This window comes from Thunnus albacares, chromosome 15, assembly GCF_914725855.1.
Source record: "Thunnus albacares chromosome 15, fThuAlb1.1, whole genome shotgun sequence".
Lineage (NCBI taxonomy): Eukaryota > Metazoa > Chordata > Actinopteri > Scombriformes > Scombridae > Thunnus > Thunnus albacares.
In genome coordinates, this window is record NC_058120.1 from 14,760,260 (window position 1) to 14,862,323 (window position 102,064).

At 40.1% G+C, this 102,064-nt stretch overlaps 6 protein-coding genes and 1 long non-coding RNA gene across 10 annotated transcripts; 3 read left to right on the forward strand and 4 right to left on the reverse strand.

Moving 5' to 3' along the window:
* Positions 1–420: 420 nt before the first annotated feature.
* rpap1 (RNA polymerase II associated protein 1) lies at positions 421–15,461 on the reverse strand. Of its 2 annotated transcripts, none has more exons than XM_044375121.1 (27): positions 15,385–15,461; positions 14,097–14,300; positions 13,783–13,931; positions 13,156–13,248; positions 12,750–12,915; positions 12,390–12,554; positions 12,007–12,228; positions 11,035–11,150; positions 10,811–10,909; positions 10,277–10,378; positions 10,016–10,183; positions 7,311–7,487; positions 7,033–7,167; positions 6,760–6,930; positions 6,233–6,390; positions 5,906–6,076; positions 5,613–5,811; positions 5,101–5,210; positions 4,788–4,983; positions 4,528–4,674; positions 4,013–4,155; positions 3,382–3,814; positions 3,014–3,132; positions 2,694–2,925; positions 2,355–2,531; positions 1,628–1,684; positions 421–1,213 (listed from the first exon to the last, which is right to left on the reverse strand). In XM_044375121.1, the coding sequence occupies exons 2-27, from the start codon at positions 14,296–14,298 to the stop codon at positions 1,064–1,066; spliced, it is 4,257 nt and encodes a 1,418-aa protein (XP_044231056.1). In that variant the 5' UTR covers positions 14,299–14,300; positions 15,385–15,461; the 3' UTR covers positions 421–1,063. The 2 variants fall into 2 exon arrangements, with proteins under 2 accessions (XP_044231056.1, XP_044231057.1); XM_044375122.1 differs by lacking the exon at positions 15,385–15,461 and adding an exon at positions 15,076–15,356.
* Positions 15,462–15,971: 510 nt separating this feature from the next.
* Positions 15,972–21,773, forward strand: si:dkey-13p1.4 (transmembrane protein 151B). Of its 3 annotated transcripts, none has more exons than XM_044375127.1 (3): positions 15,972–16,066; positions 16,267–16,661; positions 19,356–21,773. In XM_044375127.1, the coding sequence occupies exons 2-3, from the start codon at positions 16,536–16,538 to the stop codon at positions 20,985–20,987; spliced, it is 1,758 nt and encodes a 585-aa protein (XP_044231062.1). In that variant the 5' UTR covers positions 15,972–16,066; positions 16,267–16,535; the 3' UTR covers positions 20,988–21,773. The 3 variants fall into 3 exon arrangements, with proteins under 3 accessions (XP_044231062.1, XP_044231059.1, XP_044231058.1); XM_044375124.1 differs by having other exon boundaries at positions 15,980–16,177; XM_044375123.1 differs by having other exon boundaries at positions 15,980–16,157.
* Positions 21,774–24,904: 3,131 nt separating this feature from the next.
* On the forward strand, positions 24,905–29,013 carry lrr1 (leucine rich repeat protein 1). The gene is made up of 5 exons (XM_044375686.1): positions 24,905–25,473; positions 26,452–26,550; positions 27,378–27,630; positions 27,841–28,315; positions 28,401–29,013. Exons 1-5 carry the CDS (start codon positions 25,291–25,293, stop codon positions 28,654–28,656), a joined length of 1,266 nt encoding a protein of 421 aa, XP_044231621.1. The 5' UTR covers positions 24,905–25,290; the 3' UTR covers positions 28,657–29,013.
* A 404-nt stretch (positions 29,014–29,417) lies between these two features.
* dnaaf2 (dynein axonemal assembly factor 2) lies at positions 29,418–31,744 on the reverse strand. Its single transcript, XM_044375685.1, has 2 exons — positions 29,975–31,744; positions 29,418–29,892 (listed from the first exon to the last, which is right to left on the reverse strand). Exons 1-2 carry the CDS (start codon positions 31,514–31,516, stop codon positions 29,491–29,493), a joined length of 1,944 nt encoding a protein of 647 aa, XP_044231620.1. The 5' UTR covers positions 31,517–31,744; the 3' UTR covers positions 29,418–29,490.
* A 2,778-nt stretch (positions 31,745–34,522) lies between these two features.
* Positions 34,523–37,919, reverse strand: LOC122998710 (Krueppel-like factor 11). The gene is made up of 4 exons (XM_044375672.1): positions 37,724–37,919; positions 36,597–36,887; positions 35,157–36,150; positions 34,523–34,923 (listed from the first exon to the last, which is right to left on the reverse strand). The coding sequence occupies exons 1-4, from the start codon at positions 37,760–37,762 to the stop codon at positions 34,622–34,624; spliced, it is 1,626 nt and encodes a 541-aa protein (XP_044231607.1). The 5' UTR covers positions 37,763–37,919; the 3' UTR covers positions 34,523–34,621.
* Positions 37,920–40,021: 2,102 nt separating this feature from the next.
* Positions 40,022–44,641, forward strand: LOC122998527. The gene is made up of 3 exons (XR_006407444.1): positions 40,022–40,169; positions 40,941–42,339; positions 43,628–44,641. It is a non-coding gene; the product is annotated as an uncharacterized LOC122998527 (long non-coding RNA).
* Positions 44,642–46,844: 2,203 nt separating this feature from the next.
* grhl1 (grainyhead-like transcription factor 1) lies at positions 46,845–64,446 on the reverse strand. The gene is made up of 16 exons (XM_044374108.1): positions 64,237–64,446; positions 61,380–61,557; positions 60,235–60,308; positions 59,398–59,531; positions 59,067–59,302; positions 58,352–58,434; positions 57,825–57,978; positions 57,600–57,711; positions 57,139–57,233; positions 55,166–55,409; positions 54,169–54,296; positions 52,078–52,106; positions 51,826–51,911; positions 49,604–49,689; positions 48,974–49,038; positions 46,845–48,214 (listed from the first exon to the last, which is right to left on the reverse strand). The coding sequence occupies exons 1-16, from the start codon at positions 64,254–64,256 to the stop codon at positions 48,100–48,102; spliced, it is 1,839 nt and encodes a 612-aa protein (XP_044230043.1). The 5' UTR covers positions 64,257–64,446; the 3' UTR covers positions 46,845–48,099.
* Positions 64,447–102,064: the final 37,618 nt, after the last annotated feature.

Below are 102,064 nucleotides of genomic sequence, written 5' to 3' on the forward strand. Positions count from 1 at the left end.
ACAGAAAATACTACCTACTGGTCCCTTATGGGCATTTTCCAAATCTGATCACTGGCAACACTTAAGCTAACTTCAATGGAAAAGTAATAGGGTCTTTGTTGGAAAAGGACGTCAGAGTGAGTGTTATTGATCAGTGACAATATGCAGTAACAATGCATTCTGCTTGTCTCGATAGTTCCCAAGAGACACAGTCTGGATGAGTTGTTTGCTGGGTTTTTAATCCAATCTTTAATTATTTAAACACTTGAGAACAACATTCTTCTTTCAATTGTAATCAAAATGTGTGTGTGTGTTCAGGGTTAGTGATGTCTCAATCAGAACTTGCCCTACAAGCTCAATTTAAGCATTGTTGTTGTCTATTGTTGCAGTGCTGAGCCTTACAAGAGTGATAACGGTATAGAAAAGTTAACATTACACATATTTAGAATCATGTTTTATTCACAAAGAAAAAGACAATTTCAGGCACTTATAAAGTAGGACATTTGTCATTACTCTGAGATGCCAAGAATCATCCTGGGCTGTTTTTCAAGCACAGCAGACACAGTAACTGTGGCAAAAGAAGCTGGAGTCACAAGGAAGAACATTTAATTCCTCCCATTTCCTTTGAGGGAATCCGTGCTCCTCTGAAACTGCACTTTTTAGTATTTGTATTTAACCTTTGGTTGTGTTGCGGTTCAGACATGTTCAAGTATCCTTAGAAAACCAACAAAAAAAAAATAGATTAAAGAAGCTTTCATATCATTTCCAGTGAAAGTCCTGTATTATTAAGTGCTAAAAATAATTTGAAAATGCTTCATCATCCAAGAATTTGACTGGCTATCGACCTCAAGTTGGGTCTCCGCTAAGAAAAAGAGGCCACAGAAAATGTTCTTGTTACCATGTTGCCTCCTTGTCCATCTTGATGAGCCGCCTCTTAGCAGTTGGAATAAATGTCTTTGTCTCCCACCTCCGACCTTTCTTTCCCAGCATCCTCTCCTCGAGCTCTCAGTCTTATACTGTCATTCCTACTGCATCTTCTGTTTTTGGCTCACTACCTTTATTTTTTTTCCACTCCCTGTTCCCCTCAGTCTCCTTTATCATCGCTGCTGTCTTGCAGTCCCACAATGCTTTCCAAACGCTTTGCTCTAATGGGAGGCAACTGTTCGTACATGTCGAAGCCGACATCTGAGCGCGGTTGGGGCAGGCGGAAAAGTAGCAAGTGGTTCTTTAACACCTGGATATGAGGAGAAGAGAGTTAGGAAGAGGTGATAAAGACAGAGAGAAACTGAAAACATAAAAACAAGACAAACAAAAACTTTGAGATGTAAAACTTATAAAAAAAGAGAATAAAGATGAAAGTATCATGACACATAATTAAGCCTGAGACATAAAAACAAAAGAAGATTTAAAACCATAACCATAAATGGTAAGAAAAAACAGTCCCAGCAGGATAACAGCGACTTGGCCGGTGGTCAATAAGATGAATAACAGCAAGAAACAGATTGGTTTGTCACAGGAATGAGGACAGATTGTGGAGAAAACATCATCAGAGAGTAACGTGAGCAGCGAGGGAAGCATTGAGCACAATGAATAAACACCTCACAGTGTGTAAACATCAGAAGAAGAAAAAAACGAGGGAGAGGAATACCTCATCAGTCAGGTAGTAGATTTTCCTCAGCATACCATGTCGAGCTGCTTCAACCTCCTGTAAGGACCAGGGGATTAAAGATCAAAAGCCTCATTGATGTACTTCAGTTAATGTCTCTGTATTTACTAAAACTCCACCTGCATGTATGTATGTTTTCAGCTTCACTGCTCTAAAATAATGTCTTTGTGAATGGAGTAAATAAGTTTGAGTTGGCAAATGTGTTTCTTATTCTGGGACATTAATCCCAAAATCCTCACAGTTAAATAAAAATCACATACCATGACTTGAAGGAGCTGCTCTGAGGCTGCTCCATTGACAGTTAATCAATAACATGAGGACTGGTTTTGTGGACTGGTAAGATCTTCAAGATATTGCATTCAATGAGCTCATATTTGACACAGAAAATGTGCATAAAACCACTGACGGCTTCCCACAAATCCAGCCTCCCAGTCGGTACAGCTGCAGCACCTTCTAGATTTGCTAAATCATCACATATGTGTCTGTTTCACTGTGGCTGATTAAAGAAACCCACAAAGCACAAGCCTAACATAATAAGATCATTCAGAGAAAGCAGGGCAAGAGACAGTATTGGATTCCCTGTTTGTAGCCTTTGGAGAAGCTGTTTTTCATATGATATACAAATATAAAACATTTCCATCTGTTCTACGGTATGTTTTCCATTCAATGCTTCACACAAATACTACATGTTTGCAGTGGAGTGCCTTACCTGTGCTGCAGCATCCTGAGAGAAGATGAAAGAGTTGACGTGAGACAGGACAACCACGTACAAGACAGGACACCAACAAGACTTCAGGGTGCCCGTTACCAGAGAGCGAAAGTAGAGACGGAGGAGAGGGAGGGAGTCTTCAGGCGGAGAGGTGAACCGCTCGATAGGGATGGAGAGCTTTGGATGAAGAAACAAAGAGATGATAAAAATATAAAATAAAATCATGTGTTATATAATCATAGAATATGTGTGCTATGAAAAGAGACAGACAGCAACTGAGACTCCAAAAGACATTTTTTTATAGTTGAAAATAAAAAGTAGTAACATCCTCTTGAATACCTGTTCCAGAGTGACCCCCAAAGACCTCAGCATCCCTACATGCTCTCCAAACACAGCCAGCCTCAAGGTAGCGCTGTACCTCCTCTGCAGGGGCAAGAGGACCCAGCATCCAAACAGCCGGTCTCCGAAGGACACGGCTTCATACTGAGCCAAAAGAGCAGAATACAAATCCTGGAAGGAAGCTAGACCTGGAGGAGGGACATTCAGGTCCAGGGAGTCCAGCCTGGATCGCCTGTGTACAGAAGAGCTTTTGTTTATCATCAGGAGCTTAGCCACCTTTCTTTGTGCTATAAAAAGATATTCAACATGTTTTATCAAACCTGGTCAGCAGTCTGAACAGACCCCAGGCCAGTTTCTGAACTGGTCTCTCCAGGAACAAGTCACTGGAACACAGGAACACACAGGACAGGTGGGCGAGCTTCGCAACGGGGAGGATCACCTACATGACAAAATGCTCTGGATGTTAGTTACAGAAACAGATATGATGTAGACTAGAAGGCAACCAGTATTAATGATTAGTGTTTATTTACCAAAGTTATATCGTTATTATTATTCACCCATAAATAAACCTCAATCCAGTATCAATTTAGCTCTAATATCTATATTTAAAACTTAAATCAAGTTTAACTTGAGAGGGAGAAGCTGAAAGGCAGATATTTTAAAAATCAGAGTTAATTTTGGTTTGTACCTTAAGAGCTTCCTCCCTCCAGACCTCCAGCAGCAGCAGCCACTGCAGACAGTGGGTCACCGTCCTCAGAGCCCCCTGAGGGAGATCCTCCACCGCCAGCCCGCCCCCGTCAGACACTCCCGTTTGCTCGTACAGGCTGACGAGCGGGAGGAAAGGCCAATCAGACGGCAGGGTGGGACCGGTGAGCTCCAGGAGGAGATGGGAGTTGATCCACGGGTTGCGGCTGAGGAGAGCGTCTCGGGACACCAGCACTGATGACTCCAGATGGGCCAGGTGAGTGAGGAAGCAGCCCCGGATAGACGGCAGCTGGGCGCAGGCTTCTCTCAGGAGAGCTCCTACAGTCTGGAGGGAAGGAGAGGCGTGATGGTGCGTCTCCTCGTGGAGCTTCAGCTCCCCCAGCTCGACAGCCTCGGGCCCTCCGCTGTGGCCCTCTCTGGAAGATAAAGAGACATAAACTGCTGTAATAATGTAGAACATCACTTTTGATGAAAATGGCTCACCTGCTATTCTTAAATTCAACATTGAATATAGGAACATAGACATTTTAGGCTCTTTTGGTTGATTATGTTTTCTTCTTGCAATTTGGAAAACTTCATGCATGTACTTAATGCCAAGTTAAAGCTAAACTCACGATATAAAGTCTTTGCTGAAGATGATGGTGGAAAGCAGTTCATGCGCCAGGTATTCACTGCCTGGTAATAACCATGGCAGCAGAACCAGCGCCACCTGGTGGTACAGCGATGCATGCTTTGCAACTTCACGCTCAATGGGAACCTGAGAAAAGTCAGAACAGGATGGAGGAGAAAGAACACAGCAGAAATGAGGTTTGTGAGGTGAGAAAACACAGATTCAGGATGAAACATGTCCAGGACCCAAGTATGAGGATAAAGAAAAATCTGTTTATTCCAACATTAAAGATGAGATTACGCACAGACCATCCAAAGATCAGATAGAAAGGAAGTCACGCTGGCCTGTACCTACTCATGATCTCTTTTTGGACAAGACTTTAAATGATATAAAATGAGTGATTTAGCATTTACTACGGACATGCAGAGTGTATGAGCTTGGAGCAGAACATCTCACAAGGTAATGAGTAACAAGTAACTTCAAAAAAAATATTTAGGGTGTTTTGGAGTTTGATCTTACCAGTCTATGTGCCAGCCGCAGCAGCAGGTAGAGAAGGTGGTGCTCATGACGGAGAAGCCAGGCCCTGGTGTGAGACAGGGTGGGCCTGGCCTGACTGCAGCTCCGCAGGTAACCAATCACAGGTTCAGACAGGAGGAGACCAGTGAACTAGATAGTGAGAGATAGTGAGGGGACAGCTGAGATAAATATACAGGATTTTCTATGTGCTACCACAAGATGGCAGCAAAATCTATGTTTGTCCTAGCATGATAAAGACTTACCTTGCAGCTGAGTCCTTTGTGGATGCCTGTGATTGTTTCCAGGAGGAGGCCCAGGCCTGTGAGAAGAGGGAAGGGGGAGCTGGGAACAACCAGTCCCGGACGGTCCCTCCATCCTGGGCAGGCCAAACTGGGGAGGCTAGGAATGCTTTCTGGCCCCAGATGACGAGATTGGGCATTACATACCACTGAGGAAGACCTGGTGTAACACAAAAGTAGCAATGAAAGAGTTAAGAAAAATTGGTATTATGTGACAATAAAACAGAGTAATAAGAACTAAAATGACTACATTGACTTCATAGTAAATGAAACATACTTGAGGTTCTTTATCAAGTCTTGAACAGCATTGTGGGACAGCAGTGGGAGGAGAACCTCAGACGTCAGCAGCTCTAGTTCCTGAAGGGTTTCCACTGGCTTGAAACAGTTCTGAGGAAGAGAGACACATGATTGTTAATATTTGGTATTTTCCATATTACACTTCAATTGAAGTGTACTCAGAGCTAGTATATGATGAGACTTAGAAGCTTTTCTTCATCAACAATCTGCTTGATTTAATATATTGTTCTTGGATTTGTAGTTTTGTAAATTTTAGTAGTTAAATTATGCCGGTGTGGCCAGATTTCCAAAAAATATTAAGCATCTTCTCTCTTGGTATTTGTTTGTTTTTTAGTCTTATGAATTTGCAATGAAAAGAATCACTTATTCATTCACATTTGCTAACTTCTTATGTAAATTTACATGACTTTCCAGTGGCAATGAACAACCAACATTTGGTGCTACCACTTACATTTCCCTGCAAGGTAATGAGTACAAGGTAGGAAGACGTACTTGTCTGGAGAGCTGATAGTAGTAAGCTTCTAGGTAGAGGAGATAAGCTGGTATCAGAGTCAGGCTGCTGTTTTTCTGAACTGGATTATCAAGGCTCTTAACAAAGCCCTTAAAATGCCCCAACAGAGTTGCCTGCAACCCTGTGACATGACCCCATGACACTGGAGGAGGAGGAGGAGGACACTCATCTCCCTGAGAGCTGAAAAAAAGAGAGAAAGGAACATGAGAAGGAAAATAGTTTGGTCGATTTAAGATTCTGTTAATGAATAATTTCATCAGTAGGTCCTCTGTACCTGACCATGCCAGCCTGTAGTTCCTGGTGGCAGCCGGCGGTGTGTGTAACCTGCGTGAGCAGGGAGAGCAGGGCCAAGACCCGCTGCAGCTGCAGAGGCAGCAGAGGATCTGAGGGTGCCAGCACTCGGTGAACAGACTGCAACGCCTTCACTAAGGCTGGATACAGGTCTCTGGGGAATAAAAATGACGGTACAGCAATCAAAAACAAGCACTGTAAGGGAGGAACTGAGGTGAAAATTAAGCATATATTAAGCCTTGTGAGTTTCTTTTATTGTTTTTCTGCCGCTAACGGTCAAAATGCTTAATAAAGCTTTAAAGTAACATACATGTATAATTTGCAGGCCTGTCCGTAGCCAGCAGCTAAAGCCAACAGCCTGTAGGCCTCAGTAGTGATCCTGAGGGCCTCACTCGGCTCCAGCAGCAGCTCACTGGGCTCAGCACTCAGCAGACAAGACAGACGCTCCCTCACTCCCAGAGAGTTTAACTAGGGGGAGAAAAGAGTAAGAAATACTATTGATGTTAACACACAAAGGAATGATGGAATAATTTGAATGACTCTTTAAAACTACATATATATAGCACTTGTCATAAAGATTTTTTTCAAAAGAGGATGGTTAGATGACTTGACTCTTAATTTTATGTCTTACAGACAAATAATAAATCCCAAAAGTTTGTTATTGATAATATGCATGCTAGTTGGCTTTAAGAATAACATAAAGAATAATGATAATCTCTTGGTCACTAATTAGCACCTTGTCAAATCTAACATGCTGCTTTAAGGCTGTTCTCATTCATACTGCAGGATGAAACAAACACCTTGTACTGAACCTGACAGATTCCACATGGCACTTACCAGTCTGGCACAGACATGTCTCCCTGAGGTGGCCAAAACTCTTAAGAGCTTCATGGTGCTGGCTAGTGGGAGTCCGTAAACAGACTGAGGAAGGGGAAAAGACGGCGCTGTCCAGGAAGTGGGAAGGAACTCTGACATCACCGTTTCCATCAGGCGAGGACAGTCCAACACCTGAAAGGATAAAATGTAACAAATGAAATTTGGTCAGAGAAAAAAAATATAGACAGTGTTAATTAAATTTGTGACTGGTATTGTAGCTGTTACTGTTGTTACCCGAGTGGCAGATGAGGAGGAGTGCCTAGCGATACGGGTCAGGACCTCCAGGACATCGTTTACCACCCGGGGAGAGGGCCGGACCACCTCAAGGATGTAACGAAGTCTGGGGAGCAGTTTCATCTTTAGCAGACCCTGAAACAGAAACGACTCCTTTATTAGATTTACAAAATACATAATAAATCAGAAAAGTTAAGGCAAACAAGTAAAAAGATAAAAAGGAAAAATGACTTTCTGTCTAGCTTTTCTAGAGTAAACATTATTGTTGTTTTTTTTACCTTGACGACATCCTGCCGGGCCACATCATGATCACTCTTCCTCTCTTCCTTCTCCTTGGCTGTCTCCTTCATAATTTCATCCAGCCCTTCATCATCCTCCTCCTCCTCCTGGGCAGACGGCAGCAGAGGGAAGGAAGCCAGTCCGCGAAACCAGGAGAAGGTGCAGTCCAAACATTCCTGAGAAGGGAACAAATCTTTTGAATCTGAAGGACTAGATATTGGATTGAGGTGATGGAAAGCTACTATTTATTCAATCTTCTATCAATTAGGTGTTTAATTAGGGCCTGAGCCCCAAAATGGCTGTATTTTGTGTGTTTGTTTCTTTCTTCTTCTTCTTCTTCTTCTTCTTTCTTTATTGTTACGCCACTTCAACCCTTAATTTGGCACACACATCAGGTCTGGTGAAAAATTTGATGAAATGTAAAAATTATCCCCCAAAGTGCCAAAATGTGCTCTATAGCGCCACCTATGTATCTAAAATGGCTGCCACGGCCCGTAGGAATGTCGTAGAGAGATCGAACCAAAACTCAATTATTCGTCTCATCAAGACCTACAAATCATATGCTGACACCCCTGACCTAAATCCAACAGGAAGTCCGCAATATGCCCATCAAAGTATGACTTTGCACCAATTTTGGACCCTCAAGAAACTTTATCTCCTCCTAGGGCGTTAATGGTATCTGCTTCAAACTTGAATACATGACTTATGACACTATGCTGAACAACAGTTATTAAAAACTTTGTAATAACTCGAACAGTTTAGATATAATAAGCCCTGAAAGTTGTAGTGCCACATCACACTTTACAATGTAAACCAATAGGGAGACAATCTCTAGGCATGGACTTTGTGTCAAACAAATGGTTCTGATGTCTAAACTATAAGTCTGACCACTTTGAAACCTGTATCAATGGATTAGCGACGAAATTTCCTTTAGGGCCCCTTTGGGGCCACTTTGGCGATCAGGCCCTAAAAATGTGATTTTTAATGTAGTATTTGGCCAAAGTCATGAGATTTATGAGGATGTTTCACAAGAAGAGTGACATTCTCCTCTCCAACTGAGAGAGAGAGAGAGAGAGAATGGGAGGGGTGGATGGATAAAGTAAGACCTGTCAGCCCAGGTCTGAAAACATCTACATGCCTGTGACAGAAGGCCTTGGACTGCGCCACACTCCAGTTACTTAGTGTTTCTACACATCTGACAGCAATGTTCAATTCTTACTTTTTTTTCAAGGAGTACGTGTGCTCCTAAATTAAAAAAATTAGGAGCACACATATAACTTTAGGAGCACACTGAAAAATGTTCAAGTAACAGTTTCTTAAAGAAAACAATTCATTACATACATATTTACAATTTATCACATACATATTTAAACTCTTTTGACTTTTTGCCAGTTGCCGATGTTCATATATGCACATATTTTTTCCCACTTGGCTGAGGAGACTATTACACATGCAATCATATATTGTACTAATGAACAAGACAGACTGTAGGCTATATGAGGGAAGAACTCAGGAAGACTGGAGTTCTGGAGCTCAGCATTAAAACTTTAATGGACCTGCCAAGAGGGTGGAGCAGCAGTTTTGTTTTGTAGTTTATTAGACAGACAGGAATAATGTGTAGGATTTAATCATTGGTACACAGTCCGAAGTGGAGGGTGGCAGTAATGCACCTAATATGCTGGTTGCCAACCGCTGTTATAAACCAAAAAGAGGAGAGTAAAATATTTTTCCAAACAGAGTGGTACATCCTGTCAGCCGAGGGATTTCCTATCTGTGCAGCTGAACACAGCAGCTCCTCTATGGACTGTTTCACCCTGATGGTCCCGGTGTTTCTTCCGCAGGTTTCACTTCACTCAGCTGGCCAACAGACCCGCTGGTTCTTCCCACTTTAACCTGAATAAAAAACCGGGGCTTGGTGGTGTGGTTGGATCCAAACAGAGAGCTGGGTCTAGCTGAGAGGCTAGCGGAAGCTAACTGGTTGTGCGTCTTTATGGTCACGCTGCGGCCAATGCTCCGCTAGCCTCCCAGCTAAGGTTAGCTCCGGCTCTCCAGGTGGATCCAACCGGAGCACCGAGCCCCAGTTACTTATTCAGGTTAAAAGGGAAGAAGCAGCGGGTCTGTTGGGCAGCTGAGTGAAGTGGAGCCTGCGGAGGAAACACCGGGACCGTCGGTGTGAAATAGTCCGCGGACAAGCTGCTGTGTTCAGCTGCACAGATAGGGAACAGCTCGGCTGCCAGGATGTACAACTCTGTTTGGGGGGGAAAAAAATCTTCTTCTTTTTGGAGGACAAAGGAAGTGATGTTTATCTCCATCTTGAACTGTCTGAAAACAGCCCGGGTCTGAAGACATCTACATGCCCGTCACAGAAGCCCTTCGATTGCGCCGCGGCCCACCGTGCACAGAGGTGCGAGGACTTGTTCAACGCTGCTTGCAGCTTTAATTTTGTTTCTTATGGCATTTTTTTTATGTCAAATAGTCTTTGCTGTTAGTGAACACTTAAACTACGGGCCTTTTCTTTGTAATGGTCATCGTAACAATTATTTCTTTTATTTCTTGTAGTTAAAGGATTAATTAATTTGGTAGGTAACTTGGTAAAACTTGGTAGGAGCTACCCAGCAAAAGGAAATTACAACAATTGCTGAAAATTTGTGTGGACTGAGTTACATCCATTTGTAAATGAAAACTACTGAAAGAGTGGTCTTACTTCATCCTCTGCACACACTAGGAGTGCTTTGAGCGCATGCACAGCCACAGACATCACTCCCTCCACGCCATCGTCCAGCGCAAAGCGGAGCAGGAAGAGCAGGCCGGCGTCGAGCAGAGTGGACATCACGCTGCCTTTCAGAACTGGCAGGTATTCTCCGGCACGTGCCTAAGAGGGTAAGACATGCAGGCTGAGCATGAATGACAACAGAGTATGTGCCACTGAAGGTATGCACATGACTGTGTGTGCATGTTTCTGTACCTTTGATAGGATGTTGGCAAGAGTGTTGAGTGCCAGACTCCTCTGCTGGAAGATCTGACTCCGAGACAGCAGGAAGAGCTCGTGCAGGGAGTAACCTGCCCGCTGGAGAGAGATCCTCAATGTCAGAAATTAAAACAGAAGAAAAACCAAAAGAGCAGGAGCCAGTCTCAAAGAGCCAGATTAGCAGCCTAAAAAGCACAATTTGAAAAGACTCTGGCTTTTCAGTGTCATGATGGTGCCTCACTCTTTACTGTTTTACTGTGGTAAATAGAGGCACAATACTCTTTAAAGGCCAGTAACAATTCAATCAAGAGTTGGTTAATGCTGAGGCTGTCAGATCCAGTCTTTGTCTGCAACAATCCAATTACTATTTCGACTTTTTAATTAAATTTCCAAAACCAAATATGATTTAAACATAAATTTCTACTTGTTTCAACTTGTTTTAACTACAATAACATCATGAGTAACAGACTTTAAGGTATTGTACTTTATTTATGACACAAAAGCATTAAAAAAGACTTATTGCCTACTGACCTCAGGCTCCTCCCCATGGTGGTGCAGCCCCAGGTGGGTGGGCAGGTCCTCAGTGGGGGGGATTAAAGTCCCATTAAAATCAAAACGAGCCTGCATAGCCTATCAGAACACAAAACCACAAAAACAACTCAGGTTTAACTCAAGAGAACTAAACTAAATAAAGTGTCATATTTGAATAGAAATAAATCAAAGTAGTATCTGTCTTGTAAGGAATCGCTCCTTACCTGCTTGGTTCTTTTGCTTCTGGGTGCAGGTAAGTCTCTCATCCACTCCAGCTTCTCTGGCTCCAGCTTATCCATGTGGACCCATTCCTTCTGAGGCTTCACTGGCAGATCCTTCTCTGAATTCACACACACACACACACACACACAAGGGGCGAAAGCATGTTGAGAAACAATGTAGAATTGCTCAGATCACATAGTACAACTGTCATTTGTTGTAGCCACCACAAACAAAGCGACAAATCCAAAAAAACAACTTCTACACAGTGAAAACAATCCACAATTGCAGTCTTAACACAGTGGTTTTCTGTGAAAGGGAGGTACCGAAGAGGAGACAGTAAATCATCTTAGCCACAATAACAAAGTGACAAAAACAGCTTTGTTTATTCTGGTTTTTTTGGAAACTGTTTAACTGATGTGCAAGATCTGTCTTTATATGCACCATGCAATAATATGCAGTATACCATTAGCAACACTTTCATCAGGGCTGGGAGCTGTCTTTGAATGATCTGCAGTGACTTAATTGCAGAGAGTGGCTGCTTCTGGCTCTTCTACTAATCACACAAAGTGGAGCCAACGATTAGCTTTATGTTTGGATGTTAGCCATGCAGCAGAAACATCCCACATTAGTTATACAATTAGAGAATGGATGCTTAATAGAGTGGGGAGAGAAAGAGAAAGCAGAGAGAGGGAAGGAAAATGATCAGGTAACAGGGATAGGTCAGGAAAGGAGGGAGAGGAAGCTGGCAGACAGTCAGTTGTGCTGTTCTTTTTGACAAAGACTTTGACAAGCTCAGCAATGAGGTTACAATTTCACCAAGCCAAAAAAAAGCAAGAAGTGGTGTGAAATAATCATATAGCTTTGTCAGACATATAACTGAAGTGATGTAGATTCATTTATATCTCCAGCAGCAGAGATCAAAAGCAACCGACAAGGTAGAAGCTTTAAAAGGGTTTATTTTGAATCCATCATACCCGTCACAGCAGGTGGTGGTGACAGTTCCTCCTCTTCCTCCATCTCTACTTCTTGGGGTTTCTGAAACAGCACAGCAGCACTGGGGGAGTCTGACTCTGCGCTACGATTTTCGAGAGGAAAGTTTTCCTTGATGCTTTTGCCCTCGGGGTGTTTGGATGGGGAAGCAGAGGACGGGACGCTCTGGGTTTTACGAGATCTAACAAACTCCACCAGTCTAGGATCTGGGATGCAGAAATAATCATGTTATACACAGCGGTACTGACAAAATGAAAGAAAAAGTTTTTTATGTACTTCACTAGTCAAGATACAAACTCAATGCAGATCATGTCTTTGTTTCAACATACACTTATTAACTATCAGAGTGGACAACATCATTACCTACCAAGCTGAGATAAGAGTTTCTTCTGTTCCTCTAGTATCTCAGACTGAGACATCGCCTGGATCTTGGCCTGGTTCTCCCTGTGGATCCTCACGATGTCTCCTGAGCTACCTGGGCCCACAAGCCCCTGACCAGATACTAACCTTGGGCTTGAGACTGTAGTTGGCTCTGGAGAGTGGAGAGGAGTGAGTAGACAGAGAAAAGGAGACAGAAAAACTCACATTTCCGAACATATTTCACCACAGACTTTGTTGTCAAACATAGAGCAAAAGTGTAGGGTGATCTGGGCAAACAGACTGGTTATTAAGAAGCACAGCAACATCAGCTGGCATTCAGAATAAAACAATCAAGTACTTTACTTACGATCTGTATCCATACTGGTCTCAGGAGGAAGGTTCTGCTCTCTGGGTTCATTTTTCTGAGCAGCTGCAGGTGCACAGCGTAATGGTGTCTTTCCCTCCATTAGTCTCTGAGCTGCAATCTGACAAGCAAAGATGCTCTTCTTCCCACCAGCTGAGGGCGGCAGCACCTGGTTGAAAGAGGGATTGCTTAAAAATTAAGATGAATGTAAACCAGAATCATTTAACAGGGTTGACAGATGAACGGTGAAATATCACATATTTATAAGTACTTTTTAGATAATATGTATCTCTGTACATGGAAAGAAGCAATCTGTCTAAATAGCAAATTGCAATTTGGTTTCAAATTTAGTTTTTTATGCACTTAAACATTCAAAATTTCAGAGGAATAGTCATGAATGCCTTTTTACCTGACTGCTGGTTGCTGAGCGGTGCATTACTTTGGGGAAAGCCATGCCTGTAAATGCTGGTAGAGATATTGGAGTAGAGCTGGTATCTCTCTCCTTGAAAGAAAGAACAAATGTTACAGATCCATGAGTGGAAAAATTAAGAAAATAACAACTAAAACTGTGTATTGTGTAAAACTAAACGAGACACCAGCCAACTCTGAAGAACTGAGAAATCTGCAAGTCCCCCTATTTAGCATTTATAAGCAGAATATAAACATTTAATAAATGGCTTATAACACACTATAATGTAATTGTAAGCAGATAAGTGTTTATGAAAGTATTTGTCAAGAACTATAACTCTTCCCTTGGATGCTGACATATAGATAGATAATAAATGAAAATGTAGTAAAACACAGTTGTAATACTATAAAATATGTCTTCACAGGAGAAGTTAATTGTTGACAAATGATGTACATTAATTAACACTTTAAAAAAATGTCCTTATATCAGCTTACAAATAGATTATAAAGTGTTATAGAGTATGTGTTAAATGTTTATATATTTGTTATAAATGCTAAATAAAGTAAAGTGTTACCAGCTACGTTATATCCTTGAGGAAAAGTAGGGGTTCGGTTTTATAACACTTACAACAATCTTGGAGAGAACAGCACTGATGTGAGTGTCTTGTCTGTCCAGCCTTGCCTCAGCATCCTCATCCTCGAAGGTGACGCGGCTGGCTTTAAAGCGAGACTTCTTAGGAGGGGCTGGCGTCAGAGAAGGGAGTTGGTCTGGAAGATCTGGAGAAAATGTTACAGTTTTATATTAGATGTGGAGTTTCAGTATTTAATAATCTTACTGATATATGGCTCATTATGCTGTTAGAAGTCACATCTGAAAATGTCCCATGATAAACCCTGAAAATAAACCCAGAGAGGATGAGGAAAAACAAACATATCTTTAACCTTCAATGGTGACCACATCCCTCTGACTTCCTCCATTCTCCCCATTGTGGTCTTCTTCTCCTCCTCCTCCTCCTGCCTCGCCTCTCCTCTTGTCAGGTCGGCGGACAACGCTGGCAGCAGATGGAGCACCAGAGGTCAGAAACTTCTGCTGCTCTCTTAGGAGGTCTGCCTCCGAGTCAGTTGGCTTGGGACGTCGCAACATCCCTTCAAATGACACAGACAATGTTAAGACAAAGTCAATGATGTGTTTCCCCTTACTTTAACCTAAACTCAACCAGACATCTCAAGTAATCTTAACCATAACCTAAGAGACAACACAGGACCATCACTGTTTGAATGAGAGGTGATGATGATTTAAAGGTGCAGTGTGTAGAATTTAGTGGCATTTAGGGGAACGGACTTGGCAGAAATGGAATATAATAATCATAAGTATGTTTTATTTAGAAAAGTACTGGAAATATGAATCGTTTTATTTATGTTACATTAAAAAGAGCCCTTTATATCTACATAGGGAGCGGGTCCTCTTCCATGTAACTCACCAAGTTTCTAAAGTAGCCTAGAACGAACAAATAAACACTGGCTCTTGAGAGGGCCTTTTGTGTTTTTCGTGAGTTTCGTGGCAACCATAGGTTGTCCTATACACTTTGAAGGGGAGGGGACGGGGAGAGGTATTCAGCTGGTTGCAATCTGCAACCTCACCCCATGATGCCACTAGATCCTACACACTGGTCCTTCAAGGGGCCCACAGCTGGAGGGGACCCAAAGAACAACAGCTACGCCCCTGATGACTTATAAAAGATGGGATCTGAATGAATTAAAACCCATTCAAGGAGTCCTCTGTTTCATTACTCTGTGTTTAGCTGATGGTTAGGTCTTGTAGATTGAATAGCATCCTCATTTAAGATTATATTGTGTAACTTATTCAACATCATGTCTCACCTGCCCACGACTAACGTTAGAGGCTAAAAACAATAATTACCGTCATCTAGGAGTGTAAGAAAGAACCGAGAAGCGACAAAGTAAAACTAATTAACCTAAATAAACTGTCTATACCTAGCTATCTTAAATATAGCTTTGTTGCTTTCACATGTCTTTAAGTTTACATCCAACACGCACCGGGAACGAATGTAACGTAACAGTTAGCTTAACGTTAGCTTGAAGCCCCAGACTTTCCTCTAATGTAGCTGCAATATTCAAAACATTAAAACTATTCTAATCACACATTGTATCACCACAGAGCAGCTTTTTAAAAATCGTTTTAAAATGGTTTGTAATAGCGCTGGCTAACCTTCAGTTAAGTGGCGGCTCAGTCTTGAATTTAGACAGGAAGTACGAACACCCGGACGATTTTTACTATGACACACCACACGCTACTTTCAAAATAAAAGCTCTGCCAATATAAAGATAGCGCGAGGCATGACGTCAGCGGCTCCTTCACCTTCCTCCCAAAATTTAGAGAGCCCGAGATGTTTGGCTGAGTTGATGTCAGAGCTTTTTTGCTTATTTGTGTCATTTGAATCTAGGAAACAGATAAGTACATGAAGGGTTTTCTACTTCCTCCTCCAACTGATCATACTGGACATTGCTTCAACATCTGGATGCTGCGGTGGTGTTTGTAAAAGATGATGCGTGGGTCTTATTAGGTGATTCTGCCTGCCTAAATAGTCATACATTCTGTCATTGTGTTTCTTCTCCCTGGAATCCCCTCAAGGACCCCTGGGGGTCCCAGGACCCCACCACTGCACTAAAGTACTGGTATATACATTTAAAAAAAAAAAAAAGAAAGAAAGAAAGAAACAAAGCAGAACCACTGGTGCTTTTATTCTGAAGAACCAGGCTCGTCTCGGGCCGGAAGCTGTGAACTTGAAGCTTCCGGTCAATAGAACGTCGGATAACAACAACAGTTAGCAGTTAGCTGTTAGCAGTTAGCGTGGGGGTTAAACTGTAACCGGTCAGCGGCGCCGTTAAACGTGAGGATTTATTTACTGTGAGCGGGAAACCGGCGACTTCCGGCCGCCGTTTGAACAAATTAACAGCTCTCCGGTTCACGCACCGATGCTGGTGACGCGTCATTTGACATAGTAACTGTATAGTAATATTACTGAAATCCTATTAGTAACGCGTTATATTACGTAGTTACTGCTAACAATATTATATTACTGTTCCCCAGCACTGCCTGCCGCTGGCCACAGAGAACCGCTTTCACTGACTGCATCATGGTTAACCTCTGCTGCCTCTGCTGCGGTGAAATCCCTCAACCCCGCCCCCCTCTGTCCGCCCAGCCGGGACCACCGCGGGATCCCCGCTCCGTGCAGCAGCAGCCCGCTGGCTCCAGACCAGCTGCGGGGCTGAAAGGGGGAGCAAACGGAGGGAAACCTAGAACAGAGCAAGTTAATAAAGAGGAGTGATCTTTACAATCTGACATGCGAAAAGTGCAGGATGCTCTCCGATCTGGACTCTGCGGAAGACACGGGAGCCAGCGCTCCCAATGATGCTGAGGGAGAGCAGCACGGGGAGGAAGAGGAGGAGGAGGGCTCACCGGCTGAGAGTGATGTCCAGGAGGAGGTAGGTATTATCAGACCCTCGGTTCGTTATCTCTACTAAAAGAGAAGAGATAAAAAAAAAAACTGTACAAACAGAAACTGGGAGTAGACATAATTCTGATGAATGAATGACTTGTAAAAAGCTTTTATATAAATATACAATGAAACCAATTGTGAGCCATAAACTCACTAGTGTAACATAAATATGGCCATAGTTTGCAAGTTTCCTATCCTCATTTTGTTATGTTCCTTTAAAATATAAAACGTGGAAACACTGCATTTAGATTTTTTTCCTAGTATGTCACTGGAAAAATAATCCTTCTTATCTTTTGACCTGCTCTCTGTAGTATCACAGTGCAAGTGCCTCCACCTGCAGCCAAAACACCATTTCTGCTCGCTGAAATGCCAGAATAATCCCTTTCATGTAGTGGCAGTAGAGTCCAGTGATGTGGAAAGCTACTCTCACTGACAAACATAAATTCAGCTCTGGAGAGAGTTGCATACAGAGTATAGAAATTGTGTCTCTGCACCAATTATTTTTCAAAACCCTGCCTTTGTTTCAAGTGATGACCAGTCGTTTGAGTGTATGTGCGTGTGTGTGTGTGTTCGTGTCTTTGCTCTACCATGCTCTCTGTCTTTTCTGTCATGGAGTAATTACTCTGGGGAATTGGCTGTGTGCAGTCAGCCATGGACAGATAGTAAAATGACTTCAGATCCACTGTGCATGCAACTACTAAGTTCTGTTTTATAGCGTGGGATAGATTAAAGTACAAGTCTGCTCCGTGGATGTTTCACCAGATGAAGTATTTATAAAGGGATCTAAAGTGTAAACAAGACCAGGAATCTACAGCCATGCTATGTGAGACTCCACCTCTGCACAGTGCTACTTTGAACTAAATGCTAACACATCTTCATTTAGCGTGATTATAAATCCTCCTGTGGGGAACCAGACTGTCTGAAATAAATGTCATAGTAATCCATCCAATAACTGTCAAGACATTTCACTCAAAACCACAAATGTCAACTTCATGGTGGCGCTAGAAGAAAAGTCAGGAAATCATCAAAGTCTCTAGGATGAATCCTCTGGGCATCGTGTATATCTGTACAAATTTCTGTCTCAATCCGTCCTGTAGTTGTTGAGATAATTCTGGACCAAAGTGGTGGATCGACTGACTTTCAGACCTCTAGGTGTGTTTTTTTAGGTAAATTAGTAAAAATCTATGTATGGGCGATAACATCTGCAGTCAGGAGACTGGACTACAGAAAAGTCCGTCCTCTCTGGTACACAAGAAATGAAATCCCTGTTTGTTCCATAAATAACTGAGGTGGAACCAGCAAAGTGACATCCCCACCCCTGTGTCAGTGCAGTAATGGATGGCTGGTTGTCAGCATTAATCCTTTCACTCCATAAAACACAGGAGGTAGGCTGCAACAACAAAAAAACAGGATCTCATGGGGAGGAAGATCCAGACAAAAAATATCAGAAAGAACTACAAAGTGATTCTAAAGTCTCGATAATATTTAGGATTAAATTCATTTTTTAATGGATGAAACTAAACTAAACTACTCAGAGATACATACCTTAAATAATATCCACTTCTGATTGAATCTCTTCATGTATAAAGCAGCACACACTGGCTTCTTTTTACTGTCAGTGTTACTGATGAAAGTGTTACTGGCTTTAGGCCAGTGTCTTTGCTGAATGGGATAATTTGACTTCTGGTCAGTATTGCAAATGTGAGCACTTTGTGTTTCTGTTTGTCTACCCTGAGCTAACCGCCCAGTACTCATCAGATAAGTGTAAAGAGAGAGATTTGTGTGTGTGTGTGCGTGTTTGCATGAAAGCTAAAGCGCCTGTATGCGCCTAAGTGTGTCATGTTTGGCTGCAACTAATTATGTCTGTCATCAATTACTGGCTCAATTATTTTTTTTGATTCTTCTATAAAAACATCATGAAATTGTGAAAAATAAAATGCCAGTTACAAGTTTCCAAAGCCCAGTGTGACAACTTCATATAGTTTGCTGGACCCAACAGTCCAAAACTAAAAGGTATTTAATTAAAAAAGCATATATATAATAGAAGATGCAGTAAATCTTCACACTTCAGAAGCTGAAATCAGAAAATGTTTGGCATTTTTCCCAGACAAATTACTTAAACAATTAATCACTTATCAAGATTGTTTAAAATGTATTTTTTGAGTCTACTATTTGATGAATTAATCAATAAATTCAGCAGGAGTGTCATGTTTTAACCTGTAGTGGCTGGTTATAGTGTTACAGTATAGCAAAGATAGCTGCAATATAAGTTCTATTGTTTGGACATTTACTACACAGATTTTAGTATCTAAGGATTAAAGATACACTTTGTGATATTAATGTGACAAGTTTACTAGCAAGTACATTTACCCCTGTGCAATATAAATTATATTAATTTCAGAGACAGATGTGTGAAAACACCTCAATAAAATATTTTGTCTGTCAGCTGCATTGACACACAGCCTCCGAGGGACACTACATGGTTTAATTGAATCCCACTGAGCTTTCTTTAGTTTGATTTACTTTGTGCTTACGCATGGAAAAGCTTGGCAATTTATAATACAGCCACATTCATTTGCATTTCTGCTGCAAGTCATGATATCCCGCCATGTTTCAGGGGCTCATTGCTCTAAGTGCCTATTCCTCATTACTCTCTCTCTCTCTCTCTCTCTCTCTGCAGCAGCGTCCAGTGAAGCAGTCCCTGGGTGCTTGTGTCTGCCGTGAGTCCCATTGGCGCTGCCTGCTGCTCTCCCTGCTCATGTACAGCTGCCTGGGTGCGGTGGCCTGGTGTCAGCTGACCCGGGTCACGAAGATCAGTTTCAATTCTGCCCTCACCTCCTCCTTCACAGCCTCCTTCACCTCCTCCCTCCGGGGAGCCTCTGGGATGGGAGTTGGTGGACACTCAATGATCTACCACGACAGCCCTTGCTCTGACGGCTACATCTACATCCCTCTGGCCTTCCTGCTCATGCTCTACGTCTTGTACATGGTGGAGTGCTGGCACTGCCGAGCTCGCAGCGACCTGCAGTGCAAAGCAGACGTAGACAGCGTTTACGAGCGCGTGCTGCAGATGCGCCAGGCCCAGCCTTGCATATGGTGGAAGGCTATCAGCTACCATTTTGTTCGGCGGACGCGGCAAGTCACCCGGTACCGTAACGGGGACGCCTACACCACCACACAGGTGTACCACGAGAGGGTCAACACGCATGTGGCTGAGGGCGAGTTTGACTACAGCCACTGTGGGATGAAAGATGTATCTCGTGACCTCAGAGGATTGGAGGGACATCCAGCAACTCGCCTGCGCTTTACCAAGTGTTTCAGCTTCACCGAGGCCGGACCAGAAAACGATTACCTCAACCAGCGAGCCAGGTTCTTCTCTGAAATCGAGGGTTTGGATGATTACATGGAGGCCAGGGAGGGGATGCAGCTGAAGAATATGGACTTCAGGGAAAACCTGATAGCTTATGTACACCCAGACAGGATGCCTTGGTACACTTCACAGGTAGCCTTCTGGCTGGCAGCTCTCCTCATGCTGTCCTGGCCTCTGAGAGTGCTAATAGAGTACCGCACTGCATATGTGCACTACCGAATAGAGAAACTGTTTGGGTTAGAGTACAGCCACAGCAGCCCTTCTCCTCTCGATGAAAACAGGCCTGTTGGGAATAATACTGGCTGCATTATTCCAAGAGTAGACACACTAGACAGCACTGAAATGGAGTGGCACATACGCTGCAACCGCCAGGTGATTCCCAGCTACTCAGAGGCCATGCTGATAAACATGAGCACAGCAGACTCGAACTCTTTACACGACACCGAATACACCACATCCTCCAACTGCTTCCTGTTGGACAGCAGCCAGACGACTCAGAGTTACGGAGCTCTCCAGAGCCAGGACGACTGCGAGCAGTGCAGCGTGTTGAGCGGACAAGGGGACGGATGGGGAAGGAGGAGGACCATCACCAGCTCCAGCTGCTCCTCCATCTTCTCCTGCCGGGGAGCGCTGTTCCACTCCCACCTGTCCTCGGACACGTCTCGTTTCTCGCTCTGCCGCATGTACGGCTCCCACCGCACCGTGGCTCTGTGGAGGAGCCGCAGCAGCAACCTGACGGAGCCCTGCTGCGTTGACGAGCAGTGCTGTTGCTCAGACTCCAGTCAGCTGGCGCTCAGTGATAGTCCACCCACTTACAGGGATGCCCGGTTCTTCCCGGTTCTCATTGTGCATCGGTCTGACGGCTGTGGCAGCGAGGAGCGGAGGGAAGTGCGGCATTACTACATACGGAGAGGGTCGTCGTGTGTGGAGACGGCTCTGTGAAGGATAAACAGAGACTGATTGATTAGTTAAGAGAGATGAGAAATGAGACAATTAGTGATATAAGAGGGGGAATTGTGCTCTTTCAGGAAACACTTGAATATGAACTAAAAGAAACTTAAATACAGACTTTATATTTTTGATCTGTCACCAAAAGTTCAAAAAGTCTTGCTGTTGTATTGCACATGTCCACACTACAGCTACAGTTGTGGGGCAAACAGTGTGTTGTGTCACACCTGGGCAGTGTCGTTCTCTGTCAGGAGTGTGTGTAACTACAGTAATAACTGTTAAATCTGATACCTGCCACTGATACACAAAACTGCACGATCTGAGCATCCCACTGTGTTTACCACCCATATTTTTCAGAAAAGTTTGATCATGGGAAACAAAACTTAACCACTTCTTACACTGACCTTATTTGTGTTAAGTATGTGTGTAGGAATACTTGCTGAAAATTGGCATATACATCCCTGTCAGAGGTATATGTAAGAATACTACAAAAAAAAGAAAAGTTGCATGTTATTACCAAAGGTATTGTCTTTTAGTTAATTAATAGACAGCAAGGTGAAGCCAAAGAGTATTTTTTTGTTTCCAAAGAATTGTATTGAACATTATAAAGTATTTATTGATGAGAGATATGCTGAAGTGAATGTCAAACTGTAAGCAATAAAGGTCACTCTGAAGGATAACTTCATTCCGTTCAATTAATTTATGAATCAGTTTGATTTATGAAGAGCATGTTTTCAAAGTGGAAATGCATCAAAACAGTATTAGTATTGAGTGTTTTATAAGTGTGTGTCAGAAGGTTAAAAGGAGCAAAAAAAAAAGAGATGGAAAAGAGAGATCAGAGTAAGATTTTTCCTGTGATCAAGTTGATCTGAGGTGACGATGTCAGACATTCTCAGTCTCACAACTCACTGCTACCTCTGTTGTCCTCAAGTATAAGTATAAGGGAAGAAACACTGAGGATAGATTCAGAAATATCTTCACTGACATCCAATCACTTCAACTAACACCTTTTCCATTGTAGTAGGGTGGTACAAATAAAACATATGCACACAAAAGTTTAAATTCAGCAAAGTAATTTTAACTGAAGTGCCGCTTCTGGACAAAGTGCAGGAAAGAAACAAATGGAGCAGAGGTGAGAAACAGAGAAATAGGTTAGAAAAAAATAAGACTATAAAAATACAACCTGTTATTTTTTAATGGATAACAAGAATAAAATATTTTGCATTTTAGTACAGTTCTCTCAAATGGTCTCAATCTGAGACCATATACGGTACATTATGTAAGGTATTATGTTCATGAGTTTTTTTTGTTGTGTTAAAGATTTCTCAAAACATAGGAACTTAATAGACATTTGTACACAAGGTATATGTAACATCAGAATTGAGTATTTCAAATATAAGGCCATGAACCTTCATTTTAAACTTCATGGCTAATATTTCAGTCTGTTAACTCCATTATAAGAGATTTCTGTTTTATCATGACATCAGTGTATTTTTACACTGTGTGATGAAGTGAAAACCACAACGGGCAGAGAAAGAAAATCATGATCAGGGGAGGAGAAAGTATTTTTATCCTTTACTTCATATCAATGCCACAAGAAAAAAAAACACAAGTAAAAGTCCTTACTGTCTTACATAAGTATTACCTGCCAAATATACTTAAAGTAACAACAGTAAAATGCTATATTATTATTACTTACATTATTGGATTATAATTATTGATGTATTAATTTGTGAGCAGCATTTTAATGCTGTAGTTGGTACTGAGTTGTTTAATCAATGCGGATGCGTAATGTTTTATCTGAAATCTAAATCTGCAAAGTAACAACAGCTGCTGAATAAATGTGGTGAAGTAAAAGTCTGATATTTTCTCTCAAATGTAGTGGAGTAAAAACTCTACTAAAGTTAAGTAAAAATGTTTGAAAATTATAAATGCAGTACTTGAGTAACTTTACTTTCCACACAATATAATATAGCAGCCTAGTATAGTAAAATAAAGCACTATAGTATAGTCATGTATAGTATAGTAGCCTACTATAATATAATAAAGCAATATAGTACAGTTGTGTATAGTATAATATAACATGCATTATATGGTATAATACCTTTTGACCTTTTGGGGAGGCCTTTCTTTCTTCTGACCACTAGATGCCACAGTTCCCAAAGACTAGGCTATGTTTATGTGTACGTTTATGTTTATGTTTATGTTTATGTTTATGTTTATGTTTATGTTTACTCATGGTTTATGCAGGAAATTTCTGCTCATGTGTTTTTATATTTCTTTGTGGATATACTCAAGTATTCGTGTCATTGAAATGTTTACTAAACCATTTATGAAACCCATTACAATTCATTTACAAGCTTTTTGCAGAACTTTCAGCCACATCTCACAGTGTTCATCAGTGGATGGTGTTTGCTCCACTGTTGCCATGGAGATACATCAGAGTGAGCTTCATCTGCAGAGGAAGAAGCTCCAGAATAAGCTGTGCCTTTAAATCAAACATCTACAGGTACATTATTTATAAAAAAGTGACGCCAAGACAAGGTTTTGTTCTTTCATGTGGCTGCATTGTTAAAATGTCATTTTTATTATTCATATTTTCTGCAGAGAGCCTTTACCACCACATAATTGTGTTACATATTATATATTTATCTAATTAAAGGGTAAATATTACACCAAAGAAGCTTTTTTGACAAAGAACACAGAATGAAAGCTGTCCAGATATCACAAAAAATATACAAATATAAAAATTAAAAATAAAGGTAATGAAAAGTTAAGGTAATAACGTTTCTAAGTGTTTCAATATATATTAAAAGTGGCCTAGAATACACTGAAGTTTGTTTTTTGGTTTGAGAATTTACTTGTGTGATTATAATCTAATCTATCAGTTTACACTGTGTACAACATCACAGTCTTTCAAATATTCCTTTTTAACTTTGAACAGCAGAAATGTTTCCTTAAAATCAACAGCTATGTTTCTTCTTCTTCTTCTTCATGTCAGAGGAAGATTTTAATGTAGGTGCACTCACAAAACAGATGAATCCAGGTTTCATCACATCTTCCACAAAAAACACACCAAGTATCCAAATCTAGTTCATATCTAGAGACATACATCTTCACTGGGTAACACACATGTATTAGCCTAATTTTAAAAAAACACCTTGTTTTTTAATAACAACAACAACAACAACAACAACAACAACAACAACAATAATAATAATAATAATAACCTTAAACCTTAACCACCTCCAGTTAAAGGACAGGTTCACAGTTTTTCAAGTCCATCTTAAAACAACAGTCAGGTTCCCACATAACATTTGAAATAGGTTTTTCTTGCTGTAATTATTCTTCACACTTTATTCACACTTACCATCAGAAGATCCCTTTATAATGCACTTACAATGTAAGTAATGGGGGACAAAATTCACACTCCTCCATCTGTGCAAAAATGTATTTAAAAGTTTATCTGAAGCTTATAAGAAGCTTCAGCCATCCTAATCAGTCAAATCTAGTAGATATCTTTCAATGTTACAGTCTATTTTGTGCCAAATTTGCTTTATGTAACAGGGAAACACTGTCCAAGGAAACACAAAGAGGGAATTTGATGCTAAAAAGACTGTAAATGTGGCAGATATCAACTTGCTGTGACTACTGAAGCCTTATATAAGCTTCAGATAAACTTTTAAATGCATTTTTGCACAAAATGACTGTGTGGACACTGTTGATTTTGGCTCCCATCACTTACACTGAAAGCACAATTTGAAGGTGATCTTTTAACAGCCAGTATAAACAGGAGGAATGATTACAGTGAGGGAAACCTCTTTAACTGTTCATATTGGGCTCCTGACTGTTGTTTTAATGAGTATCTTTCATCACAGCAGCTGTTTATCTGCCTGTCTCTTACCTAACGTGAGACCGGGGTGAGTTAACAGGCGCCACGTGACGTCACTTCCCACGCGCGGGATCATGCTAACAGTAGCCTCACCGACCAACTGTCATCCGAAAACTCTCCAGGATCCTTCACGATTTGTCAAGAAACCGTCGAGCAAACCGCGGCAGGACACGAAAGACTTAATATACCTTACTGACGACTGACTTTAGTGTCCTCGGCGGCCGTTCAGACACGGTTCCAGCTGCTGTTGACATCCGTGACGAGCAGGGATGTGTCACTAGCAAGTTAATCAGCTTCATTCCGCGGAAGTTTTCCTCTGGCATGCGTTTAAAAACCCTTCACTTCACTCTGACTGGGCGCTGAGGCCGTGGAGTCAGTCTTTTTTATAATAGTTAAGTGATTGAAATGAAGCTCCAGTGTGATGTCGAGGTCGTAAATCGTATGCTGCCCACGTTCGGGATGAAGAGTCGAGGGAAAGGGGCGAGAGCGGTGCTTTCCATCGGGAAGCATTTGGACAAGACGAGTCAACGCAGCAGCATATACATGATGATCTGCACAGCTAAAGACAGAGCGGGCTCCAAGTACAAGGTGTGCTGTTCAAAGCTCAAAGCTGTTCATTCATTCATAACTTAAAGGGCGTGTGTCCTCAGTTTGTTGTTGTTTTCTTCCAAATTAGGCTAATTGCAAGTTATATTTGTTATATATATTTTATTAAGTTGTTTCGATCCAGATGTAGTTCAGAGACGTGTTGTCCATCCTTCCAAATAAGTTAGCATTCAAGGCCTGGTTAATGTCTGAAAACAAGTCACGTCATCATAAACTGCCCAGGATACACAGATGCAATAGGAGGATGCCTTACAAGTAAATAAACAATAGCGCCATATTAATAATAATGTGAAATATAGTTCACAAAACATGCAGGTGCATCTGTCCTTCTATATAGTGTATTAAATCGCTGGTCCCTTTACATTTACTAATCTCATGTCTGTAAACTTTTGTCATTTTGAGGGTCTGCTTATGTTTTGGGTGGCAGGGTGACTGAAGACTATCCCAGCATGCATTTTTGGCGAGACAAGCCTTCTATTTTTGTTATTATTTTTATATTGTAATAATCATTACATGAGTTAAGTACAGTTAAGTCATGAAAACTGTGCGTATTCAACCGTATTGTTGAATTAACTGTATAAAAGCAGCATTAACAAAAACTTTTCAAAACATTTTTATCAACTTTTATTGACTGTATTCTTACTTTTCAATGAGCTCAATCACAGGAGTCACTTGAATCTACTTCTTAAATTATTCATCATCATCTTTCCCAGATAGACCCAGATTGGAAACCATAGATGTTGTTTTCATGGGTTCAAATGCTGCCTTCAGGTGCCCCTACTTCTGATTTTAAAAGCTCATAGATTTCAAAACCAGATGTAAACAAAAAGGTTTGAATTTCTTCACTGTTCCTGTCTAAACTTGTTGAGACAGTGATTCACTCTGCTGTGAATGTTGATGTGCCATGATGTTGTGAAATGGATTTTTCCACTACTGACATGTGCCAACTCTGTCTTGCAGCTAAAAGACAACATAGAGAAGTTCTTCACGTGGTTTGTGGAAGAAGGCAAGGCCACTGTGAGATTAAGGGAACCAGCTGTTGACATCTGTTTGAGCAAGGTATGACATCCAGCCAGCAAGGATGTTTGTATGCAAGGACTCTGTTTTTGGCCCAGAACAAGATTTTCAGGTTTATGATGAAGCAACTTCATTCTCATTTCCTTGGAAGTGTTGTCACAGATGATTCACAAACGGTACAAACGTTAACTCTTTTTAAATAAGATTTTAGCTTGTGAGAAAACAACACAACAGTCAAACTGTCCACTCACTCATTTATCAACTAGACAGACACACATACGTGTGTTTTGACTGCAGGGGATGCCTGGACAGATGCCATAGCAGCCGCATTGTTTCCAGCGGCTGCTGAGCCCTCCTGGTTGTTTTGAAGCGGCGGTGACCTTTTACCTAGATTCTAACATAGTTCAACCTGTCACATTGACAGAAACACACTCTCACATACACAAACTAACTGACATTGTGACAGCGAGTAAGCAGGGAAAACACAAGATCCATAATTGAGTCCTGCTGACCTGCTTGGCCACAAACGTATACTGTCATAAATGACTAAATTTAAATGAACAGATCTATGATTTTCGACTGTACTGCATTATACATATGGAGGTGTTCATGATATTGTGTCCAACCCCAGTAGTTTCCATCCTGAGTCACACATTCATTTTTATTCTCTACAGCATAAAGTTCATCATGTTCTTTCAAAGGAAGTGTGTCATGATATTTTAGGCCAGTGAATTTAGGTTAGATAATTCAAGAAATCTGGTCACACAGAAGGAGCACCACAGAAGACGCTCTGAGGCCGCTTTCTCTGTTTATTGATATGCTGTGACTATAGATGTAATACATAATTTTATTTATTTATTTATTCATAGGCTGATGCAAATAGCTTAAAGAACTTCCTCTCGGCCGCTCGTCTGGCCGACAGAGGAAGCGACACGAGCAGCCTCCCCCTCTCCACACTCACTCCTGTCCGCGCCCGAGATGTAGAGCAACCCAAGAAGAAACTCACTATCGTCTCCAAGAAGGACTACCCGCTCACCTCAAACTTCCCCTACTCCCTGGAGCAGCTGCAGGTCTCCTACTGCAAACTGTCTCGTGTGGACATGCGAATGCTGTCCCTCAAAGGTACACAAATGCAGTGCAGTTTTGGTCTGTAGTGTCAATTTATTCTTTGCCAAATATTCTTAGAGTTTGGTAGTGCTTTATTTTACATTCTGTTTTAAAGTTTGAGAGAATAACCTTGGTGAATTGCATTATGGGAAATGTAGGATCCACATACAAGGGACTAAAAGAGTTCTCCGTTCAGTTGTGCTCTTGTTTCTTTTGTTTTCGCAGCTCTTCGCAAGTTAGACCTCAGTAACAACCACATCAAGAAACTCCCCGCCACCATCGGCGACCTCAGCTGCCTGTCTGAGCTCATCCTCCACAACAACCACCTGGAGGCCTTCAGCGAAGCCCTTTGTCTGTCCACCCTGCAGCGGACCCTCCAGCTTCTGGACCTGAGCCAGAATCGACTGCAGTCCCTTCCCGCTCAGTTCTGCCAGCTCAGAGAACTGGTGAACCTCAAACTGGACGACAACGAGCTGGTTTGTCTGCCGTTCCACATCGGCCGCCTCTCCAAGCTGAGGTTCCTGTCGGCAGCACATAACCAGCTGGCCGTGCTGCCTGGTGACTTCCGCAAGCTGAGTCTGGAGAACTTGGACTTGTTTGGAAACCCGTTTATCCAATCCAACCCTCTGGACCACACAATGCAGCTCACATTCCCCCTTCCACTTCAAGAACTAGCTTCCAGAGCTGTGGCAAACCTCAGGTTAGAATTCAACACCTTCTGTATGTCATACTTTTGTTTTCTTCTTAGCCACAACTTTGCTTATTCTTTCTGATTTACATTACAGAATACCGTACGGACCTCACCTCATCCCCGCTCACTTGTGTCGGGACCTTGAAGTAGCCAAGAATTGCGACTGTGGCCGTGCGTGCATCAGTTTCTACATCAAGACGGCAGTGAGCATGAACCTTCACCAAGTGTCCCACACAGTGGTCCTGGTGGACAACATGGGAGGCACAGATGCTCCGGTGCAGCAGCACTTCTGTTCCCTCTCCTGCTACTCTGAATTCTTGGACAACTCACTCCAGAGAGGAATCAGATGAGGGAGGAACAAACTTTTTTTTTCTTCGTTTGACAGCAAAGACACGGACAGCTGGATATTGCTGTGATACTGCAATAGTTTTTGCAAGTTGTGAAATACCATAGGAGAGTATCTGAGGAGACGAGAGGAACAGCAGTAGTGAATAGCGCAGAGGTACAATTTTTGGTGGCAACGCCTTCAAAATAAAAGGACAGTATTAACTCTCTTTTTTTAAGCTTTGTTTTTAAAAGCACTCCAAGCTACCTGTTTTACACTTACATTTGACTTATAATGCACATCTCACATATCAAACATTGGGGAGACAAGCGTACCTTTGTACCTGCTCCATCTGTAACAGAGTGGCAGTGACAAAATGTAATAATAATGGACCGCTACACTGACACAAAGTGACGGTTTGCCTGTGCTGCCGGTAAGTCTCACGTCTTTTTTTCTGCTCTTCCTGTCTCCCCTACTGACCTACTTCTATTAGGCAAGGGAATAAAGAAATTAGACACATCTGAGTTTCTTTAATGCCTGAACACAGTGCCTCTGGGTCCATGAGCGTTGGCTAAAAGGAGTTGGTTTTTACCGTGCTAATGACCCACAAATTTTTTTTATATGATATTAAAAAAATGTATGAAATATATGTGGAAAATTCAATAAAATAAAAATACTCACTGTCTTGTCCTAAGTAGTTTATTCCGGGACTTTGAAATAAATTGCTATGAGTGGAGTTTTTTTCGTAATGTGTCTGAATTAAAGTGACTGAAGAAGAGTCACAAGTAGTGAAAATATGAACGTCCTTTTAATATGAGACACTGCAGAAGTTTTGACTGATACGACTTTCAAAATCTGCTCAGTCCAGCTCATACAGGAGGGAGTTTTGGAAGGTGAAGCCAGCCGATGTGGAGTGATCGCTGATGACCGTCTCATTTCCGTCTTGATCAATTTCCCTTAATAAGACAGGCGGCGGCTTCTTATCAGGCTCTGGGTTTTGGATGATCTGCTCTGTTGGCAGGTCATCTTCAATTGTCTCCTCTGAGCCCAGAGTGTGTTCTTCGGAGAAGCGGGTGACCCTGTTGCCTCCTAGTCTTGACTTGTTCTCTTCATCCAGTGCAGGCGCTTTGCTGGACTCTTCGGCCCGCTCAGGAACGCAGCAGTCCTCCACGCTGTTTGGGCTTGAAGTGTTGGTCGTCGCAGGTTTGGAAGAAACAACATCAGTATGGGATTCCTGGTTTGATGCGGCATGGATTTCCACCTAGCATAGAAGAAAAAACAGTTTACAGAAGCTTAGTTTGAGCACAATGTCTTCAACCTCAGGATCTGTTAAAATGACTCACCTTCAAGTTTCCATCTACAGTCTCTGTTGTCTTTTCTTCTTTTTGTATTGTTTGTTGGTGCTTTTCACTCGTATCACACTGAGAACTTGTTCCGCAATAATCCTTTTTTAGTGCTGCTCTGTTATGTAACGTTCTATCTTCATGTAGCTCATCCTGCTGTTTCTGTTTCCCAGTTTCTTTTCTCTCTTCGGCTTCCCTTTTCTCAGTTTTCTGCTCTTTCAATTTCTCCTCCTCCTCCTCCTCCACTCTGCTTTCATAAATCTCATCACTTTTCTCAACTTCCATCTGCTGCTTCCATGTCTCCTCCTCTTCCATCTCATATTTATTGTCCTCTTCTTCACTTTTCTCTGCTTCTCTATTTTGCTGCTTCTCTTCCACCTCTCTTTCCTCCTCCTCACCATTGTTACCTTCCTTCTCCTCCTCCTCCTCCACCTTCTCCTCCTGCCTCTCATCATCATCACTAACAGCCTGAGCGGTCCCTACTGCGAACTCAAATGCCTCATCAGAAGGAAGAACGGGCAGTGTGACTGTCAGCTGTCCTCTCTGTCTGTTGAACTTGGCCTCTCCTTTATCCTCATCCACAGGGTAGGCTAAGGGCAGCTCCAGTCTGTAGGCAGGTTTCTTGGACTCCAGAAGCAGGTTTTTCTCTTTTACTTCAAGGTTGGCGTCTGTTACTGACTTCAGAAGCGGCACGTAGATGGTGACCACAATCACTTTAGGCCTGGGGCTTCTGGCTGAGTCTCTGGAACATCTAAAGTCCTGCAGATCGATGAATGATCTATATTTTACTGTATAGTCTGGCTTGGTGGGCTCTTTGGGTTTCTGAGGCTGGATAGGTTTGCTGTTTTTTGTTGCTGGGGATGTGGTAGGTCTTTTTTCATCCGGGTATGGGAAGGCAAGAGGGTCAGGCTGCTCTGAGGGTACCCTGGCTTTATACCCAGGTATGGGTTTTCGCATGACACAAGCCTGAGGTGTGCCTTTATATTTGGTGCTCATCTCTCTCACGTTGCTTTTGTCCAGAGTCACCTTGAAAGCATCCTGGATCCCCTGAATGGCTGTGCTATCCACCATATCCATGAATCTGGTGTTTCTCCTTGCTATGTGAAGAGTGTCAGGGTGGAAAATAACATCATAGATCATGATTTTGTTTCCCTTTGGGTCTGTGTCTTGTCTCCCGGGGTGCAGACTGTGAGGCAGGGACCAGCACTGTCCTCTGCGGCCTTCCTCAGACACCCCCCACTTACATTCAGGTTTACCGACTTTTTCATTGGCGCAGATGTTGATGTAGCACTTCTGCTTGCCGTTCACACTTGTCCTGAGAGCCCTGAATGGTTCCGGGTGGATAAACTCGATGTTGTTTCCTCTCTCCTGCTCCAGAAGTTTGATCTCCTCTTCATATTTTTTCTTATTCGCAGGGTCTGATATTTCTTGTGCGTAGTCGCGCAGCATTTCCCTGAATTTCTCATCTTTAAAGGCATCAGTGAATCTGCTGATTTCATCCGCTGTCATCTTAAGTTCTTTAAGTTTTTCTCCCACGTCCATGATGTTTTCGTGAATTTCCGTGAATTAAATGCCCCAAAATTGTTCAGCCGCGAAGTTTAAATTAACAGACATTAATTGTCACAAGCTGTCCTCGCCAAAAATACCGAAAATACTGTTTTAGTTTTGTTTTATGTACATTAATGTGTGTTTTATCTCCTGTTGGTCGACCACTAACGCCAAACGGCAGCAAACTAACGTTCCCAGTTGTGTTCCTGTAACCATAGCAACACGAGAGTCATTGGTGCAACAAGGAAACACTTCCCCGAGAAATATGTTTCTTTTACAGTTCAGTTCCGACAGCTTTTAATTAATACATTAATTTCAACAATAAATTAGAAAATTAAGAATAAACTATCAATTTACTCGAAAAAGAAATAAGCTTAACAAAAATAAAATCATAGCGTGGAGGGTGAACACACACTACAGTGGCTTCAAAAAGTATTAACTAATGGTGTTACGTATTTTATTAATAGATTTGATCTAATAATTTCTCAAATGTACTTTTGGCGATGTGAATTGTGGGACCCCACATACACACACAGGTGGCTTTCTGAATTATGTTAAGACGTCTTAATGTTATCAGAGCAAACAGGAAGCACCTGAGCTCAACTTGGAGCATCGTTACAAAGAGCCTGAATGTCTATATAAGTGATAGATTTCAGTCGTTGATTTGGTTTGAAAGGAAGAGAGAAAGAAAACCAAATGTGTTTTCATGTCATTTAGCGTTATAGGTTTAACTACCAAAAAAGTGCAATAGTTAAAGAGCTCAATGTTTCCAGAAGTCACTGTGTCCCGCTACATGCTGCAAACAGGGCCCACTCCTGCCATGCTGTTCGTTTATGCCAATAATTTTTTATTTATTTTTTTTTACCTAAAAACTAGTTTTATCTCAAAATCACATTTATCATTTTAAGCTTTAAGGGTCTCTGTGTGCTAAAACTTACAACTACATGTAAAATTGTGCATTTAATTAATGTTTATAAAGACAATTACCTTTAAATGTCAAATTTACAACAACTTAAGGTATTCTGTTCGGGGTCATGTAATGGACTTTGAATAAATACAATAGACCTTTTGACATTAACAACTCATTAATAACCCCGTTGATTCATACACTAAAACCCCTCAATTAATCAATAACAACAAACAAATGGCATTAACCTGTACTTTTTTAAGAAGTGGGATTTTTGTCAAACTTTGAGCTCATATACTGAAAACAACAATACATGTTCAATGAGCAAGTGAAAAACACAAGAGAACTCACAACAAGCTAAACTGAGGAGGAAAAAAAGGGAAAGGAGCCTCAATAATCCCAGACTAAAGCCACACAAATCCACTGTTTATCTTTCACTCATTTTTTTTTTTTTTTTTTTACACATATTTTAAAACACATTCTTTTTGAAATATCACCAGCGAAGTGATATCTCTCGACCAGCAGGTGTCGCTGTTGACCACAGCTCAGATGGCACGCGGCCAGCCAGTATGTCGGTCAGTAAGGCAAAGGGGCGGGTATGCAGGGAAGAGACGTGATTGGTCGCACCCCCAACAGTTCATATTTCTCCCTGTCTGATTGGAAGGGGTGTGCTGTTACTGGGTATGAGACCACTGCTGCTTTAAGTGTGTGAGAAAGACAGAAGATAGAAGCTTCAGAGATGACCAGTCAGCATCCAAATATTTTATTGTTTCCTATATAAATATTATGTACTATTATATAAATATGTGCAATACCACACCTGTGTACCAATGTGCAATATAATGTATATTTGTATATATTTTAATTCGTCTCTCTCTTATCCTCCTCTTCTGTCATTTTTAAAAATCTTTCTCATATATTTTAAGTGGAACTAGAGCTGAAAGAAGGTAAATTTAACTGCCTTCAGTGTTGTCATCTGCTGTATTGTTGTGCATGTGACAATAAATCTCTTGAATCTAAAACGCTGCAGTTTCTCCAATTAAATTTCTTCCTCATCTTACATGTTATTTCTAGGGGAAAGGGTAGATTTTATAAACATGAACTTTCTCCTTTCATTTGTAACCGCTAACCACAAGAACAGGTGTTTTCTAACATACACCAGGCTGCGGAGAGAGATGTGAGATCTTTGAATGAGTGAAACTCCGCTGTTGCTATTCTATTATGCAAGAATCTCACAGCCTCGTCGTCTTCTCCTCCTCATTCCCATGTGACAGAGCTGAATGAGCTTAAATGATCTTGTTAATGAACTCATAATACAGGGAAAACAAATCTCTGTCTGTTTTGTCTGCTCTGACTCATCAAGCATTCTGGCTCTGAGCTAATGAACAGGACGCACTGTCCCCAGATGGTCTCACCAACAGAGCTTTTATAACACCAAAAATTCATTCAGCCAGCAGGAAGCTACCCACAGGCTAGTCAGCACATTTGGAAGAACACGAGTGAGTTTCAGCTGACCAAAAGAGGGCGGTGGTGGGGGAGGGAGTCACAGTGTGACGCACACAGGATGTGGGAAGGTACTACTCACTGCATTTCTGCGTAAGACAACCGGGAAAGATTGCTGACTAAATCTACATCCTACGTCTTGTTTTTCATAGCATTAGATACTGGAAAGGTCATGAGCAAAAGTGGACAGAAAGAACCAAAAATGGCTCATTTAATCTTAATTTTAATTACAAATTTGTATTAAATAATATGAAAAGTTAGACAGGGAGATATAATCAAGGTATAATCATAGTATTGAGGATTAATATTCATATTTACATAGTTTTTCATGTTAACATTTTCCCAAATATGACAAATAAATGCATCTCATAGTACAACAAACAATACATTCACTTAGACATATATATCAGTATTAACACAACAAAGACAAATAAAGATGAAGGAAGGGTGGAGAAGATGAAATGTATAAGACAAACTTCATACAAAGGCTTTGGCAAGAGTGCATACATATTATCAATTATGTAAAAGTAAACAAAAAAATGTACACATGAGCAGTAGAGAGGAAAATAGAGTCCAGTGCATGTTTTTCCTTAATTCCCGTGAGTAAAATAGCAGCAGCCTTGCGTGCTGGGCTGCTCCCAGCGTCCCTGTGGTATCTTGGGAGTGGGTAGGATGGCAGTGTTTATTGTCTACTTAGAGCCTGCAGGTACCAGCATGCTTATTGTGGCAAGGCCAGGTTTTGAAGGAGGTGTTTTGCCAGCAGCCATTTTGTTCAGGCTCCGAACATCAGCCTGCCAGGAGGGAATTTTCTTTGTGGTCATGTGGCGCCGTGCATGCTTGGTGAGGTGGTCGCTGCGCATGAAGCGCCGGTCACACACGGGGCACACAAATTTCTTCTCACCGGTGTGTGTTCGTCGGTGACGGGAGAGCTCGTCGGAGCGGGCGAAGCGCTTATCACAACCGTCCCAGCTGCAACTGAAGGGCTTCTCACCTAAAGGAGAAAAAAAACAGGGAGTCAGCGAATGAGTCACGATGCAGTCATAAAAATCTTGTACGTCCCAGTGTGTTGTCTGAGATACAACAATGAGCTCACTCTCTTCCCATCATGGATAACAAGGTCAAGGAAAGAATGTTTTACAAACAGGATGCAACACTCATTTGTGGTAGTCACATTTATTTCCACATCCTCATGAGTGCACAAACACCACTCTGTAAAACGCTCACCTGTGTGTGTCCGAAGATGAGCCTTGAGGTGTGAGCTCTTGAAGTATGTCTTCCTGCAGCCTGGGAAGTTGCAGACATAGTTTCTCCTGCGGGAAAAGTCCATCTTTGTGGCTGTGGTGCTGCCGCTGGGCCCCGCTGGCACGTACACGGGGGCAGGAGCCAGAGGTAGCAGCTTGGTGTTGCCCAGGGTCATGACAGTCTGAGGGCAGTGAGGGGCCTGAGAGACGGAGGACTGAGGGAGAACCAGCATCACCGTACCCTGGGGCACCGCTGAGCCCACAATCAGGGACTGCTGGACAGAGGCGGTGTTGGCTGAGGCGGGCTGGGGGAGGATGGGAGTGGTGGTGGTCCGAATTCCAGAACTGGAAGCCTGAACCGCACTGGGGATGAAGGCTGAGATTATACCTGATTGGCTGCTGACAGGGAACATCTGGCAGATGATTTGGGGGCTGGTGACTGGAGGTGGGGATAGGGTAGCGGGAGCAGGGGGAGTGGGTGGGCTGTGTTGAAGTTGGGTGTTGACAGGAGCAGGCGTGGGGACATTGTCCAAACAAGGTTTTGAGGGACTGACCTGCTGCTCTGTTTTTGATGTGGACAATGTGGGTGTAAGAGGAGCAAGAGGAGATGGAGGTGTGGTTATGAGCTCAGTCTTTGTAATACGTTGTTGCTGCTGCTGCTGCTGCTGCTGCTGCTGTTGCTGCTGGCAGACTGTTGCAGCCATTACCGTGTCTCTATTTTTCTGTGGATTGGGGGCCAATGGAATGTGGTGTTGGCAGGGGGTGTTGTCTGCGGTGTGGCGGATGACGCTCGTCGCCATGGCTCTGCAGGGCTGTGATGGAGGGGGGAGGGAGGGGGTCTTTTCAGCAATGGGTGCCAGCCCAGGATGATGGAGCCCACAGCGTTGCGTGGACACAGACGGGCCGGAGGTTGATTGGAGCGCTGAGCTGGATGTTGAAGTCTCAACAAAGCTGGGGCTGTGAGGCGGAGTCATACACTAGAAAGAGAAGGGAGAGACAAAAAAATGAAACAGTGTGCTCTATTCCATCCATAATACCAAAATCAACAGAGGTAATGGATGTTCTTGTCTAATTTTACAGGGGCTGCTGTTTGCAGAGATAAGTATCCCAGGTGGCAAGCAGGTACAGAAGAATAATGATCACTCTAAGCTATAAACTGAGATTTTTATGACCCTGCATCTGAGAGGAGGAACTCTGTCTGAAGGTCAAACCACCTTACTGTATCAAGGCTTTTTCACCTGCCCCAGACTCCTCTTGTCATAAACCTCAGTTATCTTTAGACATTCACATTAAAAAGGCCAAGGGGTTCAATACAAACCTTGGCTAGAATATGTTTACTCATCAAACATCACCCTTTTTCATTTCAGTGCCTCCTCACAGCTGAAATTATTAATAGCAAGAGGCAGAAATAAACATCTCTTACCAAGGAGGAGAGGGATACAAAGTCTTTTGGGGGTTCCGGGAGTTCTGGCGGCAGGAGGGAGTCACAAGAGTCCGAAGCCGGGGTGAGGGGTCTGGGCTTGCAAGGGCTCGGCTTGTTGCCTGCAAGGAAGTGGCCCTGGCCCCAGGAGCTCATACACACCAGCGCTTCAGCCGCCTCCAGGTCTGTGTACTCCAGAGCGGAGGAACAGCTGCTGGTTCCGCTGGAGACTGACTGCTCGCTGTCATGCCTCCTTCTCTTTGCGTGGGACCCACAGTGGTCCGTGTACTCTGTCTGAAAGGAACAATGACATAAACATAAATACTTCAGTAGTGCCACATCACTGGGTAATTTCAGCTGTATGATACACCATGCACTGTAACTCAGATTTGATCATGACACATTCGCAGACAAAAGAAAAATTTTCTATTCTAATAGTTATCATCTGCTCCGTCACTATTCCTGTATCTAAACTTCCCGGGCCAAACCGCAAGATGCTGCCAATAGGGGAGGGGGGGGTGTTGGTGACTACACCCCAGCCCAGCATGGACTGCCTCTGGCTCAGCGCCAAGACACCTCCCATTGCCAAATATAGACCAAAGTGTGACGTGCTGCCGAGATGAGCCATGTGAAATCCCCATAAAGCGGGTTTGCATCAGGAAGTAAGCTTATACAGTACATTACAACTTTGTTTTGTTAAAAAACAATATTTAAAATATTTTTTTTCCAGTAAACAAAGCATATTACAGGAGCTGACTGAATCTCAGATGAAACAGTTTGTCGACACTGCCAAGCTTCCGTATATGTTTAAATTACATTAAAATGTTAAATTATCACACAAAGGCATGACTCATACAATGCTTAATGTAAATAAATGAGTTTTTAAAAATTGTGTTTACATTATAATTTAATATAATTTGTTTTGCACCACTGGGACGCTGACAAAATAATAATAATTTAAAAAATAGATACAATTTGATATACAGTATGTTGAATTTAGCTGGTGACATAGCTTGATTAACTGACATCTCAAATCAGTCAGTAAACAACTGGATGCTAGCGGACTGAAGAGAAAACACAAAAATCAATACAGCGCTAAACTGTAACAAGTATTTAAACATTTTTCTTACCCCGTGTGAGTCCATCTCTATAAATTTTCGCGATGGCATGGAGGAACAAAATATTTAAATATCACTTTTTTTTGTTGTCAAAGCCAGTATAGAACAAAGAGACGGCGGTTGCCAGTGCTGCTGCCTGTCCAGTGGTCGTTTTTTTTCTCTGACTGGCTCCCTTTTCTCTCAGCTGTGTGTGTGTAAAACATGAGGAGGAGGAGAAAAAAAAAAGAAAAACAAAACTCACAACAAGCACCGGCGGGTGGCAACACTCAGCCAATCACAATCAAGTGTGTGAGGAGCTTCAGCCAATAAGAGGGCAGAAGGCGCGTGAACAGTGCGTGCTCGCAGGGCGGTTGGAGGAAATAGGGTGCGTGGCCGTTGGTGGGCGTGGCCGTTAGAGTCAGCAGTGTCAAGTAAACCCGATGAACTGTCGTCCGCTAAACTAGGCAAAAGGTCGATCCAGTCTATGCTGCGTTCACGGGCTGTGGGAATAACCTGGTTAATGCGACTTAACGGTTCAATGAAACATTTTTAAGCGTTTACAATTAATGAAAGTTATTATGTAAACGCAATCATGCGCATTATAATTGAAATAAATAAATATATATATATATATAGACACATTGTGTATTTTGATGATTCTGAAGAGTTTCTAGTATAGTTTCTGGGGAAAACACAAACCAAATATGATCTTCACAGTAAAAGAGAACCTACTGTATTGTTGTAAATTTTTATGGATTTTTTAAAATTATTTTTCTGCATATTAGAAAAAAGACTCCTCAGAATTTGCTTTATTGTGTCTTAGATTATTTGTCCATGATGAATATATTTAGAAACTATAAAATAGTTTAGGCATTTCCAACTGTATAATAGCTGGACCCCAACAATAACATAGTTTATTTGTTGTTGTTTATTGTTACAACAATCTGGTTAATATTAGAACATCTGAGGGCAGCACAGACCCTAGGCTCTTTTAAAGAAGGCATAAAAACTTTTCTATTTTCTTTATGTTGTGAGTTGTATGTTTTTAATGCTGTAGCTCTTTCAGATCCACTATGAATGAAAAGTGCAGTACAAAATTGTTATTATTATCGCACGCTCATATCTGATTATATGTGTAACATGTTTGGTGCTGTAAAAGATTCATTCAGGTCATTTATTTAAATAAAACTAGCTATATCGCAATATAAAAATACTCAATTACAAGTAAAAATCCTGCATTCAAAAATGTACTTAAGTAAAAATATATAAGTATTGGAAAACATGATGTACTTAAAGTATCCAAAGTACTTATTATGCAGAATGACCCTTCTCAGTGTGACTATGTATAATAATATTGGATTAATATTACTGTTGCATTACTGTGTAAGTATGGCATTTTCATGGTGCAGCTGGTGAAGGTGAAGCAAATACTTTATATGCTGTTGGGTAGTTCATTAACAATGTATCATTTAATTTTATAAACTAATCATGTTTTGTATGTAAAATCTGAATCTGCAAAGTACGGTTTGCACATTAATGGAGTGAAATAAAAGTACAGTATGTCTCTACGAAGTTTAGTGAAATTGAAAAACTCAAGTACCTCAAAGCACATTAAAATTGAGTAGAGTATTTGAGTAAATATATTTTGTTAGATTCCACCACTAGAAGTAGTGTACAAGTGAACCAAAATCAGAACTTATTATATAAACATAATTATTTGCTCAAAAACATTCTAATCAAGATGAATGTATAGCAACATATTTATTTTGATTTTGATAGACTAAGTGTAATTATACGTTAAAATATTACATAGTAAAACAAACCCAAAGGTCTTTTCCTTTACACCATCAGAAGATGCACAATATTGGACATAAATGGCCTGCGGTGCTGTGCTGAAGATTTACTTTTTTTGCAGTGTTTCTACTGTACAAACTAGTCTGCTGAGAGTTTCATTCTGTGGATCCACAAATGTGGGTCACAAATTGATCATGTATGTTTTTGAAACAAATTACTACAATACATTTATTACTGTATTATATGTGTACATGTTGAAATAAAAGGACAAATAAAAGTCTTTTGCTGTCACTGTAGGATTCTTTGAAGTTTTTAGCTCACACTTTGAAATACTTAAAGTGAAAGTTGTGGTTGGCTAGATTATTACACCCCATAAACAATTCATTGTGGGGTTTTTTAATGCTATTAGATATGGATGTATTATTTGCTTTACTTGACCAGCGATTGTAAATATAGGCCAAGCTGCATTGTGTAACTGAGAGCGATGAGACGTGCAGGAAAGTCAAATGTATCACCTCTCCCACAACAAGTGAATGCAACATAAGTGCCAGATGAAGCGCGGGTTTCTGTCTTGTTTTTTTGGAACTGGTTGTGCAGCTTTCTCCTAGAAAAAACAGATAGACAAATGCTTAACTGTCGTCATTTAACATCCCATAACACAAACACAAAGTCATTAATCTATAAAGTGAGTAAAATGCTCAGTTTTATGCATGTTACCACCATATCAGTGTATCAATTTATCATCGTCTCTTCCAAAGCAATTTATAAGCAAGTTATTTTAACATCTGTTATTTTTTGTGGTTTCACAACAAAGAACTTCAGGAGAGGTCAACAATTAAACTCTACATTAGGAAATTAATTAGGCAACAATGTCATTGATATTTACCCCAATCTTGGTCATGATCTTGACATTTGTTTTGTCTGTGTGTGTGTTTGTGTCTCATAGGCATTCAAGTCTGCAGATGAACTGCTAACTTGGTTGCAAAGCAAATAATTTTATCTTCTGATATTGAAAATATAATTAACACTTTATTGAAATATTCATATATGGAAGGTCACTTTTCCTGTAACATAGTGTCTGTTCATTTCTGTGAGATCATTTCCACAAATACATTAATGGGAATTCAAGTTAGTCTTGACCTATATATGAAGTTATATCACCACCCAACTGTATTTGCACAAGGGGAAAATGTGTCACGAGTCCCAACAAACTTCTGGAAGCCATGATATGAAAAGGGCGGCAATTAGATGCTTTTGAAAGTATGAATTATTGAATATAATCAAGATGCTTTGGTTAAAAATAATAGTAGTAGGCACATTCATATCATTAGATTCATGTGCATCAGTCATATTAGTTCATACTGTTTCTGCATCTCCTGCTTATAAATAAACAAACCTTTTAAGGCCACACATTACCTAATGTCACTCTTAAATTGCTTTTTGTTTGTGCCTGCAGCAGAAGGGAGTGTAGCAGGTGTGTGGGCCGGGCACTAGCAGTGCCTGGCTGCTAACGAAGACCTGTGCCTCGGTATGACTCACATAAGCATGACCTCAGGGTGCAATGAGGGCTTTGGAGGTGTGGCGGAGCAGCTTCAATGCCAGCAGTTAGCAAGAAGAGAGGGGAAGAAGGAGGAGCTACAGGGAAAACGAGTTAGCACACAGGCATGACAGGCAGCCCGGGCCTAAGTACAGCAGCCTGTTTGTGATATAAGTGGGGCAGTCCGCCTCAACTTAGTTAGGGAATCTGGAGGAAAGGTTATGCTGGCCCTATCTGGGCCTCCACATGCACACCTCCCGTGTCCAGCCAACTCCCCCCTACTCAGGAACTCCAGGAGCGGACTCAGAAAGGGGGGGAGTTGCCCCAACAGGGTTAAATTTACCAGCCAGGGGCTATATTTCAATAACAGCCCCTGAGCTCTGACAGGCAGCTGTGAGCAGGGTCATGTAGACAAGAGAGTCACTTCCACATGAAGTATTTCCACTCAAAATGAAAAATTTGATTATGTTAGTTACACTTTCGGAATCAGTTTGACCATAATCGACACATAACTTCTAATCTAATCTTGTTGCGGTATTCAATCATAAATTGCCAAGACGAACAGCATGAGGCCTTGAAATGTTCATTCATTAACATTGTTTCAAATTGTTTTGAAGTTATGTAAGAGTAAACACGTTTATTTCTTCTAAACTTGCACTAATAGTTAATAGAGGCAACAGATGCACATCTTTGCAAAGATTTTGCTAAAATGTTAATGCATAAATATAGATAATACACTGTATATAGAGGGGGTGAAGGCTTAGCTGATACCTCTTATGCCTCCTCTTGTTATGTTATATTGTATATTATAAAGATTTACAGGTAAACTTTACCGAAATTGTATTTAGTATACGGTATACTGCCTGCACTGGAGTACAGTGATCTTTACCGATAGCTGTTACCATACCAGTCATATCCAGCTTTATCATTTCATATATTTTGGAGGACAGCAAAAGGAAAAAACGAAACAAAAACCTGCGTCACATGTAACAAAAAGAGGAATACTTTAGTGTTGTGAAATCCCTCCCGTGCACTTGTCAACTGGTTTACATTTTTTGTTTTGATGGAATGCAGAGCCGAAATGGATCTTACAGATTATTGTTGCCGTAAATGTAACAATGCTGGGCTCTGAATTACCTCTTCAACACGTATTGTTTATTACATACTTTTGTATGGTGAGGGTGTTTGTATCAGAGATGCCAATGTGACACAGATACCCAGAATGCCTTGTGAAGTCATTTGAACTTGTGTAAAACGCTGTCAGCCAGTGGATCCTCCCCGCCAACACTGGAAGCTGACATCTGGGTGAAAGGACACAGTGAGTAGAGAGAATGGAAAACCTGTAAATGAACCCCTCGGCCTTCCTTTCTTTCCGCTCTTCTTTTCGTTGCCTTTTTTGGTTGTTCTGTTAATATCAGATCAACGGAACTGGACACGGACATAGAAACATGGAAATATCCTACTCTGCCCTGTTTTTAAGTATAAAAAATGTCAGAAATCACAGCAGGAAAAAAACATTAAAATAAAATGCTTACTGTTGCAGATATTTTCTGTTGAAAACATCTAAAGTTTATGAGATGGCGTGGGAAAGAGCCCTTCTTGAAAAAGTGAAAGAATGTTGACTCCCCTAATTTCTGTAGGTTATGCTCAGTTCCTGTAACCTAATCTTTGTACAGCGTCAAAAGAAGCAGAACATGTAAGATAGTCAGCACTTACCTTTTTAATTATAAAATTTCTCTTTTTCTTTTCTTTCTTTTTCCCTTTCTGTTCCTCTTCCTATTTGTTTATTTATTTGTTTTTATTTATTTATTTACTTGTTGCTATTATTATTATCATAATTATTATTAATTTCTTTATTTTTTCTCTTTGCGCTTATAGCCACCCCCCCCCCGATTGCTCCTCTACACCTACCCTACACACACACACAGGAAACCATTTCTTTCTTTTCTGCCGTTACCGCTGTACGTCCTAACTGCATGTTTTGTCTTGTTGTGTTATGTCTTCCATTGTATTACGTTCTGTCTTGTCTTGTATCACTTGTTTTGTCTCATCTCACTAAAAAATAGAAAGAAAAATTTACCTCAATAACTCAATAATAATTAATGTTATGGTCACATCACATGTGCATACTTCAAACCAACGCTATTAAGGAACACTTCAGAGATAAAGTGGTAAATATTGGTGTTTTAGATGCACATTTCAATCATGTAGCTTTTAAGTAAAATACAAAAAATCTGAAATATGCTTCAAAAGCTATATTGATCCATCTTCAGTGGATGGTTAGACTTTAATTGAGGAACCCTTTAATACCGAAGACATGTTTTTAAGAGTTGAGAGATTCAGATTATGCACTGACAATCTTTGGCATGATTTCAAACCACACTGAAACACAAGTTACATGTTTATGAGGATGTCATTTAAATACTGTCTCAGTACTTTGATAGTTCATACAAAGAAACTCAGAAAACTATTCCATTGTTACACATTACATACAATTCGTAATCATTTGGAGATTCATTTGTGCTTAGTCGATGTTAGAGAGCATTTTTTGGTGAGTTAATTAAGTGACAAATGGCAATTTTATTTCTATTTTTTGTGTTTTATAGGTAGTAAAGATGGTCAGAAAACAAACCACAGATGACTTGTTGTGCGAGCCATCAAACTCCACACTGAAGGATGCTTTGTGTACCACACAGCACGTGGCCCCGCCCCCCTCTCTCCTCCCGCACATTAGAGTGGAGACAACAGGGATTCCTCTACAAGCACCTGCCTCCTGATTGGTCAGAACTGGATTCTAAAGCCAATCTGTTGCTATGCGACACTGATTCATGTGCTGCTAGCTCGCTGTCTGTTGTCCTGGCAACATGAGGAACAGGAGGCAGGTTTGAGGGCTCCCTGGAGGAGGTCCCCTGGAGACGGTGTGAGCATGTGTGGTGCCTAATGATGATGCTGAAGGCACAGAAATCTGTGATTTTTAAAAAATAATTCACTTTCAGTAATATTCAGTCTGGTTGTTTGCCTCGGGGAAATTTTATTCAGTCGCACAGCATACAATGACAGAAATATGTTCTTCTGCATTATCTAAGGAAAACATTCAACATCACCTCAATTTTCAGAGGCCTACAGTAGCATATTGAGCGATTGCTGAAGCCCATTTTGAATCTGCAAAAAACTCAAATCTGATAGTCACATATGCTAGTTTTTGTGTTAGTATCTACACTCCTACAATTGAGAAGAGTATAGATCTGTGTGGGTACAGTAGGTGTGAGACTATTTTCAGTGTGTTGAAAAAATCAACATCGACACGATAATAAGTGCTATTTTCAGTACAGACTGAATCACAGATGCACGATAAAGAGCCATTTCTTCCTGTTATGTCACCAAGTGTACTAGTGAATCATTTCACAGAAGGAGGGAGTTTTTTACTTTAAAGAGTTGCTTTGTTAAAATTGCTCTGAATCATCCAGAGACACGCTGGAACATACTGACTCAAACAGAGAGGACAACGCAGACTTTTTTTGAATCCCTGTGATTAAGATTGGAAGTTTCATGTCTCTATTGACATTCAAATAACAATCAAAAAACAAGATCTGTGATGGACAGGAAGATAAGGCAACACATACTGCTGTAATTTTTCATATAAGAAATTAAAACTCATCTGTACATCTGTGCAAGTAACCAGACTTTTGTTAGGTGTTTCATACAAACTTTTGAAGGAGAGATTATCCCTAAACTGCATGTGCAAAAAGGTTTATCTGGACTCCAGCCTGATACCAGATATGGAACAGCACGTTTATCAGAGGTAACCTGAGAAGGATTACAGCGCAGCGGGAGGAATGTGTTTAGTTTTCTCAAAGTGCGAAACCAAACGGAGTTGCACTTGAGATGTTTGAACAGCATTAAAGTAGGTCACTTGTGGTCTGGTCTAACAGGGGTATATGGGAGTGTACTATGCTGTCATAATAATGTGCAATTTGAGCAGGGCAGAACCCAAACTGTTGCTGCATTTAACCTCAGAAAACTCAGAGACGTCAAGCTCTAGACAGCAGTGAGATTAAATATGACTCATTTGTTTTGACTGAATCTTACAAAAGCGAGTGAATTACCACGTCAGGCTCTTAAACAAAACAGCTGCACAGCCATGTAGACTGGATATGCTTTAACACAAGCAAGGCTGCAGATAAGGTGCAATAAATACATGCATTTACTGACAGTTTGACCAATGCCTCAACTTCAGATTATCATACAGCCACATTTACATTTTTTTGCAGTGCTCCACCAACTATGTGACAGGACACAACAGTGAGTCATCAGTCTTTACATTTGACTTTCTGAATTTTCAGTGTTGGGGGAGTTTTTCCAGCCATCAGAAAATTTCCAGAGATCAGCAGTTTAATGTAGAAATGCGTGAGGATTCGATGTTTGGCCAGCAATGTCACACATCCATCCAACATCCATGTTATGCTTAATTCCAATTCGTTAATGTGGCGTTTGAATAAACTGTTAATAGGAAAATATGACAGAAAGCAAAAGAAGAGAGACCATATGTCTGAGTTGGACGTCCATACGAGGACAGAAGCTGCATCTTGACACCAACTGTGGGTTGAAACGAGGACATCTCAGGAATGAACTGTTAACTGGAAGAAGAGACGGAGAGAGAGAGTAAAACAGAACGAAAGAGACAGTAAAAGATGGAGAGACCAGATGGCTTTGCACTTAAGGGCAATAGGAGGACAGTGTGGTAACGTTGGCGTCGCCGGTTGGTTAAATTATAACTAAATGAGGCTTCAGGCCTCTCTGTACCTCCACACCTGAACCTCATCTTTTATGATTCTGCTTGTACAGATGCCGGCAAGGCACTCACACTCATCACTCAGAGTCCAACAGGTGACACTTATGATAAACACATGGAGCGCAGTTTTATAAGTGACACCTTATAAAACATCAGGAGAGAGGACAGTGATTTGTCAACTTGAGTTAACAGCAATATCACAACACTCAGAGCTGATGACCAAATTTTACTCTGATGGGTTATTCAAATCTAGTGCAAGCAACAGATTACATATATTATAGATATTAGATGAGATTCTTGAGTGTTTTATCTTCTATTTTGAGTATTTCACAATTCAGAGTATTTATTATTATTATTTCTAATATTTATCCTGAGTAATTTATTGTAAAACTACTTTTTATCTAGGTGTTTGTGAGATCTATGATGTGTATTGCTGTTAAATTATATGGCAGCCTTATGTGTCCTTATCTTAATAGACTTACAATGACTGTTAATGTATAATGTAGGGTGAGGTATAATGTTAACCATGTTCACCATGTTAGCATGTTAAAATTCACTAATTAGCACAGCTGAGGCTGATCGGAATGAAAGCGTTAGTCAAGTTAATAATTTGACCGGATGATGATGCTAAATGAAAAGTTACAGTTCATCAAAGTAATTAGATTAATCCTCTGGGCACCATGAATGTCTAACATCCCCCCCAAAAAAGGACCCTAACCCTAAGAAATAATCCAATTGACCATATTTTGATTTAATCAATCTGCTAGACATTTTGAGAGGCGAGTGTATGTAGGAATTTGTGGCCAGTTTCCGACAGGGCAGCTTCTCTGCAGCAGGCCGTCCTGTCATGCCTGTTTCCTGGCCACAGGGTTAGGGTTGATGCCCAGACATCTGCTCCTGTGGACAGACTCTGGCACGGGCACAGTTAATATCTGCTAGTGTAACATGGAAAGTTGTTAATACGTATGTTTGAAAGGGAATAAAATAGTGTGAGTGAACATCAGTAAATCAAGAAGCCTGAGACAAGCAGGACAGCTGCTAAAGAGCTTTTATTGGGCACTTTGTGCATCAAATCCTTTACAAAAATGGAGAACACAACATCCATTAAAAATATTTAATAACTTTTGTGCCATGACATGTAATGTTAGAATAACTTCATATAAAAAGGAAAAAAAAACATTATATTAGGAAGAATAGAAATTTGGATATATATTGTAGAAAAAAAAACCAAATGATGACCCACATCCATTCTCTTAATAAATATATACACAATAAGTACTGAGATAAAAAAAAGATGGATCATATAGATCCTTTTAGCATGTTTTCTGTGGATATATACATCAATATTTTCATAAAAAATCTGGTTTATCAGTTAATATGTATTATATACTGTAGCTATGGCAACAGAGGACATTTTTCTGAACCTAAATATCATATTGCACTTCCAGTACGGTCTGTGCGGACTGTGCTGGACATTCATTGACCTTTTTCATCAACATTCAGAAAATTACACTACGGGGGAAGGGTAGCTGCATTTTAGTATCACTATCATTATCTTTACTGCCTATATAATACTTACAAAGAAGCCATTATTTAAATTGATCTGAGGAAAAAAGCCATTTCATTCACAAACAACATGTAGCCTATATGCTAAACAATACAACAAACATCGATACAACGCTACCCTAATTGTATGATGGCGAAGAAAATTTTACACACTAAATACTGCCATGTTGTTTAGTATTAATACACTGAACCACAGGGGCCCCAGCAACAACAATTTGCTGCCTTCATTTTATGCGCTAAATACCCAACTTTACAGATTGTAATAATCAGTGCTATGGCTTAAGTAAAAGACAAGCCGTTTCTCCTCATAATGTTCAAATATTTGAGAAACACTGCTGCTTGCATAGCATGAGGTATAGCAGCGCCACAAACGCTCTGCACAACACATTTTTTTACAAAAAAAGGCACCAGGCACTCACTGAATACAAAATTGAAGTGTCATAAAAACCAAACTGGTCCTCACTTGTTGATTTCTATGCACAAAAAGGTTTTAAAATTAATCAAAAATGTATAACTTAATCTCTAATTGACATTGTGGTTTATTAAGAGCTATGGCTTCTTAAATACTTCTTGTGGGACTTTAAAAATCTGTTTGTTACATCACAGAGACGACATGATTTAAGATAGCGAGGCATGTAAACCACTACTCCTGGCGGCTCTGTTTCATTCATCCTCCATCCCTCTGTTCTGTTCTGGGTGAGGTCACATGGTCCTGTCCAATCAGATTTCAGTGAGGGTGAGTTTGTACATGCCGCCCAGCTCCTCCATGGAGATCTGGAAGGTGTCTTCGTTGGAGTAGTGTTTGATGATGTTGTCGTCCATGTGGACTAGAATCCTGTTATAGGACAGATGTGAATGTGAGTGTCTTGTTTACTTCATCCCACAGAACAAAGCAGCTTTAAAAAAGGACAAATCCTGACTTATTTGGAAATAAATTGACAATTTAATGAATGCACAAAGAAACCGAGAAATCAGTCAACTGTGTGTATGTATGTAAAAGAAATCCAACAAGTTTCACTGCTACAAGATTTATTATTTGCTGTGGCTTTACCTTCTATATGCAAATGTAATCATCACACAATTTAATTTGTGTTAATTTGTGTTCAATATCCAAATTATGGCGATGCCAGTCAAGCCTGTATGAATCTCTCCGCAGCTCATGATTGGCTGATGTGTATTACAGCAGCTAGTTTGATTGCTAGAGCTCAATCAACTTGCAAATTACCAACTAAAGACCTTTTAGAAATATGATTGAATGCTCACTTTTTTTGGTGGTGATTCTATTGCACACTGTGTTTGACCTTCGAGTAACGGAGAATATGACATAGATCAGCCAATCATAAATATGAGAAAACCATTGGTTTGACTGACACCGTCATTATTTTCATTTTGAATAAATTAGGTTGCAGCTTCATTTGCATATTGAAGATAAAAATGTTTGAGCAAACCCTGGAAGAAAATCCTACAGAAGGAGAACAAACCATAATGTGAAAGTAATTGTATCAGTTCACTCATTTCAAAATATGTCAGGTTTTTTTTTTTGGTCTTTCAAAAGTTTCAGGCATACAGTAATGTGTTAATGGCTGATACTCACCCTTTCTTGCACTTCTTATAAACCTTTCCGACCTTGTCCAAAGGCAATTCATACTTCTCTGAAATCTGATTGAGAGAAAAATACAAGTTAGTGTTAAATTCTTGAAAGGAACATTTAAAAAAAAGAGTAATTCTTACTTGAACACACAACATACACAAAAAAGAGCCAGTTGTTCCATCTAAGAGGCACCTGGCTTTAGTTCATCAGCTCCTTATTCCATTCTCCATAACAACTGTACATGACCCTTGAACTCCTTCTGTCTTTTCAAACTTAGCAACCCCTAAAGTAACCTTATACCTGCCTCTTTCTTTACTTCCATTTACCTTTTACCTTTTACATCTCACCTTCTTCTTCTCTTTTCTCTGCCCAGGACACCCCAACCTCCTCTTTTTATCAACTTTTCTCCTATCCATCCCTTCAAGTAGCCCCTTTTGTACTCTCTCTTAAACTGCCTGTTTTTATTCTCCCCCTCCAATATTTCATCCTCCTCTGGTACTCAGGACACTGGAGGACAGGGTCAGTGTCCTGTCACAGCTCATTTAGTGACTATAGGTCTCAAGCTGCAGTGTGCACGGTTGCTAACGATGATTAAACAGAAAGTGTGATACCAACAAACTGAGGACAACTTACAGCTTCCACCAGGCCGTTCAGCGTGGGATTCTTCAGCATGACGGCATCAAACACCTCCTCTGTCTCCTTGCGCACGTACAGCAAGACTGTGGGGGGGGGGGGTGAGAAGAGGCGGGCAATGTCAAAGCAAAGCATGTATGTTCATGGATGGGATATAAAACACACATTCAACCACAGACAAAGGTCACTGGCAGACGTAGAAAGTTTATTTGCGTCTGCGGTTTTAGGATTTGTGGCTTGATGCACCCCTGTCTTGATTTTGAAGTGGTGAGGCTTGACATATGTTTGATCCATTAATAAATTTAAAAATATATATTACATTGCAAGCCATTTCAATTTAATGATCCAGACTGTAAAGAGGTGCTACAGGACCCAGACAAAGCACACCCAGAAACCATACGCATTGCTGGAAAGAGAGACACACACACACAAACAAACAGACCTCTCATTCATTACACTGAGTCTCCTCAAAATAGATCACACTCTAAATAGATTTTCTCGTATTGTTTTCCGAACCTGCTGCAGGAACTTGCGATATTTGTGGCCTCTGAATAAGACAAATCTGTTTTTCATGTATGCCTCTATTTAAAGACTCAGTGACGTTTTTGCTAGTTTGAATCGCTTCTGTGTATGGACATGAAACAAGTAAAGAAGCGGAAGAGTAACGTAGATGACTGTGTGGTCATGTTTGGCCTCATACTGCTATGTTGTGGTCAAGCCACAGATTTGTTTCGGTCATTATAGTCTGGAGCTGCCACGCATAACTTTGTTTGAGACAGACGTCATTTCAGGAAAGCTATGCAGCAGATGATTGACTGTTTTCTCCTTTACTCAGACATCATCATAACAACCTTTCTCTCCGCTTACTTGACAAACCATCAATTTTCTAACTGGAAAAAACTTGACAGCTGTTGTGGAGCAGTTATAGAAGTAACCACTTAACCTTTCAGTTAATTTAGTTTGATTTCGAGTAAATTTGAGGTGAGAAATTGCTCGTACAGTTTCTAAACGTGCTTCATTATATATCTATAACACCTACCTATCTATAACAACATCTAATTAATGAGCTTCCAAGGTGTCTAGATTCACTGAGTTGCAGCGGCTTGGGGTCCCAACCTTTTTGCCTTTTTGGCTTGTGGCTCCTTAAAATAAAGTCATGTCCACTTGTGAACCCTCAGATTCAGATTCAGAATCAGAAGCAGGTTTATTGCTGAGCAGGTTTGCATATACATGCCTTGGTGTTGTGGTAGGTGATCATAAATAAATAAATAGATAAATAATACAAGTAAAATTTTCCACAAAAATGTAAAAATATATTCTAAATGAAAAGAGCTATTAGAGTTTAAAAAAAAATACATTGTACAAGATATTGACTGGAAATGTGCAAATGTTCACACAGTGTAAACAGAGTCTCATCATGGGTTTTGGCCTTAGTGTGGACATGTGTTGTGTACTAATCCCAAAGAGGGATTTTTAGGGGCCTGAAGAGGTGAAAGTATTCAGTATTTCACAAAATAAGCAAATATTAAAGAAAAATCAGAAAGAGTATACACTGTTTTGTATAATTTAACTATCCTCTTGATGAGAATCACTGATCTAAACACTCACAGTGGTTCGTTGATTGGTTTCGTATCTGATCAGATTCAACAGAGTTTCTTTTGATAGTCTCCAGAGTCAAATCCGGCAGTGAAAATCTGTCTTACTGGATCCAGTCTGACTTTTGTCACTGATTATACAAACTCAGGTGTATTCATGCAGAATCTATGTGAAACAAGCTTTTAATAATCAAGGAAGTACTAAGCTGCTTGAAACTTTCCTTCACACTTCTTTCAGTATGTATTACATACAGTAACAGCCAGTTGTCTGCCTATGAATAGGATCTAGAGTAAAGGGCACTGGCTTGTTTGCATATGTGTGTGCATGTAGTGATCAGAAGTATTTTGTTGGGTCACTGGAGGCCTTGGCCACGTGTGTGTGTTTTGAAAGACCTGGAATAATCACATGGCCCAGAGAGTATGTGTGTGTGTGTGTGTGTGGGGGGGGGGGGGCCTTCAGGGGCCGACCACAGCAAACACATGCATGTGCACACTCTTTTACATGCTGATTTAGCCCCAGAGAAGAGCATCGTTGCAAGACCCCTGATCAGCATGTGAACAGTGGAAGCATTGCACTGCAGCAACACACGTGCACACAAACACGCACAACACACACACACATAGTACCTTTCTTTGGTTCATCCACTCTCGGCATCTTGTTGGGGGGAGAACCGAACTCTTCATCGCTGAAGGGTAATCTCTTCATCCCCGAGCTGCAGTGGACACAGATACACAAATTACGACCAGCTAACAGGCTGTGAAACACGACACATATTTCCCAGAGACAACGTATGTAACCCTGTATGCCTTTTACTGGGAAGCTGCCAAAGGTTGCACGTGAAAAGAGGAAATGTGAAATCAGGGCTTCCATGAACTCACCTGTCCTCTCCATCTTCTGTTGTGAAAGGCTGGAAGAGAAACAGAAGGACAGAAATTAACTTAAAAGTAACAAACAACCAACCATATATCAGAAATTAACTTGAAATGCTAAAAATATCAGCTGTAGGTGTCCAAGTATCCTGTATATGTGATCGTAACTGACATAAAAATGCACTTAAATATGATTTTAATCTAAACTCTCCTCACTATACCTAGAATAAATCAGCTTATGGTGCCGTCAGTCATTTTGGTCTCTGGAATTCCACATGAGCTAAGATCTGCTACAACAGTGTCTTCTTTTAAAAGCAGACTAAAAACATTTTTCACAAGCTTTTAGTTAGGTTTAAAGTATACGGTTAACGGCTAAAACTTTTATTTTAGAATCAGTATTATTATTATTATTCCCTTTTTAATAATATGTATGTTTTTTTACATGTAATATTTTGTCATGTATGATTTTGTCATGTATGATCTTTGCCTATTTTTCTTGCTATCTTGAAGCACATTGGGACTACGTGTGTCGTATGAAACGTGCTTGAACTCTTTTAGGGAAGTTCATGTTTGAAAATGTACTAATTTGCAACTGCTGCAGTTCTAACACTTTGTGTGGAGCAGCTACATCAGCTAAACAGTTCAAAGAAAATGTCAGCAGCCAAGTCCAAAAGGTTTCCTACATGTGCTCTATGTTGACCCACTTATTCTGTATTCATCACTGAGAACTGATCCCATCCAGCTCCTCCACTGTATAGCTATATTTGGAGCAAGGCCTGTGCAGTTACAGCTGGAGAAACAGTGATCAAAGTGCAAGTCAGGACCTCGCTGGGGTCACAGGTTACTTTTTGAGAGTCAGAACATTATTAATTGGATAGGACATTATTTATCTCATCATGAATTCAGTTTTTTTCCACAGTTGCTCCTTTTTTAGGGGCTGTAAACCACAAAGCGAACAAATCTTCTTCAACGCATTAATTATTTAAAAAAATGCATGAAGTCAGTGGGGGAAAAAAAAATATTTTTTATTCTTGGAAAGCTGCAGTTTTTCTGCACTTTTTGCCTTGCGACTGTATTGATTGCAGGCGTTACTGTTAATAGAATTCTATTCTGAGCGGGAACTCAGTAAACCCAGTTTATCAGAAACTGATAGCAGGGCCATGGAGGGTTTAGTCAGGTTCAATGTCACTGGTAACACCAAAAATAACCTCCTGTCCCTCCCTCTCTGCCCTACTGCTAGCTAAGTACACTTAGTGAGAGAAAGAATGAGAGAAGCCTTTTTTTTTTGTTGGTCGGACTGCTCAGAATGTGACCAGCAGGGGGCGCTCAAAGTTCACAAATAGTCAAATTTCTGAATGGGTGTAAATCATTCTCCCTGTGAAGTGATCTTCCACATAAATAAAGCAACTCATCATACATGTCCGCTCATGGAAAACATAAAAAAAGCCTCATTATGAACCAAAAATCTAATATATGTGTAGGCGACATGTAGACACACACACACACACACACACACACACCTCTGTAACTGTCATGTGACATGTTCATCTTAGCTGGAAGAAGCAGAGCTCAGAGTCCAGCCACATAGAAGATGGCTGCTGCAGGTTAACACTGATAAAAACTTGACAAACTGCAAATCTTTCTATACTTATACATATATGTATGAATATATATCTGTCCTTCTCTCCTCTTCCACTTTTAGCATTCACACATTATTAACAAAACCTCTTCCCTTTGCTCTGAGCATAAAGGTAGCAGTGCAGGCAGTATCTTCTAAACACCCTGGTTTGTTTTGAGTCATTGGTAAATGATTCATCCTGTGAGTAAGCATCTGAAATCCCGCCATCAGTATCTACGACTCCTATCAGAACAACCAGAACTCTCTATTCTTGCCAACAAACAAGCAAGCAGGTCACTCCGACCCTGCTGGCTGCTGATGTGTGGGTGGAGGCTGGAAAAAACAAACTGTTTATGGACCACCTAAGATGTGCCATAAGTGCTAAATCAACACAGCTAAAGACATGTTTATGATCAGAAATGCCATTAAAGACAAACAACACTGCTGAAATTCAAGCTTCATGTCTGTGAACTGACACTCACATGACGCTGGAAGGTAGAGAAGTGAACGTCGGGTATGAAAAGGACAGGCTGGGTCTCCATGTCGGTCATCATCTTGAAGATGGTCACATCATTGCGTTTCTGGAGGATGGGCACTTTGACATCCACAACTAGGAGCCAAAAAGAAGACACAACAGGGTGCAGTTTAATAAGTGTGCATTAAGTGATTTTTTTGGCCACTTGGGGGCAGCACAACAAGCTGTAAATTCAACACTGACACATTATAATCTCATAAAGCTGTTTTTGGTAAATGTGTCAGCAGACAGATACACATCCAGCAGACACAGAACAACATTAGCATTTATTTTAAGACGTACTTCTGGCTATCTGACAAAAGTAAGTGCAATAGTCACTCTTCTTTTAGCTGTCTCTCTCTCTCCAATAACCTCTCACTTTAGCTGCTAAATGCTCCACTATGTTCACCAGCTAGTCACTAACTTTGTTTTTTTTAGCTGAAAACAACTTCTGCTCCGCCTGGAAACAAGGTTGATGTTCACAAGAGTGGTGAAAGTGAATCAAACAGTGAAGTTTGGGGCCATAAAACCAAAACAATGAGCTGAATGTCACTAAAACCATCCATACAACTGAGACAGACTATAAAATCAGGTGATCATTCTCCCTAGGTTTTCTTTCTCATTAAACATTTAACCTTTGGTTCACATAGAAATATTGAATAGTGCAGCTTTAAGACAAAAAAGATCATCTTATGACTGTGTTTTAGGTGATTTGAGATGACATGCAGGCAGTCATGTCTGAACTTGTCAAATTGACTGTTGTTTCTTTGTCTGTCATGATGTGTAACCGATGCCAAAACTGATGTTTTTTCAAAGGAATCATTACATATCTATGTGTCATCACTATGACAATACACCTAATATACTCCTGAATGGGTAGGTTTTGGTTAGGGAGGATCAAATAACAGAAGTTTCACACCCCTGTTTATTCATATCATATTATTAACTATTCCTGAATGACTCACAGGACAGGCCAGGGTTGTGCTCAGGCACCTTCCCTTTCCGGCGAGACTGTTTCCTCTCTTCGTCCCGGATCTTCCTCTCAGCCCCCTTGTCACAGAAGACTTTAATCTGGCAGTAGGCGCGATGGATGGGCTTGTTGCTGCGGTTGTTGTAGCTATAGGTGTCGATCTGCAGGTTGAGGGGAAGGCCCTTCACGCCCTTCTGAGAGGAGAAGTCTGTGCTCAGACAGTTGACCGAGATGAAGATCTGTAGTGGTTTAGAGGAGAGAGCAAGTGGGGAGAAAGACAGGAGCAATTAGACAGAGGAGACTGGAGTTAAAAGCAAAATGAAAGTGACAAAGTTAAACACTTACAAGCCTTGTTTGTCAAAAATAACCAACAGCAACTTTTAGTGATACTTAAATCATACAACAGCCGCTTTTATATCATAAAGTTTTCAAAGCAGCATCATTGTGGATCACTGACAGCTGCCTTTCTGCAGCAAGCACTGCCATTGTTCAGTCATCAGGCTGCTTTCAGTGTTCTGTGCTGACCTCTATTGGTCGACTCAAGTGATCACATGCTTATTTTCCTACGGTAGGGATGCTCCTTTGTCCTCCTGGTGCTTGTATTGAAAACAGGTTGACATCATTGTGTCAACAAAGCACACTATCATAACAGAGCAATTGAAAACACCCTGCAGAGTGGATCCTAGAGCTACGCTGCATATAGACAATGAGATTAATTTAAAAAAAAAAAAAAAAAAAATACATGTACCTGAATTCATTTGTGCATTTAAGCAGTATACTTAAAAACTAGATTATTATTATTACCTTGTTCAAGAAATCAAGTTTAATTTTTCTTAGTGGACATTTTCACTTATAGCAGCTACATGGCAAAACATTTAAAAACAGAAAACAAACAATCAACTGAAACGAGATCATTCTCACTAAAAGACGTTAAAAAATATCCAGTTTCTGTATTTAACCCCAGAGCAGGTTAACGTTAGGGAGAGGCTGCCCCTTGCAAATACATATATACACTGCAGGGAAATCGCCCTGGGGGCAAGCCACAGTTACACACCTGCTCACACACACACACACACACACACACACACACACACACACACACACATCTCCATCTATCATGTAACACCTCACTGATGAGAGGCTCAAACAACCTGGCGTGGCGGTGCTTACAAAAACACACACTCAGTAATGTCATGAACACACACAAGGATGAACATCCTATGAACACAAGCCTCAAGTCATAAGACAGTTAGACCCACATCCGGGTGTGTGTGTGTATGACAGAGAGAGAGAGCGAGAGAGGAATGTTTGTGCAAGCAACTGTATTTATACTAAGTAGCCTAAAGAAAACTATTGCGAAAGAGATTAGCCGCAGCACCATGTTGTCTCTTTATCTGTTTGTGAGCCTGTCAGTCATCTTCCATCTCAGACTAACAGTGCCAGAGAGCAACATGAAGGTTAACAACAAACTCAAGAGGAAGCCAACTCAAGAGAAAAGAAGAAATTCATTCCTCCTCTTTGTCACCTCTCCTACCAGTCGAACAGGATTTCAACAGGCTGGACGGTAGAACCGTTCAATCTGGTCCCTGTGCCCCCCGCCGAGTTTCCTCATTCCTACACTCTTTGTTGTTCCTGTGTGGTTGTGCGGAAATACCTCAACATACAGCATCACAATAGGGGTGACAGGCAGGTTGGACCAGTCAAGAAAGCGCGTGCAAAGTGCAGGAAAACTCGAATGCACACACCTCCTTGTCACTGCGTAACCTGACCAAACACACGTGGAGGGGGCAGCAGATTGACAGCATCATCACTCTTCTATTCAAGCCCCCGTTCTCCGCTCATATTGAGAGTTCAAGAGAAGGAAGTGTCTGGAAATCAGTGATCTTATGAACCAAACACTACACTTGTTCTTACATGCATACTGAAGAGGAAAAGGTTAGTGTGCAGATGTTTATTTTATCATCTTACTTTGGCCTCCTCGTTGGTGTCCCAGGTGAAGGAGATGGCGTTGTAGGAAATCTCCTCGATGTTGCCGATAGTGTTGAAGCTTTCCTTGTAATCGGCTGTAACAGCAGACAAAATTCAATCATAAACAAATCAACACCTGGTTATTGTTATTTACTAAGTGACTGTGTGTGACCTTCTGTGGTTTTAAAGTCTGCAGATTTAATCTCCTGCCTGACTAAGTGAACCTGTCAAAACCAAAACAACACACCTTTTTCTGTCAGCTACCACTAAGCTGCCCTTTCAAGCAACCACTCAACTGTGCAGACACACAAGGATTAATCGTGTTAAAAATACAACCCTAAATGCCTCAGCTGTCAGTCAATCAGTGTTTCAGGATGAATCATTGGATCATAACACTTTTTTTCCTACCAAATACTGCACATTTTTATTTAGTTGAATCAAAAAACTTTCATTATTCTTACCGATGTCAAGACATCTCTGCTTGGCGGTGTGCTGTCTGGAGTGCCAGTACTTCCAGTGTTTCAGCTGATCATCTCTGCACTTCTCCTCTCCAAACACCACCATCACGACACTCTAGCAATGGAATAACACAGAATGACAATTGTAAATACGAATAATTTCATGTAAATCTGTTTTTTCATTGTCAATAATGCTCATATAGAAGTTCTTATGTCTTCATTTCTTACCCTGACTTTGGTGATGGGTTGCTGCATGCCTTTGTTGTCAATCTCCCTGAGGGTGATTGGGTAAAACTGGCCCTTGTTGAGGTACGTCATCGTCCCGTCACCTGTCTTCTGACGCAGAGACTTGGATGCCTCAAGAGTGTACTCAAAATTATTCCTAAAACATACAGAGAGCAGACTCAAGTAAAAATCAAGAAAAAACATGAGTTCTTTTATGTAAAACTGGATAACTCTGAAATTTTATAATCAGGAAATGTATGTATGACTCAAGAGAAACTAAAACAATACGGTAAAAGTGAATGTAACACGCTTCATTTAGCCGCTGTGGCCTAATCGTGACCTAAAATCAGTGTGGTGTCACAGCGAGGGCCAGATAACGTGTGCAGACTCTGTCTTTTCACACGGTGTGGAGTCTGGTGTTTCTCCCCTGTGACTGCAATGAATAAGGCCATTCTGCAAGTGTTGTGTCAGAGCTGAATGGTGGTGTGGCGCTGGAAGCCGGGCGGTGGGCCGGCGGCAGCACGACTTACCCCGACACGGTGTCAAAATGAGTGTAGTCCTCAGGCGCCATGGAGGCCATACGTAACTGGAGATCCCCTGGGAAGGAAAACACCTGCACCACACAAAGAAGACAGAGAGAAAGACAGAGGGAGAAGTGAGATACAGGGAAAAAAAGGATATTAAACAGCTACTTGCTTTGATTTTAAATGATTTATTCTGATAAATAACCTGAGGTATAATCAGTATTTTATTATAGTGCCCCTCAGGGATTTACTTTCTTTCTTTCTTCCACCTCTTATCACAGTTTTATTGTGATTTTATTAACTCATTCTTCCCCGTCATCCTCATTTCTTTTACTTCAAATGGATTTTCCCTCCCCTTCACCCACTCCTGTACAGGGGTTTTGTTGGGTTACTCTTTTCTGAGGTAATTCCCCTCCAGGTTAAAAGGAGAAAGAGGAGAGAGAAAGAGCTTTGGCTATTGTAGGAGAAAAGTACAGCACTTTATTGTGTTGGTGAGACAATGGCATAATAACACACTGGCCGCTATTTTGGCATGTTCAAATAAAACCAGGGAAGGCTGAGCCCACCGCTGGCTCCATGGGATCAGGTGAATATCCTATTGTCTGATGGGAGAGATCTGAGAGGGGGAGAGGAGAGGAAAGCGAAGGAGAGGAGGAGGAGGGTGGTGTGGGAGAGCATTAGCGGGATTTAGAAAGAGGGGGTATTGGATCGAAACACTCACCTCCTGGGAACCGTCCTTGAAACTCTCTGAGAAGGTGGAGTCGGGGGGCGTGCGGGAGTGGGTGCTGGGGCTGAACTGGACCGAGTTGTGGGTGAGCTGCCGGTCAAAGACGCTCACGTGGCTGTCGGTTTCAGTGCAGTTGTTTGGCACGGTCACTGAGAAGCCGTGGGTGGGCACCTCCGTCTTGATGGGTGTGTAGTTTGGCAAGGTCGCAATGGAAACTGTGACGGTCGTGTCTGAAATACAAAAAACACAGACAAAAATCAGATGATCAGGTTTTCTGTTTTTTTTTTAAGCTCTTATCTGTTTATGTGATTAAATGTGAACAGACCTGGTGAGGCGAATTGGGCCCTCTTGTCCTGGGCCAGCTGAAGAATATTGAAGGGCCCCTTGAGGACCTGGATTCTGCTCTCCATACCGGCTTCCTGGAGAGGAGCAAGAGAGTGTCCTGCCTGAAGCTGATGTCTGCAACAAAAAAGAGAAGGGAAAAATATGATATATGGCATATGACTTCATCCAAAAAACCTCTTTCGTACCTTCTGCCATCTCTCTGCGACACTCTGTGAAGAAAAAGGTGACATAAGCACATAAACACCTTCAGGATCCAAACCCTAAATATCTCAGGATTTTATATTTTAACTAATTTTTAACCTACTTTAAATTGTTTGAAACTCTGTTCTCTGTTTTTTTTCTATTTTGTATAAATATGATGTGTTCATGTGCTTTGTGTTTCACTGTTGCACAAGCAAATGCCCTTTGAGGACAATTAAAGTGATTTATTTATTGATTGATTAACCTTAGATAACCGATATGTACGTACCAATCTTGGATTCAGGTACTACGGATCATTTTAACATATTTAAACAGCTTTCATGCTAAATTCTTTCATCCTCTTCTAAGATCTGACAGCTTTGTTAATTAATGACTCTTGTAAAAGGCTTTTTGTCTTGCTGAAAAGGTTTGGAGAAGCAAAGTGCTCACACAAGAACAAACGTGAGTGCAGTTAGATGAGCAGATTCTACTATGTCCAGCTCCCTCGTATATGCAATGAGCACACAAAACTGAGAGAATGTGAAGAGCTTGAATCTCTCCATTCCCTTCATGCGCTGGTTCCCTTCTGCTGTGCTTTCATTTTTAAAGGGGGTATTAGGTGAGGGCTGCCGCTCACCTTTTGTTGGGATCCACATCAGAGATGAGTGCATCTGGCTTGCTCTGCGTTATTGTTCTCTTCTCCCTGGGCACCTGTATAGGAGGGTAAACACAGCCGCTCAGTGTCTGACCACATCACATCCAACAAGCCGGGGTCATCCTGCTGTCTATATGGGTAGCTAGATCAGTTACATGGCATGCGCTCTGCCTCGCAGATGTTGTGTATTGGTGGGATTTCATTATTAAGGAAGATCATATAGGTAAAGCCTGTAAGGATTTGGTGACTCAAAAGCAGGTAGCTCCAGGTCTGAAAAGTGAAGCCAATGCAGAAGTGACTTAAACCTGCATTCTCTCTGATGGCCATCAGGGGGCGACTCCACTGGCTCCAAGAAGAAGTCCATTTGTATGGAAGTCTATGAGAAAATGACCATACTTCTCACTTGATTTACTACTTCAGTAAACACTTTCATAATGAGTTTATGGTCTCAATCGCTAGTTTCAAGTCTTCAATACAGTTTGATGCTCATTTTATAAATTAAGGTCCCATTTAGAGCAAAATAGATGATACAGCAGGGTATGCTTTAGGGCATTGCTATGTTGTTATTGACAAGTCGCTACCATGATGACAACATTGGTTAGGTAACATCACCATGGCGTAACCCTAGATTCACAGAGTATAGGCTTAGCCATAGCTGTCCCTATTTTAGTGTGTTTTCAGTTCATGTAAGTTAATTGTAACATTTTGTTTGCCTAGAAAAGTTTTGTTCAGACCCTCTAAGGGGTCTGATGTTCAGTTTTTCCAGTGAGTACATTTTGTTTAATGGTTTTAAGCTTATTTTTCACTAGCGAAAATTAGCATTAGTATTAGCATTATCACAGTTAACCATAGACTGTAAATGCACCGTGCTAACAAAGCTAGCAGCTAGCAGCTAGCAGCTAGCGAAAGGGTTAGCCCCACCCTCTTGTCCAAATATGGTCACTTCTGGCTACAAAAATCCAAGATGGCGACGGTCAAAATGCCAGATTCAAGGCTTCAAAATGGGTGTCCACTAAACAATGGGTGACGTCACGATGGCTACGTCCATTTTTTTTTTTTTTTTTTACAGTCTATGGTAACTAATCCCCTCACATAATATTTTGTTTGGAGAATCATTTTCCTGATACCTTGTAGTAGTCGTAAAGCAGGCCGAGGGCTGCAGCACTGTCCTCGTCTCCATTGATGCTCATCATGGCCTTGGTGGCTGCTGTCAGCGGGTTCTCCAGAAATGATTTCCAGGCTTCATCCTCTGTGGTGAAGGAGCGACGCTGGCCGCCATAGCCGGAAACCAGGACCGCACGCTTGCTGCAAGAGAAGAACATTTTATAAGTTACTGTGTACAAACCAATTACTAAGCTGTTAAAGCAGCTCTTAAAAGGACCCTTGTGTACAATTTAGTGGCATCTAGTTTTGAAGTGGCAGATTGCAAACAACTGAATACTCCTCCAAGCGCGTAGGAGAACCTACGGTGGCTGTGAAACTCACAAAAAATGTGAAAGGCCCTCTCTAAAGCAAGTGTTGGGTTTGTCTGTTTTGGGCTACTGTAGAAATATGGCGGTGCAACATGGCGGACTCCATGGAAGATGACCCGTTCCTTATATAAAAAGTGCTCATTCTAAGGTAACAAAAACACAATGATTCCTATTTTCAGGTGATTAATTAAAACAGACTCATGAATATTTTATTCCATTTCTGCCAAGTCCGTTCCACTAGATGCCAATAAATTCTACACACTGCAACTTTAAGGCTGATACCTGCTTATGTGGTTTCATTTTAAGCTTTTTATCAAATTATATTCTTTTAAAAAAGTATGTTTAATGTCAGCATTTGAAGACAGTACTGCATGGACACTACAAGAGATAATATAGAGCCTAGGATGATATATCCCTTCATGAGCTTCTCCTCAAGCTTTCAACAGACTAACACTCCTCACTCACTTCATACAAGTCCACAAAGCCAAGACCTACAATCACAGCCTCGTTCAAAACAGACAAACAGGTTACAAGAGAGAGATTAACGACATAGATATTCTTTATCTTTCTTATCGGACCAGTTGTTCAAGCTTTTCAATGATTGTGCAACAAATCTCAGCCATCGAACGGCCAGGGTTTCTTGAAAGAAAGATGCTCTACAGGCTTGTCCAGTGTGACGACTCGTTTGCAGATTACCTATTGGCTGAGAAGTTGACCGCAAATGACGCATGTGACTCTGCTACATTCCTGTGTTTTAACAGCTCTGTGCTAATGTTTTTGTAAGACATCCTGCTTATGAAAGAATAATCGTGAGCAATAATTGTCACTGCCTAGGTGACGCCTTCTCATCCTCCTGCACATCGAGAGGCCTTGAGAGTCACTGCTTTGTAAACTGAACTCTGACTTGGACCAGTAAGAAAACAATTGGCATAGCATTTGTGTTTTTTCGCGTCTATCAGGTGCTTGTTAAGTTATATGTTAATTCAACTTACAGAACTTGCCTTAAATTTAAGTGAAAATGTAGATAAGGCACCTTGTTTCAACATGTAAGAACAACGTGAACATTTCAACACTGAAATTTACAGTAAATGTTTGCACAGCTTATATTTACTCAGATGTGTTAGGCCTGATGACTAGATCAAAGTCAGTCGAGTTCTTGCTATTAAAGTTTCATCTAGATCATTAGCCCTCCTTGTCAATCTTCAAACCCCTATAACACATCTTCAACCATCCTGGCACCAAAATCCATCTGCTGATTCTCTGCCACAACAAAGTAATTATGACAAAGTGTAAACAGACTGGCTCAGTTTCCAAGTGGAGTATCTACAACAAATACAGCCTTTTTCCTCTCAATGGTCAAAGCAAAGTGATAATTAGTAATCCTATATCTAATTGTGCCATTCATAAAGCGCAACCTGATAAGATTCAGTATTTACTGGCAATAAAACTCTCAATGAAATGCAATCCATTAGTAAAACAAAGAGTGTTTGTTTGGCTGTCAAAGAAATTAACGTTCAGATTTAGAAAATTAAGTCAGTAATGTAGCATGAGTTCACAGACGTACGTCACTTTTAATGTACATGAGCACACACATATCACAAATATACAGTATTTTTCTTTTGTATAAACATTTAGAGATGTGTGTGTTTAGTTGTCTAATTTTTGAGCCCCAAATTTGACAAAACATTTGAGTTAAATCCACTAAAACCTCATACAGCCCTGTGCTTGCTTACATTGTCTGTCTGGCCAACGCCTAGCAGGTGTACAGTTTCACCTCTGTCAAAAGTCTCCTTCTCATTGCCCTCAAAAACCATACAGAACATATAAGCTAAACATCTCTCACAGCATGAAAAAAAAATATTTTTATTTACATCCTGCTCAGTGAATCGGATGATCAAACCTCTTAAATGGAAATAAAAACGAGCTGCAGATAGTTTTTTTTTTTTTTTTTTAGCTGACAGCTCTCTGCTGATGTTTATTCCTGAACAAACATCATTAAGACTATACACATAACTGTTAGAGCTTAAAGCAAAATCAAACACTAAACCGCCCATCTGTATCATGGGACAGTTTTTTTTATTCTAACAGGCGCCTCTGCTCGCACGACAGGTGGAGATACACCTGTACAGGCTTGAACATGACAGGTGAAATAAGCGGAGTTACACCATGGGAAACTACGAGACAGTGTAATCACTTTCCCTCTTGGCAGGCAGTCTTACAGTAAACTTACCCTCAACAACAAAAAGGAGCTATGTCAATCCTAAATATTCAATAAAATGCTGTACAAATAGGCTATGAGAACTTTTTTTTAAAAAAAAAAAATATCAGGCAGCAGCTGCAGGTCAGAGGTGGACCACAGCGGGCTTTTAAAATCCACCTGTGCCATCAGCTCAGAAAAAGCAAAAACAGTGTAAAAAGAAAATCCAAAGAAGTATTTAGAGTCAGTATTAGAAGCTTATAGTGTCAACCTGTTTCTTGAGCAGGGTAAAAGTGGAGAGTCAGGACAACTTACCTGTCATGCTCCTGTGACATCTCGGTCGGTCGAACTGGACTTTCTAGTTGGTACTGAAAATCCGATCCGTCTTCTTTACCGTGGAAGACTCCTCCGCTAACACTGTATGAGGGCTGCGGCAACAAACAAGGTCCCCTACTGAGAGAACGGGTTTTGTCGGCTTTTCTCGCTTTTTTGGGGCAATGCTGAGAAATTAAGGCCGGTTTTACCTGTGACAGGGCCGCGGATTGGATTACAGGTGGACGTGGGGGCGGGGCCAAGCTGTCAATAACCCGCTCTGAGGTTGTGATTGGCTCACACAGCTGGCCTACCTGAGATGTGGAGGGACTCAGGGTGAAGCAGTGGAAGAACAGGGTTTAACAGCTGTGATTTTATCATGTTTGGATCATTAGTTGTGGAGAAAATCATATATGCAAAGTGATAGTTAATTGAGCGAAGACAAAAACAAGATTATAAAAAAGATAAAAACAGAAGAGTGAAGTTCAAAAACTTCAAAACATGCAATCAGCTGATCAAAACCATGAAAAAGTTTATAATGGTATTAAAATAAAACAGAAAAATAGTTCATTTATTCCCAATTGTTCTTGGAAACTATGCAGCACTAAAGTTAAAAAAAAAAAGTGAAAGAAACAGAAACTGATTTTGTGAATATATGGTTGGTGCAGGTACAAACACTGAGTTGGCTGTTCAAATATGAAACATTTAAACCATAGTTAGTTGGTGAAAGCTTGCGAGTTGAGAGATAAACTTTAGGCTTGAAGCAGTTTCTTTCTTTATTTCTTCTGCTTCTCAGTGTGCAGTTCATCTGAAAATTGAAACATGTGGTTTTTATACCTGCAAATTTGGAAAAAATCACTCCATAAAATAAAATAAACTTTTTAAAAGTGTGTAAATTGAGTCTATGTGAGGTTTTTTTCTCCTCCACTCCACCCTTGAATCCTGAAATCTTGTTTCAGACGACCACTCATGCAAATCCTGACTTCTCAGTTGCAAAATATTAACGTTTCTTCTACATGGCCAAGGGCCACTTTTCCATCATGATTAACTGCCTTTCTCATCTCTTTATGAAGAAATCGACCCACCTGTGTCCCTGTTACTAAATGATGACACAGAGTTGTTTACATTCTGCTGGAGGACAGATTACCATCAGCCTGCACAGCTGCAGGTAAGAAGCAGGCAAATTATTCCCTAAACCTCCAGAATCATCAAAAGCGTGCAAATGAAATGATGAATTAGCATGCAACCAAATCAGGGGTGGAGGGCATTCTAACGGTTAACAGAAATTAAAACAATTACAGACGCTTGCCAACTTTAAATTAGTTTTTAAATGCCACTGCAATTCGCTATAAGCCGATTGAGACATGAAAAGATAAAATAAAGATAAATTTACAATTAAAACCTTAAAACCTCACAGCATGAGATAAAAAGAAACACCCTGAGTGAAAACAAACAGCTTTGTTAGAGACTGAGGGGGCTTAAAAGATGCTATCAGCAATATTCAAAGTTTCTCCCTGCACACACACACACACACACACACACACACACACACACACACACACACACACACACACACACACAGTGGGACAGAAACTAACAGTAACTCCCCCTCCCCCCCTTCTCTCTCTCTCACTCTCTCTCACACACACACAACCTCCTGCTCCTGGATCCTGGTTTACTGTTTATTTATCCCAGTGGAAGGACACCTGCTTCTCCTGGAGCTTGTTTGTGTTTGCACTGAGGACATGGGATATAACAGTGAGGGAGGGATACAAGGATGTATGTGTGTGTGTGTGTGTGTGCGTGTGTGTGTGTGTGTGTGTGTGTGTGTGTGTGTGTGTGTGTGTGTGTGTGTGTGTGAGGCTGGGAATATGTACCTGTGCTGCTGATGGTGGATCTGACTAGATGCTGACTCGACAGAGTGCAGAGAGGCCAAAACAGACAAAAGACAAACAGAGTCTGGATCAAACCTGAGAAAAGACCAAACAAGTGACTCTCGGGAGTCTTCACAAGTTCTCAAAGAGATGAAGCCTCAAAGACAAAGACCATATTAGAAAAAAGTAGTCATGTAAATGCATATGACATTCTTGATAAGTTTCAGTCCAGTTTCCTTCACACTCCACTGAAAGAGCACTTTTCAGAGTCTCAGATGACATATTGATGCAGGGTGATGCAGGAGAAAGTTCTGGCTCTCTGTAGACAACAGTATCTTGATTGACAGACTTGGGCAGTGGGTGTGTATCTTTCTCCTCCTACCCCTCTGACAGGAGTTTTTCAGTTTCTGTTGGTAACTGTTCTCATCTGCAACTCTGCCTTGTGGTGTGCCCCAAGGTACCATTCTGGGTCCTATCTTGTTTGCCTTGTACAATAATGCTAGTTTAATAAGTTTTGAAGGTACATCTTATCACTGCAAACTATGATGAGCCTTTGGATCCAGATGTGTTTCCTCCCATTGTGTATTCCAAAAAAAATAATTATAAAATGTTCTTACAATACTTTAAGTGCCATATTTGATTAATTCATTCAAAATTGACACAGAAGTGATACAAAAGTTAATTGATTTAAGCTGTTCACTGGCTTGTTAATATTGTTGTTGTATGACTATTTATCAAAAAAGAAAAAAGAAAAAACAAAACTTCAATGCCCAAGCTGTAGAAGTGCTCCAACTCTCAGTCACCTCACATGTTTCGCTGAATAATTAATTGTACTTTTAGTCTCTGGGGCACTTAAAATAGCTCCTCACATTTTTAAACCCTACACAGATGATGTTCAATTACACATCTTGTTTAACCCTCAAAATTTGAGAAAATTGTTAACTTTACAGGACTGTCTAAATAACATTAAAAAATGGCTTGTACTGATAACACAGAGGTCCAGTAGAGGTGCAGGAAAACCTTGGTTGCTTCTCCTCATCTGTACATCCACACTCAGAAATTCAGGTGTCACTTTTGTCCAGGCACTATCTCTTGATCAGATGTAAAATATTTAATTCATTCCTGTTTTTTCCAGCTGAAGAATATTGCTAAATTTAGGCCCACTGTGTCTAATAGTGCTTGTATTTCATCTCATCTATATTGTAATTCGCTCTTCACTCTTCTAAGCAAGACATCGCTGGATTATTAAGAAGTGGTCCAGAATGCAAAGCATTTGACAAGGTCCCCCTCAAATTCAAAATCAGATTCATGACTTGTTTTTACTTTCAGAGCTCAGCAGGCTCACGCACCCGCCTGTGTTAGAGATCTTCTGCAGCATTATATAACCAGTGGATTTCTAATGTCCTCTGATCAGGGTTTATTCCTTGTTCCTTATTTAGGGACTCAAAACTAAAGGAAACTGTGCTTTTGAAGTCATGGTTCTTACACTTCAGAGCTCTCTGTCTTGAGCAGATCTTTCTTTAAAGCACCCCAAGACCCACTTTTTAAACTTTCATTCGCTTAGTTTGATTTATCTATTTTCATTAAAAAAAAAAAAAAAAAAAAATATATATATATATATATATATATATAAAATATATTTATTTTATATTTATATATAAAATATATTTATTTTTATATTTATATTTATTTTTTTCTTTTTGGGCACTTTGCCATATATGCTCTAGAAATTTGCTCACTTTACTTACTTACAAAGACAGAGTTAAACCAAAAAAGAAAAAGAAGACCCAGTTTAATCATCCCTGTCTTAAGGAGAGAGGTGCTTTTTGATATCTCCTTTTCTTTCAAAGCAAAGAACTCATTTGCCAAGCTTTTTTTTGCTTTTGCTCTCCAACAGAAGGTATCCCACACCCAGGCCGAGCTTTCTGTGGTTAATGGTGTTAAATAGCCTGCAGCAAAGAGATGATCTCATGACTGTTTGGAAGAGACAGAGAGACACAAACATACAAGGGAAAACGAAAAGAGCTGCCTGCAATAGACCACAGACAAGTGGACAAGGAACAGTCAAACAGTGTCAGTGCAGTTTTTAAGTGCAACCCAACAGTTTCCAACGACTCAAACTCCTCCAGGACACTTTATGTCATCTCTTTCTATTTGCCTAGTGGGACATAGCCCCCCCCCCCCCCCCCCCTCCCGTCCTTTCTCACATCCCTCTTTTTCACCCCTCCCCATCTTAACACCCCTCCCTCCTTTCCCCTATCACCTCCCTCATCCTAGAAGACAGTTGGTCTATACCGCTGTCCCGCCTCACTCCAGGCACCTATCTAGGATGGAAATAAGATGCAAATCCGCCCTGACTTTTCTAGCATGTAAGCACTTGTCTGAGCCGAGAGCGCTTGTAACTGTATTGATAGTCTGTTTGAGTCACACTGGACCATCAGTTCGGGTGCAGGCTTGAAGTTGGAGAGGTGAAGCTGTTGTTGGGTAAACAGGAGACGAGCCTATATGAACAATGAAACAGTGTAGTGATGTGTTTGAAGATGATTATCATGTTGTTGGTCTTTCTAAATGTTAACAGACACCGCATATGTGCACACAGAGTATTTGAGGTTTGAATGTGATGTTAGTTGTGCAGGACCATTAAATAAATCTACTCAACTTTATCTTGATGACAGATGTGTTTTAATCACTTTATTGACATTGTGGGATTGTCATCCCTCCCTTGTTACTGATTATTTGTGGTTTCTTTTGCTATTAGAGCCTCACTGGTTGGGACTTTCTCACTCTCATTTTTAGATGGATTCTTGATCTAAGAGCTTTAAATGGGGAATATTTCAGCTTTGCAGGGTTGGGTCTCAAACAGCTCGATGGTCGTGATGTTTTGCAGTGTTTTGCTGAGGCTGGGGTTAGATGGTATCACACTGTTCCCACTGATGACAGTAAAAACAGTCACAGACACTGAGGGCACGGCAGACCCGCATTCTGCTCCGCTACTAACACCGTCGCTGATGCATGCACACCCACACACACACACACACTGAGAGGGAAACAGGTCAGGGGTTTTTCAGGTGTTATGGGATTCTGGGATTCTTGATGGAGTGTTTGTGTGTTTTGCTTCACAACACTGCTGATGTTTTAGCCCTGAGCTGTGAATATTACTGCCCATTAAGAGAAACTGAAGTGACCGTTATTAGTCACAATATTTGTAGATGGTGCACGGGCTGAATTAAATTTACTGTGAAAAATTTTCATTATGTGCCTCATGAAACAGACCAATAAGTTGGGTCAATATTCCTTGTGTTGTAAAAAGACTTTCTTCTGAACTAGACCATGTTTCCATCTTCAGTTTATCTTATTTTGATCAAACTTCAAAGTAAATATCAAGCCATGCAAAAAAAGTTAATCTGTCTGTTTACTTCATCACCCCCGCAGAGATATTTAGTCTATACAACTAGCAGCAGTATGAAAGATTTAAAAACATCTCTGGAAAAATGAGATATAGCAGATTATAGTGTTGGTCAATACAGCTTAAAACAAAGTGCAAAATACACTGTAGGTGTGTAGAGATTAAGGAGATTACAAATTGCAGTTTTGGATCAATATGTTGAAATGATGCAGGAGAATACACAATTTCTTATCATCAATATTCTGGGTTCAAACCCACTGGCTGGCTGGAGCCTTTCTGTGTGGAGTTTGCATGTTCTCCCCATGCCTGCATAGCTTCCCCCACTCCAAAAACATGCAGGTTAGGTTATTTGGTGACTCTAAATTGGTGATAATGTGCAAATGGTTATCTGTCTCTATATTACATGTTAGCCCTGTGATTGACTGGTGCCCACCCCCACCACTCACCCAATGTCAGCTGAGATTGGCTCCAGCCCCCCTCCTCCTATAGAGGATAAACGATAAAGAAAATTGTTGGATGGATTATCATCAATTTTTTCAACAAACATACTGTACATACATCCTCCATCACATATCAGCATGAACAGCATATAAGAGGAGGAATTTTACACACTACTTCCCTCTCTCATTATCTCCTTACTTTTATCTTCTGTTACATTTACAGTACAGATTTGTTAGAAAATGTAAGGGAAAAAAATGTCAACAATGTCTACACTGACATCTACAGAAATACAACAACATGAAACAAATATACAATAGATTTTTAAAAAAAAATTAAAGCTGACTTTTTACCACTTAGAAAGTATACCAACACATTTATTCAATCATGACTCACTCATGACAAGATTCCTAACACTATATCTTATGGTAAATAATGCTTATTTTTCAAGTCCTATACAAAAGTCTTCTTCTATTTCAGGGCAATATTTAACTTTGCTTTTAATTTGCACATAAAGCTACTCCGTTTTTGCTCTCAGATTAATATCTGGGGGGTATGAGTGAAATAAAAACACATCAGGTTTTAACAAAATGTGAAGTTAGTTCCAATTTTGATGGTTCACACATTTTGAAAACAGAGAACAAATGATCTTTGTGGCAGTATTGAGAAGATTTGAAATTGTTGTGGATTCTCATAAAGAAGACCTGTGGGAAGTTGTTGCAGTGATTTGATGTTGATGCACAGTACAGTAGTTGCTCTGTGATCTATACACAAACAGGGATATTGAAAGACCTGCCCGACCCAGGACAACACACACACACACACACACACATGCACGCACAAACACAAAGGTGATAAAACTGAGGCAGCACTGTCTTGTTCGTTGATACTGACACAATAGTGGACTGTACGTGCAGCCTCTGACGCATTTGTGCAGTTGTACTGACATAAAAAAAAAACAGGTAAACTCCTGAACAAGATGGCTGTCCCGTGCCATATTACGCAAAAAACTGTTGCAAGAAATTCACAAATCATCTATTCAACACTGACAACCAGTCCTTCATAACTTAGACTGTAAATCAGGTGTCTTTGCCTCTTTAAACTGTAAACCAGAGTGTCTAAATCTCTTTGTGTGCATGTGAACTCTGTATCATTCATCTAACAAGGTGAGATGATGATCTGTGAACTCTTAGTGTGAGATTCAGACACCTAATAGATTTCCATGGTCAAACATATGGCGATGTTTGCAGGCAGAATACCCAAATTACATTCAAAACATACTCTTTAAGAGTAAAAATATTCTTTTGTGTGCATCTGTGATCTGTTGATCTTTCTCATCCAGCTTCTCTCTGCTGCCTGTCTGCTATTTTGATGCATATTTAATCCCCTAAAAAGTGACACCCTACTAATTGTCTTGTATCTACAGTCAGCTACAGGAGAAGTGTGAGGTTTTTATAAGCAGCCAGGCTTGGTGTGTGTTGGCTGCTCGAGGAATGCAGGCAAACAGAACGCACAACATTCCTGTTTGATCGTGGACGCTTTAACATGCTATTTTGAGACTCACTTCCATGGGAAATTTTGTCACCTTCATTTGAAATGCACATAGAGAGACGAGTATTTCATGAGCAAAGTAGATACATAACTCTGGAGATACAAAGACAGAGAAATCTTTAAATTTATCTGCAGAACAAAGATATGTCAACACAGATCAGCCTCTCCAGTTAACTGCTATTAAATGCAAAATCCATTCGACTATTTTGAGAGTTTACACTCATTTGAGGGATATTTTAGTCAAAATTTCATCAGTTAAAATCCCTCAATCTCTTCATCAAAAGGTGGTGGTTTGTCCGGATCTGCTAAAGTGGCTAAAATTAACTTTTTTATTTTCGCTTGCCGGATGTTAACAATCTTTATATGTCTTCTAATCTCAGCTTTGGAGTCGCCCTGAGCTGATAAAGTACCCAAAGTTCAATACAATCAAACACCACCTTCTTTTTTCTTTGTCAGACAGCGGTTGATAATTGTTTAACCTTACTCATCACGGTCTTGTGACTTATACAGGCACATTCATACAGATAACAATGTGTGCACTTAATTATATGTCACATAGAAGCCAAGCAGAAAGGTGGAGGTTCATAGACAGGATGCGTGAGGTGACTTCACTGAAGGCGGTTATTGTTGAAGAAAGCGTGGGAGACTGCCAAACGAGCTCTTCCACTTGTCACCTGGTTCAGCCTCCCATTCTTCTCAGTCAAGTTTTGTTTTTGTCGGGATTGATTCTAAGTCACCCGCATCAACAGCAATCACGGCCTGTTCACTTATCATGCCATGGAAGAACCATTCAGATCTTTTACTTCAGTAAAAATATCAATTACATAAATTAAAAGTGAAATTCTCCCGTTAGAACTTTCAATATTTGTGTTTTTTGTCAATATTATCAATAACATATATACATGTAAGTATATTCTGAAGTCCCCTACAGAAAATTACTTAAAATTATGAAAAGTCATGAAGTATTAAGGTGATAAAACAATGTTTTGTATGTTTTTTAGGCTCTTCAAAAACAAAATATCAGGGTTAAGTAACTAAAATTAAGTATATTAACAGTAAATTGGACTGAGAAAGAAAAGTGCTTATGTTTAATATTTGTTTCAAAAAGAAGAACGTATTGATTCATTAATGTATAAGCAGCTCATTATGAATCTGAGTCTGCAAAGTAAAGAGTAAGTACAACTGTCAAATAATTGTAGAGGAGTAAAAAGTGTAATATTTCCCTCTGAGATTTAGTTGTGTAGTATAGTATAAGTATAAAATGGAGAGAGTAACACTTATGAGTACATGTATTTAGTTACTTTCCAACACTGCATGGACTAAATGGTACACCGTATCAACACTGCAATCCAGAGGGAAGCTGTTCAGATAATATTTTCATCCATCTGACAGTAAAGAAACAAAATAGGTTTAGAAAAAGGAAAAGCAATATTTATACGTGTTGTGGGATTTGTCACTAACATGTATTCAGACTAACAGTCGGACTCACCCACACACAGATACGCTTGTGTGCTTTCTCAGAGACTCACCTGAGAGGAATCCTTCCTGAATACATTTGCTGTTAAACCTGAAATGTTTCTTCAGGAGGAAGCAGGAAACAAAAACACAATCTCAATCGCTCTGTTTCTGGAAAATGTACTTTGTTAAACAACAAGCTGAGATTCAGCGTCATTTTAATGTGGTTGGATATTTTCCTAAAGCTATGATATAATATCTCACGATAGATGGATACTTGATCTGTTAGGTTATGTGGTTTTTTTCACTTTCATAGCTGTCAGAATGACACAATGAAGTATGTATGGCCTGATGCATAAACTTCATATCATCATCAAGTTCACTGAGGGGACTTTGCACAGAAACAGTGTAGTTCCTTCTGCTGCCTGACGGTAGAGATGTTGCAACACTGCCCAAAGTGTCATCAAGGATATTTTCTGTTTCAATAAATGATCAAATTTCCATTCCCCCTTTAAAAGGGGCATTTTATTTGGGAATTATCATTAATTAGAGGTCAAAGTCTTCCTCAGATCAGTATCTATTGTCAACTTCACCCTCGTGTCAGGTAAGAGAAGAAGTCTGGGAAATATTACACGTTAAAAAAGAAAATTAAATCACTTTTGCTTCATCAGTGCTCACAGTGATTAAAATATGTGGAAATGAAAGCAGAGAATTGGAGAGCATGTGACAGGGGAGAAGTTTCATTAAAAGATTATATTTTGATTCATTGCTACACACACGGGCACACGCACAGTCTCAGATTTGATTTTTCTGTGGCGACACAGTCAGTAGGATCTCACAGGGCATGTATGAGCCTGCAAGAGTTTCTGTTGTCTTCGGGCCAACCGTTGCTACTTGGAGATTATTGTGATCTTTATATTGTGAAGGAGCTGCTGCAGTGAAACCAATTTGTTCTCTCCACCCGTTGAACCTGTAACATAAAGAGAAGCACAGAGGAGGTTGCAGCACTGAGCAAGCCGTACCTCTTTCTGTAGAAGCACAGGGATGGTTTTGGGGGGAAAATCTTTGAGAAATTCCTTAGAATGAGGACTGATTTAGTATTGTGTCCTGATTTTATCTGGGTAAGTGATTCGGGGAGGATCCCTGTTTTGGTGAAAAGTAAGATGTTGTCTCCAATAAAAGGGGTTGAAGGCAAGTGACAAGATAACCAAAAAGGTTAACGTCAGGCCCCGACAGAGAGAAAACAGAGGAGTTTCACTTGAACCAGGGCCAAGCTTCTCAGCCTCAGGGGAGGTGAGAATCAGTGATATGTGTGATAGTCAAAATACATCACAAAATGCATGACAAATTTGACTATAATAACTACAATAATGGAAGACTGTAGGTAAGTTCCTCATTAGGCTGAATACCAAGGAAATAAAATATATTAAGGCCTGATGCAGGATCATAACTTCCACTGAGGACACTAAAGTCACATGTTATGTTTTTTCCAGAAATTTGGAGGTTTTAGCTTTCTTGGCGGAGTTTACACTTTACAGTTAAAACTACATTTTTAGGTCGATTCAAGTGTTTTAAGACTCTTTTTTAGACTCAGTTAGTATTTAACCAAAATTAACTAATAATTTTGTAAGAAGGTTCCAGGAGAGAAATACTGTATGTAATCTGTTACTCAGTACAGACACAGGTCTTTGAGCTAGAGATCAGTTAGTTGTGTTGTGAAAATGTTTCCAGAAAAACTTCAGGAAATGTTCCATTTAAATCAAACTTGCAAAAAATACAATTTAACAGCGAAAATAAAGAGATTGAGAGATACAATCAATAAAAAAATGTTCAGATGCCTTGCTCTGCCTGATTTTGAAGTATTTAAGTATTTTAACAAGTTTTACTCACTAAAATCCTATCAAGGTCTTTTTGCAAATCTTAGCTGATTAACAGATTGATTTAATCTGTAAAACTGCTGTAATCTCAATTTTCCCTCGTCACAGCATCAAACTTCAGGCTGTGAAAGTGGAGTGTGAAACTTCTGCTAAAACAACATCTTTAAATGGATCTCTATTGTTAACGGATCCATGGACCAGTCAAACCAGCAACACCTCTGTCCTTGGTCCATCCCAGGGTGGAGCAGAGAAATCACTGCGGTTAACAAGTTGCATCAGGCTAACCGTCACCTTAGGTTTTGATTTTTATGTGGGTCAAGGTTTCACTCCGTGTGACAGATTTGTTTTCCTGTGTTTATTCCCTTTTATATATTTTGAACACTCTAAATCACTTTGACATGACTTAAACATTTTATAGACATAATAATTTGGGTTTTTGATTTGCTACAGGAAGAGCAGGGCAATAAATGCACAGTACTAATGAAGTTTAACTTTTCCAAATCCAGGTTAATAAGTGCTTCACATTTACAAATAAAAAATGACAGTACATTCCAAAATGAATATAAAAACATTTGCATAAGTATATAAATCAAGAATAAGCAAGAGGATAAAATGCATTTAAATAATCTGATGAATGAAGCATTAAAATATCTTTAAGAAAAATAAGTCATGAGAAAAACACTCTGCAGAGTTTGTCTGACCTGACCACCAGAGGGAGACGCTCCACTAAAGCTCGGGCACAGGAGTGTTGAACTCTGAGCGGGAAACAACCAGGAGACCCTTTTTTTCTGATGACCTGAGAGGCCTGATGGACCTAGATGCAGGACCACAGCTACAACTGAGCTTATGAGGTTATTTTAGGAGATTTAGAAACCTGTTACCATGTGTACATTTAAATTTTTAGTGGAGGACAGGTGTGGAAATACACCTAGAGAATGATCGCTGACTACAACGACTTTAAAGGAGGGAGTGGTTTAGAGAAAGTGATTTAATCAATAAAATAAAACATTACATACTATACAGTCTGTCATACAGCAGCCTTCTTCACATATTTATTTATTCATTTATCCAACATTTACATAAAAAGTAAGATGTTCTTTCATTACTTCTTAATCCAGTGTGTCTGGAAATGATCCAGTAGTTTAAATACTTTCATTTTTGCAATCAAATTAGGCAAAAAGAAAAAAAAAAGCCTCACCCAGGATTCACCTCAGTGTTTCTTCTTTAAAATCCCAACACTGTCAACGTGAGAGCAATTTACTGATACATGGTGGATCCAAGTTGTGTAAGGCCTTAAAAGTAATTAGAAGCATTTTGAATTCACATGTAAATTTAATAGGAAGCCAGTGTAGTGATTAGTTCAAACAAGACCACGCTGCATCACAGCGGTGGAGACAAATGAAAGGATGATTTGTTCAGGATGTTGGAAAAGTAAGAGGTGTAGATGAAATAACACGACTGAGTGACATGTTATGTAACGTGTTTCATAAAGTTCAACTTGAAATCAGCAGCGATCAGTTAAAACTTACATACTGTTCATATTCTGACACTTCACAGTATCCCCTCATAATAAGTCTCTACACCAAATGTCTGAACTACATGGACACAAATAAAAACCTTATTAGTCATTAATAAATGGGTTATGAATCCTTAATGAATCTTTCATAGAGCAAAGAGAGTGTTTTCTTTAGGTTTTAAGTGATTTATTCATGGAGAAAAAAAATCACAACCACACAATATCATAGTAAAGAACATTTTTGAAAGGTGATTTTTCAATTTTTAAATAAATGCGGATCAAATTTGACCCGAAAAATTTGTACAAAAATGTGCAGCAGCTGTATAAAATTTTTACAATTTTTACACAAGTATTTTTGTGTATTCTGGGTCACTTTAGGAAACATCAGGCTAAAATTCAGATCAAAGGAACAGCGTTTTGGGTGATTTTTCTGCTCTCAAATGTAAAAACGACCGAGAGACTGAAAGAAAGTGAGCTACTGGGAGACATAAGTGGACGATGAAGCCAAAAGTCTTGATCCAGACTAAATAGGACATTTTCTGATGTTCGCCTCTTTGACACGTTACAGTCATCACCTGATTTTTTTGGAACAGAGCACCAGTACAATCTCTTCATCTGACGGCCAGAAGAGGGCAGTGTGTGATAACGTTGTTTCAGCAATGCAAATCCATCTCTGCCTCTGTTGTGTTTTAAAAGAAACAGGTTGTATAACATTGATCTTTTTTCAAAGATTTGTTCCAACACGCCTTCTGTTCCGACTTCAGGCAAGAAACTGAGCGTCATGCGCGTGTGTGCGCACGCACGCACACACACACACACACACACACACACACACACACACACAACTCAAAAGGGCTTTATCTACACTCTGCCTTTCCTGACCCCTCTATTTTTATGCAAATATCTTCCTGTAGGACAGTATATAGAAGCTCTTCTCAGTGTAAATTAGAAACAAGCTGAACCTGACGCTGCAGCCTTGGTAAAAGACAATGTATGATATGAGGCCTCTCAGCTGGGAGGCCCCTTATTAGGATAATGCTGTTTTTTCTGGGTTTTTTCACCAAGACAAATTTATTCTCACACACACATGCAGAGCTCTCCCTCTTTGTCTCTTTCCTCTCTTGCTCCCTCGTCTCTCTTGCAGACATCATCCCCTCATGAATATTTCACCATTTTCATTCCCCTGTTGAGTTTCGCTCTTGCTGGCTGCAAGAGGAAAAAAGGAAGAAAAAAAAACCCCTTCCTCTCTCATCCTCATCTCCCCTCCTTGCGTCACTCTTTTATCTTGATGAGTGTTAGGGGGGTGGTATCGATCTGTGTGTGTGTGTGTCTGCAGTCCCAGTCACAGCAAAAAAAAAGAAAAAAGGATTTATTATTATCACAGATTACAGCATGAACAGGAGGGCAAAGGAGCAACACTTGCAGGGTAATGAGCTCTTGCTTGGTTTGTCATCTGTGTCCCCGTGCATGTTTTTTCCTTTTTAGACTGGACCCTAAACCTCCCTGTGATGTCTGAAAATTATTTCTGTGGCAATTAACCCTTAGATGCACAAGTTAAGAGGCAAAAAATAAATACATTAATATTAGAATGTTTATGTTAATAATAGATATATTCATCTTCATAATTTAGCACAAAGCTGTGATCATTTGATGACAGTTTGGGTCATCTGCATGTCAGCCGTGTATCTAACAGCCATGTCAACACTACAAAATCTAAAGAGTTTCAATGGATCCATATGCAGCTATGTGTAGTATAGATAGTACATTGAAAAACTATGAGCAGTATGTCATTTACTAATCAGTGAATAGGTTTGTGAAAAGTATACCCATCATGAAGTTATCAAAATAGCAAATATTCTAACGCTACCTATGTAAATTAATGATGTTGACAATACATCTTTAAACCTCCAATAACTGATGTTGGTCACTTGGGGGCGGTGGAAACAGGACATATCATCACCTTTAACAGTTTAAGTTTATGTTGAACTTGTTAGCAAACAGTTGCTTATTTACACATCCAGCAGTTACGGAGCAACATTAGCGTTCATTTAGAGTCGTGTCTCTGTCCACCGGACGAATGTAAGTCTAATACTCACTCTCTTTTATTTCTGTTTTTGGTCTCCACCAGCTCCTGAGAGAAATATCCTGAGGGCTCTTACTGGTGCTTACACTGAAATTCATTTTGCCTCCTCAGGCAGTTCAGTTTAAGAGGTTGACACACAGATTAAATGTACAGTTACATATTGTATATGACACAGCTGTGCATAACGCATCAAACAGTCATGACAATCATACATGACACATCATATCCTCTTGATTCAGATCTCAATTAGCAGCACATTGATAGACTGATGTATAAAAGAATTCTTCAGCTTGTTGTATTTAATCTGCAGGACTCTAAATCACCTATTAGAGGGCAGAAGCTGGTATTCTCTGTTTAAAACATGCAAGGACATTACATGTTGTCATTTGATAGATTATTATTATTACAAATATTGATTATAGCTGCTTTAACATATCTAACGTATGTTAGCTAAAAGGATAATTTGATTATAATAGCAGATGGTGTAATTGTATGTAGGCATAAAAACTTCTCAATATCAGCTTTGTCAAGTCTGCTGAAATAAAAAAAAAAATACAAATAATACTTACAGTACATGTATCAAATGTAAAACTGTCTTGTGTAAAATAACTTAATTGAGTGGTGATGCTAATGACAGTTGATGTGTGGTCCACAGTATAATTTATAGGCTACCTGACAGAAATAAGTGATAATAAGTAATAATTAAAGGTTCTTATTAATTTCCATAATAGATACATATGGCTTATTTTTGTCCTACTTATGGAAAGTGGGGTTGATGATACAAAAACTAAAGATGTTTTAAAAAATCAAATCAATGGGAGGATTTCAAAAACAGGATATTTGAGCAATACCTGAAATATGAAATGTGAAATATTTTTGTCACGAATACACATTTATACATATATACTGTATATACTGCTGCATCATTTTTGACCCACATATGCATCTCTAAGATCTAAGAATCAGATGTCTCCAAACATGCACAGAAAGAGAAAAGCTGAAGATTTATTGACAAATATGACAGCTGGACCTATTTGAAAAGGCAAAGGAAGGGACGAGGAGGATGGACAGACAGAGGAGGAACTCCACCCAACACATGAGAGGAAACAGGAAACAGGATATCAAGACAGGAAGTGCAGCAACAACATCATTCCCTCCCCTGCTGTTCCTCTCCTCCTCCTCCTCCTCCTCATCCTACTCCTCCTCCTCCTCCTCACCACACACTCACACACAGATGTTCCCATGTAATTCCCCTCCCTCCCACCCATTTTACTGCCCTTGCAACGTTGGCGTGCCACTGGTAACCATGGAAACCGTGCTTGAAATGTATTCACAGCATTCACGCTGTGAAAACGGGACTATCCCAATGCCTGAAAGGAACAGAGGCAAAGAGGCCGCAACCATCACTATGACGAGGGCAGTGCTGGCTGATAATGTGGCCGACTTTACTGAACACACAACAAGTTTGATCCAAGAATAACATCTCCTCTTGTTTCTTTTGTTCCTCTGACAGCGCAGGGTGTGTGGATGAATTAAAAACACAATCAGAAGGAAAACAGGGGCTTCAACACCTTGGATGAGTTTTGAATGGATCCACGTGTCACATAAATGCACGCACAGACTGACACACACACTCTCTCACATATGTCAAAGTACACACACATACACATGTTTATACACATGCTCATTTGTTTTATCTTTTTTATTCTGAATCTGGTTTGTTAATTTGATTTTTAGTGTTTTTAAGCTGAATTTGAAAGCCTGACTAGAGATGGCTGCAAATTTGCTTTATTTAAATGCTCTACTGTATATAATACATCTTCATACATTTCCTTCTTCTATGTCTTTATCTGTAATTATTAGATAAAATATTTCATCTTAATAATAATGAATAACTTCATAAAACCTATTCCACTCTCTTATCTGTCTTTCTGTCTCTCAGAAGCCTTAAATTTTATCATTTTAATCCTTTATTTGTCTCTAGTCACTGCATTAGGTTTTTTTTAAAAAGTCATTAGGCTCTGATGAGTCTGCAACACATTTATTTCTGAACTGTCAATGCTGTTGATGTTTTGGACAGATCTATCTGCTTTTATAACATTCAAAATTTTGATAGATTGGATTTGGATATAATTTTCACTTATATGGGATAAAACGTTTATTTTGCAGACTAAAGTAGGAATCTGACTTCTACTTGATAGATTTCATCACAATTATAAACCCAGTTTTATATTCATAAATGTTAATATTATGACAATAAAACTTTTTGTCCAAACTAAATTATTAATGAGTGTGATGATTCATTCTTGACCTTGGTAAAAAAAAAATCAAAAAAATCAAGGTCCACTTATTAGCTTTATCCAAAGCCTTTCAATCACATACCACTATCTCCCTCCTCGGATCTTAGCTGGAGCTGGTTGAAAGCTCTGGAAAAAGGGTAGGAAGTGGACCTTGAGTTTTTTTTTAATGAAAAATATAATTGCTTACAGTGAGAAAAGAAAAGCAGTGAAAACATGTAGTACCTGTATGTGACATTATTATAATAATATTACATTTTTGTGCAGGTCATATCTGTATATGTGTGTATAGTGTATATATATTTATATATAGTGTATATATGTACGTATATATAGTCTTTTGCCTTTAGTTTTTATTTTTCACCCACTGGTTTTCTTCTAATTTTGCTGCATTTTAGCTGCTGTACTGTAACAAGTGAATTTCCCCTGTGGGGATCAATAAAATTTCATTCATTCATTCATTCATTTTAAACATGAGTTCATTTTAAAAGAGGAGGGAAGTAAAATAATAAACAGCTTAAAACAAATTTTAAAAATGAATAAAATGTGTTTTTATTTAATCCTTACCTTTTTTGTTAACCCTAACTCTATTTTCTCTCTGTCTGTATGTGTAACTGTATATTTTCTGCAAATAACTTTATACAACATTCACTTTTGTGTATTTATTTTGTTTTAATAAATAAAGTTTGTTTAAAAAAATCTTTCATGAAACCCCACCATCCACCTACCCACACTCACACCCTCATGTCTCGGTGTCTGTCTGGTTTCTCTCATTGTGTCTGCTGGTGTTCACTGCGGTCCAGTTATCAGCCCAGTTAACGCCCCGGGACAGCTGTCATGCTGGAATGTAAACCTCACTGATGGAGTCACATCAAGACTCATGAGATAGAGAGAGAGACTGTTAACACTAGAAGCCACAATGACGACACAGACTAGCCTTTTATTCTGTCATCCCTCCTTTGTGTGTGTAACACCAGGTGTCGGCCAGATTACTGACCAGTCGACGGTGACACACTCTCCAGGCATCCAGATCCTGTCTGTCTCTGTCTATGTTTGACTCTCTTCATGTGTCTGTCTCTCTCTTGTATGCACCACATGACCTTACTGCCCAAAGATCACGCAGTGATACCAGCAAGCACGTCAATCTGTTTTTTTGATTTTTTTTTTTTCCGCTGCCCTTGGTCTCCATGGCAACAGTCAAAATCAGGGAGTGGGAGAAAGAAAGAGACGGTGAGAGAAGCAGGTTTGTGGAGATTAATGATAGCAGGATGCAGAGCGTTTAAGGCTCTGAATCACAGGGAAATGAGTAATTAGTTTTACAAGCTACGGCGTTCATTCAACAGTGGATTAAGACTCCTGCACATTGTTTTAAAGCTTCCACTTTTTCCTGTTTTGGGGACACATATGTACCATATTATGGTGATGGCAACACATACACTCACAATAGAAAACAAACAAACATCACCACTGTCATCACATTCATCACCATCATCAGTCAGCACAATTAATGAGCTCAGTGTACGAGTATATTAACGGACCTGCTGCCAGTCCCCAAACAGAGAAATCCAACTGGCAGAACATCTAATCTGAGATTCATTTGTACAGTCAGGCTGGATGTACAGTACATCCAGTGATCATAACACATCTATTATTTTGGTCTCATTACATTTTCATCATTTGTATTGCTTGTCAGTCATCCCTAAAGCACTTTGAATTATACTAACCTGTATGGAAGGTGCTGTACAAATTATAGTAATAAAGTTGAATGACTGATATTCAGATTTTCTTTAATCTTCACTGTTAGTAATTACTCTCTCATATAAATAGCTTGAATTATAATCACAGCTTCTTTCCTTTTCTTTATTCATTATTTTTCATTTATATGCATTGGCAACACAGGTATATTTATATGTCAAGTAAATAAAGCAAAAGTTTATATGTTTTAATTTACTTTTGATCTTTTTTCATATTATGAGGGAGGTATTTTCAGGAGAAAGATTTGTAACATGTGACTCGCAAATGTGACTTTATTCCCATGTAAATAAAACATAAAATATACAGGCAATTAACTAAAGCAAATATTTGATATGTGGGCTACACAACTGTGGAGTGAAAACTGGTTTCAGATGGACAGCAGGGGAGGACACACAACAGATGACTGCTGCTGCATCATCATCATCACTGAGTAGGGTCACCTTGGGAGAGAGGAGAGGAGGTGAAAATAGAAATGAGAGCAGAGTGCTCGTCATCAGAGCAGAACGTGACCTGAGGCCTGGACACAGATTGAAGACTCTCTCTGTCTCTCTCAGTCTCTCTCTCTCCTCTGCTGTCTGTGCTGCTTCTTAGCCTTTTAGCTAGATTACCTCAGTGAAACAAAGCCGTTGCGTTGACAGTTTTTTGCCCGTGGAAGAAAATCATTGATCACAAGTGTAAAAACTAAAGACTATGCAGATCTCCATCTGTGTGAGTCTGATACTCTTCCATAATCAGCTCAGAGTAGACAATAGTTAAAAAATAAATTATATGATCCTCCTGTCATACACTGCAGTGCTGTTAGTGTTACGCTGCTGTAAATAAATATGCTGAACTTTTGAAAAAAACAGAAAGCGTAATGATATAACGCTTACTGTAAAACAGCATGAAACATCTTATCAGATTTTCCATATTTGGGTCATAAATCACTTCCTGTTGAGGCATTGTTTCCAGGAAGACAGTGTGGCAGCACTTCCACTAGGGATATCCTTTGTGTGTTTATGGACACAGGATATTTGCACCAGACCTGGCTCTATGCCTGTTCCAAATATAGCATTTAAAGGATATGGCTGCTCATATTCTGTATTTTTCTTATTGTTATCTAATCTCCTCTGCAGAACCAAACCAACAATGAACTGATCCTATTTACTTATTGATTTGCAGCCCTTAATAGTGAAAACAGACCAACATTTTGACACTACTGTGTCTTCATCAGAAGTGTTGGCCTGTTTGCATTATTAAAGGCTACAAATCAATCAGTGTGCTCACATCTTTCTTATCTGAAATTTGCTGTCCCTGAAATGTAAAGCACCTGATTCAGTTGCATATTGCTGGAAGATGCTTTGTATCGAAAACCTGATACATCGTATTCCTCTGTGCCGCAGATCACCGTTGTTGTCCAAATACTATTAAAAATACGTCAGTGAGCCACACTGTATTACTGGGTGGTATGTTCCTTCACCCCAAAGTTTAAGGTCACGTAAGTTTGTTTAGAAATGGCTCCAAAGACTAATAAGAGCAATCAGGTTTTAGTCTCTGGAGAATAGTGTCATGTACAGCAAAGCTTCGCCAGCTTGTTGTGCTCAAGTGGCAACTACCACGACTTGAGGCTGAAGACAATGCAGAAGTCCCTTAAAGTGCAACTTCTATCTAGAAATACTAAGTCATTTTTTTCAACAAGTCATTATGGTCTCAATTGCGGAATTAAATTGAGGCCATTTGGAAGTTATTGCTCTGTTAATAAGATTTGAAGACTTATAGTAGCTTTGATGTCTGCCGTGTGGGCGTTGATTGACAGCTTTGATCGACAGTTAGCTCACCTGTTGCTCTCCCCGGCTCTGGGACTTGCACTGAGTCGGACTATTATTGTAATATTTTGGTAAGTTTAATACATAGACTGTATATAAAGATGAATGACATGGCTCCACTTCTAACCACGTCATTTACAGTCAGAGTCTGCACAGTCGAGTCCAGCAGCGGAATGACGGCTTGCGGGACACCCCCCCCTCAGTCGTCCCACCATCTGACGGAGGTTTGAGAGCGGCTGTCATAGCTGTCAATCATGATGTCACACCCCCTTTTTATATTGTCAAATAATTAATTAAATACAAACTTATCAGAAAAATGAACACTTAAACAAACATCAATGCAATAAAAACTACCTAAAATGACAGAAACCATCTTTCGGAAAAATTTATTTGACGTGCACAATTTTTTGGTTTGGCTCAAGTCCCATCCGCTAACGTGGAGGGGGCGAGACTTATGACCTATACTGCAGTCAGCCACCAGCGGGCAATCAAAATATTTTAGCTTCACTTTTGGGGAGCTGTCATGATGTCCATCTTTATATACAGTCTATGGTTTAATGTTACTTTATAACAATACCTGCCGTGTTAGTTAGCTAATGTTAGCCCAAGTATGCACCACTCGGTGTTCCCAGTAAGCTAGCATTAGCTTCATCTGAGGTAGGAGGGTGTTTCCAGACTCCTTATTTGGAAGGTCCTGGCTCCAAATGGAAAAGATGGGGCCGACCGTAAGCTGCAACTCTGGTGACATCACACCTCGCCAAGTCACCTCTTGACTTTGTACTGAAGTTCTTTGAGAGCTGGAGCTTAGCTCCAGATCTTTTCAAAACCTAAAAACGTCCCAGCGCATTGCTATGGTGACAAGACCACAGCATGAGGTAAGAAAGGCAAAAGAATAGGAATCAAGATGAGAGTAAAGAGAAAGCAGGTATCAATTCATAGAATGATAATAAATCACATTAGACAGAAAATAAAAGGTAGACACTGAGATAAAGAGGCTCACAATAGGACATGAGAGGGGAGACGGCCTCTAATATCATATCTAATGCAAGGGTAATGTTGAAGAGGAAATGTCAGCAGCTCAATGGTATCTACAACAAACACTTGAGCTGAAGGGCCTCGGTATGGTGGAGGCCTGTGTGGCATTCAAATACACCCCCATACAAACACTCACACATACACTCAAAAGCCCTCAGTGAGCCAAGTTAAAGAAATAGTTGGACATTTTGGAAACTGAACTTATTTACTTACCCAGCGATAAGACGAGGCCACACAGATACCACTCTCATGCCTGTGTGGTAAATATGAAGCTAATAGCCAGCTGCAGCTCAGCTTAGTTTACTTCACTAAATAATGTTTAAAAATAACACCTTGTGGTGAAATATGTGCCCCACTATTGTTTGGCAGGGTTCGAATTAAACAAACAAGTTCATTTGGGAACTTGACAGGTGCTGGTAGACAGATTTTGTTTCTTTTGGACAGAGGTCTGATTATAGCTAACTAGTTAGCGTACAAACATATAAGAGTGATATCAATCGACTCATCTAACTCTCCAAGAAAGAGGTTAACCTGCTGATGTGTGTACAGTATATCCTCAAGAGTGCAATACTTAAACAATATCTCATGACTATCTATGGTAGGCTATATTGTGATTATATCACAGCATTGTTCAACCCCCTTCACTGTGATCTAATCACAATATACCACAGCCATGAGTGAGATAATGCTTTTATAAAACTGTTACCAAATATTAAAATACAGAAATTATAGACACAATCCAGTAAAAACCGTTTTATTAAATAACATTTACATTACAAAAGTCATTCACAAGAAAGTAGTTCCTGGCTATCTGCGGTTGCTATGCAACATTAGTAAGCTGCTAAACTAATGTTCAAGCTAGTCAGCGATCTAACCAGAGTTTATTTATTCACATTAATCTGAATATTCCCATTAATTGTACACCCATGGAAAAACTGTCCAACATCACTGGGGTCACGTTGCAAAGTGTTTGCAATAACGTTAGGCCTACTAATTATTTAGGAGATGCATTGCTTGGTGCGGTGAGGATGCTGCTCCACCTTCTCCGGACAACAAGCTTTGGTCGCCAAAAGTTCTAGAGAGCTCTGACGTTTGTGCCCGCTTACAGACGTAATTTCTCTTGCTTCAAGGCCCACATCCGAAAGCTTTTGCACCATGATGCTGCGGAGACAGTGGTTGATGTATCTCTGCATCGTCCCTGCTTGCTCACAGATTGCGGGCAACATTTTAACAGTAGCCGTAGAGTGATAATTAAAAATAGAACTGTAAAAGGACATTAAACGTCTTAGCCATAGTATACACTCATTACCATGGCTATCAACCAATCAGATTGCAAGATTTTAACTACACATTTTATAATGTTGTTTAGCTTTTTCTCTTTGTCAGCTGTATTCCCCGCAAAATGTTCAATTAGCCAACAGAACTAACTGTCGTGTCAGTAATTTCAGTGGGAAAGCTGACCTGTTTTACCTGCTGTGTCTCATATATTCTGGTACAATCTCCCCCACCCCTCCCCCTACTCACTCTTCCTCATTCTCTCTCTTTCTCTCTATTAGGGCTGCAGTCTGACCCGGCTAGCTGTTGCTAAGTTTATCTCCGTGCCAATCTGTGCCCCAGAGGCTTGCAGAGGCAACCCAGAAAAGACAGAGTGCACTGTCAGTTAGAATAATCAGGGGAGGGAAGAGGGGAGGAGGATGGGATGAAAACTCATGATGGCCTGCTCTGTTTTTTACAAGCGCTACAAGCTGTAATCTACTGCAGAACAAGGGACGACGTGGGCGAGTATATGCACGTATGAGCTAGTGTTTTTTTGAGCGTGTGGGTGTGTGTAGAGTCGCTGAATTTGCTCTCACATTTTGCATTACGTAACAGTAGTATCAGAATATTAGCTGGAAATGATAGCAGGGTGGCTTTGATCATTAAAAATTAGCCCTGTTCCCTGTGACCTTTCTTCTGCTGTTTGCATGACTCAACCACCTAATAATTAACAACAACCCCTCAAACCATTTCATCTGGCCCATGCTAATGATGCCATGGTTAGAGAGGCACCGTACTGTGTGAATATGTTTTTGTGAAGCTCGCTAGTTTTCCAGTCAGCTATGCTGCAGCTTTGTTGGTCATATGTATTTAAAAAAAAACAGGGCTTGTTGTGGTCACATCATTTTTGTCTTTTGTTGTGGGAACAATGAGGTTTTCTCCTCGATTAAACCCTTGTGGTTTGCATAAGAAACCAGATATATATAGAACACGCATGTATGTTAACATCTCAGAGAGCACCAGGAAACCAGAGTATAATAGTGCAGACCAGCACAGCAAACTGTGCACTAGAATATACTCCAAACCTAGCAGTCAATATATTGATCCAAAATGAGGCATGCCTGTGAATAATTGAGTTTGTGACCTCTATGCAGTGAGCTGACATCATCACTCTGGTCTGGAGCCAAGCGCCCCGCTGCACTGGAAAAGCCCCTCTGGCCAGTTCTGGGAGTCCTGCTGGTGGTGTGCATGATATGATGGCACAAGGATAGGGACACTTTGACTGAGGGCTTACACGCTGTAAGAGCCACATATAGATAGACACATATTGGTATTTGGTAAATTGTGTCTGTTGTAATCACACGCTATATATGGTCTAACATTATTTAGGTTCATGCAACAGTTTATGTACAGTTCAAGTATATTTTAAGATTATATGCGGATTATAGGCGGACTTTGCAAAGGTTATGTATACAGTATACTATATTTTTATTGTTTGCGACAGTGGACAGTGCTGTAAGGTAGTTTAATGTGCATGTGCATAAAATGACCCAAAAACATGGTACTAAGATGTGGAGGAATCTACAAATAAGTTCAGATCAAAACAGGTTTTTGAGTGTGTATAACATGTTTAATGTGTACATGAGATAGCGGGTAATAACGTGTGTTACAGTTTTGAATACAACATCATGTAGGTAATAGACCAGGCTGTTTGCTTCCTGTGGAATTGTGAGTATAAAACCAAAAATTGGATTTAATTCAGTAGAACACAAGTCAAAACTAATGTACTGGCCTAGGAACTTGGAACGTGGTAAAATGTCCACTATACACACACTGTACAGTAGCCGGGTGTTTCTTTCTTGTTTTGTTTTTTTTTAACCTTTGACATACAGTAGTTTTGAAAGGAGATTGTGTAACATGTCATTTCTTATTACATCATAGGTGAAGAAGGCTTCTAAAATGGCTACTAAAATAAATACATTTTCTCAATTGTTTTTTCAAAAGTCGATATATCAAGTATATAAATCGATCTATAAATCACACAGCCATTATTTGTCTTTAATTTACCTGCAGCAGCTTTCTCTTTGGGCATGTTGAAGCACAGTCAAGGCGGTGTCTGCTTGCCTACTGGCCCAATGCTTGAGCCCTGCCCTCTGATGACTCATGAATTACTTAAAGAGGACATTTTTACGTGATTGTGCACTTTGAAATTATGCCATATTGTATGCTATGTTGTTGGTCATAATCTGCTCATCCGCTCTGCAGCCACAGATGGTACACAACCCCGTCACACATTACCGAGTCTGACTGTGCGGGACACAGCAGTGTACCACTCACCTCACCTTGGGGGGAAACCACAGGGAGTGGCCGACATATCATAAAAGCTTTAGTAACTTTCCATTTCAGTTTACCTAACCACAGAGGAGGAAGGGAGAGGCTTGTATGACAGCCAGAGAGCATGCTTCAGCAATGTTTTATTGTCTGAAAGAATCACTTACAGCTCTTTAATAATATCAAACTTGGGAACAAAGACAGATATTTCAAATTCAAACAACGCTCCATGCTTAACCAGAGCACTCCAGGGATTAAACATATATCAGATGTTTATACATTTCCTGCTGCTACCACTAAAAAATGCACTGCTACAAGCACACCAATGCTACTCCCCTCAGGAGACACGTCCTCATCATGCATACTTCCTGGGAGAATGCGTTCACTCTCTTTTCACCGTCTCTTCCACCTTCCTTCATTCTTGGCTGCATTCCTGTGCAGTGCTGGCTGCGTCTCATCTCTGCAGGTCGACACAGGAGTCTATCAGCACTCCTGTCTGATCTCCTGACAACATGCACTCACAGTGTTGGCATTTTTGGGTGTGTAGCTTGCAAACACACAGCAAACAATGCTTACTACACGGATAAAGGGATGTTTCGGAGATGGGAGTCTGTTATATCTTTGCAACGCCAGCAGTACAAAGCAAAAATATATTGAACGCAAAGCAGGGATGAAAATGAAACAATGAGATAGAGACAGATGGCAAATGAGAGAGAAAGAAGAGCACTTCAGCCTACTCCTATCACTGCTTCATTTGGCTGAGTCTCTGCTACTGTAGCACACTGGGTGGGAGTATTGGAAGCCCACTTGTTGTGTAACACCTTTTCCCTCCTCCACACTATCGCCAAACTCTGCTACAACAAGGTTGAATCACGCCAGCTTTCATCATCCGGTGTGGGATGATTCAAGTTTTCATGCTGTTTTATGCCCCCTCTCCCCACTCCCCCCCACATACACTGTAAAATCAGCATAATTTAGCCAACTGCAGTCAATCCATCAGAGCAATAAGTCTACCAGACTCTGTGATCACAGCGTAAATACTCCATTGACAGAAGTCTTTGCTCAATCAAACCTGCAGCTTTGAAACTGCTGAGTCACTGCCATATCTGAGGCTGACTGATTTACCAAGAGGCTGTTTACACTTGGATTTAAAATGCGTTTCAGTGATTCGAACACAAGTGAACAGCTGAGACACATCGCCGCTCCCACCTTTCTCTATCATTTGTCTCCCACGTGTCCAGCTGACCACTTGTGTTCAGATTTTGTTACTGCCTACATCACTTTTGCTAGAAGGTCAAAGGACCCGTGCACAGTTATTACGTCAGTCTGTCGCCAGACAAGCTCCAGATTTGTTTTGCACGGACTAGCTAAGAAAACAAAAATGTTTCAAGAACTAATATACATGCACAGGCTATTTCAACTGTTGAGATTGGCAGGACAGTCATTTGGCGTTGGCACACTGTCACCAAAACAACCACCACGTCCTGCATTGATGACATATTTTCCTGTCACATCCTCGTCTGGGATGCATCTTGGTGGTCATTTACACTTGTATTTAGTGCTGTCCAATTGTGATCCCATCACCCAGGATGCATTTCAAGTTCAAATAGGGTCTAAATTTGCCACTTTATGAAGTCTCAAAAAAACTCCCTGCTTAGAACAGCAGAGAGCTAAACATCCCTAAAGATAGACCACGTTTTATTAATTTATTTTCTTCTTTCTATATATATCTGGCATTCTGTCATTACTTCCATCTCTTCGGTGAATTGGAATAAAATACATATTTACATGTGCTGAGCTTATATTATTAAACTTTTTCCCTTTTTTCCCCCCTTACTTGTTTTTCTCTTTCTCTCCCCTTTTTGGAGTTTATGATGCCTTGAATATGTGGCATCATATGTGTTTTGTCAAAGAAAGCAGAAAAAAATTACAATACAACTCTCTGTAGAGAAAGAATCAGAGATAAAGCAGGTTTTATTTAAGTTGTCACATTACTAAAAAACCCTGAAAGTCTACTTCTGAAACAAACCTGTTTTTTGCACTAATAACATTACTTGGTTGTCTTACATCAACACCATGATATCTTTTACATGACGTTTATCTAGCCTGGGTGTTATTTTAGGGCTTATTTATCTACAGAATCTTCTACTCCACCTTCGTGATGATGCCATATAGTTTGGAAGCTGGACCGAAGTAATATTAAGCCAAATTAAGTGATAAAGTCTCAAAAGTTCTCAAACCACTGCAACATAGTTTTGTGTTCATCTGAGATCTGATATTGTTAAAGAGCAATCATGTCTCCTGACAGGCCATTGATTTTCAGTTTTCTGCTCTTCTCTTGACCTCAACTTTACTGTAGCGCTCTGTTGTGCTGAGGTGGAGATTGGCTTCCTTGCATTTCTAACTTCAGGATTAATGGAGACAGTGATAAAACAGCCTCTACGTCAGCATCTAATGGTAACTTCACTCTATTCGACATTGACCTGTTATTGGACCAGGCCAATAACACCACAGCTGACTTGGCTGGTGCGGCTGTGAGACTAATTACACCACAGACATCATCAATAGTTGACTGCCATAGCATTCGATTGACTACAGCAATAAAATCCAAAGCATTTGTTGTAATGATGACCTTTCACTTTTCTTCATTTCCTCTCTGCCTCCTTACACGTCTTCCGGCTCAGATGGAGCAGCCCGACAGAGAGGAGCAAAATCTGGCCAGAGCGTGCCTTGCTCGGGGCTCTTCTGCAGTCAGCTGCCACTCCGCTCTGCAGCGAGGTGGAATGATGCTTAGCAGGCACAGGTTTGATGCTGGGAGTGCTGCAGCATGTTGTTTGTGTGTGAATGAGACTGCTGTGGGAGGGACGGTGTATAGCCACATTATTTGAAATGCTTTGTTAACAAAAAGGATGCAGAAAACGAACATAATGGGGAAAATGGGCACGGCTCTGAACAAGCAGCATGATTCTCCTCCAGTGATGAGCAAGTGCATGTGTGTGCCTGAACACGTTTTAACTGACTCAGCCTTTCCAGGCTGGAGAGCAACACAGGGTGAGAGAAAAAGAGAGATGGGAGGGAGAATTATTCTCAGCAGACTCCATACGTTATAAAGCAGAGCAGGTGGTAAAAGGAGAGGCGACAAAGACTACGGAGGACACTCTTTGAAGGGTACTGCATCTGAATTAAACTCAATAAACATGTGGTCCCATCAGATAGCAACCTTTGCCAGTATGTGCTTAAATCTATTTAAAAACCTGTTAAAGGTGCTTGTTCCATTTTCTCTTGAGCACAGAATTTTGGATTCAAACCATGACGACAAAGCAAGAAAATGTGTGACTTTCAACAAAGTCACACTGAAACTATGTTATCTCCGAAGCAGACTAATGGGAGTCAAGATGATTGCACCACTCTGTATCGCAGGTGGCATCAGGACTTTATATGTGCATTGCATTTAGTCGTTGGATCACTTGCATACATTATTTGCAGGAAGAGTAATTGCTTTGCAGCTGTAGTGGTGTGCAGAATGAATACAAAGGCTCAATCTGATGCTACACATTTAATAAAGTTCTTCTGCATGTATGCATAGCATTCATTACATGAATAATCAGTCTTAGTTCACACCACCAACAGTTGGACTTGAATGAATTCGTAAATTAATTTCCCTATTTAAAGTGACTATAGCATCTACTATAGCAGTTTTAAGTATTTAACGTTAGAAATCACTAATAATTCAGAATTCAATAATCAGTCTTTTTTTTTTTTTTTTTTTACAGATATCCTTTCTGAACATTTTCCAAAATCACAATACATTGCTTAAATAATGATTGTTAGGCTACATAGAGGAATACTTCAGTAGCAAAGACCAATTAGCACCTTTTACACTAATGGTTGATATTCACCATTTTTCATTAGTCCCAATGATTGTAAACCCATTAGTTTGACACAAACCTGTCATTTGCTCACGCTTCATTTTTATTTTTGGATGAACTCTGCTTTTTTCAGTTAACCATGTCAGTCAGCGAGGATAGCATGTGTCAAAATACAGAGGACTTTTTTTTTATTTTTTTTTTATTTAATCTTTATTAAATCAGGCAGTCTCAGTGAGATTAAGATCTCTTTTCCAAGAGAGACCTGAGAACAAGAAACATTCATAAGACAAGAACACAATCAGCAGACACAAACAACACAACTACACAATAAACGAGGAATTAATAAAAACATTGACAAGAATCATAACATCAGATAATAAAGCTTAAAAATCTTAGAGGTTACTGTAGTTACTAGATTTAAATGAGGGGGGAGATGTGAGGTAGTTTAGAAGTTTTATAGATAAATAACATGAGATGGTTATTTCTTCTTGACTGTAAGGAAGTCCAACCAACCTTGAGATATAGAGAACAAAATTTAGTATGAAATTTGTCATTTGTGATAAAGCGTCATGCACTATGACACTCAGGGTTAAACTGCTGAAGTGTTGATGGGGCAGCATGACAATACAGAATATCACCATAGTCAAGGACAGACATGAAGGTTGACTGAACAATAGTCTTACAGCTAGAACAAGACAGACATCCTTTAATTCTATACAAGAAGCTTAGTTTGCTTTTCCTTTTTGGGTCAAATGTTGAACATGAATCTTGAATGATGTCTGCTTACAAGCCAAATTCCTAAGTATGTGTATGACTCAGCAAGAATAATATGGGTGCCATTTAAAGTTGTAAAGGCAGGATAGTCAGAGTCACTGGTGCATGTGGAGAACATGTGTGATTAATAGTAATAATAGTCTGTGATTGAGGAGTGTTAATTGGAAAGCATCACGGGCAGACTGAAGGCGAGTCAGGGCCTGGACTTGGGTGGAGCCTGATGGTAAGAGGGTTTGACTGAGCACCATCAGTAACAACAGTCTGAATTCTCTATGTAAGGTAAGAGTGGAGCCAATTAAGTGTGGCTTCATCTAAACCTATGGACTATAGTTTATGGAGTAGGATTTTATGCTCAACGGTATCAATGAAGAGAGCAGCACAAAATAGTTTTTTTATCTAGGGAGGAGACGATGTTATCAGTGACTGAAACTGCAGCTGTTATTGTGCCGTGACCTCTCTGCTACTTTCTGCTACTGTCAGTCATCATCACAATCCTATAACTCTTCTTTAGATCTAAATATAAACTGCAGAGGTCATTGATGTTTGCATTTTCAAGTGCCAACTGAAATACTGCATGTGGCCTTTATCCTGGAGTCATATTTACTCCTTTGGCAGTAGAATTAAATGTAAGTAATTTAAAATGAGCAAATTTTGGTTTGTTGAGGGAAACATGTATGAACCATCATCTGATTAAGGTCTTCCTTTCCCTTTGGGCATCTAAGGATGATTACTCATCTTTCTCAGGGTGCCACAATATAAATGTATTTGCTCTCCTACAAGATCACAAGGTACCGCACCGACTGACTGAACTGTAAATCTTTTATAGACTGAGGGGAGAAGCATGACCTTCATCAAATATGACTTTTGATGCTATATAGTGATGGCTGCAATATGTATATCCTATTTGACAGAAAGACTGACATGTATATGAACACACATACACACACACACACACACACATATATATGGAGCTTTGGTGTTGCAAAGAGAGAATCTCTACAGCGATGTGCACTTAGTGAGCCCAGATGATGCATTATTCATATAAGCAGTCAAAGAATGAGAGTGAATGCAACCTGCATACCAAGCTAACTACCACACACACACATACACACACAGCAGTTGCAGCACTATATTTTCCACATATGCCTTAACAAATCGCCTTTGTTTAAAAAGCAGTGGATGCAAATGTACAGAAGCTAATTTCCAGTGTGTGGAGAGATAAGTGAAGCACTTCAGAGCCTTGGAAAACGGCACAGGCTGCAAGGAAAAGGCACTTTGACATCGCTAAAATGGAACGAGCAGAGTCTAAATCCTACTTGATAATTCGGTGACATTCTATGCTGGATTTAATTAGAGCCTAGACCTTATTGAAATCCTGGTGTGTGCTTGCATCTGTGTTTGTATGTGTCTGTGTAAGGGAGAGTGACAGGAAGGCTAAGGGTGCTTTAATTACCTCTAATTAGAGCCGAGAGATGGGCTGTGAACTGGAGCACAGAGGCCTAATTGCCATGCGACGACCTCCCACCACTGTACGGTGTGGAACGGAGACCACCGTCTACTCTTACAGTGAGTCATTTAGCAGCCACAACCCACTAAATGATAAATAAAATGTATTGATACAAATTTCTAATCAGTAGCCACATTAGAGAATGAATTGTGTAAATTATTGTTAAAATCAGTCTATTACAAAGACATGGTGATGCTTCTTATACACGAGAATCTAATGAGGTCTACGAAACAGCTTCGTCTCTCATCTATTATTCAACCTCTTGCCATCAGCAGCTCTAAACACACACACACACACACTGTAAATGTGCTGTTGAAACTTACAAAGTCCATTTGCAGTAGCACATCCACAGCACATCTGAGGTGAAATGAGATGAGAAAGCATTAAAGTGCTCCCTGTGTGTGTGTGTATGTGTGTGAGGTTATGTGTGTGCACAAGTTGCATGTGATTTTATGACATTTGCTAGTGGATGGTTTGTAATAGATTGTTTTAAAATCAATGCTTCTCTGTCTTTGAATGAGAAGGATATGCGTGTCCTTTTAATAAAGCATGAAACCTGTCCAATTCATCAATGCTCTTTTCATAGACAAGCGCAAAGCATTTTATTATTGAACATTATACAGACTATTTTTAGATGTCCAAGCACACAAAAAGACAATAAAGAGACTAAATCACAACATTCACAAACAACATTAGTAAGGTAAAGTACGAAAATTATTGGAGTGGGGAGGAGGGCTGAATCTTATATTTCATCACTTTGAGTTACAACAAATAGCCTAAATAAATATAAATTAAATCAGATAATGTTGTTGCCTGATTTGTATGAGATCAGATGTCTGTCTGTCATAAACAAAGTAATACCATGATGTCATGTCACATGGCCAGGCATGTTAAAGAGGTTACTTCCAGACAGCTGTTCAAAAGGCCGCTCTATTACATATCAAATTTGCTACCATCAGTAAATTAAAGTTCAGCGTTTGCTGACATGTTGAAGAGAAAAAGAAATCTGTGTGTAGCCTGAACTCTCAGTCTGTTGACCAGTAAGCTTTTTATGGATAGCTGAGTTGGCTTTTACCACTCTAGCTTAGCAAAATAGGCACAGACTCAGTGTAAGGAAACTTAATTTCATATGTTTGTCTGCTTAAATGTTTCAAATTATAACTAAACAAAAATATCTGTTTACAGGACTAGTGATTTGGACAAACATAACATAGGAGTTTGATTAAACAAGCTGTATAACTTCTTTAAACTGAGTTAATGCTACTATCCGTCCCTAAAGTTGAAGCTTTCTATTTTGAGTCTATATTGTATTTGGGTTTGCCATGAAACTCTGTGTCTTTTAATTAATAATAAGGATAATCCTAATATGCCATTGGCAGTTATTTTCAGTTAAACATTCTGCTGTGGCCACCGTTCTGGCAGAGCGCCACAGCAGTTCAACTGACATGTGTCCGAGCAAATATTGACAGGTGTCTAATTTCCGCTTTGGATCCTATTGAAGATGTAAATGTTTAAAGATAGCTCACAAATATATTGTGTGTTTTCTTTGTAGATTCAAACAGGAGTAGAAAGTGCATTGGTTGGAGACTATTTTCAGCTGTGGACGTGGTGCTCTAGTAAGGATTTACAGTAGCAGGAAGCACATTTCAATTCCATGACTCAGTCTCCTGGATCACGGTGGATCATGTGATATGGTCAAAAGCTCCAAGCTAAATGGGCCCTGAGGCAAGATTGTTTTGTCAACTACAGTGTACATGTTCATTGTAAAGAAAGAGCATGTATGTATATATGTATGGTATATAAGGCTTGGCTACACAGTCAATAATAGGATCAGTTAATTGTTGCTAATAAAAAAAATAGGGAATATCACCAGGCATATCTTTTAATTTGTGTTTATTTGTTGCAGACTTCTATCATTTTGCTTGTAGAATACAACAGATGTGCCTTGTGAGTGTATTAATGCCTATATACACATTATACAGCACGTATGCGTATAGCATTACTCGCTAATAACTGACTCATTTATTGCACGGCTTTACAGGCATAACATGAGATAGCATGTGTTGCTGGGAAAACAATAAAGGCAATTTCTAAGTACTCAGTCACCCTCTTTAAAGGTCTGATCCAGTTCCTTCTCTTACATAATACAAACCTTCTCACTCTGACCTTTGTACAAGCTTGTTCCCCACCTTGCTTTACCTCTTAGTCACAGAGGAAAGCGGACTGACAAGCTGCTAAGGTCATGAAAAGGCGTGGGCTTACATAATGTTTAGAAACCCTTAGGTCTAGATGGTCACTGAAACATGTCTTCATGGCAACCGCTCTCATTCAGTTTCTTTGACACTTTACAGATCAACATGGTCAGCAGACGTACTGGGGTCCTGTGCAGCTTGTTTCAGGTCTAACCATGATGCAGCCAGAAAACCTCACTGATTGGTCAATAATTCTTTTTGAAAACATGAGACTTTGATCCACATGATGAAACTGTATGATTCTATGTCAAACCAGCAATATAAATAATATGGAAAACCTATTTGAGATAAATTAATGTATATGTTTTTGGGCTTGACATGCAGCACAAACAGCCTCATAAAACAGCCTCAGCTTTCCTTCTATATTGTTATCTGCTTGTATCACAGTCTATATTTTATATATATATATGTATATATATATACATATATTTTTATAGATGGCGTGTGCTTAGTCATATATCCCCGAGGTAACCACGGATGCATTATTTATCGTTCCTGACAGACAACAATTGAGCTAATTGGAGCTTACAAGGCCTGAGCTGGAAGTGACTCAGACAGAAACACAGACAGGATTAAATCTCAGGTAAGATGACACTCACTTTGCATAACATCTTCATACTTCCTTCTTCTTTGTGTTAACAGTTGGACGACGTTTCCACAGTGTAGCAGTCGCTACCTGGGTCATAGGGAATGATCATCAAGCAGAACATCGTTGATTTTTCCTTTTTCACAGTTGACTGCAGGTCTGCACTTGTAGTCAAATGAATTAAAAATCGACCTGAGTTATTTGAAAGGAACAGAGCCGGTTATTTATTGCATTTTCACACCTTCTCTTCTGGTGCTCATCTAAATTCAAAAGTTTTTTGTTCTAACAATGTTAAACCTCAAACACACAAAACTCCTCAGCACTTAAATAAACTGTTCAAAACCGGCTTCTGGGTGTGAAACGCCCTGAGTTAAGAGTCAAATCAAAGTCAGTCAGTTGACAGCACAAATTCAATTTTATTTTAATTAATTCACTCCAAACATGTTGAGTTACTGGTTCAAAATGGGCACAAAAGTAATTCAAGTCTACGAAACATCTATTGAATCTTCTGTAAAAGGCTATCTAGTGTCTAGTGTAGAAAATACATTGATAGTATAACATTTTATTGTGTAAATGAATGCTTTGCTCATATACTGTATTCCTTGTTCTCATGGATTCTTTTTTTTACCATAACTTTGCTCCAAATGATGGTTTGCAACCACAGTATTAGATGCCAACTCTAGTCCAAAACTGACTTCAAAAGTTAAAGAATTTGTTGCACTTCAGATGCAGGTTTGGCTCTCAATATCAGTAATATTAATGTTAACATTCTTGCTGAAGATGAAGCCAATGTTGTACGTGTGCTGTGCACAGCGAATGCATCCGCTCCTGTCAATGCAGATGTTTCCTATAAAGAGCTCATCAGGTATTGGATTCAGCACTTGACCACGTGCTGCGTCAACACTGACAACAGACGGACAGCGTATGAAGACCTGCTTTCACATTATGTCAGCAGTGCAGGTCCAGAATGTACTACGACAGCTACCATTGCTCTAAACAGGAAAGAACATAAAGGTTAGCATCCTGTGTACGTCCAAAGCTAACCACAGCAGGCTTGCTTTTAGAGACTCACTTAGAGACTTTTAGAAACTGATGAATAGTTTCCATTCATATTTTAAGAGTAACTGCAGCTAATCTAAAAAAAATCTAAATCTAGTTTTGATAGATGTTCAGAAGTTTCATTGAATTGTCTCTCCGCTTAGGGTAGTGATTTGAAAAAAAAAATCTAATAGATGAACTCTACTCTGTGGACATGTATTCTGAATTAGGTGGTTTTACAACTTCAGTATCTTCAGTGAAACATGCTTTTTGACTTTCCAACACGACCAAGTCCTCTCACTCAACTCAAAAGTCTATATTTGAATTACTGCTACCACATTTCACTCTGTAGGCTAAGAACTAAGGCATCTCATTTGGGGTAAAGTGGAAAGATGTGGAAAAAGACAAAGGCTGATATCCAATTCAAAAATATGATTGGGGATTAGAACCTACACATGTTTTCAATAACAGTACATGCATTAGATATCCGGTTTAACGTATAACATTCTGAAAGACGTAAATGTATTAAAATGGGTAGGTTACGATAGTGATTTCAAACCAGCTCAGTATGACCACGGATTTAAACAATTTGCAGTAAAAAGGAATTTCAACTCAATGTGTTTTGGAAAAAAGAGAACGGCAGAGTCTCGAGAATTTGAGCAAAGGTTTGATCTGGGGACACATGAATTCTACAGATACCTGCAACTAAGAGATTATTTCAGGAAAGAAATAAAAAAGATCCCTCCATGGAAGTGAAAGGTTTGATCCAAATGATGACATATGAGGAAAGTAATGACTAATTCTAACAATATATCAAGGTTTGAACATCAATAATAAGCATTTAACTTAAAAAACAAATACTAAGATATAAGGTCCCTATCAGCTGTATGGTTCTATATCTTTGTAATTTCCCTGAAGAAAATGTGATGGGAAGCAACAGATATTGTTAATGGCAAGTCAAAAATCTATTACAAGAAATTGGAAATTGGGAAGGTGGCCCCCCCTGCCAAAATACCAATGGCTGGTCATTGAAAACTGCAAATAAACTCATCAACAGAACTGCATCAAAGTGAATGAACTTCCTAAACTGTTTTTTCTTCCTTTTTCCCCCTTTTGATTTGTTTTACGTTTATTTCCTAGGTGCAACGTTGAAAATCTTTGGATAATAAAGATTTAAGTGGGGAAAAAAGAACTAAGGCATCTATTTCTGTCATTAGAAATGGTGATCTCAAATGAAGAGTCTCTTGTCCACAGTAGGCCAGATGGTTATAAATAGCAATGGTTAATAGGTTGGGAAATCCCATGGCTTCAGCTCTAGTTTTGAGCTGCTTGTGTGGATATTAGGCAGCAGCATGGCAGCTTCTATAGCTCATGTTCACATTTCCCGTTGTTTCTTCTGCTATGTGCAGTAGTCAGGCGGATATCAGGTTTGAAACAATTGTGCTTACATGCCTGACCCAACTGAACTGGACTGGTACTGCTAAGTTTGAGGCGCGGACCCAACCACAGACCTTGAAGCTACAGTATATTTTTGGTTTGTTTCATCCATTACTGACCATTTGCAATGGAACAAATTGGTTATACCGCTCTTGTCTTTTTCTCTCTTCCTGCTGGACATTGCCTCTCCACTTGCAACACAACACACATGAATGCAGGTAATTGGAACAGTCAGACAGAGAAAGATGAACATTTCTTCACAAATTACATTTAGAAATAACTAAACTCGCACCTGACCTAAACCTGAAGCTTAACAAAACAAAAAGTCTGGTTCAGCTTGGGTATTAGTGTCAGGTAACGTACAGTATATCCACTGAATATTTGGGACATTGAATTCACTTTACACTTTTATGAAACAGTTGGTTCATTCTTTAGCGGGCCCTAACCAGGATATGTGTTTTTTACAGTAACTTATTTCTGGGCCCCTGTACATAAGACTGAAAGTGATTCACTATTACTTCTACCACTATTCACTAAGTTCTGTAAATGTCTGTAGCAACAAGAGTTTTCTCTTTCATGACAGCTTCTTACTCTTTTGCTGATGTTGTTACTTTGGTTGATTATGGACAATTGTGGGGTCTTTTTCAATACACACAGATCATTTCAGTGAATGTTCACAATGTTTGTGCACATACAAAATTAGATAGATGTTGCCAAATTTGCAATTGCAATTGCTTGTGGTCAAAAGCTGACTATCAACCTGGAGTTTGGTGTTGTAGTCGTCACAATCATCATCAGTACAGGATTCAAATTGTTCAGCATAACCCAGAAGTAATTCTGGATCTGAACAAGTGGGTGCTGTAGTCTGCCTGTCACTGACTTCAGTCAACTCTGACCTGGTGTCATCAATTTTGTCTGGTGGAGTCAGAGCTTCAGCGGACTCTGGCCTAATGACGTTGCTTTCCTCTGGTGGAGTCAGGGCTTCAGTGGACTCTGGCCTGATGACATCACTTTCTTCTAGCGAGGTCAGGGCTTCATGGGACTCTGGTCTGGTTATGTTGTTTTCGTTTGGAGGGGTCATTATTTTTGTAATTAGGTGATCGATGTCAGTTAATGCATCAGACATTTTCTCGCTGTGACTTGTTTTAACTGGATCCATCTCCAATCAGAGTAGCACCTGCTGGCATTACATACAGAACATAAGGAGAAAAGTCATCTCTGAGCTCTGGAGGTTCCTCCAGAGCCAGACAGACTTCTTCCCAGTGGAACTATGGGACTTTTATGTCTGACCAGCCAACAGATGATCATACATTTTATCAGCCAATGCTCTCAAAAACCTCCTGATCTTATCACTGGACTTTATTATTTTATTTTTTTAGTGTTTTGCTGGCACCTGTCACACATTTCTCTGTTAGGCTTAGTTTATTGAATAAGCTGTGAACATCGTTCTTGATCGTTCTGGGTCTCAAAATCTACCAGAGCCAGCTGCTTTCCCACATTGATCATTGTCAACTTGCTGTCAGCTCTAGATTCAGGCTTGGGAGAGTCTGAGGCAGCACATGGCAGAATGTCTTCCTCAGCTGTGTCAGCTTCATCTTCCAAGAGTCTCAGCTGATCCTGAGTCCCATGTGAGACAAACAAGGAAGTCTACGTCTTTACACTGAAATGCGATCTTCAGTTCTGCCAAC

What these genes read in the sequence shown, in the direction of transcription:
- dnaaf2 (XM_044375685.1), bottom strand. Translation starts at nt 31,516, where the DNA reads ATGGACGTGGGAGAAAAACTTAAAGAACTTAAGATGACAGCGGATGAA. An exon ending in CTGTAGATGGAAACTTGAAG is followed by an intron (nt 29,893 to 29,974) that starts GTGAGTCATTTT and finishes CTTCTATGCTAG; the next exon opens with GTGGAAATCCATGCCGCATC.
- rpap1 (XM_044375121.1), bottom strand. Translation starts at nt 14,298, where the DNA reads ATGTTGCGACGTCCCAAGCCAACTGACTCGGAGGCAGACCTCCTAAGA. An exon ending in CAGGCCTGCAAATTATACAT is followed by an intron (nt 6,077 to 6,232) that starts GTATGTTACTTT and finishes TTTATTCCCCAG; the next exon opens with AGACCTGTATCCAGCCTTAG. An exon ending in TCTACTACCTGACTGATGAG is followed by an intron (nt 1,214 to 1,627) that starts GTATTCCTCTCC and finishes CCTCATATCCAG; the next exon opens with GTGTTAAAGAACCACTTGCT.
- lrr1 (XM_044375686.1), top strand. Translation starts at nt 25,291, where the DNA reads ATGAAGCTCCAGTGTGATGTCGAGGTCGTAAATCGTATGCTGCCCACG. An exon ending in GAGCGGGCTCCAAGTACAAG is followed by an intron (nt 25,474 to 26,451) that starts GTGTGCTGTTCA and finishes TCTGTCTTGCAG; the next exon opens with CTAAAAGACAACATAGAGAA. An exon ending in TTGACATCTGTTTGAGCAAG is followed by an intron (nt 26,551 to 27,377) that starts GTATGACATCCA and finishes ATTTATTCATAG; the next exon opens with GCTGATGCAAATAGCTTAAA.
- grhl1 (XM_044374108.1), bottom strand. Translation starts at nt 64,256, where the DNA reads ATGTCACAGGAGCATGACAG. An exon ending in ATGTCACAGGAGCATGACAG is followed by an intron (nt 61,558 to 64,236) that starts GTAAGTTGTCCT and finishes CTTCTCTTGCAG; the next exon opens with CAAGCGTGCGGTCCTGGTTT. An exon ending in ACAGAAGATGGAGAGGACAG is followed by an intron (nt 51,912 to 52,077) that starts GTGAGTTCATGG and finishes TGTCCACTGCAG; the next exon opens with CTCGGGGATGAAGAGATTAC.
- LOC122998710 (XM_044375672.1), bottom strand. Translation starts at nt 37,762, where the DNA reads ATGCCATCGCGAAAATTTATAGAGATGGACTCACACGGG. An exon ending in TAGAGATGGACTCACACGGG is followed by an intron (nt 36,888 to 37,723) that starts GTAAGAAAAATG and finishes TGTTCCTTTCAG; the next exon opens with ACAGAGTACACGGACCACTG. An exon ending in TTGTATCCCTCTCCTCCTTG is followed by an intron (nt 36,151 to 36,596) that starts GTAAGAGATGTT and finishes TTCTCTTTCTAG; the next exon opens with TGTATGACTCCGCCTCACAG.
- si:dkey-13p1.4 (XM_044375127.1), top strand. Translation starts at nt 16,536, where the DNA reads ATGCTCTCCGATCTGGACTCTGCGGAAGACACGGGAGCCAGCGCTCCC. An exon ending in AGAGTGATGTCCAGGAGGAG is followed by an intron (nt 16,662 to 19,355) that starts GTAGGTATTATC and finishes CTCTCTCTGCAG; the next exon opens with CAGCGTCCAGTGAAGCAGTC.